The sequence below is a fragment of the Callospermophilus lateralis genome, chromosome 2 (genome assembly GCF_048772815.1).
Source record: "Callospermophilus lateralis isolate mCalLat2 chromosome 2, mCalLat2.hap1, whole genome shotgun sequence".
Taxonomy (NCBI): Eukaryota; Metazoa; Chordata; class Mammalia; order Rodentia; family Sciuridae; genus Callospermophilus; species Callospermophilus lateralis.
The window spans coordinates 152726505-152828873 of NC_135306.1; the positions used below are offsets into that span (position 1 = coordinate 152726505).

Here is a 102369-nt window from a genome sequence, read left to right on the forward strand (position 1 = left end):
AGCTTATTTAGTTAATTGGCTATATCATAGTTTTAAATACCAAATACTTAAATAATCACAAGAACCATAATTTATAAAGTTTATTTTAGAGCAGTTAATAACTCAGTTCTTTTAAAAATACCATATATGTTTTTTTTTCTTTCCTGCTCTTTACTAAAAGTACAATCATCTGTCTACTTATAATAGTTATTACATATTGGAACTCTGGAATTATGTGGGGAAAAATAATTTCTTTGTTTTACCTTAAAAAATGCTGTGAGAGAGTTTAATCCCATAATACAGGGCTATGAAAACTTTGAGGTAAAAAAATTACTGGTTGTCCCTATTTTATTGTTAAGGAAGGAGGAGAAGGAGGACATTGCTCCACCTCACAACAGTAAGTGACTTCACTTACATGGGAAATCAAGAATTCCTACAAAATAACTAAAGTTCCCTCAATGGATATAATATGCCTGAGAGCCACTTGAAAGAAAATCTGCAACCAGATTGGGGTAGCATCCTTTAACCTCTGACTTCTCTGATATTTATTATCTGCAGGGGACAAGATCTACTGGCACATGTACTTATCCTTGTGCTATAAGCAATGTAACTAAAATAGCATATCAGTGTATTGATTCACAATTATTATTCATGCTATTATATAACTGTCCCTACATCCCTACCAATGCCCATGTAAGTCCTATGTTCATATAGTAACTAGCTATATTTGGTCAATATAGTGACCATCTTATAGGTTATATTAATTATAAAGATGATTTTAAAGATAATGATGAATCATTGATAATACAACTCTTTTAAAAGATATCATTTTCTTCCCTATCCTGGCTGATCTTGCCCTACTACCCCCTGCCATATTTTCACTTTATTCCCAGTTTTTTCAGAACTATTTCATAAATTTCCTCGTCTTCACTCAACATGCAAAGGGGTTCATCAGAGGTAGCACTAGTAAAAAAAATGACAGCAACAAGGATTATGGCAAATGGGGACTTGTGCTGGCCAAAGTGATGCATGGATGCTAAAATGATGGAGGGCACATGGAACATGAGCATGGCACAGATGTGAGAGACACAGGTGTTGAGGTCCTTGAGCAACTCCCTATGGGATCCAATTCCTATCATCATCTTCAGGATAAACACAGGACACAGCAATAACACCCTCTTTGACATCATGCAGAGGGCAATGAGGAAACCAGAGAAAAAAGTTGAGTGTGTTGTCCAAACAAGAGCCTGCTTCACAACATCCTGACGGAGACTATGAGTGAGAAAGTAGGCATTTCCTATAGTATGTTGCCTACAGTATGTCAAACAGCACTAAGAGCATGTTTTTAATGAGAAACAGCTTACCCATTTGGGCAACTCTGGCATTAGTAAGGACATTCTGTATCTCAAAGGATTGTGGTATGTAGCCAAAAGATATAATCAGTCAGTCCCTGTCAATGAATCCATGGAGAAAGATTTTTGAAAAACAACAGACAACTGGGGAGATTGCAGTGACACTGAACAGCGATTTGCAGCATAGTAGGGAGGAAGGAGGTGGATAGGTCCTGGTCAGAGACAACCTACATGGAAAGGAAATAGTACATGAGTATATGGAGCAAGGGCTCAGTCCTGATACAAAGAGAATGGAGCAGGGCTCAGGTTGTAGCTCAGTGGTAGAGCATTTGCCTACAGATGTAAGGTTGGGTTTAATTCTTGGTACTGCATAAAAACAAATAAATAAAATGAGGATATTGTGTCAATCTGCAATTTAAAAAAAAAAGGATGAAGAGAAGAGTGCATTTGTCCAAGCTGGTCACCAGGTACATGAGGCCAATGGGGATGGAGTTCCACACATGAGCATGCTCCAGCCCTGTGATTTCAATCAGAAACGGGTGGTGACCTTAATTTCAGATCTGAAATTATTTATTCACAAGTTTGAAGTGCACTTTCAATATGTGTCAGTTGTGCTTCTCTCTCTCTCTTTTTAGCAAGTTTGAGAAATGAGCAAAGAAAGTGCAATTTATAAAAACATTTTTGCTAGTGTATTATAGTTATACAAAATAATGAGGCTCATTTTGACATTTTCATAAATGCATATAAAGTAATTTGGTTCATTTCAATCCCCAATACTTCTCATTACCCTCTTTCCTCACTCTCCCTAATCCTCTTCCTCTACTCTCTTGGTCTTTCTTCTATTTATTTATTTTTTAATTAGTGCTTTATACTTTTATATAAAAGTGAAATTCATTGTGATATAAAGTAACTTTATAATATAATATATTATAACTTTATAATATAAAGTATATTGAACTATACAGTATATTGAACCATGAGCAAGATGGATTGAACTTGAGAGAAATTAAGAAGCCACTCAACAAGAGAGAGTGCAATAATCCTATGAAGAGATGACTAATGGATGGGCAGAGAGAGAAGGAAGGCATTTTGTCGCGACCCCTTGCCCGCAAGGAAGACGCAACTCAGGAATCTTCTTTCAGCAGTTTATTCAGGCCCTTGATATTTTTTCTAATTCCTCTCTCGGATGCCCCTCCCAGCCTTAATAAAGCATCCCAAGCCCCAATGCAAAGCTGCCACGTGGAACTTTCTCACAGGGTGCTGAGAAACCATGCACCAACTCTCCCAAACAAGGAGTTGTTTGTTACAGACCACAGTGGAGCCAGCGCCATCTTGCAATGGCGACCATAATCTGCAGAAACGGCTCACCACAGCATTTATGAAACAAACATATAGTTTGTAGGATATTCACAAATTCCACTAAATGACTAGAAATAATTTTAAACTCTGTAAGTTTGCTATTTAGCCTTTTTTGGTAATGTAGTCCTTCTCCTCTCACATGTTTTGCAAAATCAGATTTATACAGTATGCTGAATTTTGTACCAAGATATTCTTCACCAAAATTTATATTTTAAACATGTTCTCAAGTATAGAAATATTTTAAGAAAAAGTCAAAAGTTTGAGTAAACAACTGAAAATTCAACTGGAAGGAGGGTAAGGAGTTCATTGTCATGACAAGCTGTCTGAGGCATTGAGGAGACAGTATTGCTATGGACAAAAAAGGAAAACTTTTTAGAAACTAGAGGCTTAGCTTGAATGATGAATTCAAATTTTGTATTGAGAATTTGGCCAAGATAACTGAACATTTAAAAACCAACATCCTGCAGAGAGCTTGAAACAGGAGCCAGGCATGCTGCCCTTCTGTGAGGACTGTAAGCATTGCATTGGCTCCTTTTACAAGGTGACAGTACTTGGGTGTAGATATGGAAACTTCTCGATGTCACCTACATTTCTCCTCTCATTGATCCCTGCTTCCACCTTCAAAGTCAGCAATGTTACCAATGTTATGTCCCCCTGTGCTGTTTGCCTTCTGTCACATTTCCTTCTGACCATTGCTGGGAAAGAGGCTCTGCTTTTAAGGATCCACATAATTAAGTGGGGTCCACCAAGATAATCCAGGATAGTCTCTCTCTCTCAATGTCTTCAACCTGCAAAGTTATCTTTTGCTGTGAGGAAATATATTCCCAAGTTTCAGGGGTTAGGAAGTTGACCTTTTTGTAGGAGGGTGCATTTTTCTGCCTATCATGAATACATTGCTTCAACTTCTCTTTCTCACATTTATTTGTCAAGTACTACATTATATATGTTAATTTTTATAATCTTAGAAATTGAAACTAACATTAAATAGATTTATACTTCAAATAACAACAATAAATACATTAGATATTAGCAAAAGTAGCATAATTTTTGAATTTGAAGAAGTTTAGCTCCAACTTATTAAATGTACAGGAGACACCACCCAGAGAAACAATATTTCACATGTGATTACTGGTCATAACAAAATACTAAGTAAATATTTATTTCCTTTCTTTCCTTAGTTTAAATATGCTCATTTAGTCTTTTGAACTCATTCCATTTTCTGGTTTTGCTATGGTTTTGATTCAGTCTCAGTTTTTCTCCCCCCCAGTTGGTAGTGTATGCAGATTCAATGAGGTCTTACATGTTCCATGTTTCAATACATATACGAGGAAACAGTGAATGTAAATTCATGACAAAATGAATAAAAATAACAATGACCGTGAGAAGAAAATAGACAATTAGTGTTCAACACATCAATCAACATGTAGAATAATCATTTATATAGAGCATTTAAAGTTTATTTTATATTTTCATGTAAGATGAATCCTAATACTTTTTCCATTTTAAATTATAATTACTGACACCTACTAACTGTAAAAATTAATGGTATTCACCCTGATATTTCCATACATGCAAATATCATGCATCAATCATATCTAATCACCTTCCTGTATCCTTGTTGCTCTCTCTCCCATCATGCTTCCCAGCCTCTAGTATCCTCTTCTACTTTCAGGTCATTTTTGTATTTTTTTGGTTTCCACATATGTGAGAGAGGGAATAAGATACTTGTTTATCTGCGTCTGACCTATCTCATTTAACATGATGACTTCCAGTTTTATTCATTTTTCACGCAGACAGGATTTCATTCTTCTTTATAGCTGAATAGTACTTTATTGTGTGTGTTTACTGTTTTTCTTCTTTTAATTTATTTATATATCTTAGTTATTGTGAATAGTACTATAATAGACCTGAGTGTTCAGGTATTTCTTTTGAATGCTGACTTATTTCCTCTGGATTTAGACCCAGAAGTGGTATGGCTAGATTATATGATAGTTCTATTTTTAGTTTTCTGAAGAACCTCTGTACTGTTTTCCATAGTGACTGTACTAATTTACATTCGTACCAACAGTATATAAGGGCTCCATTTTTTTCTACAGTCTAGTCAGAATTTATTTATTTTTTGCATTTTTTAAATTTTCATGATTTTTTTTATATTTTAACTTTTTTTGGCAAATCTCATTGATGTTATGGTTAAAATAAGATAGTTGTTATATCTGCTTCTAAATTCAATCTTTTAAGATTTCTAATGTTTTTTAGCCTTTGGAAAACTTCACAGTATGCTTGTGAGAAAATGTAAATGGAAATTATAAAATACATATAAAATCAAATGCCATCTTAATACTATTGTGAAAGTAGTTATGACCTTAGAATTTCCAGGAAGTGTCTCAGAGACCATCCAAGGTCCCCATAAAACACTGAAGCACATATTTCTTAAATAAATACAAAGTTTATCCTGGAGATGACAGAGGATCAATTACAATGATGCATGAACACAAAAGATATGGTCTCTACCTTGAAGAGAATTCCCCTCCCCACAGAAGTGTACAATGGAATCCAGCTCAATGGCAGGTCAGATTGTGGGAGCTGATGGGTTGAGTTGATGTACTGATGGTGCTTCTGATACAAGCAGCACAGCTACTTGACAGTGTGTCTGACTTTACACAAGGTATGATTGCATGTGATGCCATGAGCTGAGAGTGTCATCCCATTTATACCAGACAACTGAGAATTATTGTCTTTCCAATTGTGCAGATCTTTGTTCTTGAGCACACTGTGAAATTATAGTGTGATGTATAGGAATTAATTCCACTACATTCAAAGAAGAATGCAGAAGTTTGAGAGATAATTGTTGACTTCAGATCCTTCAAACTTAATAAGCTTAGTATGAGCCATAAATCCCATGAGATAACTTTTCTGTTTATATTCCCTGAACAAAATTATCATCTCTCCTACCTTAAAATGTCAATTCCCTGTTTCATCACACAAAGTTAGATTTTTAGGCTTATCCATTCTCAGGATATCTATATCCAATCCTGAAAACATCCTGTCAACTTTACTTTGTGAATATTTTCCAATTTGTCAACTTCACCTCTGTTGCTCCCTTGAATCATAATATGATCTCTCACTAGAACTGTAGCATTATCTTCTAATTGTTCCTCCACTCTCCAGTCTTATTCTCTCTTGTCTTTCTTTCTTTTTTCTTCTCTTCCCTTTCCTCTCCTCTTCAACACAGGTGCAATAATGATTCCTGCACATGGCTTAATAGATCACATTTGCCTTCATAGTAATGAGTAAGTTCCTAACATCTTTCATTCAACCCTTTAACAAATCCTGTTATTTATTCATTATAAATTTCGTATCCCTTCCCTCTACTTCCATGACCACCCCCTGCTCCAAACCAGTGTCCTCTCTTACTTAGATTATTAAAATGACCTAGTTTTTTTCCATCCCCGCCTCCTGCTGCTTCCCACGTCTCCTGAAGATGATCCTGTAAAACAGAAACCATGTCAAGTTACATTCCTGCTCACAATTCCCCAATGACTCCCCATCTAATTCTGAACTGAAATTCCAGACTTGACTTGGGTGATATGGTCAGCACTACCTTTCTTTCCTCCTTACTCTCCATGTTCTCCACACCACAGTGGCAGATGCAGTGGTGCTCCCAACATACCTAAGCACAAAATATGTTCCTGCTCTACATCTTGCACATGCCCTTCTCTCTACTGGAATCCTTTCCCCCCCAAGATATGATTGTGCTGCATCCTCACATCCTTGAATTATCACCTCAGTGAAGCAACCCTTGACTGTCTTAAAATTACAACTTTTTTCAACACAGTGCTTACCCTCCTTTTCTATGTTAATTTTTCTTCATAGCACTTTTCACCCTTTTTAAAATTTTCTCATGTTTATTGCCTGTTTAACCTTAATATACACCAAGACTCCTGAAGGAGGGCAATGTTTTTGTTGGTTCTGTTTTATTGCTCTATTCCCCAAACCAAAAATATTGCTGGTACATTAAAGTAGGTACTCAATAGATATTAGCTGAGTGAATGACTAAATACACAGTCATTGCAAGTTCTGATTCCTGTGTATTCCTGGTTGCACCTCAAGATACCTCCTCCTCTCAGTCTCAAGAGAACTCAAGTCTGAGTGGTTCTTGCATATTTTGTATTTTGTTTTATGCAGCTGGGGATCAAACGGAGGGCCTCATGCTTGCTGTGAGAGCACCATACCACGGAGCTACAACTCCAACCTTGAGCAGTTCTTTATAAGAATTGTTAATAGTTTCTCAACAAATACTACTCCCTGTCATCTTTTGGCTTCTTTAAAAAATACTTGCTTTGCTTATAATAGTAATTTTCCTCAACTTTACCTGGATAACACCAAGCTCACCTTCAAGACTCAATTTGTATATCACCCAGAATGATAAAATACTCCAGATTGCTTCACCAGAACATGAATTCCTTCAGGATGAGAGATGTATCTTGTTTGCCAATTTATTCCCTGTAATTTTTGTAGAAGTTCATTGTGTGAAAGTGTGAGACTTGTTCTGCATTCTATTTCATGCTTAACTACAGCCTCAGAGCCTGCTGTAATTATTGTCTATTCTCCTTTTTTTCTTTCTTTTTCTTTTTTCTTTTCTTTTTTCTTTTCTTTTTTTTTTTTTTTTGCTGTGCTGGGGTTTATACTCAGGGTCTCACACATGCGAGGCAAGCCTTCCACTGTGGAACTTATGTTTAAGTTAAGTAGGCAGCCTTGTGACATAGACATTTTTAGATTCATTTGAATAGAACATTGAATTCATTTTTAAAAATTTGTTCTTTTTAGATATACATGACAGTAAAGTATATTTTGGCATATTATACATACATAGAGTTCAGAAAGGTAACAATTTTCCAAAGTAACACAGAAATTAGGACTTTCTCAGTCAGACTTTGTTTATTGAACTTTCTAGTATATCAAAATAATATGAATTCACTATAAGATGTAAGAGAACATAATTAATGTGTGAATATAGGAATTACAATTGCATATCAAAATTATAAGTGCATATGTAATGGTTTCATGGTTTTTCTGAAGTTTTGAAGTATATAGACACATAGATAGTAGAATGTATTTTGAGATATCATTTATATATGGAGTATAACTTCCCATTTTTGTGGTTGTACAGGATGTGGGGTTACACTGATCATGTATTCATATATGAACATAAGAAAGTTATGTCAGATTCATTATACTGTTTTCCCTGTACTCCACCCTGTCCAATCCAGCAAACACCCATTCCCCTATTGTGAACAGTTTGTATCAACATATCAGAGAGAACATTGGCCTTTGATTTTGGGGGATTGGCTTATTTCACTTAGCATAATAGTCTCCAGTTCCATCCATTTATCAGCAAATGCCATAATTTAATTCTTCTTTATGGCTGAGTAATATAGAAACCATTCTGGACTCACACATAATCTATGTTATTATATATTTGCTGCCTGGAACTAATCTTAACTCTGCCACAGTTATCATATTCAAGGTTCACACATTCATCATACAGAAATAGCTTTTCCATGGCAGACTGGAGGAGGTCCTGGTGGTGGAGGGCATTGAAAATACAACTTACCAGTACCATAGTCTACTGTCTCCCTCCACATTCACCTGAACAGAGTGAGAACTGTGTGAAAGCTATGGTTTGCTCATTTTTGTATGTTTGTTGTGTAAATAAGTAAGTCTCCTCTATTTTATGCATGTGAGATATTATAAAGATAGAAGAGGAAGGATGCATTGAAGGAGATGGTGCCTCCAAGACTTGACCTAATTAGTAACAAAGAGCATGGGTCACCCGATCACGAATCTGTTTAGTCTTCACACTGTAGACAATGGGGTTCATCACAGGAGGGAACAAAAGATACACAAAGCCCATAACCACCTGGACCAGATGAGGTGCCTTCTTTCCAAAGCGATGGATGACAGACAAGCCAATCATGGGAGTGTAGAAGAGGAGCACAGCACAGATGTGGGAAACACATGTGTTAAGAGCTTTGAGCCTCTCAGCCCTGGAGGCAATGGATAACACAGTTCGCAGGATCAGAGCATAGGAGAAGAGGATCAGCAGTGAGTCTACACCTACTGTGGAGACAATGACAAACATGCCATAGATACTATTGGCCTTAATGTCTGCACAGGCCAATTTCATCACCTCTTGGTGGAGGCAATAGGAATGTGAGAGGACTGGAGAGCCACAGTAGGGGAATCTTTTAAGCATAAAAGGCAAGGGGAAAATGAGGGCTACACTCCGGCCCAGAGATGCAAGGCCAATTCTGCCAATGACTGTGTTGGTGAGAATGGAAGCATAGTGCAGGGGGCGGCAAATAGCCACAAAACGGTCAAAAGCCATAGACAGTAGCACAGAGGACTCCAGGAAGGACAAGCAGTGAATGAAAAAGAGCTGAGCAAAACAGGCATCGTGACCAATATCTCGTGCCCCAACCCAAAAGATACCTAGCACTGTTGGGAGGGTGCAAAGGGAAAGCCCTAGGTCAGTCAGAGCCAGCATGGACAAGAAGAGGTACATAGGCTCATGGAGAGAGGGCTCTGTTTTAATGATGAAAAGAATTGTGCAGTTGCCCAGGATGGAGACCAGGTACATGAAGCATAGTGGGATGGAGATCCAGATGTGCACATGCTCCAGCCCAGGAATGCCACTCAGCAGGAAAGAAGACGTCATGCTGCTGCTGTTTCCCACGGATCCCAGTGTCATTGTATGTGAAGAGAAGGGGTGAGGTCAATTTCTTCCAAAACCCTGACCTGAATTGTGCAAATGCTGTTGATTGCACCTTGAAGAAATTGAATGAATGTGAGGAGAGAGAGGGAGAGAGAGAGAGAGAGAGAGAGAGAGAGAGAGAGAGAGACTGAGATCAGAATCAAGTAGACCTGGAACTGTCCAGCTGTTCTAAGGGGTTGTTTCACTCTTATCTCTGACTTCCTCTCATCATCTGTTTGAAGGAAATATTTTGTTGTCTTGTAGTTTCAATAAGAAAGATGTGGAATTGTCAAGGGACTTCCTAATGTTGTGCAACTTTTAAGAGCTAAACTGAGTGTGTTGAATGTTCTGACCACTGTATCAACCTCCCTTGCCAGACTCCCTTGCTTTCTAGAGTTTTTTTTTTTTTTTTTTTTTTTTTTTTTTTTTTTTTTTTTTTTTTTTAGTTGGCATCTCATTAGGTTTCCCAGGCTGGTTTTGAGCTCATAGGATCAAGGGATTCTTTAGCTTCAACCTCCTGTGTGTATAGGTGAGACTATAGGTGTGTGCCATATTGCTCAGCTTTAAATTTTTATTAGACTTAGTCACTGTCTCACCAATGTCCCAGATTTTCTTTTATCTTTTCTTTTCCTTATCTTGCTTTGTTCCTTTGCTCTTCTTTGATCTTTTCACTTTTTTTTTCTGTTTTGTTTAACTTCATTAGTCGAATAAAACCCCTGACCCTAGAAAAAGGGTTACTCACATCCTCTGGTCTTCCCAATACAGAAGCAATCCCAGGAGAGAGGCTGATGGGAGCGGGGAAAATTCAGTTTACCTCCTGTGACATGGTGGGTCAACAGTGGCTGCATTTTACCATGGAATGACATGGCTTTGTGTGTGTGTGTTGTGGGGGGGGTAGAATAAATTCTATAACAACTTATTCTTTGGATGCTAGTAATCGCTCTGTTGGCTCCTTCGTGGTAAGGAGTAAGAACATTTTTCCTATTCTTATTGTCCATGTTAAATTTGGCTTCTTCTTATAAATAAAAAATATGTTTTTTTCAGAACTAGGGGTTGAACCCAGAGATGCTCTGCCACTGAGCTACATACCCATCCTTTTTTAAATTTTGAGACAGGATCTCACCAAATTATCCAGGCTGACCTTAAACTCGCAATCCTCCTGCCTCAAACTCCCGAATCACTGGGGTTATAGGCATGACCAACCATACTTGGCAGTAGGAATAGATCTTTTATTGAAAACTCCTCATATGCCTTTTTCCTCACTAATGTCCCAAATTTTCTTTTCCCCTTATCTTGCTATGTTCCTTTGCTATTCTTTGCTCTTTTCTCTTTTCTATTTTGTTTAACTTCATCAGTCAAAAAAAAACCCAAATCCTGGACAAAGACAAGCCCTTCACTCACCTGCTTTCTGGTCTTCCCAACACAGAAGCCTAGCCTGCTCCAGGATTTTCATAAATGCTTCCCACCTTGCAACTCTGGAGTGAACTGGAGAGTGTGTAATGGCTGTTTGTGAAGCTATTCCTGACTGCTACATAAAAATCATCCAAGTCTTGATCCTCCACTCAGTTAGGAACTGGCATTCCCCAGAAGTCTAGGAATCCAACTGCTAGGGAGCTGGGTGGCAGGAGAGAATGCAGCACCATCCTCCGTGGCCACATTCCTGATCATGAAGCCACATCCACGAGAGTCCACAGAGCAAAGGTCAATGATGCTGGTAGGCCCACTCTTCTAGAGATGAAGAAAGAAAGGTTTGGGAGTCTAGTTCAGGGGCAGAGGTCAGATGCCAACTGAGGCTTCTTGGCTTCTAAAGCAGTGATCTCCTCACACCTCATGGATAGTCTCACTGGAATGTGAGCTCAAAGAGGGCACAGGCTTTGCTTCCTTAGCCTCTATGAAGTCTGTGCTTAGAATATGCTCTGGAATAGCAAGTGCTCAGCATTTTTTATTTCTTGCATAAATAGAGTTCAATTTTTATTTAGTTAAATATTAGTAACTTGGTACATTTTTATCTCCTTAAAAACTCCTATGATGGCATTCTCACAATAGTGTCATTTTATAGATGAAGAAACAGAGGCTTAAAGTAAATTATAAACATCTATAAAAGCAGAGAGATGTAAAAGGCCAAAATGGGGTTTGAAGCAAGAGCTAATTTTTCTGACTCCAGATGAATCAGCTGTTACACTTTTTTTAAAAAAAAATGGTAATTCAGTGTTAAAAAGCAGCAGCTATCATAAAAATAAAAATTTAATAGTCCTTTAAAGTGTACTGACTCCTGATATCTATCTAAAGTAATAAATAAGTGGATTAGGGATGTACCACAGTGGTGGAGCACTTGCCTGAATGTGTGGGGCTCTGGGTTTCAATTCCCAGCACTGAAAAAAAAATCAGACAAAAAATTGGTTAGAGAAATGCATACATATATAGAGAGACATTTTGTCTTTCACTCCAATGCCATTAAATAGCCTCTGTTATTAACTCACTGTCCACTTGAAGCTGAGGTTGGCTTTCATGTTAAGTTTCTTGGCTTCTGCTGCAGCCATGATCAGTGGTCACCACATTATTCATCACAGTGAATTTAGAAAAGGCAGAATAAACTTACCTGTCAGAGACAGGCACACTACATCTTAGTCAACAACATGACTTATGAAAATAAAGGCAGAAAATTGTCTTAGAGTGAAATAATTCCTGATAATCAGTTACTATTTGCCAAGCATTTTACCAGGACCACTGTAAAAATGATCACATTAAGGTCTTAGAGAAACATTGCAAGTTAGTAGTATTATCTCAATTTGCAAACGTGGAAAGAGAGAGAGAATTCAATAGTGTGTCTGAAGTCATACTGTCCATCAGTGGTGGAGCTGGAATTCAATTCTGAAGCTGCAAAGCACATACCAATTATTGGAAAAAAATTGAATTAATAAATTGGCTGTTTAACGGGTTAAGGTTGCATGACAAAAGATATATAGAGAGATCAAAAACCTTTGGTTCCTACCACCTGTTTGTGGTAGGCTAAAGACAGACTGTGTTTATATTTGGAAGCTATGTAACTGGTGGTAGGTGGGAGGCAAATAGGAATCAGAGAGAGAAGGATGGGTTGGAGGAAGGGACATGGAAATTAAAAAAAAAAAAAGTCTAGAATAATGAAGCCAAGTGATATCTGCTTGGGAAAGATCATCTTTTGTTTTAGCCTGCTGACCAGAAAGATGCTGGTAAGATAATTCTTCTAAGTGCTTCTCATTAATATATATTCAGAATATCTATTATCAGGTTTGGGGAAGATTTCATTGTTTCTAATTAGTACTAAAGCAATTATCAAAAGTAGGGTGGGATTGGGAAGTAAATTTAACATGACTTTCTACCCCTAGTTGCTCTGCTTGGGGATTTTTTTCTGAAGGGACTTGGGCAAGATAAATGACTGTTCTGATTCTATTTATATTTTGTGGTTACTCATAGAAATGTCCTTTTGTGTTACAGAAAAGCTTTTCTTCCAGAGGGTCAGATTATTTCTTATCCACCTAACTCTTTGTTTTTTGGAAGTAACTCTTGATTCTATAACCCTGTGCCTGGGGCTAACGACTAAATGCTGAGCCCTTCATAATTGAGTTCATCTCATTTCTGCACCTCAATTTTGCCCACTCAACTTGCTTACATCAATGATCCAGCTGTTACCGTGTAGGAGGCAAATCTCTGGGCAGGAACCAAGGAAGTGAATGGATGCGAAAAAGCCATTTTCTGCTTTCTGAGCTACTTCTAAGGTCAGATCTGGGATCCTGTGCAGTTAGCGAGATCTGGGTGCAGCTGTTTCCATCTTCAGCAGGCATCCTCTATAGCCTTTTCATGGTTCAAATCCTTTGTCTCTCCTCCTTCTCCACCTCAGGTTGACTCTTCTGAGATCTCTGCTCCACAGCGGAGCACCCAGAAGCTCTCCAACTCACAACCAGGAAGAAGGGAGGCTAAACACACTGGGCATAGGAGGTATGGAGGGACTGGAGGGTAGATGTTTAAATCCCTGATTTTATGCAAGTGCCGGAGGTACTATTGAGACCCCTTGAGGATCTTTAATCAATTCCCTACTGTGGACAGGTCTCTGGACCTCATTATCTCAGACTCTGTGGGAAAGATAAAAAGGAGACAACGTGTGAGAAGCTTGGATGGGAGGTCTAGTGGGTGCCATGTTCTTGTTACTACTGCTGAAGGATGTGGAGAAAATTTTGAACAAACTCTGCAATTCTAGGAAAGCAGAGCATGTGCTGTTGAGAATGTTGCACGTATGGTACAGCATAGTTCCAATTATGTGCATTGGAAGTGACCTTGGGCATGGTAGGTGTAGATAACCATACGTGATATTTTGAGGGCTAGACACAGACAGACAAATATCACATAATCTCACTGTTGTGGAATCTAACAAAGTGGGTCTCAGAAAATGTGAGTAGAATAGTGGTTACTAAGGGCCAGGGAGAGAAAGGGGGATGAGGAGAAGGTGCTCGATGGGCACTAAGTTAAAGTTCTATATGAGAAATGAGTTCTGGTGTTCCATTGCATGGAAGGTGACTCTGTTAAAATTGAATAGCGAGGGTTAGGGTGAAGCTCAGTGGTACAGCGTGTGCTTAATAGGCCCTGGGTTGAATCCTCGGTACCAAAACAAAACAAAAGAAAGGGAAAAAATAGAAGGCAAGAAATAAACAAATTAAAAAAAAACTTGAAAATGAGTTTTTATATGTGAATACAAGGATATGAAGAGTTACCCATCCATTTTTGGACACTGAGAAAGCTGGGGGAGAAGACAATCAGAGACACGAAGGTAGGGCCATTTCAGTGTTTTTATTACTCAGATAATGGAAATGAACTTGTTGGCTCTCTCTTGGGAGTGTAAAGGTAAAGATATTAAGGAATGTTCCAGAGTCCCCAAACCAGTCCCAAGAGTTTATTCCAGTTTGTTGACCTGGTTGGTCCTGTGGCCTCACTCCCGGGTTCTTGGTGGACGTGCTGTATACACATTGAATTGTGATGAACCAGTGTGGCTCAAATCACAGTCGCCAGATGATCTGGATCAGAATCTCTTCTGATGCTTGTCAAATGCAGATTTCTGGGCCTTGTCCTTTCCTGACAGATTAAAAAAATTGGATAGTTATGTCAACCACGGGGTTTGGGAATTTTCACATATATATCATTGACTTCATGATTTCTTTACAAGTCTGATTTCATAATCAGAATTTTCTATTCCTTCCATAATTAAATGTTTATCTTTACTTTTAACTTAGAATTACTACCCATCTCAGTTGCCTGTTATATTAATTTACTAGTTTATGTAAAAAAATGCTATAGTCTTGATAGCTTAACAAAGGATTTATTTTTTTATAGTTCTGAAGGCCAACAAAATCCTAGATTAAGATGTTGACAGGCTTGGCTTCTCCTGAAGCCTCTTTTCTTAGTCTCTTACTATGATCTCACATGACCTTTTATGTGTGCATGTGAACTCCTAATTTCTCTTAAGTATCCAAAGTTTCTCATTAATAAGGGCACCAGTTATATGGCTCTAACCTAGTGACCTTATTTTCTCTTACTTATCTCTTTAGTGAATTTATCTCTAAATATAGTTACATCCTGAGGCTCTTTGAGTCAGGGCTTTAACATAGAATTTAGGGTAGAAATAATTAAGTGCATCACCCCTTTTTAGCTATAATCCTGTCAAACATCTATCCATGCATTTAGCAAATATTTAATAGCAAAATAATATTTCACATACAATAAGAGATGCATTTTATTCTACATGCCTGTTTTAGTTAGCTTTTGCATTGCTGTGATGAAAATACCCAAAAAGAACAACTTAGAGGGCTGGGGTTATAGCTCAGTGGTATAGTGCTTGCCTATATGCGTGAGGCACTGGGTTTGATTCTCAACAAGTAAATAAAGATCCATAAGCAACTAAAAAAAATGTTTTAAAAAATACTCAAAAAAAGCAACTTAGACGAGAAAAATTTATTTTAGGATCATGAGTTTAGAGTTCTCAGACCATACATGGATGACTCTACTGTTCCCAGCCCAAGGTGAGGCAGTAAATCATGGGGGGAAGGCCTAACAGAGGAAATTTTCTTCTCTCATGGCAGCAAGGGAGTTAGGGAGTGTGGAGACAGAGAGAGAAAAAGGAGAAGGGGCCATGGGGAAGATGTGCTCTGCCAGGGCATGCCACCAGTGACTCATCTCCTCTAATCACACCCCACCTACTTATGGTCAACGCCCAGTCAGTACATTCACTCTAGGATGGACCAATGGGATTATTGCCCTCACGATCTAACCCTTTCACCTCGGAACATCTCTGCATTAATGGAAATGGGAAACATATCCAAAACATGTCCATCTTGAGTAATAGTTAAGGCCAAACTCTTGGAAGAGAAAGCTATTCTTAGATATGTTTTGAGTAGACTTCAGTGCATTTGTTTGGAGGGAGTGAGGGAGGTGGGGGGGAGAGGGAGGAAATTTTGATTAATATTTGATAAATCTTTCAAGAGCCTTAATAGAAAGAGCATAAAGGTTAGTCCATATTATAGGAAAGATAATCCTATCTTCTCTGTATCTTAGCCCTGTATCTTCTGTGAGGGAAGAATAGGATATAATGTAGAGAAATTTGAATTCACAAAGTCTGAACATCACAATCTCAAAAAAGTTCGACTTTTGAGGTCATACAGACCTGAATGTAGTTCTAGACTCCAGTTTATTAGATATGCAATATTGGTAATAGTAATTAATCTCATTAAAACTACCGTCTAAAAAGTCTATATGAGAATTAAAAAGGAAACCAGCCCTTTTATAATAATGAGATGGGACTTAATGAAGACAGAGGTAATTTAAATTTTAACAAAATGATTGAATTTCAATGTTTTCCTAGACGAATATTAAAACATTTAAAAATGCACACATTTCAATCAACATTTAGGTAAAAAAGGACACTAAAATCATTGAAAACACAGAGCCATTTGAAACAAGTTAGCATTTTTATGGTGAAGGTAATAATAAATAAAGTCATTTGAGAAATACAGAAACAGATTCTTCAATGACAATCTTTATCTACCACAAGAGCAGTGCAGGGGTGAGCAACAAAGGTGTGCGGAGCCAGCTCCAGACACCACCCTGCAGGTCCCTGTATTTAAGACGATGGGAGGTAAGAATGAGGTAAGAATGCAGCAAGTGCTACTCAACCTTGCATGCAGCTGACGGTTCCTGGACAGCCATGTTCCTGTTAGCTTGGTGTAAACAGGGCGAAGGGTAGAGTGCTCATCCACAATAATGGAATTACCTTAGAACAGGAAGGAGAAAGCAAGGCTCAGGCTCCTGCCAAGAACAGTCCTGCTTCTGTGATTCTAGAAACAACGAACAGTGAAATACATGTCAAGGTGTGAGAAAGTACTTCCCAAAGATCCAAGGCCATCATGAGAAGAGGTGAGAACTCTAAGAATGAGGAATTATGAATACAGAAGAACTGAGTGAAGCAGGCTTCTTCAACAATCTCAGGGTGATGAAAACAGAAGGCACCCAGGACACTAGGAAGCATGCAGTTCCATTAGGGTGAATACATGAATCTGCGTATTTGAACTGCACAAGCCATTGTGTAAATATGTGTCATTTTTTATGTATTCATATTCATATGTGCCTACGTAAAGTTATGCAAACACATTACTATTACTACTACTATTGCAATCTTCTCTCTTTCCTGATGCTTTGGGAAATTCAAGGATCTAAAACAAATCATTTTTGTATATAGCCCACTGTCTTGAAGCTCCACTGGTTCTACTTGCTTCCCTGTTGTGTAAAATGCTCTCTCACTGGTTTCCCTTTTGGCAACTAGAGTTAGGGCAACAAAACTGTAAAGGGAAGAAATTGCTGAGCCAAAACTTTCTCCTTCTTCTGACTCTAGGTAAAGTCCTAGAGGAGGACACCTCTACCTATATATATGAATATATAGTGTTATAATTCTCTCCTCCTGTATCTAGACAAATGTGTAATATATGAAGCAGGCCAGAGATCCCCACCCAGAAGACTCTTATAATAATTAAGCAGAAACCCCCACCATATTTGTGTCATGTAAATTCCTCTTCTTATCAGAGAGTTTTTTTTTTTTTGCATAGAACATCAGCTATCAGCAAAAATATGCAGAAGGTAATGTGTTTTGTAGTTTCCTCTTTGTTTATAAATGCTAGGTTTGCAGAAAAAAAGATGTGAAACCCCTGTCTATCTAAAGGATAGAATGAAATGCACTTATTATATGAACCTCCTAGTCCCCTAACCTCCACTGGATATGAAGTTCAAAGTATTTCTATACTTATGGTTCAAAGGAAGAATTCTTAGGTGAGAGCCACCTCTGAACCCTGCAGTCAATAAACCTGCTTCCAGAAAATTCCTCAAGTGTCCAGCCTCTTCTGTCCCACTGCAGTACAAAAATGATTCACACAAGCTAGCTAATTGGTACATATGTACCAACACAAATAAAGGTGGCACAGAAACTATGCACTGTGGGGACATAAACAAAAACAGTAAGAAAGAACCACAGCAGCCTGTGTGCATGTGTTGTATGACATGGCTGAGCCCAGAGATGAGGGAAATTCCTCACAAAGAAACAAAACATTGCATGGTTTTCTCCCACCTTTCCACCCTTTCAATATACATAAAACAAAAGGAAGAAGTCAAGATGCTTGATTAGAAGATGCTTGATTAGTATCTCACATGGAAAGCTACAATCCTCAGCCTCTGTTGCCTTTTTGATTATCCAGGAATATTTTCATATTATTTAAATTTGGTTCCTTTCCTCAGACTTCCAGGGCATTTGCTCCTTTTCTTACTTTTATGCATGGGTCCTTAGCAAGTACCCTTCGTGAAAAGCCATCACTGGGAGTGTGAGTGTGGATATTTGCAAATAGGTTGCCAATGAATAAAAATTATGATTATTATAATAACATAACAAAAATGTTAAGAGGTAAATTAAGAGTGATCATCAATTAAATTCCACTTACCAGAGGATTTGAAAGATGAAACTTGTGCTACTGTTTTGAATTATCTTTTATTTTTGTGGGGGGCGGTACTGGGGACTGAACTCAGGGGCACTCAACCACTGAGGCACATTTCCCAGACTTCTTTTTTTTGCATTTTATTTAGAGACAGGGTCTTACTAAGTTGCTTAGCACCTGACTTTTGCTGAGGCTGGCTTTGAACTTGTGATCCTCCTGCCTCAGTCCCCTGTGCCGCTAGGATTACAGGCGTGTGTCACTTGAATTTCCTTACATAAGAACAGTTAATATTTATTGAGAATTGTGTGTTTGTCAGGCACTGTTTTAGCGATATGCATGCATGAATTTTCTCAGTTAATTGTCACTTCATCTCTCTAAGGAGAAAAGGTTTAATTATTCCTTTTTTTTTTTTTTTTTTGAGGTACTGGTAATTGAACTCAGAACAATGTACATGCTAGGCAAGTGCTCTATCACTGAGTTATATACCCAAACCTTTATTTTATCTTGAAAAGTGTCTCACTAAGTTCTGTCTTGAACTTTCAATCCTCTACATTGGCCTCCTGAGTAGTTGGGATTACAGGTATGTGCCACTGCTCCCAAATTTACTTCTATACTCATTCCTGAATTAAGGAAACTAAAGACCAGAGAGGTAGGTAATTTTCCAAAGGTTACACAGACTATTTATTGCAGAGCTAATTAATTATTTTTTGTTGGTAATTAAGAGAATGTTATTTTTTTCACAGCATACAGTGAAATAAATGAACAAAAACAAACAAATAAAACAAACAACGTGGTGAACTTTTTTCTCTTCCTGCTAACTTAGTCCTTTTGGAAACACCTAAGTGATTTTACAAACTCAAACTTCTTAACAATACGTTGGCGGATTTGCTTGGTCTTGATGCTGTAGACAATGGGGTTCATGAGGGGTGGAACCAACAGATAAACATAAGACATCAGAAGGTGCACAATGCGGGGCAGATGTTCACCAAAGCGATGCACAAGAGACAAGCCGATCATGGGGATGTAGAAGAGCAGCACAGCGCAGATGTGGGAGATGCAGGTGTTGAGGGCCCGCAGGCGCTCCTGGTGCGAGGCGATGCTCAGCACAGTGCGCAGGATGAGAGCGTACGACAGGAATATGAGCAGGGAGTCCACACCCACAGTGCAGGCCACCACAAAGAGCCCATAGACGTGATTGACAATGATGCTAGAGCAGGCCAGCTTCATGATCTCCAGGTGCAGACAATAGGCATGGGCCAGCACGTGGGAGCGGCAGTACTGGAAGCGCTTAAGGAGGAAGGGCAAGGGGAGGATGAGCAGGGCACTTCTAAGCACTGAGCTCAGCCCCATCTTGATGATACGTGCAGGCGTCAGGACACTGGAGTAGCGCAGCGGGTTGCAAATGGCCACGTAGCGGTCAACGGACATGGACAACAGCACTGAGGACTCCACCAGAGACAAGGTGTGGATGAAGAAGAGCTGAGTGAAGCAGGCAGGGATGCCAATCTCTCTGGCATCAAACCAGAAGATGCCCAGGACGGTGGGCAGTGTGGACAGGCAAAGGCCCAAGTCGGTGAGGGCCAGCATGGCCAGGAAATAGTACATGGGCTCATGGAGGGTGGCATCAGTCCGGATGATGTGCAGGATGGTGAGGTTCCCAAGGATAACCGTCAGGTAGATGGAGCAGAAGGGAATAGAGATCCAGCCGTGGAGATCTTCCAGACCTTGAAAGCCGTCAGAAAGAAGGTGGCTTTTTGGAGGCTGCTGTTGTAAGAAATGGCCATGGCTTTACAGTTTTAGATTCACCAGCCTGCGATATAGAATGAGATTCCTGAAGAGGGACAGGGCTGACTTCTCAGTCACTTAGCCAGGACTAGTGAGTCAGGAAGGGTCTACAGATGGCATGGGAGAGAACTGGGGCTCTGGATCCATTAGTCTTTTCCAGAAGGTTCAGAAGGGGAGCTTTTACAGTGGATTTCTACAACCCATGAGAGCCATCAGATTCTCCATCAGCTTTGGCCTCTTAGTGGTTTAATTTTGTCACCTCAGATAATACTTTTTAAATATGTTACCTCCAGAAAAAAATCCCCCAATTTAATAACTGAAGTATTTAGAAATCTATATCATATATATGGAGAATTTGTACTATACATCACTTTACATAATTTCTACTAGGATCAGTTGTCTACAACGTGCCTTCAAATGTATTTATAACTTGCCTAGCCTATAGGGGAGTTCAGAGGGAGTGTTTAGTAAATGTTTATTGAACTCCTTGAAATTGAAACTTGTGACCAGAGAGATGTATTTCCTGAATCTACATAACAACTTTTGGTAGGTTAGGAGGCCAAATGTAGTATGTAAATCTGAAGACTGGAACTGAATAACATTATAGAAGAACCTGGGCCTTCAGAAAAAAAAAATTCTAGAAAAGGGGGCAGGATAGATGTGTGTCTCTGATATCAGACTGATTAAGCTGGTCTTCTATGTGGAGATGGGAATGCAGAAGACGTGTGCATCAAATCTGAGGCACAAGACATTAAGAAGAGAAATCTAAAATAGCTGGTAAAAGCCTCTAATCCTTAGCATAAGAGGAGGAAACTAAATCTGAAGGACTTGGAGTCAGCTGTGTCTCTGGGGCTTGTGTACTGTGACAACAGGTATAGATTCTTCAAATGCATGGACTGGGTTGTCCTTTGCTCTCCCTGAAGAAGTTTTATTCAGTTACACTGAAAAATGCTCTATTGTGTTCTATGTATGCAAATGCAATGCAACTAGTATATTATTTATCACATGCATAAGAAGTTTAAAATAAATAATATTTATTAAATATGCTATAGACTTGTTACTTTTCTAAATGTCTAATGTGAATTGTGTCATTCAACTCTGACACCATTATTACCATATAGGTTCTATTCTCATGAGCATAGTTTGGAAATCATGGCACAAAGAGGTAAAGCAATTGGGTAAGTCTGCAGAGAAAGTAAGGGTTAAGGAGAAAATCCCAACCCTGGCAGTATGGCATGGGAGAGAGTTTACATGATCACTTTACAACATATTTTCTACTACGATTGCAAACGAACTTAACTGTTACAAGAGTTAGACAATTAAAAAGTAAATTAAAAAAATTTCCTACCTTGGGCAAACCTGTGTACAGAGATTTCTATTATATAAAAAATGACTAATGAACTGAAATGGATAACAATAGAGAGGTAAAATGTTTGGGGGACTGAGTTCAGTTTTGGACATGCTGAACACAAGTTTACAAAGGAATTCCTGATGTTGTGTGGTGGTGCCCATCTGTAATCCCAGCACCTCGCGAGGCTGAAACAGGAGGATTGAAAGTTCAAAGCCAGCCTTAGCAATTAAATGAGATCTGTCTCAAAAAAGAAAAAAGGATAAAAGGTTTGGGTGCATGGCTCCATGTTTAAGCATCTCTTGGTTCAATCCATGGTACCAATAAGGAAAAAAAGAAAAAAAGAAAAGAAAAGAAAAAGAAAGAAATTCTTGGTGAGAGAGTCTAGAGGGTGTTATGTGTACTGATATTTGGTTTGAGTGAGAGCTTGAGTTATAGGATGGCTGCCAAGTGTATGGAAAAAAATGCTAGGAGATGAAATATGAGGAGGACGGTGAGGGGCTCAAATCACAACATTGCAAACAATTTAAGTGAAGATAGTATATAATATAAAAGTTAGAAAAATCTACAGATAAAATACAGGAAGAAATACAGGAAATTGAAATATTCTTTCAAAAATCTTCCCTTTTCTTAGTAAGTTAGAGAGATGTCGAAGAACTAAAAAGAATAATAATAAAAAGAATAAATGTCTACCTTGGTTTGACAATGTCACATGCAGTGACAGAATTGCAGGTCTTCTATCCCAATCCATCTGCAACTTAAAACAGCCTTACCAGCATGATATGAGGATTTAGCAAGTAGCCAGGACGGAGAGCTGAGTGTGTGTTCCTGGTTCCAAATGCCCAGTCCCTCTGTGTTCTAGACTATTCTCTGTGTGATGCTGCCTGCAGTCATACCTGAGTACCAATAGCAGGAAGGAACAGGACTCAGAAGACATACTTCAGAACTCAGGTTGCACTGTAGCTTGGCTACAAGAATATCCCATATTTAAAATGTGAGGGCTTTTTGAAATGTCCAGGAGTTTCTCCTTGGGGACTTTTTCTGAAGCTGAGAATTCCCGGAAGAGTATTCGTGGTTCTTAGCTGATGAGAAGCCCTAAAACATGGGCATCAAGGGAAAACAGTTAGGGAGGGAAATCTATACTGTGTGTGTGCAAGGGTTATCTTCAAGATATTAGTATGTTTCTAGTTGTGGATTCCATGTTTTGAAACTGTGTATTAAACACCCAGCTAGACATGGAGACCAGGGTGGAGGGAGAAAGAGAGAGATTTGACTCAGATAAAAGATAAAGCTGATCAGCCTTACCTCTGATTCTTTTTTCTTTCTCTCTTTGCCCCTCCTTCCTTCTTTCCCTCCCTTCCTCCCTCCCTACCTTTCTTCCTTTCTCCTTTCTTTCTCTCTTTGCTTTCTTTCTCTCATAGTCCTGGGGATGGAATAAACCTTGGAGTGTTCTACCTCTGAGGTACACCCCAGCTCTTTTTATTTTTTGTTTTGAGACAGGGCCTTGCTAAGTTGCTGAGGCTGGCCTCAAACTTGTGATCCTCCTCCATCAGCCTCAAGAGTTTCTGAGATTTTGAACTTGTGACACCACCATCTCTGATACTTTTAACCATATGATTGTGTGACCAAGGGCAAATTCCTTAATCTCTCTGAGATTATTATTTCCTGTTTTAAGGGAGGAATACACCCCCTCCTTTTTTCAACATGGATTTTGATACTATCAAGAATTCTCATCTGTTTTAGAGTCAACTGGTAATGTGATTTGGTTTGAGGTTAGGGAGAAAGGAGGAAGTTCTTGGTCTTTGGTCCTAAACTATTGGTTTCTTAGTTACTATTAGACATTCCTGTGTTGTCCTCCCAGTATATGTGATTTGAGTCACAATTCAGAAACTCATACTCAAAATACTGATTTAATACCTTCAAATAGTTCACTTCTTTAAATTACCAATATCTTTACCAAGACTTCTTCTAAGATCAATTTAAATGATTGATACATGCACCTGAACAGGATAGCTGATACTTCATGCATCCTTGGTAAATACTATTATTAAAGTAATTAGTAAAGTGAACAAGATCTTAGTTTTCCAAGAACTGATAGATGGGTTTGCTTTACTTTTAGGAGAGATGTTACTATTAAGTCTAATTTTTGATTAAAACTATTTTAGTGGTCAACACATATGATAAAATCATTAATAAGTATTACATATTATATTTAATATTATTTATATTCACAACATCATTTATTATCTAAAGTGTATAATTATTAACTTCGTATATTTTAACTCTTTAAGAAATGCTAAAGTTTTTAAGAAATGAGAAAAGCAAGCAAAATGTAAATATAAACCAAACTAGAGGTCATCGCTAAAGCTAATGTTGAAATTAATAATATTGGAAAAACACATGAGAGGGTGAAGAGACAAAGACTATTGCAAGTCCTAGTTGTTTGAGAAATGCAAATGTTGTTCAATATGAAGAATTCTGCAAATTCACATGCCATTTTATGATTGTATGAACTTGGAGATAAATAAGAGACAGGATTCTAAAAGGGTTCCCAACAAGAGGCTGTATAGAATCCCTTTGCCAAGGACCTGTTGAGTTATTGACATAAATTTCTGGATTTCTAAATGTCTGCCTACACTGGTCTGCCTCAAATGCAGCTAGTGCATCTTTATATAATCTCTGTTACCTCCTGATACTGGTCAACTGAAGAGCTAGAGTGATCTGCTCATGTCTAGAGAGTAGAAAGAGGAGGAAAGAAAGAACCAAGACACAAACAAACAAAAACTCCATGTAATATGCACTCATGAGACATGGAATGTCATGTATGTAACAATAAAAAATCAAAACACATTACAGTAAATAAGAAATTGATGAAGACTGAGTAAGTTGAGGTATCCAGGGTATGTGACTCTTTAAACACTTTTAAGCAAGCATGTTTAGAGGCTGAGGGGCAGTAGTTATTAGAAAAGAAATTTAAAAATAGGACAATACATAAGGTATAGTCAGGTCATTAGAAGAAGTAGGAAGGTGATACATTTATTTATTTATTTATTTAGGGACTTAGATTAAGTTTTGTTAGAGTAGTGATATTCCTCTTAGGGATGAAAATGAGATAAGTTGGTATAATATATACAGAAGACATGATGTCACATGGCAAAATTGAAACTACTCATGTTTCATTGCTTTTAAAGGATGAAGTATGTGTATATGCAGTAGATAGTGGAGAGCCTGAGAAATGTTGGGCTTCATTCTCCCTATTCCATTTCTTCCTTGGTTGCTGAGAGGAATGGATGTGGGAGCTGAACTGCAATGCAAAATAATTATAGCTTTCCAAGTCCTATCTGATGATCAGTTTAGAGAGTAGTTTCTGTGGCACCGTCGTGAGCAGCGCAGGATGGTCTTCACTGCTCAGCAATGAGAACGTATGGAAATGCAGAGGAGATCCACACTGATCTATGGTTTATAGTTATGAAACTGAATGTAAAACTAAAGAAGCAAAAATTCTGTCTCTGATGGGTTAAAGGCAATTCCAAATTTTTATCATTTTTCAAAAGGTGGAATTGGTTTCTCCTTCCTTTGAAACTGTTCTATCCTCTTTAATGTGTAACTAAGAGGTACAGTAGAAGTGACTCTATACCTTGCCAGGTACAATATTTTAGATTTAGAAGCTTCCTTCCAATCTGCTCCCAGGAGCACATTACTTTCTCTTATGGTACTCCATTGAATCCAGTCATCATGTTATTAGAAGTCCAAGATTTGTGTAGAGGTCACATGTTGAAGTTTAGCTAAATTTAACTCTGGCAACCAATATCAACTGGCAGCTATAGGTGTAACCATTTTACAAGTGCATCCTCCAGCCACTCTGAAGGTGCCTAAGTGGTGCTGTGTGGAACAGAGATGAGGTTTCGCTGCTAAGCCCTGAACAGATTACAAAACTATGAGTGAATGAAAGATTATTGTTGTTGTAAGTCACTAAGCTTTTGTGTAACTTATACGTTATACCTGAAAGATGGTTCCTTTTTGAGGAATCTTATCTTCCTTGCAGTTGAGTTCTTCTCATGCTGAAAGGAGACCCCAAAGACACTTTCTCAGCCTCCTCAAATCCTAACTGTACTCACTACTCTCCTTTGTCAAAATAAACATCATTATCAATATCTAATCATTTGAAGATTGATATTCACCATACTTATTCAAAACATTTCAAAACTGAAAGCATATTTTCTTGTTAGTGATATAAAACAAACATAATGACATTGAAGTATGCATTGGGCACAGAAAAAGCATTAAGTGTGGTCATAAATAAGCAACAAGAAAGTTATTTCTCTGTGATGTTAAAGTCTGTGTGTGTGTGTGCACAACTTTTTGGACTTTGTATAGTACATTTTTCACTGAGCTAGCTGCTGATATGAAGTAGTGAATAAAATAGGCAGTCACTGCTCTCCTGAAACTCATATTCTAACACCAAATAATTGTATAATATATTTTAAAAAATAAGTTATGAATGATAAATAGGATTCTAGGATTATAAGAAAATAATTCTAGAATTAAGGAAATAATCCTTAATATATATGATATTCAGAACAAGTACAGGATTCTAAGATTATAAGAAAATGATCCTAGAATATAAGAAAATAATCCTTAATATATATGATTTTAAAAACAAGTACAGGAAGATTGACATTTAGGAGAAATTATAATATCTATCTAGGTTGGAAGTGATCAGGGAGGGTTTCATCATGAAAATATGACCCCACCTGGATTCAAGATTGAGGAAAAAAGTAAAAGCCTCACTAATTTTGTTTAGATAATAAAAATTGTTCATAAGCCAATCTCAAAAAACCAAAGGTCAAATATTTTCAGTGATATGTAGATACTAAGCAAAATAAGGAGAGAGGGAAAGAATAGATGTTCTATGGATTAGACAATGGTGAATGAAGGGAAGGGAGTGGGTAGGAAAAGGAAAGACAGTGTGTCCCAAGCCACCCATGGTCTGTTTGTGTGAGCTATGCACATTTGGGCATATGAGGGGACTTTTCTGGCATTGAGCACTCTTTGGGCTGTGCGATGCAAATGTGCCTTTCCTCTCAATCTGCCTGTGTTCCCACACAGCACCTGAGATGGGTATGACTTGCTAAGATGTCAATCAATCTGCTGACCATAAGACATCACCAAGCAAGACTCCACCCTTCGAAACCCTACCCCTTGCCTTATTTAGGAAGAATATTCTATCCAATGTCTTCTCCCCAATAAATAGGAGGGTTTTGGGTTTGCTCTCTCTCTTGCTCTTTCCAATGTTGCCCAATGTGGAGCTGACCCTTGGGGTCACTGAGCTGTCCCACTCTCATTCTTAGAAATCATGTTGTTGTGCTGCATGTTTTCTTCACCGTTTTCTTAGTTATTGATACAGCCAACTCCTTTGAACACAGCTCATTTTGCCAGCCCACCCAGCTGGTGACAACAGTGGAATGAATCTGATATAATTTTACTATGTACGTATATGAATATAACACAGTGAATCCAAACATTGTATACATTCACAAGAATGGGGTCCTAATTAGAATAAAATATTTTATTGACATATATACTAAAAAAAGTAAGAAGCAAAATCTTTCAGTTTTCCTTTACAGGTCAGATTTTGAGATAAATACTCTGGGAATCTAAGATCGCCAAGGTACTAAAGGGATTTAGGTTTTTGAGTTTCACAAGACACGCTTGTATAATTATATCAAAATGGATTCTACTATCATGTACAACTAAAAAGAACCAATAAAAAATAAAAATAGATGCTCCTTAGATACATGCTTATCATAAACTTATTCTAACAAGTGGGAGTAAAATATATGGGGAAACTGAGTATGTATAAATGACAAGATAAATGTATTTCTTTTTACAAAGACCATTAAAATAAACAATAAAATCTGGTTTTTTGAAGGTATTAAAAATAATAACCTGGATAATAGTGTAGGAAACTCAGATAACTCCAAAACAATAGCATTGTTAGCTTGAATTTATATCTGGAAATGTTTTTTATACGCAGATTTTAAGGTTAGCAAGTGTGTGCAGGGTGTTCTGGGACTAGACAGATCACTCATAGCATTACTATGAGCTTTAAAACAAACAACAACAACAAAAAAAGCAACAACAACAGCAAAAAAAAAAACAAAACAACCAAAGAACCATTTTAGCTTCTAAGGATTTTATTACTTCAGACAACAATGTAGGAGCAGAATGTTTTCAAGAGAGGTATTGACATAGGCCCTTTTCTCATACTGTTTATTGGCATATATCCTAAAATGTAAGAAGCAGAATCTTCCAGTTTTCCTTTACATATCAGATTTTCAGATGCAAAATCTGGGAATCCAAGATGGCCAAGGTACTAAGGGAAATCAGGGTTCTGAGTTCCACAAGACATTTTTCTTATGAATTCTGAGTTTAAAACCCAAGACTCTATTATGCTTTCTCCAAGCCAAACATTCAAAGTCTAGCTAGTTGTTACCTATGCATTTATTCCCTTTCTGGTTGCTTTGATCAACTTCTTTTTGTTGTTTCCCCACAACCTTTTCTCAGATTTGATGGATTTTCACACAGTACACAGTGGGATTCACTGAGGGTGGCACCAGGAGGAAAGTTCTCAGCCATGAGGATGGGGTCATAGAACATGCATCTTCTAGAAACAGCGGAGCATGGCTGCTCTCAGCCTGGGCACTTGGAAGATGACACCATACAGATGTGAGAGATGCAGGTGCTGAGAGCACTGAACTGCATTCTGAGGGTGGCAATCCCCAGTACTGTCTTTATAATCACGTAGGAGAAAGTAATAAACACAAAATACAGCACAGTAGAAAGTGCAGCAGACAGTCCCTAGAGCAGGGGGATAAACAGGCTGGGAGAGCAGGTTTTAATAACAGGGTTTCAGCTGTTGCAAGAAAACAGACAGTGGAAGAATAAAAAGAACTTTCTTAGAAGTCATCAAGACCCCTGTTTGATAACTCTGGAACAGGCTAAAATTGTATCACACAGGGCCACATACTAGTCAGATGCCACGTGAACAGGTAGATTAAAACCTCTTGGGCAAAGCAGGCAGCTGCATGAATTTCATGAACACCAAACAGGAATAATCCCAAAAGGGTTGGTAAGGAAGAGAGAGACAGCCCTAGGTCAGAGACAGAGAGCATGGAAAGGAAGCAGTACATGGGCTCATGAAATCTTGGCTCGGTCTTCTCCCACTCCAGGAAAGTTAGAAACATGGGTACTGTGTCCAGCACTGCATGTCCAGTACATTCCACAGTGAGTGGAATTGAGTTAGAGTTTAATAATATTTGTTCAATTAAATATAACTTTAATAAAAGTTGAAGACAGTAATAATTTTCTCCATTTTTCATGCTAAAAGCCGTCTATTCCACCATATAACATGTCTATGGTTTATGTTTGTTTGCTTTATATTAGATTACTCAAGTGTGCATTCCTCAAAGAACAAAAAATATCAACCTCTTTTAATACACAAAATATAATTTTCTGGCTGTTTGTCTAAGAGAGTGATTATCTTTTCCAAAGTCAGTACCTTTGTGGGCTCCCCTGCAAACCATTTTCTTAGATGCTTGTTGTTTAATCACTTCTCATCTTGTTAGTAGAGTCTGACGAAGTTCTTTACTTTGTTCTGCCTCACACTGGAAAAATGTAGGCTTCCATTTCCTTCAACTAATAAAGCATTCATCTAGTGCTTTGTTGTGCTACAACCTCAACCCCCTGCCTGTGCTCCTGAGGTTACGGAAAAGGTAGCAGGATGTGGCTAAACACTTCAAACTCAGAAACGCTGCCTTGATCTGATGATAGATTTTCCTATCTGAGAAAAGCTTTGTGGAAAAGTTTGCAATTATGAATCTGAAAGCTAAAAAGGCTGAATAAGTTGGAACTGTTCTGTTGAAACTGTTCTGGGGTATTAAAAATAAGGTTTGAATCCCTGTTTTGATCTCCTGACCGTGTGAAGTTGACTAAATCAATCTCTTAGAGTCTCAGTGTCTTCAACTGAAACAAATGGGAAGGAATAACTGATGAAAAGCTGGGTCATTTTAAGAATCATAAAAAAATATATGCCTTAAGCTCATCCAGGTGGCACATGCCTATAATCCCAGCAGCTGGGCAGGCTGAGGCAGGAGGATCTCCAGTTCAAAGCCAGCCTCCACAATGGCAAGGTGCTAAGCAACTCTCTAAATAAAAATAAAATATAGGGCTGGGGATGCAGCCCAGTGGTTGAGTGCCCCTGAGTTTAATCCCTAGTATGCCCCTAAAAAAATTATGCCTTAAAATATGTGTAATATATCTTGCATGAAGTAGAGGTTCAAAAACTGTGCATATATCTGTTAAAATTTTGTTATTTACTGTGGTATACTATCCAGATCTAGGCTAATTATTATTCTTTAACATGACACTTTCAAAAATTTCCTTTTAGGTTACTTGAGAATAAAAATGTAGGAGACTAGGATTGATGAGTTTTGTGGAAAAGACTTAATTCAATGAGTCATAAAAAAAGGCTAAATAAAATTGTTTAAATGGTATAAAAGAGATGTCAATTTAGGAAAGGAAACTGGACTATTTTTTATCCATAAGAACAAAGACAGTATAATTTTCTTTAACATCATACCCTATTTTCAAAACCTTTGAGCATTTGTGGTATGCTAATACTTGGAATACTCAACTTAAAATAATTTTGTTCTACCTTGTTGGAATTTTTCAGAACTCTTCAACATACATTTTTATATGATCTTATTTTCTTTTTAATTCATTAGCAATTATTTATTAAAATCTATGCTGCATCAGAAATGTCCTAGACATTAAGTTTATAAAAATAAATAAAACATTCAGTTGTCTCCAATCATTGACAGCACATTTTGTGCTGTTATAAATATATAACAGCAATTGCAAATAACAAGCATAATGACCAATATAGAATAGCATAGCAATAAAAGATAAAATAGAAGGTTTTAGGTAACCCAGGGCAAAATTAAATCCAAATTAAAAAAAAATGAATAGAAAAGAATTGCATGAAATTGAAGTCAAGCACCTTTCAATAAAAGGGATCTCAGACATATGAAAACTCACAGGAAATGAAAAACTTTGTAAATTCACCAGTTTTTCAGAAGACTTGTATAGTTGTAGTTTGATGATTATCTGATGATGATGGTTAACAAACATCATAAAACAACTCTTTTCATTCTAGCTGTCTGAGATGGGAACTTTAGACAATGCACTTCTTGTCTCTAGTTCTATGCCCATGGTAAGAATTCAAAGTGAATAAAACAATTCTTATACTTACCTTTTCTCACTCACCGAAGACTTCCCCCCACGTTATCACGTATCACTATTATATCTGCTTCTAACACAATTTTGCTACAACTCTAACCCTGATTTGCCTGGTTTTCACACAATAAACAATTGGGTTCATCAGTGGGGGTACAAGTAAGAGAACATTTGCCATGAGTACATTAATGAGGGGAGAGACATGCTGGGCAAAGCGATGGACAATGGCCAGGTTGATGATTGGCAGATAGAAGATAACCACAGCACAGATGTGTGAAACACAAGTATTGAGGGCCTTGAGCTGCTCCTTTCGGGATGCAATTCCCAGCACAGTCTTGAGGATCAAGATGTAAGATACTACAATGAGCATGAAGTCTACCATAAGGCAGAGTGCCCCAAAAAAGCCATAGATGACATCGATTCGGTTGTCAGAACAGGACAATTTCATGACATCCTGGTGGAGGCAGTAGGAGTGGGATAGCTGGCTTTTCTTACAATATCTCAAGCTTCTCAGAGTGAAGGGGAAGGGTAGAACCAGGAGGATACTCTTAAAGGAGAACACCATTCCTATTTGGGCAACTCGGACTGATGTAAGGATGGAGCTGTAGCGCAGAGGGTTGTGGATGGCTAAGAAGCGGTCAAATGACATGATCAGGAGGATTGAAGACTCCAGTGCTGTGAATCCATGGATGAAGAATTCCTGGGCAAAGCAGGCATTGGCTGAAATTTCAGGAGCATTGAACAAGAAGATCCTCAACATGGTAGGCAGAGAAGACAAAGACAAACCCAAGTCAGACAGGGACAACATAGAAAGGAAATAGTACATAGGCTCATGTAAGGAGGGCTCTGTCTTGATGATGAAAATGATGGTGCAGTTTCCCAGAATAGCAATAAGATACATGCTGCAAATAGGGATAGCGATCCAGATGTGTGCATGGTCTAGCCCTGGCATCCCAACCAAGAGGAAGGTGGTGATTTCAGCATATGATGTGTTAGTAATGGCCATGATGTATTCAGAAGGCTCTGCAATGAAATGTACAGGCACTTATGTTAGGAAATACAAAATTCTGGAAATTTTGCAGGAAAAAAAAGCAACATTGGAATTTATGGGTTCTTTAATTCTTTTCGACAGAACAGAGAATTCGTGTAGCTGCCATATGGAGACAAATGAATGCCCGATTAGACTAGAATCTCCCTGTGTCATAAATTGGGGAAATTATTTTTGGCCATGTTTTTCCTGTACAAAAACTAAAGTTGAATTTTTTATGAAGATATGTATTTGATTTCATTTTCCCTGTAAAATATCAGTAAACCCAAATCAATTAACCTAGAGTTCTACTATTTCTTGCTTTTAGGTCCTACAGAAGATGGACCTGCAGGCAGGTATAATTTCTAGAATGATGCTACATGTGAACAAAGTAATCTAAATATCTTCCTAATTCTAATAACTCCTACAAAGTATGTTTTTCTATCAACAAAACTGCTATAGGTTTTATCTTAATGACATGACTTCTGAATTCCTCTTCTTCCTGTATATGAAGGTCTATGTGGCTAATTGCCAAAAAAAAATAGAAGTAAAATGCAGAGATAAATGAGAGTATCTGAGTACTTACTAGTAAGTGATGAGCAATTGTGAGAGAAGTCAAAGAATCCCAGTATAAAAATCCAAGATATTTTATTGAACTCTTGCAACTCAGTAGTCTGGGAACCAGTACTGTCTTTAAACCATTTTGAGTCTTCTTTTCCTCCCTTGATAGCTGCAAGACCTGCCTCCCTGGCCCCGAGGGTATGCTGCTGCCTGTCTTGCCACCTCTGGCTCCTCCTGATACACTAGGGCTTGTCTCTTCCTTTTCTAATTGCTTTAGAATCCCTGAGTTCTCTGGGGGTTGCAGCCAGGCTGGATCTACTCTGAGAATGATAACAGTTATTTGCAGATGCAATAAATCCACAGAAATAATTGATAATGCAGAAATAAAATAAACACCTAGGCCTGAAAATATAACTGCTTTGGCTGGTGAAAGGTTGTTAATAACCAGGTACTGGAAAGATACTGTGCATCCATACAGAAGATGGGATATTCTGCTAGACTTCTGGCTGATATGTTACCCCTCGACCCAGGTCAGAGACTAAGCAGAGGTGTTATTAGATGAATTTGTGACTCAAAAATGCACTGCAAGGAAAAACACCTGCAGACATATATTTTTAGTGTAGACTTTACTCTTGATGCTTGGGATCATCACTCCAGGTACTCTGGGCACCACTTAGAACCAGCTTGTCCAACACAGGTGCCATTTTCTCCCTTCCCAAATCTTCCCTTTTCAAGGCACCTATCACATCAATAATACTTTATGCTTAAGAATTTATGAGTCCAAAGTCTAGCTCTTTTCACATTTTTATATAGTACTGCCCAATATTTATTGAAAATATGAAGTATTTCACTTACTGAGTTTCACTGATAGAGGATGACTTTTAATCTTATAAGTTTTGAAATAATGGTAAGTTATATTGTTAACTTCATTTTTACTAATGAAGAAAGTGTTTCTCAAGGAGATCAAGTAATCCATTTAAGATCACATAAGGGTTGTATGGTAGAAGTAATTGAAAAATTTAGATCTGTTGTATTCCTAATAACTAAATTCATAGCATGCAATCTGGAGGGTTGCACTATATTTAGGATACTGAGAAATGAATGCATTGCTGTAATTCTGTATTACTTTCAGCATTCTAAACCAATTGCTAGTTATTTCTTGGGAATAATATAAAATATTTGGTCTTATATTTGTGAATTGGCAACAAAGAAAATCATACTAGTATAGGTATCCTAAGGAAATGATCTTGAGAAAAAAAATCTTTATTCTATGGATTAAAAATGTGGTATATATACACAAAGGTATATGTAGAAACAAGCCATAAAGAATAAAATTATGGCATTTGCTAGTAAATAGATGGAACAGGAGACTATCATGCTAAGTGAAATAAGCCAATCTCCCACAAAACAAAGGTAGAATGTTCTCTCTGGTATGCAGATGTTAATTCACAATAAGTGGGGTGGGGAATAGATGTTCACTGGATTAGACAAAGTGGAATGAAGAGAAGGCAGTGGGAATGGGAATAGGAAAGACAACAGAATGAATTGGACATAACTTTCCTATGTTCATATATGAATACAGGACCAGTTTAACTCCACATCATGGACAAAAACACAAAAAATGGGAAGATATATTCCATGTAGGTATGTCAAATACATTCCACTTTTATAACTGTAAAGAACAAATAAATAATTAAAAAATTATTCATCCTCATGAATATATAGTCTTCGAATATATCATATAAGATTAAGTTGACTAAGAGGAAGAAACATAAGTTTTACCATAAACTCCTTAAGCTATGTAATGATTCTTTTTAACTGCAAACAGCCTATTGTTTACTTTTGCCTTAAAAATAAGCAACACCTATACCCAACTTGGTGTTGTCAGGAATTTTTTGCTCTGTGCATTTTCCAGATCATTTTCATGAAAGAGAAGGCAGGGTGAATGTGTGTGTGTGTGTGTGTGTGTGTGTGTGTGTGTGTGATGTGTTTGTAATAATTGCCTTGGTGATATTACATGTCCATTTGCTCAATGTTATTTTTACTTTTATTTATCTTCATTAACTTTCTCACCTACTGATGCTTTCTATAAAATAAAATAACAGATTTTAGCAATTAACAAGAAATATTCTAAAGAATTTTTATATTATAACCTAGCACCGTATCTTTTTTTGTATGTTAATTTACTTAATAATATATTTTGAAGTTTATAAATGAGATTAAAATGATAATAAGAAGAATCATATATTTTATAAATTAATTTGTTATTAATTTTACTGCTATGTTAATTATACAGAATGTGTTTCATTGTAGTGTATTCATACCCTGCATATAGCATAATTTTATTATTTCCAGTCTTGCACTATTCCCCTTTTCCCTCCCTTTTTCCTTTCCCTTCATCCTGTTATCCTTGCCTAATAGTTTCTTTATCCTCTAGATTCTACATATGAAAGGAAACTTGTGATATGTTTTTCAGACTCCAACTCGTTTTAACATGATAATCTCCAGTTCCATCTATTTTCCTACAAATGACATGATTTTGTTATTTATGGCTGAAGAATACTCTCTATCTATCTATCTCATCTTGATATATCTATATATGAGAGAGATATAGATATATCATATTTTATTTATTGGTTGATAGACAATTAGGTTGATTTCATAATTTGACTATTGTGAATTGTGCTATGATAAACATGAATAGGCAGGTATCTCTATAGTATGCTGAATTTAACTCCTTTAGAAAAATATGGAAAAGTGGTATAGCTGAATTATATAAATTTGAGCAATTTTTCTATAAAAGTAAATATCATGGATTAGTTGACCTCGTAGATAATGATGATGACGGTATGCATATCAAGTAGATAGGACAAGGATAAAACAGTGCCTCTGTAAATCATTATATGTTAATGAAATTAAATTATTTAACTTCATTAAATTGGAAGTGAAAGTAGTAAAAATCTAAAGGTAAATTTTCATTTCAAGAAAATGGTAAATAAAGAATAAATTAAACCTGAAGGAAAAGAGAAAGAAATAATAATAAGATCAGAAATAAATAAAACAGAAATATGACATAAAGTCAATAAAGCAAAAATTTGATTCTTTGAAAAGTTTAAGAAACACTTTATATTTAGAAAAGTATAAAAATCCTTGGGAGACTGGGGGGATATATCTCAGTTGCTGGAGTGCTTGCCTTGTATGCACAAGGCCCTGGGTTCAATCCATAGCACCACAAAAACAAAAACAAACAAACAAGAACTTGGAGATACTGATCAAGGATAAGATGGCAAACACAAAACTTATATCAATAATGAAACTAGAGAATTTAGCTAATGCTCTGCAGACAATACAGAAAATAGCTGGATTCAACAAATATAATAAACAACCTTTTAAATAAAGTGAATAACTCAGACAAAATGGAAAAAGTCTTTTTTTAGCTTACAAAATTCTATTTTTATTGATGCATTATAATTGCACTTTATAGTGGAATTCATTAGGCCATATTCATACATGCACATAACATAATTTGATCAATCTCATTCTCCATCACCTTCCCTTCCCTCCCTTGTTTCTCTCCCCTAGTCCACTTGTTCTACTCTACTATCTCCCTTCTATTATTATTAATTATTTTAATTAGTACATTACAATTATATATCAATGCAGAATTCATTGTGCTATATTTGTACATGGACATAGCATAATTTGGTAGTTGGTAGGTTTCTTTCTGAGTGCTCCACCATGACTCTCCCTTCCTTCTCCTCCATCCCCTTCCTCTAGACTGTTGGTATTCCTTCTATTTTTTTGAGATCCGCCTTTGTTTATTACATTTTTCTTTTTTTCTAGCTTCTCTAGAACATTTAACCCTTGACTTTCTGAGTCTCATTTGTTGAACTTAGCATGAAGTTCCCCCATTCCATTCATTTATGTACAAATAAAAATTTCATTCTTCTCTGTGGTTGGGTAAATCTCCATTGTGTATATACATCACATTTTCCTTATCTATTCATCTGTTGATGTGCCTCTAGCCTGGCTTCATAACTTGGCTATTGTGAATTGCATTGTTATAAACTATATATGCTTATATCACTTGTTATGCTGATTTCAGTTCTTTTGGGTAATTATGAAGGAATGAGATAGCTGGGTCTTATGGTGATTCCATTCCTAGTCTTTTGAGGAATCACCATAGCACTTTCCAAAATAGTAATATCAATTTACAGTCTCCAAAACAATGTATAATGTACCTATTTTCCCATGTACTTGAGCTGTTATTATTAATACTTTGATTTTAAAATAACAAGAAATAATCAATATAAAAACTTTTATGAAAAGATTAAACACCAACTAAGAATATTCTCCTATGATAAAGGAAAAATAAAGAACTCCTATCAATGAAGATGTAAAATTAAAAAAAATACACAGTGTATTTGACTGTTTTTTTTTTCAATTTGTGTTTAGGAAAATAGAAATTATCATCACAATGAGATACTATAACATACTCATTAGAGTAACTAATATTAAAAAGGTTAAAAATTCCAAATTTTGATGAAGATGTAGAGCATCAGAACTCTTACATTTTTCTACTGGATGTGCAAATCAGCACAATTTCTTTGATGATGATTAGTTTAGCATTTTCCACTATACATAAATGCTTGCTCTAAATCATGAAAACATCACTTCTAGAGAAATTACTTCTAAAGTCTTATAGCTTCAAACATATTTCAAAGTAATTTATGAGTTTTTAATAGTTTTTTGAATTGCTAATCTATCTCATACACACACACAATGGGTAATCAGAAGATGCTTATGCTGTGGGTGTGTGTGCTTAAATTTTTTAGCAGACTTCAATCATTGTTGTTCATACATGAGTTAATTAGATAGCTATTTACCATCTAATGGTTTTTATTTTCATTAATGAGTATACTTTTTTCTTTTTCTTTTGTTCTTTTGAAGAATAACATGTTGAAAACTTTTTGTAATCCTAATTAGGACTGTGCTGTTATGGTTGAAACTTGTATCTGATTGCATTGAAAAGATAAACATGAAAAAGGAGACAGGAAGATTAGTTATAAGCCTATTATAACTAATCTGAAACCTAAAACCCAAGACACCCAACCTAGAAGGTTCTGAGTTTATGTAGTATGTGTTTGAGTTCAGTCTTTACTCTTTCATTGTCATTCTTCATTCCCTACTTAAGTTCTGAAGTTGTGTTAGCCTGACGTCCACTGAAGCTGAAATTTCCCATCAATGCTGTTTCTCACATAATTTTGCCAGGATCACATTTCTAATCTGCTGACTCTTCACAGAGTATACAATGGGATTCATTAGAGGGGGAACCAGCAGGAAGAGATCAGCTATTAGGACTCTAATAACTGGAGAAGCATTTTTGGCAAAGCGATGAAGGGCAGCCAAGGTGATAATAGGCACATAGAAGATGAACACAGCGCAGATGTGAGAAATGCAAGTGTTGAGGACCTTGAGGCGACCCTTGTGTGAGGTAATGCCCAGGACAATTTTCAGGATCAACACATAAGACACAGAAATGAACACTAAGTTTAATAGAGATAAAAGAGCCACAAAAAATCCATAAATTATATTGATCCTGTTGTCTGAGCAGGCCAACTTCATGACATCCTGGTGAAGGCAATATGAATGGGACAAAATGCTTTTCTTACAGAATTTCAGCCTCTTTAGAATAAAAGGGAATGGGAGAACAAGTAAAATACACAGGGTGGCAAATGCAAAGCCAGTTTTAAAGACTCTGTCACTGGTAAGGATGGAGGTGTACCTCAAAGGGTTGTAGATGGCTATATAGCGATCAATGGCCATGACCAAAAGCACTACTGATTCCATAGCTGAGAACCCATGAATGAAAAACTCCTGCGCAAAGCAGGCATCTGTGGAAATTCCTGTGGAATTGAACAAGAAGACTCTCAGCATGGTTGGAAGGGAGGAGATAGATAGCCCCATGTCCGAGAATGCCAGCATAGAAAGGAAATAGTACATAGGCTCATGCAGGGAGTTCTCTGTTTTTATGAAAAAAAGGATGGTGCCATTTCCCAGGATGGCAACAAGGTACATGAAGCAAATGGGGATGGAGACCCACAGGTGAGCATGCTCTGCCCCTGGGATTCCAATCAGGAAGAAGGTGGAGATTCCGTCTTCAGAGATGTTGAAGACTGACATTGCAGGAGTATGGAGAAACCAGAACCTGGGTCTCAGAAAAATTTTCCTTCAAAGGCATAAATTAATTGTCTCAAATAAGTATGCTATATTCATCAAGTTGACACAAATCTTGATATGCCAGCTATTCTCCTACAATAATTCCTATTAAGCAATAATTCCTACTATTAAGCATATTTTATAAACTATAAGCGAGAGTAACATCAGGATCCATATGAGGAGGATACAAAGAGATAAGTGAAAATATACTTATCTCCACAAATAAATATCAATAAACAGATATAATATTCCAAACAATTTTCTTGGACTCAGCATACAGTAAGGGAGAAGCAAATTTCTCACTTTCTATTTACTATAACATTTTGTTAGGATAGTGATGTGTACACTTAGAAATCGCATGAACAAGTACAAGATCAAATAAGGAACTCCATTGTTCACAGTTCCATTTTCAGTTTTGAAGAATTTTTAACCCTAAGAAATTATTTTTGCCAAAAAATTTGGCTGGAATAATTTGGTTGATTTTGGATTTCCATAACTGAAAGAATGAAGTTAGGCACTATGACTACTTAACACAAATATTATCTCAAAGTGTATCATAGATATGAGTGTGAGAGCTAAAACAATAAAGCACCTGGAAGGAAACAGTAAGTAAATCTTGGTGACCTTAAGTTAGGCAGTGTCTGCTTAGAAATGGCACTGAAACCATCAAGTACAACAAAACCACATATTGTATAACACACTTCCAGGATTCGAAAGACATCATCAAAAAATTAAAAAGTTAACTCAGAATGAGAGAAAGATTTGTAAATCACATATCTGGACTTCCTCAAGAATATATAAAGGATCTTTACAAACCTACATTAGACATGAAAATATACTTACAATCATTAGTCATTGGGGAAATGTAAGTCAAATGTAACACCAATATGAAATATCACTTCAAACACACAGGAAAGCTGAAATAAAAAAGAAAAATAGTAATTATTGGCAAAGATGTGGAGAAATTTGAACTTTTCTACATTGAGGCTGAGACTGCAAATGGTTCACCAACTTTGGAAAATGTTCTAGCAGTTTATTCAAATTTTAAAATATAAGGTAACCTAGGAATCCTGTTCCTATGTATATTTTTAAGAACAGAGAAAAATGCATATTTCCTTAAGACTTGTACATAGCCCAATTTACTGTCAAGTGCTACATGGTTAATTGTTCTCTGTGAATATAATTTGTTAATACAAGTGAGTTAAGTATTTGTGTGTGTTTTAACAGGAATGAACCTTGAAATTATTATACTAGGAGAAAGAAACAAGTCATGAAAAAAATGTACATCGCATTATTCCATTTATTTGAAATGTCCAGAATAGACAAATCCATAGAAGCAGAAAGAGTCATGGTTCTCAGAGACTAGATGAAGCAGTGAAGGGGAATGGCTACTAAGAGATGTAGAATGTTTTTCAGGTTGATGAAAACATTATAGTATTAGATAGTGGTAATATTTGAACAGTAGTACAAATATACTAAAAGCCATTGACATATATAACTTAGAATGAATTCGATTGTCAATAATATCTTAATAAACTTGCTATAAGGTGAAACCGTACCCCCCAAATACATTTCTGGATATATCAAAGTTACATATGGGAAATTGCATCTTTGAGAAGAACACCTAGGTCTGGAGATCGCCCTGTGCCATCCTTATAACTGGGGTGCAGAATAGACTAGCCTGAGTCCTACTGGTAGAACATCAAGATTTACTGGGGTGGATGACCAGCCACTTTAGGATCAAAGGAACACTAATTTAGGTGCCCAAAGAGGTAACCAAATATGGGGAGGACAACCTGCAGTCACTTTAACAGGGATCTTGTCAAAGCAATGGAGACATGAGTGGAGGGAAGACGATCAGCCAGCAACAAGAGAGGCACATCTTGTCAATAGTAGGGCACTGAGTAGTCCAGGAGGGGAGCTGTGCAGGTATTTGTCTTGATTGCTCTGATGCTTTGGCACATTTTGGTTCTCACTAAACATTTTTGAATAAACATTATCCTTATTTTTGCTTACAAATTGAGGGAATGCAGGACCAAAACAAAATGAATAAATTAACAACTTCCTTGCCTTATGGTGTCACTGCATCTGCAACCCAAGCTTTAGCTTGTTGTAGGCTATTAATGAGGGAATCATCAATACCAGAAGCCCAGTGTTATTTTGCATGGGATAAGAGAGGAGGAATAAAAGAGAATATTTATATTAAGATAGAAACATTTAAACATAAACATCCCATACTTTTTTTCTTCTTCTTCTGGAGTAAAAGTAATTTTATTGAATAACAAGATTTGCCTTACTCTAAATGAATTTGACTATTCTGTCTTAAGAAATTTCAGAAAGATCTTCCACTATTAAACATCTTGCTGACGTGAGAGACCCTGAGCTCTTCCCTGTTAGGCCATATGCAGTCTGGAGCCTCCTAGGTCTCCTGCTGCTATGACATGAATCTGTGATCCCTTAAATGCACTGTACAGCTTCCTGCTCCCACACTATGACTTCAAAAGATAGCCTCAAGTGAGGTGCACAGGGATCAATTTGTTTCAAGAATATGAATTTATAAATAATACTATGGATTATTTTTTTAACATAAGAAAACCTAGGACATTTGAGCTTTTCAATAATACAAAAACTTGAATAGAACCTATTGTTTTCTGCAGCTTAGAGTGCTGTCTATATTTTTTTCCCTTGGTTTCTGTATTATCTAGTATATGCAGTTCAATCCTCAAATCCTTGGTCAAGTTCAACATCCAACTCAATGATCAGAGTGACAGCAACCTACGTGCGGTGCTGTCCTTGATAATATTGCCACTTTGCCTCCTCCCTCTAGATTCAAAGTCTCCTACACAAGTTGACACATTCTTATCCACACTGGATGAATGTAAAGACTTACCCTCAAATTGGTGGCTTCTGTATTTAAATTAAATGATTAAATGAAATGCATACAAACTCTTACATTATTTAAATACTCTGAATTGATTTAAATAGATTCACAGGTAGATTCTTTTGATGGAATTATTGGGCGAGTGCAGTGGTGCACACCTGTACTCCCAGTGGCTCAGGAGGCTGAGGCAGGAGGATTGTGAGTTCAAAGCCAGCCTCAGCAACTTAGTGAGGTCCTAAGCAACTCAATGAGATCCTGTCTCTAAATAAAATTTAAGAAGGGCTGCAGATGTGGCTCAGTGGTTAAGTACCCTTGGGTTCAATTCCCAGTACCAAAGGGAAAAAAAAAAAAAAAGAAAAAGAAAATTATAAAGTTGCTTCCTTACCAAGAGAGAGGAAATGTGAAGCAGATACTTAAACTCAGTCAGAAGAATGCTGAGTGAACACAGATAGTTGAGACAGAGTCTCCTAGCCATTGCCTGTTTCTTCTTCATGAGGGCAGACTCAGTAGCTTCATGTATCCATGCCCAGAAATAACATCCTATCTTATAAAGCAGTGGCTCTACCAGCCAGAGAGTAGGCCACCCAAGATTCAGGACCAGGTATCTGGCTTTGAATTCCTTTCTGGGCTGAGATAGTGATTTTGGCTTTGCACTTGGTTGATTTCCATGAGTTGGCAGAACTCTGGACTTGTACCCTGCATTTTCACACATTGTTGGACTTTTTAAGGTGATGGGGTACTGGAATCTAACCTAATCACTCGGAGAACAAGTTAGAAAGCATTTGAATTGCTTGCTTGAGCTGGTACAAAAAGGCAAACTGCAACTGTGAGCGTCAGGAAACTTACTAGTAAGTTGACAGATAATTGGACCCACATGTCAAAGTCAAGAGAAAATTGAGGTGGCATACAGTCACCAAGGCTTCACCACTGAAACCCTGGGCAGCAATTTATCTGCAAATTGCCTTCCTCATGCTTTCCCCTTAGCTCACAAAGCTCTGGAGATTCCAACTCAGCAGGATGTAACTTAAAATTCCCTGCAGATGAATCCTCGAATGACACTGGAACCAAGAAGGCACACACAATTCCTAGTAAATGGGAATAATTAACAATTTGTGGAGAACACCCTTGAGCCTCCTCTGCTCTGTCTGCCATACTTGTCTCTTCCCTGATTCATATCATCATGTAATTATTTTAGTTTCACAGTGTATGGCAACTATGCCCTTACTTGTCTGCTCCTTCCATTGGATTAACTTTCTTAAAATTACAAAGTTTTGCCGGGCACAGTGGCACATGCCTGTAATCCCAGCAGCTCACGAGACAGAGGAAGGAGTATCACAAGTTCAAGTCCAGCCTTAACAATTTACCGAGGCCCTACGTAACTTAGGAAGACCCTGTCTCAAAATAAAAATATAAGGGGCTGTGATGTGGCTCAGTGGTTAAGTGCCCCTGAGTTCAATCCTCAGTACTACCCCCCCAAAAAAAATAATTACAAAGTTTTCCTTTTACAATGAAGAAAGCTTTGAAAATTTGAATTTAATAACACCTTCAATAATACTGGTTTACAGTTGGGAATGTAGACTATGCTTAAGTATGGAGTTTTATAAAAATACAATGGTGAATCTCACTATCCTGTACATTTACAGAATGGGATCCTAATTAGAATAAAATATATTTTAATCTTGTATAAATAATTTTAAATGGATTCTCCTGCCATGTATGCCTAAAAGGAACCAATACAAAGAAAACAATATTTATTCATTTCCTCAATAAAAAGAAAGAAATGTATAGCCTAAATTGTTTTTTAAAAAATACAATGTTTAGGCTCTGCTTCATAGCCAGTGAATCTTATTACTTAATATTCTGGTATGATCTACATATTTTCTTCCTATATTATGTACATTATTTCTTATGATATTTGTTATATCCCCAAATAGCTTACATTGTAAAACTTATACTTATTTATTTTTAAACATTTTATGTAATGTACACTGTCCTCAAATATAGGCTTTATGGTTATCCTTAGCAATATTTTCTTTAAAGCTTCTTTTTTATGATTGTATTATCCTGTCTTGCATAATACAGAAACAACCCCACTTTCTTGACAGTTGCATTACTTGTGTTCTGAACTGTTATCAAAATGTTCCGTTCAGTATTAATTACCATAAAAATTTATCAATAATAAATAAATCATGGTCGACTTAACTCTCATAGCTTTGCTTAACTATCTCAAGGTATCTTAAAGGTAGACTTAGCTCTCCCAGATTTGCTTAACTATTTTAAAACTATGGGTTGTTTTTTGTTTGACTCACATTCCTGAAAGTTCTACAATTAGCAACACACCAGAGTTTTATGTATTCAACAATGAGAGCCTTATTCCTTATTTGAGATTCCAAGACTAAGAAGGTCTAGGTGATAAATTAGCATTTTTGTTACCCATGTCTAAAGAATGACGTTGAATATGCAAATAAATTTGTCTGTAGAGGTAAGAGGTTCACTTGTTTTCCTGTGGGAGAATCTGTTCTGCCCTTTTGTGTAAATTCACAGCAAGAGCCTTTTGTAGGGCTATATCTGTTCTATGGATTCCCCTTTGATGTATTTGTAACATTGCCACATACTCTCATTGAAAGAAGAATTAAATGAAATCTTAAATGGATGTTCATTTTATATTTGTGTGAAAACCATGATTTCCCTTTTTATGAGAATTGGTCTTTAATAGGGAATACATTCATATGAGTATAACAGTTATGTAGTAATATTGAAGGAAGTTTCTTTATGAAACTTGTTAAAGAAATTTAAGGAAGACTTTCTTCAGGAGGGCTATAAAAATAGGTATGCAGGTTAGTACTATTACGTCTTAGAGTAGGAGAAAGACATTGGGCTTAAGTCTAAATGCAAGAAGGAAGAGCAGACATTTAGAATAAAAGAACAGGGTGATGGTGCAGGGGGTTTGTAAGTACAAAATAGTAAGAGGACAAATCAGAAATGAGGAGGTGTCCTGATTATACTGATCTAACAGCTTTCTGAAGGCAGATGAGCATAATCAATATCATGGGGATAATGGAGTATGACATACCTGATTACATATCCAGGAGGACCAGAGATAGAGGGTGAGGAGTTCTGGTTAAATTATTTTACAAGATTCTTGCTAAAATGACATACAAATGAACACAAAGCCCAAATTTAAGGAAAGTTGAAAGAAGAGTTCAGAGGAAGCTCAGGATCTCTGATCAAGGAGATAATCTCTATCAATGCCTCCTTTTGCTTATGGAAAGGAGGGGTATTCTTTAGTTTGTACAATATAAGTCTATTTTAATAATATATATTGAAAAATGCTTGTCAGTTAGTCATTCTTCTTTTCATTAAGGATAACCTCAGTTACTTGTTGGGAATTTGTAAGTTTGCCAAGAACATATGCTGGAAGGTTGCAAGTTATCACATCTAATGAGAAATTATTATAAAAATTTAAAAAATGAAGATTAACAGATGATCCCCACTTTATGAGTTTAAAGGCAGCCAGTATAGAAGATTTCTATGTCATGAGCTCATCAAAGCATCTTTAGATGGTGAAGTGAGAATGGCAGTGGAATCTGACACATTTTTTTTTTTTTGGTTGCAGTTTGAAGGCCTTTAGTGATGGTCTCACATGATGTGGTGATTTGCCAAACTTTTTGAACAATACACACAGCGTCAGGAAAAAGATAATGTTTTTGGAGCTTCTATAAATCTTTCCAGTTTCAGCTTGCAGAATTTGGGGAAGAGAGTAGTTTCAATTTTCATTAATTAATTTTTCATTAATTTTTCTACTAATTTACAACCCCACCAACAGTATGAAAGCATTCCTTTTTATCCACATCCACTCCAGCATTTGTTTGTTTTCTTGATGACTGTCATTCTGATTGGTGAGAGATGAAATCTTAGTATAGTTTTGATTTGCATTTCATTTATAAAATAAAATCTAGTAAATTTCTATAATTTATATCTGGCTTAAGACAAAAGAGAGTTTCTCTACAGTCAGAAATAAGCACATTAAAAAATCAGCTGTGTTCCAAAACAAGATCTATAGTCATCCTTTACAAGGTCATTCAGTACTATTCAATGTAACAGTTTGTTTTGCTTTTTTTTTTTTTGTTAGCAGTTTTAAGACACTGTCAGCTTCTTATGATCGGATGAGAGTTTATTTAACAAGAAAATGTGATTGTTTCTGTGACATAAAACAGAAAATATTTGCTAGCATTATTATAAGCAGCATCATATCAAGGTATATTATGCATAGCAAGGGTATTGATAAAATTCTATTAACATTATATAATTTTTAGTGACAATATTTTACCATAAAAGTACAACCTGTAGTAGTTATATTTTCTCTTCTCATTTGATAATGCTTCCCATGCATTAGTGTGCCAAACAAATCAAAATTTTTTAAAAATATTCCTCTTTACAAGGTGATAAAAACAATTTTTGTTTTGAGTTTTCAAGGGGCCTTCTAGAAAATCTCAAGTTTAATTAAAAAATCAAGAAGATTTCATTTAGGAATTGATTTTGGGATAGCAACATTAAAACAATACATGACAAAACAAAACAAAATACTAAACTCTTTCAAAAGTGAGAAGTTTTGGTTCTGTTAAATAATCAAGAGTATGATACAAAGTGAGCATACAGCACAGAAATCAAGTCACAAAACTCTAATTTCCAAGGCAAATTCCTAAAAAGGAGAAGACATTTTACAATTAAGAGTAAACCAATGAACCAGAAACTTTCTTGTTTTGCTTTTGTGTTTGTGTGCTTTTGATATTTAAAGATTCATTTTTTAAAAAATATAAACATTTAAATATTTAGTCAGACTGAGTAATATAATATTCCATTTCTAATACTACTTTTCACACCATTTTTAGTTTTTTAAAGATGTCCATACAAGTTGTTCTCTTTCTCATTTTGGAATACTCAGTCCCTCTACTATAAAATGAAATTATTTTTCTCCTGAATAAAATCATATCTTTCATATCTCACTTTTTATCTCACTTTTTCTTATCAAAAACCCATCCCACTTTCTTTGCAAATAGAAAATGTAGAGGGTACCCTGAAAATCCAAAAGTTGAGTCCTGGCTGAGAAGATGGTCAGACTAGAGTTTGGTCAGAGAAAATCTATGCTGTTAGGTGATACTCCCATAGAAGACAAGGAGCTACCTACACAGCACTGCTTAGAATATGATATTTGAATGCTGAGTAAGGAAATGTTGAAGAAAATGAAATAAGTGAAGGAAGAAAACGTTTCCTTTGCTTTTGTAAACTTTTCATATGGGCATATTTGAGTGATTTCATGTATAAGAGTCTCATTGCCCATCTTAACTTCAGTTTCTAAAAGGCAGGGGCATATCTCACTGAGGCCAAAATTACATGTTGAAGAAAACTATTTTAAATAAGCAGGCCATCATTAGTCACTTAGGATCACTACCCAGTTGTTTCACAAATGTTCATTATTAATTTTCAAGTGAACGCATTGAACATTTCTTTGAGCAAGGAGGAAACTATGTTTACAAAGTTGGTAATGCTCACTTGGTGAAAGTAGGAATATATTCTGTGTTTATATCAGGTCTTCAAAATCCTAAACATAAGCCAATGAATTTTCAAGGCTAATTTTTCAATCCTAGTAAAATATTGAGAGATGATATGAAGCAGTTCACACACAGTGTGGTTCCTTGATTGTTCAGTTTGCTCTGTGTCGTTTATTGATTGGGGTTTTATGTGATTAAGCATCCCCATCAGCTTTGATTCTGGCAGAGTTTCCCTAAGACCAAACTTCTTATCTGCTGGCTCTTCACACAGTATACAATAGGGTTCATCAATGGAGGCACCATCAGGAAAACATCAGCCATAAAGATCCTAACTATTGGAGAACTGTGTTTGGCAAACCGGTAGACGACAGCTAGAGAGATAATGGGCACACAGAAGATGAGCACAGCACAGATGTGGGAGACACAGGTATTGAGGACCTTGAGCCTTTCCCTCTGTGATGCTATGCTTAACACTGCCTTCAGAATCAGCACATAGGACATGAAAATAAAGGTTATGTCCAGGATGCCTGTGAGAGCCACAGATAAGCCATAGACGACATTAACCTTGTTATCAGAGCAGGCCAGCTTCATGACGTCCTGATGGAGGCAATAGGAATGTGACAGATGCTTCTTCTTACAGTATCTTAGATGCTTTAGAGTGAAAGGGAAAGGTAAGATCAACAAAACATTTTTCAGAGAAAAAGCAAGCCCAATTTGAATGACTCTGGCACTACTAAGGATGGACATGTATCTCAGGGGGTTACAGATGGCAATAAAGCCATCAAAGGACATAATGAGAAGTACAGATGACTCCATAGCTGAGAATTCATGAATGAAAAACTCTTGGGCAAAACAGGCATTGGGAGAAATTTCTGGAGCATTAAACAAGAAAACCCTAAGCATGGTAGGGAGAGAGGAGAGAGAGAGACCTAGGTCAGAGAAAGCCAACATAGAGAGGAAATAATACATGGGTTCATGCAAAGCTGGCTCTTTTTTTATTAAAAGAAGGATGGTGCAGTTCCCCAGGATAGCAGCAATGTACATGAGACATATGGGGATGGAGACCCAAATGCTAGCAGGCTCCATCCCTGGGATCCCGACCAAATAGAAAGTAGAGATTCCAATTTCAGATGTGTTGAGGACGGACATGCCAGGATGTGAGATCAAGATGAAAGGCTGGGAGAGATGTCTTCTAGTGATGCAGATAGATTGTCTCAAATGCCTGATTATCCGTTTGTAATCACTGAGGTCTTACCAAACCAAGCATTATAAGCATAATTCTAAGATATAAACCTAAATGGAGAAAAATAGATGGGTAAAGAGGTAAACATCAATATCCAACTAAAGGCAAAAATGAAGAATGTAAAAATTGACCTTGAAATCTAATCTTACAACAGGTGCAGATAACAACAGATTCAAGTCTTAAAGACTTTTGCAGAACTAAAAAAAGTTATAAAGGTGCCTATTATCCAATTTAAAACTTAAAACTTTTTCTTTTCACATAAATACTATTATCTACATCTTGAATAGAATTTGCTTAAAATTTCAATATAATATATATATAATATATATGAATACATATATGTATACATATATGTGTATATGTGTGTGTGTGTGTGTGTGTGTGTGTGTAGATATATATGTTTAATATATATCATTTGGTACTGGGAGTTGAACCCAGATGTGCTCTACCAGCGAGCCCTTTTTATTTTTTTTATTTTGAGACAGGTCTGGTCAAGCTGCTGAGGTTGGTTTTGAACTTGTGATCCTCCTGCTCAGCCTAGCTGGGATTATAGGTGTGTGCCATCATGTCAAGCTCTGATATTCTCTTTATGATTGAGGTCTGCAGTTCAACATGCATTGCTCCAGGGGGGTTACTTATTCATTTATTTGGCTTAGATCTTTGTGAGCATTTTTAATCAAAAGATCATGTATTTCTTTAATTTTGAATATTGTCAATCATTATCCTTTTCAATAATATCTACTCAAGCAGTCTATCTGAAAAATATTCAGATGTCTAAATCCAATTTCCTAGTTAGATTGTTTCACATTTCTCAACTTCTTTATTCATTTGTATTATATTTTGGGAGCACCCCTTGATACCATCTTCTTATTTACTAATTCTGTTTTTATTTGTGTCTGGTCTCAAATGTATCCTGACTATTAATTTTGTTTCAATTACTCATTTTTCTTTTTGAGTGAAGGTCATTTTGGATGGCTGTCGGGGACAGTTCCTGTGGCCTAGGGCTGTCCCCTGCCCAAGGTAAGATGGAGCTTGGCTTTGGGCCAAATCAGCCGCCTTTGGCATAAACAAGTTTGTGCCTATACCAGGAAGTCCACCCCATTGGCTGATAGAAACCACAAGAGCTCGTGTTTCAGTATATGCTTCCTAACATGCCTATTATGTGTCCACGAGGTTGACCTCCTCTGTGATTGGCTCCTATGTCCTATATATACGACACACTTCCTTGGTACGGGGTTCCTCTTGTTGCTCCTTCAATAAAACCTGTTACAGTTCCATCGGGTGGTCGTCTTTCTTTTGTTCGACTCTGCTGGACGGAGTCGACAGATGGCCACATATTTCAATTTGTATCTAATAATCTCCCCATTACTTTTCAATTATTTTGCTGTTGCTATGACATTTTATGTTATTTTGAATTTATTTTTATTTTTAATTGACAATAGCTGTATGTATTTATGGGGCACAATGTGATTTTTTATATATATGTGCACATATGTATGGATGGAATGATTATATTTAGCAAATTAACATATCATTCATCTCACACATTTAGTTTTTGTGGTGAGAACTTTTGAAATTCACTCTTTAGGCAACTTTGAGATTTACAATACATTGTCATTAACTATAGTAACCATGTTGTGCAACAAATCCTAAACATTTGTTTCTTCTAACTGAAATTTTACACCTTTTGAACAACAAATCTCCATTCCTTCTCTCCTCACATTGAAGTTATCCAGTGTCTTTCTCACTGTTTGTATTCATGCTTATTTTTGAATTTTTACTGAAAATCTCATCTTCAGTGGAAATTTCCTTATTTGTGTGATGATGTATTTTTGTTCATGCTCTCAAATTAGACATGATGTTTGGTCTTCCTCATTCCCTGAAGTTTGCCTATATTATCAGTGTTTTTTTTAATGATAGGTAAGAGATCATGTTTCAAATGATAACCCAAATACAGTTTTGCCCAGTTTATTCCACCTATCCCAAGATATAGCTTGTTATACGTTGCAGACCTGAGCTCTGACAATAGATACTTCCGTGTGCCATATGGATTAGTAGCTTCACATCCCATAAAAGTTACCTTCAACTGTTCCATTTTCAAATGTGGAACACTATTGTGTTGAGTTCCTTTCAGTTATTAAATTGTCAAAAACCAATACATCTCTAGACTAGGAGCCAAGTTGATCCATGAATTCAATTCCAATGAAGGATTATATTTTTACACTGAATTCCATTATCTATGTATCTGTCACCTGGCATTTATGAATTTGTGTATCTATGTATTTATTTACCTCTGTAGCAAATATCTAGCATCCATATTTCCATTTGTCTATGGAGAATGGCAATGACCCTTTTTTTTACATTATCTATTATTGATACTTTTTTGGTGAGTGGAAGTTAATATATTGAATTTGGCTTATTTTATAATATTAAATATAATCTTATATAAAAACCTAGAAACAATTTTACTGATGTTACCTATTAGAGCACATGATCAGAAGACATCAATTTTGTGAAAGCTTAATGAATATGCTAATTTATTTGATAATACACTAGAGCTCTTTGCAGATTTGAACATCACTACAAAATATTTAGGCAACTTCTTACTATTACTGTATGAATAGTGAGTGATGTTAAAACAGTAAAATCATATTAGCTTTTCAGGTATAAGTTTGATGATCAATGAGATACACCATAGGAACCTTAGTGTTTAAGTACTTACCAAGCTGTCTGCCACTTAGTGTACACTTCAAGGTCAAAAAGGGATGAGCCCAGAAAGAAGCCACCCCAACCTCAATTGTTAGGCACAGATACAGATCCTTGCAGTCTAATTCTGATCCTTGTATCCTGATGCTTTTTTAGTAGAACAAAGGCTCCTGGGAATTAAAACTCTGCAAGCTATACACTGAGGGACTAAGATGTCCACAATGTCCACAGATTTTTTTTTTTTTTTTGCATAAGTGAGTCTTTAAGTGAGAGTGGATTCAAGAAGGGTTCAGTTGAATTCCCATTACATGTTGTGTTAGCCATTAGCAACCTATGAAGTCTCTCCTTCTCCATCCAACATAATTACTCTTTCACCTTCTTTTGTCACACATTATTTTCCTAGGTGATTATATTTGTGACATTATAATTGAGTTTATAGATTCATTTTTGCTTCTTTTTTTGTTTTTTTTATTTTATTTTTTATTATTAGTTGTTCAAAATATTACAAAGCTCTTGACATATCATATTTCATACAGTTGACTCAAGCAGATTATGAAAATGAGAGATGGTAGTCTTCATGTTCAAGACCATTTGAGTTTCTTTTTGAAAGCCAGTCTATGTACACAATTTGTTCATTTTTAAAATTTTATTTATTAGTTTGTGAGAGTGCTTTTCATATAAAATCAATTAACCTTTTATTGTGATGTGACATGCAAAGAATTATTCCCCTTGATCCATTTGTATTTTTCTTTGATAATGATATTGTCATTGGTTGATTCCCTTTAAGTTGAACACTGAAGTAAACATTTGTGTGCAGAAGTATATTAGGAGAGTGCTTTTAATTTAAACAGCCAAGTGGAAAGAAAGTACAAAATTACAACTAACAGAGAGAATTTGAACTCTATTCAATTGTATCAAAGGCTACATTCAAATTTGAAGAAATTTCTGGAGTTAATATAATGACTCTTCAGTATCTTTCTGAGGGGAAAGAAAACCCTGAGTTTTCTTAATGACGAATCATGAAATGTGGTCTTCCCACAAGAAGGGGATATGACATTGGTAGCTCCATTCAGAAGAAAAAATTCTCATGAAGGGCTGTCATCTGTAACACTCTCACTGGAGGAATAGGTGTTTCAGATCTGGCATGATCATGAGATCGGGGTGATGCACCAACCATTATTGTTAGTCAACAACCATTGCATACTTGGATCCAAATGCATCAATGATAAATTCTGAAATGAGCTTCTCCAGGATTCATGTAGTTTTTTATTTCTTCATTGGGAAGTGACAAGAGGATGGTTAGTGGGAGGATTGTATTAACCATCTGCACTATAGCTGTCCTGAGGCTCTAACTTTATGTCATCTCTCTGCTCTATCAATCTTAGATTTTTGCCATCCTTAGCTAGCAGTTCACCCTTGGCCACCATAAGCTTTGCAAACTGTGACTGTGACTTTTGCATTTGATCATTTACAATCAATACTGAGCAAAAAATGTCAAGAGATGCCAAATATCATCTAATGGAAAGTGTATTCTTGGCCATGTTACTATATTGAATATCAGTTCTATTTCAGGTTGATTATTAAGAATCAATCAATTATTTTCATAGAATGATATGGTGGTCTACTAACTGAAAATTTAATAGAAATATATAGTCTTTAGTGTAATACTCCCACCAATGAAACTAGGACCCCTAAACTAACTGTTCCTGGCAGAATGAAAGAGGAAATCACAAAATCCCTGAGTAAGTAACTGAAAGTGATGTTCAGTAATGACAGCACTGATTTCCACTACCAGGCTCATGTTTTCTCCTTATTTAAGAAAAATAACATAATAAATTTTGATTTAGGTTGACTATTACATCCCAGAGGATATTGCTACAATGTCTTAGGGGTCATGACTTAGCTGACCCTTTGATTTTAACAGGGATTTTCTTCACTCTAAGAGACTTGTGGAATTTAGGTAATGCAGTTTGAGAAGGAACAAGAGAATTTCATGGTAGTTTCCCATCTACTGAGCTTTCTTTGCTGAAATTTAGGTTCCTTGTTGAGACTTGACATTATATGAGAATTTATATAAGTTGCAGTCATGTTCTCTGGACAGTTGGTGATGAGCACTCGGCAACTGTATAGCTTATGTAAAATTCAGACTCTTAGTTGCAATCAAAAAGCTCTCACATTGTGCATCAGAGGGTAGGCTAATAATCAACCCCAGGACTTCATTGACAAAAGAGGCTAAACCTTAGACCTAGTTAAATATCCAGCAAAAACAAGTTTATTATGCCAAGATCAGGGTTCCAGCAGGGAAACATAGGGCCCTGATACATAAGATAGAAAGAACATAGTGGACAGACCCAAGGATTTATACTTCCTAAGATTCCTCCAAAACTTTGGATTAGCCTGTATAGCCTAACCCTCTTTTGTATTGACTCTTAGATGCATGTAAAAATTGATGACTCACATTGAAAAAACATGAAATGTAAGAATGACAGATAGTGGAGAAAGGATTGAAAAAAGTCAGAGCATGATTATGATGGAATGAATAGACTAGATACAGGCAGAAGATCAGACAGGTAATTATGTGCCTTTGGCAGATCTGGAAGTCACACCATTTCCGATGTCTCAGTGAGAGAAGCAGCAGAATCACTGAGTTCACTGATAGTTTTCTTAGTGTAGACCCAGGATGGTGTTAAGAATTCCATTCCATTAATTCCTCACTAATGGCAATGGGAAATATAGGACCCAAAAGTTATAGATGCCAGAGGGGATCATAAATATGATAATACATGGCAAGCTTAGACTAGCAGTCAAAGAGGGCTGAGGCACAGAAAGCTTAAACTGTAACCCAAAGACATGTCCTTCGTATCCTCTTCTCTCCCTTTCTCTCCCCCTTCTTCCCTCCTCCCTCCCCCTCCCCCCACCTCCTTCCCATTTCTCTCTCTCTCTCTCTCTTTCCTTTTTTTCCCCCATGCCCTGAGTTCCCTTTAGCTCTCTATTTACCTCCTCTGACCAACCCAGGGAGATTAGCTTCCCATTCCAGTTACTCACTAGTCTAACTTGTACATATGTTTATTAAAGGGTTTATCACTGTCTCATAATGTTTACTTAACAGGCTATTCTATGGCTGTGTAGACTAATTTAAGGCAGGCTGTGTATCTTAGTAACCTTTATATCATCAACAATATGGCATTTTTGAATAGAAAAAAAATAAGTTGTGAATGCAGAGTAGTTTCAGGAAAGAAAATCAACATGATCTAAGTTGGTAATTAAATATTCATGTGGTTCTGACATGGAGATATTGATGACTCTGTGTCCCACCCCATTGTGTCCATCTTTCATTTCCTCCCATGTAACCTGTCAGGGATTTTTTTTCAGTCTAAGCCCAAAGTCAGGTCCTGTGAGAGAAGCATTTGTTCTGTATCATGATGAATTAGACACTGAATGACTCTTTCCCAGCAGGATTGACAGTGCTATGACAGAGGAACCAAAGGGATACAAATATGAAAAGAAGAGGTCAAATTATTTTTTTTGTGCCAGTGACATTATCCTATATTTAGAAATTTATTTAGAAAACTCTCCCCTCAAAACCTGCACCAGAAGACTTCTAGAGCTCTAAATAAATTCAGTTCTGTAAAGTTTCCCCAAATTCTCCACCCCCACCCACGTGGCTTACTGAGTCAGAGAGAAACAGGTTACACATTACCCTGCCTTTAAAACTGCTTTTAGTCATAACACCAAGTAGTTAATCTAGAATGAGATGGAGGATCTTCTGGGAAACGGCTGAGGCATAGGCTGGATTTTTAAGCCCCAAACACCAAAAAACCATGAGAATGAGGAGGAGAGTCTAAGTGTAGGTAGGAGTAGAAGAAGAGATGGATTCCAACTTCTTACAGTTTTGACTTCAAAATAAAATACTAAACCTGGTTTCCAGTCTTAAAACATTCTGTTAAAGTCACACCTTTCACATCCCCTACAATGTCAACACATTCCACCTCACACTGGCTACCTGAAAGCTTGCTAGAAATTCAGGATATTAGGACCATGAAAACCTATTGGATCAGTGTTTTTATATTGTTGAGGCTATTGTGAATGAGATAGTTCTCCTAATTTCATTTTCATCAGATTCATTATTAGAGTGTAGGAACACGATTGATTTATGGGTATTGATTTTGCATCCTGCTACTTTATTGAACTCATTTATGAGTTCTAGACATCTTCTGGTGGAGTTTTTTTTAAAGGAGGTATTCTAAATATAGGAAATGTCATTGGTAAAAAGAGATATAAGATATATAAGCTCTTCTTTTCATATTTGTATCTATTTAATTTCCTTCCCTTGACGACTAATTGCTCTGGTTACAGTTTGAAGAAGAATGTTGAGTAAGAGTGGTGAAAGTGGGCATCCTAAGTCTTATTTATGTTTTTAGAAGAAATGCTCTCAGTTTTTCTCCATTCAGAATAATGTTGGGCCTTGGGTTTGTCATACATAGCCTTTATAACCTCTATCCCTGGGTTTTCTAGTGTTTAAAAATGAGTGGCTCTTGCACATTGTCAAATCCTTTTTCTGCATCTATTGAAATAATCATGTGATTCTTGTCTTTAACTCTATATGGTGGATTGCATTTATTGGTTTCTATATGTTGAACCAACCTTGAATCACTGGGATGAATCCTACTTGATCACAGTGCATTATCTTTTTCATGTATTTTTGTATGAAGTTTGCCAATATTTAATAAAAGAATTTTTTTGAAAAACTAAAATACTTGGGAATCAATCTAACAAAAGAGGTGAAAGACCTCTACAATGAAAGCTATAGGACACTATTAAAGAAATAAAATAAGACCTTAGAAGATTGAAAGACCATCCATGTTCTTAGGTAGGCAAAATTAATGTTGTCAAAATGGCCATACTATCCAAAGTGCTATACAGATTCAATGCAATTTCCATCAAAATTCCAATGATGTTCTTCACATAAATACAAAAATCAGTGTGAAATCCACCTGGAAAATTAAGAGGACCAGTAACCAAAGCAATCCTTAGCCAGAAAAGCAAAGCAGGACACATCACAATCCCAGTCCTTAAATTATACTACAGAGATATTGTGACAAGATCAGCATGGTATTGGCACCAAAACAGGCAACAAGACGAATGAAACAGAGTAGAAGACATAGAGACAAACCCACATAAATACAGTTAACTCCTAGTAGACAAAGGCAGCAAAAACATACATTGTAGAAAAAAACAGCCTCTTCAACAAATGGTGCTGGGAAAACTAAAATCCATATGTAATAGAATGAAATCAAATCCCTCTCTCTCACCCTGCACAGAAACACAACTCAAAGTGATCAAGGACCTAGGAATTAGACCAGAAACCCTGCACCTGAAAGAAGAAAATATAGACCCAACACTCTACCATGTCAACTCAGGAACTGACTTCCTTAACAGAACTCTAAAGTACATGAAGTAAAATTAAAAATCAATAAATGGGATGGCATCAAACTACAAACTTCTTCAAAACAAAGGAAACAATCAAGAACATGAAGAGAGAACATATAGAATGGCAGAAAATCTTTGCCACCTGTTCCTTAGATAGGACATTAATATCCAGCATATACAAAGTGCTCAAAAAACTTACCCCATAAAACAAAATAATCAATAAATAGGCAAAGGAACTAAACAGACACTTTCAAAAGAAGAAATAAAAATAGTCAACAGATATATGAATAATGTTCAACATCTTTAGCAATTAGAGAAGTGCAAATTAAAACTACACTGATATTTCATCTCACTCCAGTCAGAATGACAATTATCAAGAACACAAATAACAATAAATGTTGGTGAGGATGTGGGTATAGGGAACACTCATACATTATTGGCAGGACTGCAAATTGATACAACCACTCTGGAAAGTAGTATGGAAATTCCTCAAAAACCATGGAATGGAACCACATATGAGCCAGCTATCCCACTCCTTAGTATATTTCCAAAAGATTTAAAATCAACATACTACTGTGATCCATACACATCAGTGTTTATAGCCGCACAATTCACAGTAGCTAAGCTGTGGAACCAACCTATGAACCATTCAACAGATGAATGGATAAAGAAAATGTGGAATATACACAATAGAGTATTACTCATTCATAAAGAAGAAATGACTTTATGCCATTTGCCAGTAAATGGATGGAACTGGAGACTATCATGCTAAATGAAATAAGCCAATCCAAAAAAAAAAAAAAAACCCAAAGGTTGAATGCATTCTCTGATGTGCAGAAGCTAATTCAAAATAAGGGAGGGATAAAGAAAAGAATAGAGGAAATATGAGTGGAATTCACAAAGGGGAATGAAGGGAAGGGAGGAGGAATAGGAAAGAAAGTCAGTGAGATTAATCTGATCTAACTTTCTTTCTTTTTTTAAAAGAGAGAGTTAGAGAGAGAGAGAGAGAGAATTTTTTTTAATATTTATTTTTTAGTATTTGGCAGTCACAACATCTTTGTATGTATGTGGTGCTGAGGATGGAACCCGGGCCGCACGCATGCCAGGCGAGCATGCTACCGCTTGAGCCACATCCCCAGCCCCTGATCTAACTTTCTTATGTATAGATATGAATAACCCACAGTAAATTTGACCATCATCTGCATCTATGAGACACTAATTAAAAAAATACTACAAGTAAATAGGAGAACTGTCAGTAGAAGGAAAGGAACAGGGGGTGAGAGGAAGGAGAAATACTGAGGACTGAATTAGAACAAATTATATTCCATGTTTTTTTACAATTATGTCATAGTATATTGTCATATACAAATAAAAATAACCAATAAAAACTATTGGATCAGAATCTGTATTTTCCTCAAAATTTCCAGTTGATTCCTATGCACATCACCCTTTGAGAATCACTAGGAAGAGACCCTTTGTGTTACCACAGTGGGAGAGTTTAAGAAAATAGTTCTATTGTTGCTGTATTTATGATGTTAGCTGTAGACTGTTAGGTTTGGTGGGTTATCCACTTACTACCTACGCAGCTTTGGTCAAGTTATTTGACATTTTATGACTCAGTTTTTATATTTGTTAAATATTTCTAATAATTTTACTATCATAGGTCTAACCAGCATAGGATGAATATGAGCTTCTTTAGTCTCTTTTTCACAGTATAATTTTAAGTAGTATTGTTATTACAATAGAAGATATAAATTTATTCTTTTCAGCCCATCCTTTGACTGTGTTTAGGGGGTGAAATCTTGGATGGACAATTTGGAATGGATAGGTCAGCAGTGTGTGATCAGGTGTGTAGTAGAAGACTTATAGTTTATTAGATTGAAGAATTATTCCAGTCACCTGGACAGACAAAATCACATACCTTACCTATTTAGAATCAAGACAATTGGAGAAAATTTTGACACAATGGATTCTTATGACTCATACAGTATGCTTTTAGTAATGGAAAGAGGTAATATATTCAGTTTGGTGCATATAGCTTTTTGAAAATACAAAGATATTTGGGAGTCATTTCTGAAAATTCTCAAAATTTTCTGCATCAAATAATAATTTGGAGTTTCCAAAAGAAACTGGGGGAGATTTGATGAAATAGAAGAAAACAAATGTGTTGAAAACCCATCTAATTATGTGGTAGGACATGAGCAGAGATATTTTATCTGCTTCTCCAGGGTTTGTTTCAATCCCTGAGAACCATGCTCCTGAGGTCAGTCACTTCCAGGCATCCCATGTTAGATGAGCAGGTGGATTGGAGTCTTAGTGCCCCAGTGGGGGCTGGAGAGCCCCAGGGTGTTGGCCAAGATATTTCCAGGCACCTTTTGCAGTTCATCGTGCCCAGTCCTGATTTCTCCCTCTTCCCTTCACAGGTTTCAATGCCTCATACATCATTTGCATACAAAACTTAACTCTGCATGATCTTATAATACCAAAACATGGCAAAGTCATGGTTAAGTAAGGGATATTTCAGGCCACTCTTACTAGTAAACATTGATGTAAATTTTGTAACCATATATTAGCAAATCAAATCCTGTAGTAAATAAGGGAAAATAAAGTGATATGCCAATTGTGGGTTTATTCAGAAATGTGAGGTTGATATTTGAAAATAAATCAATATAATTAATCACAATAATAACATGATAAGAGAAAATCATAAGGGTCATAATGTCATAAATCTCAATGGGCACAAAATAATTTCATGAAATTTGACATTTATTCTTTTTTTTATTAAATTTTAAACCATTACTTTCAATTATTTTTAATAAAAGCACATTTCTAATTTAAAAAGCAACATGTATAATTACAGAAAATAGGTATAATAAAGACAACAAAAGTAACTAATCATCTATCCATCCAGATATTTATATTTTTTTTACTTGTTCTAATTAGTTATACCTGACAGTAGAATGCATTTTGACACACTGTTCTCAAATGGAGCACAACAAATGTTGAGAATGGTAACTCTGATATCTGCAGAGAAAAGGAGTTTTCATCAGTTCCACTCATTGTGGCACTGGAGATTGGAACCAGTGAAGCAAAGCAATGAATAATATATAAGACTGGAAATAAGGCAGAGGAAGCTGGGTTAACCTGTGTGGGTGTGATTGGTTACAAAATAAGGCAGAAAGAGTCTACCAATTGCTTACTGGAAATAAAATAATATAAATCAACTTCATTTTGTACATCAGTATTGAAGATTTAGAAATATGGAATTTATAAAACTACTTACATTAATATGAATTTATATGAAATACATAAGAATGAATCTAAGGTAATATATGCACTCTCCAAACAGAAAAAAATGGATAAAATATTTCTAAAAATTATATTTTTATTGTTAATTAGTTTTGTGAATTGAAACCAGGGTGCTATACCACCAAGCTTCACTCCTAGCACTCCTCCAACACTTTTAATTTTTTTGAGACAGAGTCTTGCTAAGTTATAGAGGCTGGCCTCCAATTTACAATCCTCCTGCCTCAGCCCCCCAGGTTGCTATAATTACAGGCATGCATCATCCTACCCTGATAGAATTTAGAAATAATTACAAAAAGTTAGCGTAATTAACATATAAAAAAAGAATGCACTGAGAGGACAAGCCCCATACTGTGGGAACAGTGGTGGACTTCTGCCTTTACAGTATTTATCATGGATACTTGAAGGTAGTTGTTGTTTAATAGATGGTTTTTAAAGATATGCCTGATAAACAATTTGTCATCAAGAAATGCAAAACTGAAAGTTCTACAATTCTGCTTCATTGCTATGGTTCTGCATTGTTGCAGGGCCTAACCTTGGACCCTCATGGAGAATGCTTATCTTGCTCATTGTGAAGCAGGGAAGTCCTAACATAGAACATTTTGTTTTGGGACAGAGTGCTGTCAGAATACTGGCAAGAGGCTTTTCCTTGCTCCCTTGACAAGGAGTTATTCCCTGTTTGGTGCAAAGTTGGCTTATATGGCAGTTTCTTGACTCTTGGTGTCTGGATTCCTGTAAGATGGTATTTATGTATCACCTCTGGCCTATCATGACTGTTATGTGTAAATTGGCACATACCCATTATAAAAGGTATTTTTGCTGTTCAGTAAAGCAGACGCTGTTCTCTGAAACCTTCTCTGGAGGGGTTTCTCCACGCCCTCAAGCTCCCCACAGTGGATGCTGGAAGGACAGGCCCCTCAGCACTGCATCATCTTAATTCAAATCTATTTCAGGATTTCTCTGTGTCAGTAAAGTCATTGCAAATCACTTTCTTATGTTCACTGGAGAAAAATATTACATTTGAAAGAAAATACTTTGAATCACAGATGGAAGCAGGGATCCATTTCTGTGATTTTGAGGAGTCTGATCACATTCTGTTGCTGGAGCTGTGGTTAAGAACTGTTTACGGCTGTTTCATCCCTGGAGATGCAGCACAGGCTGATATCCATCCCTCATGTGCTATCCCAGGAGAAAAAAGGAGTGCTTATAAACCTAGTGGAAACATCCAATCCTCACTACCTGCAGGATCAAAGGTTTTCAAGATCTGAGGTCCAAGGAGAATCAAAATTGTAGATTTTGTAACCAGTACAGGTTTGAGTTCCAGGTAAGGGAAAATCCAAAAAAAAAAAAAAAAAAAAAAAAGAGCAAGAACTAGAAGTACAGAAAACAAAACAAAACAAGAAAAGCAAAAATGATAAAAAAGATAAGGCAAGAAAAGGACTGAAAAAATAGAATTATGATTTAGACAAATTTAGACAAACACAAAATAGAAAGGAATGACAGAAGAGAAAGGTAAAGACAAGACGTTTAGACAGTAAATTAAAAGAGAGAAAATGAGAAATTCACAAAAGTAGAAACAGAAAGAGGATATTCCTTCATCTACAGTGGAGAAAATTTTAGTCAGAACAGTACAAAGTGCAATTTAAATGATTTGGGAAATAGCTCTTGGTTGCATGCTAAGCCTTTATAGTGATACAACTGTCTAATGCACAAACTTCAGGTAAGTGTTAAAATTAAATTATACATAATAGTAAGTATATTTTATTGTATTTTGTGCTAAGGTATAGTTCCAAACAGTAAAATTATTTGAAGGGCAATGTATAATTTTATGTAAGAGGGAAAAATGGCTGTCACTATGTGTGAACAATTTTGGAATGCATGGTATATTTTAAAGTCCTTCTCCAATTTTTTTTCAATTTTAAGATAATACGGTTGGTAGAAAATAATTTTCAAGAACTTTGGCTAAGATGATGGAGAGGCTGCAAGAAAATAATCTTACCTTTAGGCTTTTCCCCTCATTACTTGCAGTATGTGATGTGAGTCTTTTAGCAACTCCACCTTTTGAAACAGTGGTCACTGCTCTCAACTTCAGTGTGGTTAAATTACATTAAAATAAACAAACAAACAAAACCCCAAATTACTCAGTGTGAATGATCTAAAAATAGAGTTAGAAGAAAATCAACTGAGAAAAGACAACAATAAAGAGAATGAAGAAAAATAAAAGATGTGAGAGATGTGTAAGAAAGAAAATGCATACTCAGAAACAGAACAGTGGTGGGCAGGGGGAGGACAGAGAGAAAATGATCAAAGGACGTAAACTTGCAGTTAAATAGTAATAAAAATCTAACACACAGCATGAAGGGTAAAGTTAATGATAGAGTATTGCATACTGAGAATTTGGTAAAAGAGTAAATTTTATGTGCTTTTACCTTCCATCCTCATAACATGTATGGAACGTAACAGGATAATCTGCTTGACTGTAGTAATTATTTCACTATACATATATGTATCAAAACATCATGCTTTAACCCTGAAATGTATGCAATAAAAAGAAATGGAAAGCATACACAGGGGTATTCTTGTATATTGTAACTTCAGTCTGTGGAATTAACGGACAGGATTTTAATTTTATTAATTACAGCTGCAATTTTCTAAGCACTGCAATCAGCACATAGGAAATTTAGAGCTGGGAGAAAGATTATTCTAAAGAATGGTGATTTGTTTAATTTCCTTATACTAATCTGATAACTGAAGAAAAGATGATTTATATTAGGGTTGGAAGAATTAAGGAAGAAAGCATAGAATAATTTTGTAGCATGGAAAAAACAAAAACAAAAATCCCAAAACCAAACCAAAAACAAAAACAAAAACCATGCTTAGGAGTAAAGAAAAGTAAATGTCCAGAATGAGTATTCTGCCTGGGAGGTGTTGAATTGGTGAGTAGCTGACTGCTTTATTCAAGACAAAAGCTCCAATGAAAGCTCAATTTAGGCTTCTTGGGTGTGGAGAAGAATACCAGGGTGGAGTCTGACCCAGAGGATGAGGGATACCTGGACTTGGGAAAAGTGAGAGAAATCATTCTTAACACATGGAGAGTTGGAGTAGCATTTTCTTCTGCTCCCAGACATGAATTCTAAAGTCCTGTTCAGAATTATAGGTTGTGCAGCCTAAGAACTTTCAGTCTTCCCACTATAAAATGGAGATAAGAATCAGTAGAAAGGATAAAATAAAAAAATAATAAAATCTTTTTATAAAATACAATCAAAACAATAAGAGATCACTGGTAGGTAGCCAGAGCCCAGACTCTTCAGTAAGATCCTGAAATCTTCTAGGAGCAATGAAGGAGATGCTGAGCCATTGCTTTAGAGATGTCTGAGGTCTATGAGGTCTGGACTCTAAAGGGCAAGGTATGTGAGGGCTAGACATGGGTGAGATAGGAAAGCACAGAATGAAAGGGCACAGAACCCTGTAGCGCTTTGCTGTTGAGTTCAGTGCCATCAACCCAGGAAATGGCAAGGGCAACAAGGGCATCTAGCTCAGCAGGAGAAGCTGCCACAGCAAAGATGACCAAGGAAAGGAAAGGCAGGCATTGGAGTCAAGTTTTGAAACAGGAGGAAAGAACTTGGTGGTTGTAAAAGGCACTGATGGTGAGTATTCAGGGCTGCGTTTCTGGGGTTCCTATAGGTTCATAGAATTAGGTGCAAATGAACCCTGAAATTTGAAAAAAACAACAACTTGAAATTTGTTATTATAAGCAGAATTTTAAAAGAAAAATTAGTCAATCAAGAAATGATAGGGGCTGGAGGTATAGCTCAGTTGCAGAATGCTTAACTAGCAAATGTGAAGCCCGAGCACTACAACAAAGAAACAAACAAAAATCTTTAAAGAAATGATGAATTCCAATAAAGTGGGATATTATCCATTTTACCTATTTAAGACATATTTGATAAGTACGTCTTAAATGTATCGTTTTAATGTTATTTTGTAGGGGAACAGGTACAAAACTGCCTTTGGAAGGACTTTCATGTTTGCAAGTTGATCTTGCACTCTAAAGACTTATTTTTGAAGTATTTAATCCATGATCTGATATATACATAAAAGTGTGTGTGTGTGTGTGTGTGTGTGTGTGTACATACAGAAACATTCCTCTTCCTCCTCCTTCTTCTCAACCAGGAGAATGGTTTACATTGGGAAGTAGTTGTTAGGTTAAACTGCTAAAACTTACATGAGTCTGTGACTATTGTGGAATTTGTTTTCTCTTGTCTGTTTTCTTTTTATACAAAAGGGGTATTTATCTTTTATCACTAAGATATTAAATATTTAAATGCTTAAATATTATGAATTATCAAATAAAAATAAAATTAAAGGGAAACTATGTTAAGTTCTTGGAATCCATTCAAAACTTATTCATAAAAATAACCTTAGAACAATACTGATTTACATCAGAACATTTATAACTGGGCATTTATGCAAATCCTTAGGAATTTTCACTACTTTTAAAATTTTCGTCTTTATACTATATAGTAAAACTTATTTTCTCTTGTTCTGCTTGAGTTTTTTTCTTTTTTTCAGTGTCCTCAATGCAAATCCAGAAAATCTTTCATCAGAGATGACCACATTTACGTGGTGCACACTTTTGTTCCAGAGTTTGGTGCCCTTTAATTTGGGGAAATGTTTCTTATGTAAGACTCACAAGAATCTCCTTCTTTCTTCTGATGTGAGGTTAGAGGAAGGACATATTTATCATCCCAGTTGCACTGCTGCACTCAGAACAGATAACTTTGAGGAGTAACACAGAACGTTCTTCACTATTCACCAAGTCACACAGGGGTCATCATGGTGGTCTTGAACAACAGTAATTTTGTGGAGCCCATATTTATCCTGAAGGGCTTTCCTGAATTAGAGTATGTTCACTCTTGGCTCTCAATTCCGTTCTGTCTTGCATATTTGATAGCATTTGTTGGAAATATTACCATCCTCTCTGTTGTTTGGATAGAGTCCTCACTCCATCAGCCCATGTATTACTTCCTTTCCATCTTGGCAATAACTGACCTGGGTATGTCCATGTCCACACTTCCCACAATGCTTGCTGTGCTCTGGTTCAATGCTCAGGAAATCCAGGCAAGTGCTTGCTATGCCCAACTGTTCTTCATCCATACATTCACCTTTCTGGAGTCCTCCGTGCTACTGGCTATGGCCTTTGACCGTTTTGTTGCTATTTGTCGTCCACTGCACTATTCCACCATCCTCACCAACAGTGTAATTGGGAAGATTGGTTTGGCCTGCTTGCTACGAAGCATGGGGGTTGTACTGCCCACACCTTTGCTACTGAGACATTATGACTACTGCCATGTCAATGCCCTCTCCCATGCCTTTTGTTTGCACCAAGATGTTCTGAAATTATCCTGTTCAAACGCCAGGATCAATAGTGTTTATGGACTGTGTATAGTCATTGTCACACTAGGTATGGATTCAGTCTTTATACTTCTTTCCTATGTTCTGATTCTGAATGCTGTGCTGGGTATCGCCTCTCACGATGAGCGGCTAAAGGCACTCAACACTTGTGTATCCCATATCTGCGTGGTGCTCATCTTCTTTGTGCCAGTTATTGGGGTGTCGATGGTCCATCGCTTTGGGAAGCATCTGTCTCCCATAGTCCACAACCTCATGGCTGACATCTACCTTCTTCTTCCCCCAGTGCTTAATCCCATTGTCTACAGTGTCAGGACAAAGCAGATTAGGCTAGGCATTCTCCACAAGTTTGGACTATGGAGAAGGCTTTAAATAAACTTCATCTTCCAGTTCTCCCACTGAAAATATTGGGCAATTTATTTTGTTATATAGTAAATATAAATAATTTAGGTCTTAGTCTATTAATCTTGTGAAATTCTTATTCTTTCACTTCCTAGATCTGTGATCTCAGTTATTCATCAATCTTTTATATCATTTGGGTTTTCTATGACAAATTGTGATAATAACCATGGCCTTATTTATCCCCAAGATCATTATGAAGTTTAATCATAGATAATGTGTAAATTAGAAATGAAGGTTTAAAATACTGTATACATTTTTAATATTGTAAAATTAGTAATAATAGCAGCAATAACTTTTCTTCAGAAATGTAACTGCTTATATAGTTTCTCAGGTTAATGATAATGTACAACTCATAAATTGATCTCTACTTTTTTTTCTAACACATGTGCTTATATTTTGTTTGTTGCATTACAATTTCATAACATTCAATGTAAAGACTTCTGAGTTCTTATGGCAAGTTAAGAACTTGAGGTCTTTGAATTTTGAACTCTTACTATGACTGTTGGCAGTGGACTAAATCCTAATCTCCTCCCTGGGCAGTGATGTGTCCTTCCTCTCATTATTATTCTAGAACTATAGTTTCCCTCGTTTTACCATTAGATACACAAGGGTTGCTCAAAAAGCTTGAAGGTTCCTTTCTGAACATCCAGGCAACTGTGTGAAGGGCTGGTTGGGAATTGCGCACCATCTCCGTCTTCATCTTTTAACAACCATTTTCTTACTGTTCTACAAGTCTATGCACATCTTTAGTACTGCATTTTCATTCAATGTCTTTATTATAGATAATCCATTAACTTTTTTCTTCTTCACTAGGAAGACTATATACATGCTTTTGTGGTTGATGTTTTTATTATTTCATTTATATTAACTTTCTTATAAAGTATACTGCCAAATATTTTTAGTATAGGGCTATAAATTCTCTGGTAATACAGCACTGCACAGTTGGTCTCCTCCAGTAATGAGTACTCATAAAATAGTTGGAAGTATAAAATTTGCTGCTTATTCATTCATTCAAGAAAATATATTGAGACAATTATTTAGGTATTACAGTAGTTATTACTTTTAATACTGTAGGTGTATAAACATCAAATTGCATGGTCTTAATGTTAAGTAATATTTTTTTTTTTGAATTGGGGATTGAACCCACAGACACTTTGCCACTGAGCTATATCCCTGGTCTTTATAAGTTTTTATTCTGCTAAGTTGTCAAGGCTACTTGTGAGTTTGTGATTCTCCTGCTTGAGCCTCCTAATTCATTGGTATTACAGGCATACACCATTGCTCCTGGCTAGAATAAATTTTTAACAGTGAAGATACATATGTAAAAAGTTTAGTAAATTCAGTGTAATGGATTGTATTATGAAAATAGGTGTACTATACAATATTAATAAAGAATAGTCAATTTTACTCAAGGAATTAGGAATAAAGAATTATAGTAGTTGTTACTTTAACTTTGTCTTGGGTTTCCAATTCATTCTCATTACTTGAACAAAGTTAAAAAAAATGATATGCTGAAAGCCAATTGGGAATGTTTTATTCTAACTGTGTTCTATAATGTCACATTGGTAGTTTGAAATTGATCATGATGGGGTATTTAAATTCCAGATATTGTCAACACTATATACCAGTGTTTTAAAAATAATTCCTATAGAGCTGATTATTAAGAATTTACTTATACATCACTCAGAATGGTATTCCTGGGAGAGGAGATAGCATGAATAAAAACAAAGGATTTAGAAGTCACCTGTATGAGTGATAATCTTCAATCTCCAAGAGAGACTAAAAAGTTGTCCAATGCATCTTGCATTTACCCCAAACTCAAAGTGTTCTGACATGGTTGTGATAGACTAGAAATGTACTATCCAATCCCATTTGAATGAAGGATTTGTAGCCCGAGCTCTTGGTCCTATTTCTAACAGAGAACCTCCAACCATTAACCCCTTCAAGGATTGCCTCAGGTGAAGAAATATGCCTTGTTCAAGATTATTACCCATCCATGAATGAAGTATAAAGTAAGATATAGAGGCATGCCATTTTGGATCAATGCATAAAAAATGGTTGGACAGTTTGAGCTCTTGAATTCCTTGTTGTGTTGGATAAGAGTATCATCAGACATGATTTACAGTTCCAGTTCTCTTTCTGCCCAATTCTACCTTATTCTATTCCTTTTCTTTCTTAGATGCTTATCCCAAGGATTCTCTGCATTAAACCTAATTAACATTATGGGTTAACTCAAGTCTGTTTCCTAGAGAAACTTGGGGAAAGAGGTTCCCAGAAAACCTAGGCATAGAGAAAACATGAAATAAAAATTTTAAGGATATCCTTTTCTAGAAAGATGGAACAGAATGAGAATTCAAGAATAGGTAGCCATATTTTTTAATTTTCAAAGTTTTTTAAAAAAGGCCAAACTAGTATGTGAAGGAGGAAAAATGGAAGTAACCCTGTGACTCTAGCTGATATTTTAAAATATATGTGTCATGATATTTTCTGTTCTCTGTGTATGCTCTTAATACTATGTTTCAAAAATATTCTTAATTTTAAATAAAGTCTAATTTATAAATTTTCTTAATTTTATTGTTTTTAAAGAGATTTCTGTCTACTATGCCATTCAGAGTCCAATCAGAAAACAAAACTGCATAAGAATATGAATAGGGTTAGTTAATCCCTGTGTAAGTAATTGACTTTGTCAAGGAATGAGTTTTAAAGAGAGATAGAAGTAAGTCTAAATAGTAACCTAGACTGAGGGAGACTATTCAGGGAAGGAACAAACTTAGAAGAGGGGTGGTTCTCTGCAGGTTGGAAGTAGATGCTTTATTGAAGAACATGTGGTTTCTGCCCACTGGATACCAGGGCAGTTCACTCAGTTGCCTTGAGCAAGAAAGAACATCCCTATGGGGAATAGGTGGCCTGAGGCTGGCAACCAAGATTCCCTACTAGGCAGAGGGGGAAGAAAGTATCCCTCCAGGATGCAGGTGGGCTGAAGTTGGCAGACAGGGAAACATAGTTGGGACTGGCAAGGAACTGATACCTTTGTGAAGCACATAGGAAATCACAGCTTGCACTGACAACCTTGAAACACTCCCTGCAGTGTGAGGGTACCTTATGGCTGGGAAGCCCACTAGAAGAGTGACTGTAAAATTCAGTTAGAAGTTAGTCAGGGATACTGCTGGAATTTGATGGGATGAAACCAGATATAGTGCTGCATACCTGTAATTCTAGCTACTCAGGAGAGTGAGGCAGGGAAATTCTAAGTTTGAGAACCTGGGCAAGTTAGTATGAACTTGTATTAAAAAAAAAATACTGGAAGGTTGGGGAGTTAGCTCAGTGGTACTGCACACATGAGTGATATCTCTGGTTACACACACACACACACCCCTCCCTATCCCCATGTGCCACCATATCTGCCTGATAGAAGTACGAAGATCAAACAAGTACAAGAATTTCTCCTACTGCTGTCTCTGCAATGTCCTCTACTGGCCAAGCTTAACATTGTGTCATGGCAAAAGAAAAATGTCTATTGGTTCTGGTTATCATTATTGCTGAGTAGGCAATAAAGACATGTTTGCATGTTTGAGGCTGGGGCAATAAATAGACAACTGTCATATTTACTAATGTAATCAGTGATATCCTTCTGGGAAATTTTTGAAAGTTCTATGGCTTTACTTTTTATATTTGAATATGCAATCTGTGTTGAATTTATTTTTATGAATAATGAACATACATTTTGTATGAATATAGAGTTCAATCAGACTCTTTATTTACATAAAATGCTATATTGTATACTCTTGTCATACAATCTAAGCGCATCTGTATAGGTCTATTTGTGGTCATTTTTGTTCTGTTAATTGTATAATGTTTTGCTTTCCTGAGTTAATCTAATACTGTCCTTAATTACAATGGTTTTACATTAAGTTTTGTTACAGGATAGTGTCAGCCCACCAGTTTGAGAAGTATTCCCACATCGAAGACTATAAATATTTTATGTTTGTGTTTCACTTCTAAGTTTTACAGGAGATATTCAATTTCTACAAAATCTTGAGCTTGATTTTATACATTATTTTGGAATAAGCAGTCATTTTATAATATTAAGACTTAAAATATATAAACACAGTGCAACTCTTGATTAAATTAGATGATCTTAAATTTCCCTCACTTTTCTTTGAAATTTTAAGTATAGAAGTTTTGCACGTTTTCATTAGTATTTTTATCCTCTGTAATTTGGTTGTCAGTATGAGCAGCATGCTTTAATTCTTAGTTTATCTTTACTTTTGCTAGCATATGATTTTTGGAAATAGAAAAGGTACAAGTTTACCATGATGAGTTAACTTATTGGTTCTGATGACTTGTCTTTAGAGTATTTTGCATTTATTAAAGGTTAAACAATGTTGTATGTGGATAAAATTTTTTCTTTCCTTCTAATCTTTTTATCTTTTGTGTCTTTTCTCAACCAGTTTTATTGATGAAGACTTTAGCAAAATTTAAAAGTATTGTATTTTCTTTTCCTCCTTTATCTCTGGGGAAATTGCTTAATATTTAATAACTCAGATTGAAGTATCATTGCAGCTTTTCAACCAAAACAAGTACAATGTCTTCTGTTTCAGTTTTAATGTTTGTTTTTGCATTATTATTAACATTGCACTTAGTTAACATTGTTTTTTCATAAAAATATATTATAAGTGACTTCCTCATTTTGTGTTAATATACTGAATTATTTGTAATTTTTTTCATGTAAAATGACTTTAATCTCCAAATAAAATTCAAGAAAACCAATGTGTGTGTGTGTGTGTGTGTGTGTGTGTGTATAATCACTATATTAGATTTGAAATATTTTCAGATTTCATAATCAATTTTATAGAAGAATCATAGTCTTTGATATTTGCTTTCTGTGATAGTGTTATCCAGTATTTTAGTGCAGATTATTGTTGCCTTACAAAAATCTCTAGAGAAATTATCTACTTCTACATTCCCTAGCAATAAATTTGTGAACTTCCTATCATTCCTTACTTAGAAGTTTCAAATGATTGTGAAAGATGGTATCTTGATCTGGAGTTCTTGATGATCTACAAAAATGAATTTCAAATGGGAACTTCTGGGACATTCTATCTTAAATATCAGTCAGTCTTATTCTATTCTCTCTTAAAACCCCTCCATATATTAGAACTTTAGAACATAACTTGGATAATAATTAATCTTTATTTTTCTGTTTGTTTTGGTTTTTCATCTTTTTTGTTTGTGCTTTGCGTGTGCTCTCTCTTGTCCTGGGAGGAATAGGGTAGAGAAGAGTGTGGTTGTGGAGTCAGTATTCAAGACTTCTGGGGACCGAGCAGGAAGCAGGTCTGATTTTATTGCGCAGTTACCATGTATATATACTCAGGCAGTAGCTAGGCAGATTACAGGCAGCCACCAATACACTTTCTTGCTGACTGTCCTTGCAGTGACCAATCAAGAAGCGGGTTGCAGAACAAGGGCTGGGACTGCAACACATGGCCCCATACCCAGGGCTGTGCCTACCAGTTAAGCGGTCTGCTGCTCAGGCACCTAGGATGAGGGGGTGACCTGCCACTCAGGCGCCCTTAACGTATGCCATGTATGCAGTACTCCATGCATTTGTCCCCAAAGTGCTTTACTTAAGGTTTTAGCAAAAGACTCTGTGAGTAAAGGCTTGATATTGCCCAACTAATTTGCCTTGAGAAAAGGAGATATGGTTTCCATCCCCTAGTGTACTAAACTTTGTGCCTATGGGGTTTTTTATGGGTTAGTTTTGGTTTGATTTTTAAATTTGTTTTTACCTTCCTTTTTTTGTTCCTTTTATTAATCTTTCTTTACTCCCCTTCATTCCTCTCTAATAGCAAAACTCCCTTGTTCTGTCTTCCTCTCCCTTTCTTTATTAATTTTAGTTTTCTCTACTTCGTCCTTATAAACATAACCAGCTACCTCTCTCCTGGTTCCCTTCTGTTCACTTTTCAAATATTTCAAACTTTGTCTTGCCTTCTTTTCAATTAAGGAACTGCAATTTTACTACATTTTGTAACTCTTTATTTATTCCTGTCCCCACCATTCATGTTGTTAAGGTTATTGGTATTGTGGATGGCATAGATGATCTAGCTATTTAATGCTAGATCTATCATGCAACTGTTTTGTTATTGTTGATGTTAAATACTGACCTCCTCCATCCCTCTGAGTAGTAATCAGTATTATTAGATGTGATAGTAGACGCCAAACATTTATTTTAATTCTGTATATTAGTGCTATTTATTGCTCTCCCTTTTTCTAAGAGTGAAGAGATTGGGACATTACAAGTTCAAAGTGTAGACTCTCTGCTGCTGAGCTACACCCACAACTTTACCAAGTGGCAGTAAACCTTAATCCATGCACAAACTAACTCCATGCAAGCTCCAACATTACTTAACACATAGATTAGGAGAGGCAAAAACCCAAACCAATATTAAGACTCAAAGCAGGAACAGTTAGAAGGGGACTTCTGTTCTACATCGCCAAACTAAGTGGCATTGGAGGTTGAAATCAACACTAGGATTGTGCTTAGCCTGGGTGTTGAAGTTTAAAGGTGCCAACAACATAGGAATTCCTACAAGAAAGATAAATACACACCAAACAACACACACATAAAATAGAAAGAGGAAGCCATCTCAATAGATGAGCAAGTCCAGGAACTCTGAAAGTGCAAGGAAACAGGCAAACAAATCTCCCTCCAAAATTTACAACTCCCCAACAAAGAAACCCACAGTCTGAAATTAAGAGGATGGAAAAAAATAGTTCATACAAATAGAGACTGAAAACAAGAAGAAATAGCTATTCCTATATCTGACAAAACAGATTTCAAGCAAAACTTAATTAGAGGAGACAAAATAGCTCACTACCTAAACAGTAAAATTCCAACAAGGACATACAATAATAGTAAATATTTATGTCTCAGCACCAGTATATCCAATTACACAAAACAAATACCTTTTGACATTAAATCTCAGATAGACCCCAGTACAATGATAGTGGTAATTTTAGCATGCCCCTCTCACCAATAGTTAAGTCAATCAGAAGTTAAATTAATAAAGATATTTTATACGATAATATTGTAAATCAAATGCATCTAACAGACATCTATAGAATATTTCATCCAAGCCAAGTGTGGTTGCACAAGTCTGTAATCCCAGTGATATATGAAGCTGAGGCAGGAGGATCACAAGTTCAAAGCAAGTTTCAGTAACTTATAGATAACCTATCTTAAAATAAAATATAAAAAGGGGTTGAGGATGTGCCTTAATAGTTGAGTGACCCTAAATTTAATCCCCAGTATTAAAAAAAGAATATTTTTATCCCCAAACAGCTGAATTTACTTTCACTTTTTTCTCAGAAGCTCATGGAACATGTTCCAAAATAGATCCTATTCTTGTTCATAAATAAAAAACAAAAAGATAAGATAATCCCATGGATTTTATCAGATTATAAAAAATTAATTAGAAATCAACAGTAAGAAAAATTATAGAGAACACATAAATATAAGGAGATTGAATGATATGCTTTCAAATGAGAAATGGATCAGTGAAGAAATGAGAGGAGAAATTTAAAATTCCTAAAATCAAATGAGAATAGTGATATACACAAATCTCTGGAACAAATTCAGCAAAGTTACAGAATACAAAATCAACACATGGAAATCAACTGCCCTTCTATATTCCAATAATGAATCTGTTGAGAAAAGAATCCAGAAAACTATTACATTCACAACAGCATCAAAAAGTAAAATAATTGTTAATAAATCTCCTGAGAAGGTGAAAATATCTGTACAGTGAAAATCATAAAACACTGAAGAAAGAAAATTAAGACCCTAGAAGATGAAAAGATTGTGTGTTCACAGATAAGTAGAACTAATATTGTCAGGATGGCCATATTACCAAAAGCAATTTGTAGATTAATTTTCATCAAATTACCAATGAGATTCCTCACAGAACTAGAATAATCATAAAAATGTGTATGGAAGAATAAAAGACCCAGAATATACAAAGCCATCCTTAGCAACAAGTGTGATACTGGAGGCATAAAAATACCAGATCTCAAATTAGACCACAGAGCTATAATCACAAAAACAGCATATAGTTATTAAGACTAATAGCATAAACAAGAATACATAGAAACAATCCACATAAATACAATCAGCTATTACTTGATAAAAGTGCCCAAAGCATAAGTAGGAGTTAAAATAGCCTCTTTAATAAATGGTGCTGGGAATGGTAGATAGCCAAATGTTGAAGAATAAGACTAGATCTCTACCTCTCATGCTGCACATAAATCGACTCAACATTCACCAAAGACCTAGGCATTAGACACGAAACAGTGAAATTTCTAGAAGAAAACATAGGAGTAACACTCCAACACAACATCCTTAATATGACTCTTTTTCTTGGGGGTGGGAAGTACTGGGGATTGAACTAAGGGGCACTCGACCACTGAGCCACATCCCTAGCCCTATTTTGTATTTTATTTAGAGACAAGTTCTCTCTGAGTTGTTTTGTGCCTTGTTTTTATGGAGGCTGGCTTTGAACTTGTGATCCTCCTGCCTCAGCCTCCCAAGCCACTGGGATTACAGGCTTGCATGACCATGCCCAGCCTTAATGAGGCTCTTAAATCTCAAAAAATGAAATTAAGAGTTAACAACTGGGATAGCATTAAATGTAAAAGACTTTGCACAGCTAGATAAAGAAAATCAGGTACACGTACACAATGCAGTATTACTCATTCATAAAGAAGAATAAAATTGTAATTTTTTGGTAAATTGGATGAAGCTGGGGAACATCAAACTAACTAAAATAAGCCAGACTCAGAAAGTCATGGGACAAATGTTGTTTCTCATATATGGAAGCTCAAGAGACAAAGGAAGAGGGAGGATGGGAGAGAGAAGTCAAAACTGGGGAGTAAAGGTGACCAAATGATGCTATGTGCATGTATGGACACATCACAATGTACTCCAATTCTATATGTAATTACAATGCATTGACTACAATAAGTTAAAACCAATTAATAGAAGGGAAAATCAATAGAGCAAAGAAAGGAGATCAGGGGTAGGGAGGAGAGGAGAGAAGGAGATAATCCTCTGAAACAGAGAAAATCATGTTATACACATTTATGAATGTGTAAAATAAACCCCATTGTTATGTGTAACTACATGGCACTAAAAATGTGGCAAAATGGAATTACAATAAAAATTTTGCATTAAAAAACCTATTAGATATCATCATTATTAATTCATTTCACAAATGAAGAAAAAGAGGTAAAAAAGTCTATATAATTTTCTTAGGTTGTACAATTCATGTTAGAATGCGCACTCAAAGAAAAGGCCCTCGAGATCTGGAGTCCATGTTCTTTAGTGTCAGGAGTCTAGCACCCACACCCTCTGTCTTTATATAACCTGAGAATTAAACAAAGGATCTTGATGTTTAGTGTAGTTTTCTCCAGAAAATATTGTTTTTCAACAATGGCACTATTCACAATGGACTAGATGACCACCCCCCCTCTTTTTCAGGTGGATGCTTAGAAATATCCCAAGTAACTACACTCTAGACGTCAGGAGAATTTCCCCAGTTATGAAACTTCTGTCTCATTTCCATGCCCCAAGATACTGCCAAAAATCCTCTGTAAGGCAAAACTGCTTTTGTTGAGAATTGCTGCCTTAAACCAAGGATTTTCCAGTCTGTCATTCTCACATTGAGTTTCACAGAACACAATTTTCCTATGTTAACATATGCTGTCTGGGTAAAATGTGTGAAAAGTGTCTGGAAAAGACGGATCTAACTGTTAAACAGATTTTCCCAATTCTTGATTTCCTGGAAATGTTAATATACTAATGGAATTTATGGATATATACACACACATTGCTATTACAATGGGAAGTTTCTCCCAAATATAGTGGACTAAGAATTGATAGATAATTGATATGTATTTTTTGGCCATTAACACTTTAAAATAATGGTTTGTTGTAAGATTCAATAAAAGCCATTTGAGAAGAAAAATATAATTAGAGCAAATTTTAGAGAAGGTGAAATTTGAGAGGCTAGTAAACATTATTTTGTAGGAGACAATTGTGGAATTTCTAGAACCCCCATGAAGTCATTTTCCCCTGAGTCAAGATTTTATTAGTAATGACATGAATTTATCTGGCATTAAAGAGAATAAAATTAAAACAAGGGATCTGATAAGTAGTTTACATTGTGGATGGAAAAATACTGGTTATTTATGTCATGCTTCAAGTGAAAAAGTGGGGGAAAAGGAACTGGTCTTGAGAAACAGCAACAAGACATTTGAGAAAAATTTGCTAGTGCTGAAAGAGGAAGGGTAGTAAAGAAATAAGACAAGCAGCATAAAGTATTTTAACTTAAAGAAGAGGAGTATTGCTAAATCTGTCCTCTTTTCTCATATTTATTATGTGTACAGTTTGTGAATGAACAGATAAGATGTGCTTTACAACTGTTCTTTGGGGGATTGATTGATTGATTGATTGAGAGGATACGAAGGTATGACTTTTTGTATAATATCACACTTTTGTCTTTTCCGTGTAGTATAACAACTCAGTATTGCTCAGAGACAGATTTGTGGGACAGTGTAAATAGGAATAATAAAGATTGTGAAATATCACCCTTCTTTCAGGGGTCTGCTAGAAGAATTGGGTATATATGGATCCCATAGTTTTTTAGGATTTATGATTGCTATCATAAGCACTACTTTTGAATAATAAATTTGCATTTTATATACAATTGTTTTACATTCTTTACAATAAGTTAACAAAGAAGAGCTTCTCTGTTTCTATGGTATAGTTGCAAAATATGACCCCAAACAATTTTCCTAGTTTCTTAGTGCACAAATGTTTCCTTATTTTGACAAAATTCATTCTTTTTCTCTATTAGATGATATTCAACACTTCTCAATTACTTTGAATCTGTGAATCCAGATCAGTGTGTCCAACTCCCATTCTTGAACAGTAGAAATAACTTGTATTTCCCTAGGGTTACAATGAAGGGGAAAATAATGGTCTTAAGGGAATGTACCAGTCAAGAGTTGTAGACAGGTGAGAGTAGTTTAAAAACAGAACTTCAGGATACTGGAGGCAAAGTCACCCTACCCTGGCTTTGTCTTCACAAGAGAAGAGACTATTTCTTTGCTCAGGGTATCTACAGTTCCTTGAAGAGCTGTCTGTCTTAGAACACTGTATTTTATTCTTTTACATCCATCTTCAGTGCTTTCTGTACCTACAAGAAGTCCCTAAGTTGACGGACTGGAAACCCAGCCAACCTACATCAGGCTGAATGGCTGTCTGCACTTGAGGGTTCAGTTGTGCCAGAAAGAAGGCTTCGAGGTGAGAAGAAAGGGTAAGATGTTAGTACATCAAATATTTAAAGCATTCAAGAAGTGGTAGGGAATGTCAAGAGGTATCACTGATTGTTCATGTGAGATCACTGCTCTGGGACAGGCAAGAGCTAAAGATGGAGTAACCCACAAAGGGGCCTGTAAACTCATCTGTAAACTCATCTCCAGGCATAGTCAGTACCTAAGGCGAGAATTGTACTGACTGTTCTTTCCAAATATTGCTATCGAATATTAACTAAAAACCCAAGCTTTAAACCCTTCTTATAACTCAATATTGCATTCTTTCTTTGTTTTCATTTTCTTTTTTTTCTCTCTCTCTTCTTGTTTTGTTAGGAGCTCTTAATAATTTCCTGTGAGTGGAAGTAATTTCCTCTTTCACAAACCTCTATTTGGAGCAATATACCACTACCTCCTCAACATACATACCTCGAATTTATCATGTAACTCACAAATTTCCCCAAATTTTCATGCAGACTCTTTTTTTTTGTTTCTGTCTCTTTCAATAAATGAGAAGAGTTCTAAAAAAGAAATGAATTTATCCTAGTTCACTTTCTTTCTTTCTCTTAGCATGTGATAATCCACATTATCTGTGCTATTTTTCTTTGTATATAATGTTTATGAGTATATATCCTTATCTCACTGTTAGATTTTACTTTCATTCATTGTTATCACCCTAATAATTTCCATGCTTTCTCTTTGCCAGTTTAGAACTTTTGTATCATTGGTCCCAGTTTGTCATTGATATAATATACACTTGTTTAGCTGACTACTTTTTATTGTAGTTAGTATATCGAGTCCTCTAAGAATGAGTACAATCCCTTTATATTTACATGCAAGTACCTTTATAAATTCTGATCCATTTTTTTATTTTATTTTTTTTCTTTTTAGTGGTTGAAGGACCTTTGATTTATTTATTTTGTATGTGGTGCTGAGAATCAAACCCCATGCCTCATGTATGCCAGGCAAGCACTCTACCACTGAGCTATAACCCCAGCCCTCCATTTCTTTTTAAACTTAGCTCCAACAAGTATCTGGAGAGCCACTCATGTCCTGTAATTTTGCTAGATTATATGGCTGACAGTAATATAGTAGTCATACAATAATTGGTAACTACAGTAATACGGTAGTTCCCCCTTTACCCACAGTTTTGTTTTCTGCCATTTCAGTTATCTATCAACCTTGGTCTAATATTAAAGGGAAACTTCTAGAAATAAATAATTTGTAAGTTTAAAATAACTTATTGATGTACATTGTAATCATTCAGTTTTAGCATTAGTTGTTGTTATTCATCTATTTTTATACTAGTTTATGAATTAAACTTCATCATAGGTATATGTTGTAGGAATAAACAATACATGCAGGGTTAAGTATATCCACAGTTTGAGACATCCACTGGGATTTTGGAATGCATCACCAGGTAAGAGGAGATCCACTACACTCTTAGTTATACATCTACAATGACCTGGGTGCCCATCAGTATGGAATACAGATCATATCCCTTTGATTCCATCTAACTTGTATTTGAATTTTAGACCTGACTTAAGAATCATTTTCATTAAGTCTTCCCTGACCTTCCTGAATGAGCTTCAATCCTCTTTTGTATTTTGCATCTTATGTTTTCATATCACCTTTAAAGTTTTAAGCAAACATCTAATTTTAGCTTTCCATCCACTAGTTTTTAAGTATTTCAAGACATTTCTCATTCATTTCCCTATTCTTAGTACTACTAGATTTCCTTTGATATTCTCTTAATAAATCTGTCATGAAAAAAGAATAAATTAGTTGGTAAAATATTACTAGTGAAAATTAAATATAATGAGCAAAGGGGGGTTATCAAAAACACTAAACACAGAGCAGTGTACATCAGAGCATTTTTTCTTCTCAAAGTGTTGACTTCTATCCCAATTTTTTCTTGTTCTTTTCTCTCCAGGTAGACTGAGGGTGCCTCCATCAGCACGATGTCTGTCTTTAATGACTCTGCCCTGTACCCTCGCTTCCTACTGACAGGCTTCTCAGGCCTTGAAAACAGATATGGCTTGATTTCTCTCCCTTTATTCTTGGTTTATGGCACTTCAATTGCAGGGAACATTACTATCCTCTTCATAATAAGAACTGAGGCTTCACTCCACCAACCAATGTACTACTTTCTATCCATGCTGGCGCTCACTGACTTGGGTCTATCCACCACTACCTTGCCCACTATGTTGAGCGTCTTTTGGTTTCATGCCCGGGATATCCCTTTCAATGCTTGCCTGGTCCAGATGTACTTCATTCATGTTTTTTCAATAATTGAGTCTGCTGTGCTATTGGCCATGGCCTTTGACCGCTTTGTAGCAATCCGAGAGCCTCTGCGCTATGCAACCATTCTAACCCATGGCGTGATCACTGGGATTGGGTTGGCAATTGCAGGAAGGGCCTTGGCCCTGGTCTTTCCAGCTTCCTTCCTCCTGAAGAGGCTTCAATATCATGCTGTCAATATTCTTTCCTACCCCTTCTGCTTGCATCAGGACTTAATAAAGACAACTGTATCCAGTCGCCGGGTCAGCAGCATCTATGGTCTCATGGTGGTCATCTGCTCCATGGGACTTGATTCAGTGCTCCTTCTCCTCTCCTATCTCCTCATCCTGAGCACAGTGTTGAGTATTGCCTCCAAGGCAGAGAGAGTGAAAGCCCTCAACACCTGCATTTCCCATATCTGTGCTGTCCTCACTTTCTACACACCAATGATTGGGCTTTCTATGATCCGTCGCTATGGGCAAAATGCTTCTCCAATTATCCATGTGCTCATGGCCAATGTATACTTGCTGGTTCCACCTCTCATGAACCCCATTGTCTACAGTGTCAAGACCAAGCAGATTCGTGACAGAATCCTCAAGAAATTCAAGAAACAAAAAGTTTAGTTGAATCAGAGACTCTAAAACACAGTCCCTCACCCCCACATCGGATGCCTCTCTGTATGAGAGTGTTTCTTAGTAATAAAGACTTGAATGTAAATATTACTAATAATTTTCTTCAAGGCATTGCATCTAAACCTTACTAACAGCAAATCTTTGCTGTTTCAATAAAGAGAATAAAGGCTTGGTTTCACAGTGGAATTATTTTATATCCCTTGGGAAACCTTCAATTTCTGAAGATTTAGATTTCAAGAAAATTCTGTCTAAACTTAGTGAGGTCCTAAGCAACTTAGTGAGACCCTATCTCAAAACTAAAATTAAACAAAGGTTTAGGAATGTGACTCTGTGATTGAGTGTCCCTGGGTTCAATTCCCTGTACAGAAAAAGAAAGAAAGAAAGAAAGAAAAAATTCTGTTTAATACAGACTTTGCAGACTAGATCAACAATATTCACATATAGTACTATACTGCAGTATAAAAATATTTCAGCACATTTTTATTTTATGTTCAGGACAGAAAAAGTATTTCTAGTAGGAAAGGCTGTTAGCAAAAGAAAATGATGAATGAATGAAACTTAGCACACTTTCAGTATACTATAAGAAATCCAAGTTGAGCCAAACTCATTCATTTAGTAGTTTATTTATATTAATATTAACCTACAGATATTTATTTTACTTTTGATTATAAATCAAATACATTTTATTTTGGTTTTCATGTTGTCCCTGCTTTGGCCCAAAGGAACTTTTTTGGTTGATACCTATGTCCTTTGACATACCCATTAACGTTGGACTTCATTTACTTACTCATTTTTTTTTTTAGCATGCCCTTGCTCTTTTGTGCTGTTAGATGCTCCTGGATCATCTTCTATAGTCCATGTTAAACTCTTTGAATCAGTTATTTCTCTAGATAGCCTTGATTCCTTTTAAGAATGTTATATGAAACCAAGATGTGGGTGCTGTGTATACTTCTTGCTAATAGGGTGTACTTGATTTCAATCCTTTTTATCTGGCAAACAAATGGAAGATATACATGCATAGTAACCTGTTCATACACACAGGAATGTCTATAAATATTCCTTTATGTAGCCACCTGTATCTACAACAAGCAGTATGAGTTTATGCTGACATCTCCAAGTATAATCCATTACCATACCCATTTTTCTATTACTCCCTCACTTATCTGTAAATGCTGATTCCAACCTTGTTCCTATTTTCTACTATCTGTGTACAGAACTATTCATCTCTAGTATATAGATTTTGCAATATCAGAATTACATTCTGGGTACAAATCATTTGTCATTTATGTAATTTATAAATAGTTTTTCCTAACTGTGGCTTCTCTTTTTATTCTCTTCTTTTTATTGTTTTTTTTTTTACTAACATGACAGTAGAATGCATTATGATATAATTATACAAGCATGAAATATATCTTATTCTAATTAGGATCCCATTCTTGTGGTTGTACATGATGGTGGTATTAACTTAGGTATTTTCATATATGTACAGAGAAAAATTATGTTACCACCATTCCTATTACTCCCCTTCCTTCCCTTTATTCCCCTTTGTCTAATCTACTGAGTTAGCTTCCACATATCAGCAAAAACATTCAATCTTTGATATTTTGGGGTTGGCTTATTTCACTTAGTATGATGATCTCCAGATCCACCATTTACTGGCAAATGTCATTCTTCTTTATGGCTGAGTAATACTCCATTGCATATATATACCACATATTCTTTACCTATTCATCTGTTGAAGGGCACATCAGTTGGTTCCATAGTTTAGCTCTTGTGAATTGAGCTGCTATAAACACTGATGTGACTGCATCACTGTAGTGTACTCATTTTAAGTCCTTTGTATATGTACCAAGGATGGGTCTAATGGTGGTTCCATTCCTAGTTTTTTGAGAAATCTCTGCACTACTTTCCAGAGTGGTTGTAACAATTTGCAGTCTCATCTGCAATGAATGAGTGTACTTTCCCCTGCATTCTCGCCAATATTTATTGTTAACTTAAATTCTTGGTAATTTCCATTCTAACTGGAGTGAGATGAAATCTCATGTAGTTTTAGTTTGCATTTCTCTAATTGATAGAGAATATAAGCATTAAATATAAGTGATAAATTTTCCTGTAAAGACTGCTTTAGATGCATCTGCAAATTTTGATACATTTTGTCATTATTTTTATTAAACTAAATGTACCAAAGTAAAAAATGTATCTAATTATTTCCTAACAGTTTGTCTTACTTTTTGATTAATTTATTATTTAAAAACTTTCTAATTACTTTTGACATTTGTGTGAGTTCCTTACCCTTTTTGTTTTTTAATTTTTTTGGGTTTTTTTGTGTGTTGTTGTTGTTACTGGTTTCTAATCTTATCCTGTTGTAGTCCAAAACATTCCTCATTTTATTTATATTATTTCAAATGTACTGAGGGTTTTTTATGGATTAGCAAATGTTGTTTCCTAGAGAATATTCCATGTGCACTTGAGAAAAATGTATATTTTATTGTTATTGAGTGGAGTGATTTACAGTGTTGATAATGTTTTCTATTTCCATATTGACCTTCCATATATTTGTAGGTATCATTTATAGCAACATATTAAAGTCTTAACTATTTTCAGTTGCTTATTTCTCTTTTTATTTGTCAGTTTTTGCTTCATGTATTTTGATAGTCTATTAACACATGCATACATGCTTTTAATTGTTATAGTTTCCTGATGGATTGGTCTGATTGGTCTTCATGTCACTACACCATGACCTATTTTATCTCCTACCATTAATTTTTTACTTAAAGTAATGTTCAAGGAGTAGTATCTTACTAGGTGAGATCAACTTCTATAGCACTAGGAAGGAATGACTAGAGTTATAGCACTGAAGCCTCAGAAGAAAGCCTTCAAGGAAACAAAAAGTTAGTCTATATCTGTTGTGATACATTGCAGGTGTTTGAAAAACAAATAATCCAAATGGCTTTATCCATTAAAGAAGATTCATTGGCTCTCATATCAATAAAGATGTTGACTTGGTTTTGTATCAGAATTGCTTGAGTCTCATAAAAAAAAAAAAAACAACTGAAATGATGACACATCTGTAGATGTTCTGTATACAAGTGGCACCAAACAATTCTCAAATTCTTTCTAAACAAGTTAAAACTTTTTGTGAAGTGAATTTATTTACCACTATTTTATAAACAATTTTTGGATCACTTTAACTCCCAGTTTCAACAAGATGCTGGAAAATTCCTTTCTCTTTGTAGGGTTAACATGTATATTAAAGAAAATTTTATTTCTTAAAAAAAGAGAATTGTTTGATAACCAAAGGGTGTCACCAAAGACAATTTTATTTTTATGTTTGGAGCTGAGATTCCGTACTTCATCTTGATCCTAAAGTTTGCCCTCTCCTCCAACATGGACCCAAGATGTCTTAAGTAGCATTCAACTTTAGGTGCTTCCTCATCTATGAAAAGAAATATGCCTTTGAGTAAATGTCTTAAGATTGATTTTGATTTGATGTGAAAACTTGACCAGACCAAAGAGAATATTTTATTACATATGCACCAAACATGAATTTGGTGGAGATAATTTAAACATTTTTATAAAATTATAGAGAAGATAGAATCAGTTTAAGGATGTTACTTCTCGTGCTTACATTCAGTGCTTTATTTCTTAAGCCTCATGCATTCCTAAGGTGTTCACAGAAATCTTATCTGGGTAATAAAGTGATTATTTCATTCCAAAAAAATCACATTAAAATAGAGACCACACAATATTTTTATGTTTGACTTCAAAATTAAGTTGAAATTATTTCTCATTAGAGATTTCAGAAGAAAAATGTCTATAAAATTGGTAGTATACGTGATTCCTCAATTTGTTTTTCATGAATAACATCTATGGGGCTGGGGATATAACTTGGTGGTAGAGCACTTGCCTAGGACGCATGAGGTCCTGGGTTCAATCCACAGCACTGCAAAAAAAAAAATTAATTAATTAATTAATTAAAAATAAACAAATAAATAGCCTATGGAGTTATTCTTGCAAACTGAAATCCAGAAATAATAATTTAAAAATTAGTACATTTTACAACTTTCTAGGTACAAGACCCTGTTCTAATACCTCAAAGAAGTTTAATTTATGTCTCATATCTATTCAATGATGGAAATACAATTATTGTTCTCATTATGTAGATAAGAAAATTGAGACATAGAAATGATGCATAAGACACCCAAAATCACACAGCTAGAATGTGACAAGCCAGATATGAACACCAGCAAGATTACTCCAGAATTGGAATTTTTGATATTTGTCATTAGAGTTTTTTTTTTTAAGTTATACATTTGAAAGTTTGGTGGTGAATGTGGAATATTCTTAGACAGAAAAAATTTTTGGATTAAATAAAAATCAAGGTTCTGTGTTCTTATGTTAAGCAGGGAAAACTCAATGCAGTTATAGCAGGAAAAAACTATTCATGAGGAGAAATGGTGACACAGTAAAAAAGAAGCTTTTGATATTAATTAAAACTTTAAATTAAATCAGCCAGTTTCTTCTATATGTAGAAAGACCATAGAACTGGGCCACATAATCATATTTACATGGAGAAGCAGTTATCTGTTTTTACACCATAAAATACAGATGACATTAACTGTGTGTTTTATCCCTACTTGTTGATGTTTATTTCCATACCTCTCAATTTGCTTTTGTGTTCCTTGGGCTTTTCCGCTCCTGAAGCAAGATCTAGGAGTTTGTGGGAAGTCTCTGAGGACCTCAGTCCCGTAGGTCTAAGTCAAGATTAAAATGGATATCCCATAGGTTTTAGAAAACTGATATAAACATGTCTTATAGGCTCTACTCAAAAAGTGGAGTAAGTACTGGGCTGTTTGATGTTTTGTGGAAGACGGAGGTGAATCAGCTCTTGATGTCTGGTGTGTAGATGTGGCAGTACATGGAGAGATATTTAGACAGTAAAGGCCAAGACTAGACCATGTGACCAACATGCACCAAGCAGACAAGAAATTTAGGTGTTAAATTGTAATACATTTTGTCTCAAATCATAATATATATAATTATTCATGCATTAAATCATAAATATATTAAAAGTTATGTTTTAAATTTAAAAGTTATGTATGAACTCTCTCATGAAGATATAAGCCATAATATACCTTAGATGAAACAATTTCTATAGCAGTAAATGCAATGAGTTCAGTAGAAAACATCTGTTGTGGATGGGCTCGAAGGTTAACCTTAAAGTAAGTCCCTGGGACTTACTAGCATTGGGTCTTGCCACTGTCTTTCTATTGAACAATGATGGTTTAATTGGCCAGAGTGTCTATTTTTTAAATATTTTTATTGACACCTTATATTTATACCTAATAAATACATATCTTTCAGGCTCTACTTAAAAAGGGGAGTAAGTACTGGGCTGTAACTAACCCTAATAGTAGGGTTAGTTCTGACATAATCATAAATACTTTTAACATAGTTTGCTGATATTCAATTCCTAGTACTTCCCCTTTGCCTCTACTTCTCCCTCCCTTGAATCTCCTTCCTTTACTCTAGTAGCTTCTTTTTATTTATTTACTGTTCTTAAATAGGTGCATTATAGTTATACATAAGGCGAAGATCACTGTGATGAATTCATACATGCACATAGCTTAATATATTCAATTTTATTCTACAGTTGCTTCCCTTTTTTACCCCTCCTCCTTACCCCTACTCCTTTTCCTCTACTCCATTGTTCCCTTTTTTATTTTCATTAGATCTCCCCACTTTTTAAAATTCTTTATTTATCTCTAATTTCTGCATATGAGAGAAAACATCTGACTCTTGATATTCTGAGTCTGGCTTTTTCACTCAGCATGATATTCTCCAGTTCCAACCATTTGCTTGCACATTACATGATTTCATTCTTCTTTATGGCTAAGTAAAACTTCATTATATCTATCTGTATACAACATTTTCTTCATCGTTTTGTCTGTTGACAGATATATAGGCTGATTGCATAAGGTGGCTATTGTGAATTGTGCTGCTGAAGCATTGGTATGCATGTGTCACCATAGTATGATGATTGTGATGCTTTTGGATAAATACCAAGGAATGGGATAGCTAGATCATATGGTGGTTACATCCCCAGTCTTTTGAGGAATCTCCATACTGTTTTCCAAGTGATTGTAACAACTTTTAGTCCTACCATCAATGTGTAAGTGTACTTTGTTCCCACATCCTTACCAGAAATTACTGTTATTTGTATTCCTGATGATTGCCATTCTAATTGGAGTGAGATGATATCTCAGTGTAATTTTGATTTGCTTTTCTGTAATCGCTAAGGATATTGACCATTTTTTTATACATTTGTTGACCATTCATATTTTTTCTTTTGAGAAATATGTTTAGTTTCTCATTTAGTGATTGGGTTATTTGAGGGTTTTTTAAAAATATATTCTGAAAGTTAAACCCTGTCAGAATAGTAACTAGTATGTCTACATTTTATTGAACACTAATAAGACTCAGTGCACATTGCACCAACTGTTTTCTCTATGTTGGGATAAACTCAAAAGGATGGTGAATTTATTTATTTATTTTTTAACCTTAGTATGTTTCTTGTGTTGGAAAAAAATAGAATTTTAAAAGTGGTTAGAAAATGAAGCTATGCCAAGGATGAACACAACTGTGTCTAGGCTTGATTTTGAATCAAACTATGGTTTCACAGGTCCCAGGACAAGTCTCTTCATTCTAAGTAGCTTGGTTCATTTGTAGAAATTTGAAGGTGTTAATTTAGTTTATCTTTATCCATTCCCTTTAGATTACTGAAGTAGATTCCTTCTCCATTGAAATATTGCTATCCAAGAAAACTTAAAACAACAACAAAACCTTCTTGAATACCCAAACTACCTGAGCTGCCAGGATTTTCTTCTATCTGTACTTCTAGTGCCTTGAACTGGTAGGAGGAGTGACCAAGTTAAATGCTGACTTCCTAACGAGGGTAAAATTAAAACAGGTAAAATTAATAGTTGTTTTGAGAGTATCAGATGTGGTAATGGACAGAAGGGTATTGATGTCATTAGCCCTCCTTATACCTTTTCTGACTGGTACTCCCTGTAGTCTGTATGTCACACACAGTAGTGATTTCTACTCCTGGTCAAGCATCTCAAATAACCAACACTTGTGAACATCCAAATACATTTTTTTTTGTGTGGTCTGTTTCAGTGTGCATGAGAGGTTATTGGGCTCGAGTTAGAGCTTATATATGTATCAGTTTGTCAATCAATAAGGGGGAGTCAGAAAATTTAGGTGTTGAGTGTGGGAATGCCTATATACCAGGGTTTGTGATTTAGTTTGATTATGGGCTGCCTAAAGGCATTCTTGACTTTCTCTGTAGTGTGATCATTTGTGTCAATCTCACCAAAAAAATGACTCCTCAGAGTTAAAAAAAATGTTATTTTCTTCAAAAGGGAACAGAAAAGTCTAATTATTAGAAATCTGCCTCACGTTTGTGGCAAACCTCCATGTTCACAACTAGAATGGAGTCAACATTCAGAATGAAAACTCTGAATTTGACCATGCCCTGAACCATTTAAATGGCCAAAAGGATGATCATACAAGCTTTGATAGAAGGCCTGTTCTCATGTTAAATGTGACTTCGACTCTGCTGCAACATAGAGCCAGCAATTTAATGTGTCATCACCTTTCTCATCTTACTTCTCTCTCTGTCTTTTGTTTTGTCCCCAACAGGAGGAAGAGTGTCACCTATTCTGACCAGGGTAGGATGGTATACCACAACAGGAGTATTCTTCACCCAGCCACATTTTTTCTCATTGGAATCCCAGGTATGGAAAAGGTCCATGCCTGGATCTCTCTGCCTTTCTGCTGTATCTACCTTGTGGCTTTAATAGGCAATGCCACAATTCTGACAGTCATCAAGGCAGAGAAGTCTCTCCGAGAGCCCATGTTCTACTTTCTGGCCATCCTTTCAACAATTGATTTGGCCCTTTCTACAACCTCTATACCTCGCATGCTGGGTATCTTCTGGTTTGATGCTCATGAGATTAACTTTGGAAGTTGTGTCGCTCAGATGTTTTTGATTCATACCATCACTGGCATGGAGGCTGAAGTCCTGATGGCCATGGCCTTTGACCGTTATGTGGCCATCTGTGCTCCACTCCATTACACAACCATCTTGACATCTCGCGTGCTGGTGGGCATCAGCATGTGCATTGTAATTCGTCCAGCTCTGATCACATTCCCCTTCATCTACCTAATTTACCGCCTACCTTTCTGTCAGGCTCGGATAATGGCCCATTCCTACTGTGAGCACATGGGCATTGCCAAATTGTCCTGTGGAAATATTCATGTCAATGCTGCCTATGGGCTTTTTGTAGTCTCCCTCTTTCTTCTAAACCTGGTTCTTATTGGCATCTCTTATGTTCACATTCTCCGTGCTGTCTTCCGTCTCCCATCACAGGATGCACGGCTGAAGGCTCTAAGCACGTGTGGTTCTCATGTTGCAGTCCTCTGCGTTTTCTATGTACCATCCCTCTTCTCCTTCCTTACTCATCGATTTGGACACAAAATACCACAGTACATTCACATTTTGGTTGCAAACCTCTATTTGGTTATTCCACCTTCACTTAATCCCATTATTTATGGTGTGAGGACCAAACAGATACGAGAGCGAGTTCTTCATGTGTTTACCAAAAGATGACACTCATGTTCCTTTTCTAAGGATTTTGAACCTTCTTGGGAGACTCAAGCTCTTGCCTTAATGACTGTCTCCTGTTCCTTCCTTTATTGCTGCCAATTTTCAGTACAAGTTGGTGTGTTCCTGGCTGTAGACAAATGGATCCAGAGACTTGTAGAAACTTCATTGTATCTCAAGTTCAAAGACTGATGGGCTATTCCAAAAGGAATATCTTGGGAGAGAGTTGTGTGGCCTTTGCCTGTATGACTTGGAAATGAACTTATCATACTGGGCCTCTGTGCTCTTCGATTTGAGATATGTGGCACTGGAAATGTGACCTGTCAACCCCTTTTGTTCTTCCTTCTTTCCTTTTCTGTTTTCTTCCATTCACGCATTCATATATTTGATTATTGATTTAATTTGCATTCACTTTGTGTTCTGTTATATACCTTGAATCACTTTTAACTGCTGGGGATAAATCATGACACCAAATTAACACAAATGTCTGACTCTGTGGAGGTTGTACTTTGTTACTTTGTTGTGTTTTTGTAAAGCCATGTCCTGGGTTGAAAACAATCATTGCCAAATCTGTAAGTTCAAGTGGAATCATCTGCCAAACACATAAGATATAGTGCATGGAAAGCCAAAGCAAATATGTTATTTCAAGACTATATCTCACGTATAGCAACAATAACATCACTGATTGACCCTCTGCCTTGAGCTCCTGGTAGAAGCATAAGTGAGTTCTAATAATCTAGCTAACTATAGTTTTTCTCTTTATGTGATATATGCTTGTCTTTTAAATCTGGAAATAAGATTCTGGATGGCAGCAGCATAAGAGAGGTGGACACCAAAGAAGAACAGAAAGATGTACAAGAAAACTGTATTCTTGTTTTATTCAAATTAGGGTAGTTTTAATGGAAAATTTAAAAAAAAATAAAATTAGAAAATTTTAAAACTAAATATAGAAGAGATAAAAAATATGCAATTTGAAAACATCGATGGGATGTTTCACTTCATGCAGTTTTGTTTTTACAACCCATAGTTGACACTAAAATACTCTATCCCCAAATCCAAAGACTTTCATCTGGGAACCATGATATATCACTACTTCCTCCACAGACTTGAATGTAAAAGCTGCAATTTTAGCTCTGAAGAGCCCCTTTCAAATGAGCTTGAGTGAGGATTTTTTAAGCAGTTCATTAATAAAATTGCCAATAACAAGCTATAAACTTTGTGTCAACAAACTTGTCAACATTATTCTACATGTTTTGAAATTTTAATATTGAGGCTATTTTAAAAAGAAGCTAAAGTAAAAATATTACAATTTTTTTCCTGCAAACAATAATGAACTTACATTGCACCCATCTCAGATAATGCTTAATTAAATATATACAACATTAAAGTAAAAATCACCATTAAATCTGCACCACCCCAGCTTCCCTCTCATTTGTCCAGAGGTGAATTCTAGAATGTGCTTGTCTGATAATGGAGTACAAATTTTTAGTTTTACAACTACACATAGTATTTATGTTAAACTATTTATTGACTTACATAAACTAATTTGTGTTTTATTTTGTAATATTGATTTTGAGTATATAGTCACATATTAATACATATTTATATAATTTTTTTATTAGAATATATGCTCCATATCCATGAATCCTCTTTTATATTTTATAGTAACATTCAGGATTTATTTTTTGAAGTACAATTCTTAGGTGATAGAATTATTACCAATCAGAATAGATTTCTTCTCTGTTAATCTTTGTTCTTCATTCAGTATTTTTAAAACTTCACATTTTTTAATGATTTTCTTTTTCTTAATTTCATGCTGTCAATTATTTCATTTAGTTCTATATTTTCAAAATCTTCCTTCCCACTGATGTTTTCAAATTGCATATTTGAAATTGCATCTCTTCTATAATTAGTATTAAAATTTTCTAATTTTCCATTAAAACAACCCTACTTTGAATAAAACAAAAATATAGTTTTCTTTTACATTTTTCTTTTCTCCTTTGGTGTCCACCTCTCTTATGTTGCTGCCATCTAGAATCTTATTTCCAGATTAAAAAAATTAAATTAAATGACCATCTTAACTTGATGAGACATGTTTTAGTAATTTATTTCTACAATTGTCTTTGTATTTTCTTGCTCTGGGTTTCATTAGTCTTTATGGGGAACACTAAGTATTTCCCACTTGAGCTCTGCTGATAGTCATTGCCCTCCTTGCTTTGACAATATTTAGTTTATCTTTATGTCTAAGTATTTCCTCATTTTTCCTAATATTTGAAAATTAGAAATAAAATTTAGAATTTTGGAACAAAGTTCTATTCTATTAGCTTTGTATATTTGCTGTTCTGCTTTGTTTCCTCTAGCAATGAGCATTATTGACAAAAATCATAATGCTACTTTTTTAAAAACTTTTTAAACTTTTTTCTGTTCTTTAGATAGAATGTCTATTTTTAATATTCTGAATTTTTCATATTTGAATGCAGATTTATATTTTTAAAATTATATTCACTATTCAGTATGTCCTTAGGTAATGAAATTCTATATCTCCATTAATTATAAGAGCTTTTCAAAAAATTTTAAATCATTTCTTACCAAATTTCTTTTCATATTCTTACATCAATATTAAAAATAAAACTTAAACTCTACCTTTCAAGAAATTTACACTATTATTATTATTATTATTATTATTATTATAATACTAGGGATTAAACCCAGTGGCACTCAATCACAGAGCCACATTCCAGCCCTCTTATTTTTATTTTTTATTTGCAGTCCTCGTGCCTCAGCCTCCAAATTGCTGAGTTACCTTACCTGAATTTTACCTTTCTTTCATCACTTTATCTAGTTTACTTTTGTTTTTCTGAAAAATCCTCCTCTTCTTAAAACTAATGATTTTTATTTTCAGTATTTTACATTCTACTCCTCAGATCTTTGATATTATCATTTTCAAACACTGGCATTTTCTATCTCCACTCCTTTGCATAATAATAGATGTTTGTTCAGGGTTGTAAATTTCTGTCTGTCTCCCTCTATGTCCCTCTCTCCTTTTCTTGTATACTCACATGTCTGTTTAAGGCTGCTAACTACATGTATTTAACATTTCCTTACTAATCTGTTAACTCTGTTTTTTGATGTTGTGAATTATCTTTGAATGTTTGGTGAATATTTTCCATGAACTTTACTTTGTCTTTATGATTCTTAGCTGGACTCTTCAAAATTTTGACTGGACAGTTTTTGCTTGTTGAGTTTTTTAGTGTGAATATCCTGACATAGATACTGGGATGCAGGAAGCTTACTTGGAGTGATGGTGAGCAGGATAACAACCCGTGAAGGTATGTGAGTCCTTATCTCCAGAATTCACCAACATATTAAGTTTCATGACAAAGAGGAATAAGGTCACAGATAAAACTAAGTTTGCAAATCAGCTGACTTTAAGATAGGGAGAGTATTGGATATGGAAAGTGACAAACCCCAAAATAGTGTGGCCTGAGGAGAGGGAATGAGAGAGAAGGCAATACATTGATCCTTTCCCAGTACGCTCCTTCCCAGTGACAAGACAGTCCCCCAGAGAGGAGATATCCATCAAGTCTGGAATGGCAGTCTCTGGGAAGAGGCCAACGCATTGAACTTTCCTCAAACAAATCCTTTTCCAGATACTCACTGCTGACACCAGACCCTTTCATCTTGTCCAGTAAAACATTCTTGAGTCCCCAAACTGACATGCTTATTAATAGTCTCCTCTCAGTGTAACCTATATAAGCACAAATTTCCCCTTTGACCAGGGCCTCATTTTCTACCAGGAAAGTGGGTCTATCAGAGGCATGATTCCATTTGCTGAACAAAACCTGTGCTGACTCATGGAGTTTATGTCTGGCTTGGTCCTGGTCCTTTTGTGCTAACAGAGAGTATCCTGGATCATTAGGGAGATCCAAAGTAATCACAGGAGCCTTGAAAATGGACAATGAAAGCAGCATGATCTGATGCAAAGGAGATGTGATGATAGGGCAAGTGCATATGGGAAGGACTCCACTCTCCATCACTGGCTTTGAAAGTGGAGAAAAGGGGCCATGAGTCAAGGAAGGCAGCAGCCTAGAGAAGTCAGACACAGCAACAGAGCTGATTGTCCCATAGAGCCTCCAGAAAGGCACACAGAAGTGACAGTGCCTTGGTTCAGCACAGTGAGAAACACACCAGTTTTCTAAATTTGTCTTGCACTAAGGCAGGAAATTTCTAGCACATCTTTGTACTATTGCATCTGTCAGGCTTGATGAGCTCCCCAGGGAGAGGGATTTGATTTGGACCAAGGAATCTCATTGGACAAGAGAAGAACCAAGAGACTCAACTGAGTTTTCAGTTGTGTTTCGAGTGAGTGGGGAAATGAGCACTCCAGGGCTTCCTCCACCAACCTCAACTGTGCAACCTTGCATAATTCTTTTGGAATTTTCCCCTCATTGCTTCTTGCCTCTGGTTTAAAAATCTTGAACCCTAGAGAAACTTTCATGTCCCTCCCTGTATTTTAAATGTAACTTCTCCCTGAATCTGTAGGTATGCACCAGAGTGCTCATCCTTGTCTTATAATAATTACTTCTATTGATTTTGAAGCCAGAATATGTAAAGAACTCAAAAAATTTTACACCAAAAAAATCAAATAGCCCAATTAATAAATGGGCAAATAAACAAAACCAACACTTCTCAAAAGAAATATAACTGGCCAGCAAATGTAGGAAAAATGTTCAACATCATTAGCTATCAGGGAAATGCAAATCAAAACTACACTGAGTTTTGACCTCACACCAGTCAGAATGGAAGTCTTTAGGTTAGGTACAGGGAAGTTAAGGGAGGAAAGGGAAGGGGATGTGGGGATAGGAAAGATAATAGAATGAAATAGACATTATTACTTTATGTATATATGTGACTACATGACCAATATGATTCTCCAACATGTACACTCAGAAAAATGAGAAATTATATCCCATCTATGTATGATGTACCAAAGTGCATAAACGCATTCTTCTGTCATATATAACTAATTTAAGTAAATGAAAAATTAATTAATTAAAAAAAGATCAAACATACAACTCACAAAACAGAAAATGAAAAATAGTAAAGCAACTTATGAAAAATGCCAAATTTTATCATTTTGCTAGTTTTTAAAACATCCCTTTGGATATTATTTTTCAATTTGAATATTCAATTAAAGGCCAATATTGCCTAAATCTTCATAGTAGTAATACAGACATTTTGAATTTTTAATTAGGTTTTATCTTAATTTTATATGAGAAATGTATTACATTTATAGCTGACATATGCATAGAAATCATCTTTTCCATGTTTACTTTAATGGAAACTGTGAAAATTGTGTAGTTTTTAAAAAGACTGGCTTGGAATTCTTCTCCTAAAAATCTGTATATTATATACATAAATTCAAATATAATGTATTATGTATAAGTATTGCAATATTTCAACTTTGGAAAATACATTATAGAAAAACAAGGATGGTGGAATGTGATGGTCATCATTATACAAAGTACATGTATGAAGACTTGAATTGGGTGTCAATATACCTTATATACAAACAGATATGAAAAATTGTGGTATATATGTGTATTAAAAATTGTAATGCAAAGAAAAAGAAGAACAAGAAAAAAATAAAAAATAAAAAGTATTCAGTATTAAAAAAAAAGAAATATTGTGATTTAGGAAATTGAGGAGTATGAATTAACCAGGAGGAGTCAAGTTATTTGGGACTTTAATGTGGCTTAGGAAGAATGCTAGTTTATAATATTGGGTAAAACAAAATTCTTTGTGAAAGGATATAAGGATATGTTTGAAGAAATATATTTAATGATGTAAAAGTCTAATAAAAATGAGAAAATAAAGAGAACCAGCTGCATCATGGTAAACAATTGTAACTTTATGTCATAAATAGTTGCATCACATCCAGGGAAGCAATTTAACCTTTCTAGGTTTCAATTTTTTCATTTCATATAATAATTTTAACAGTAACAATTCAAGAAGTTCAGTTTTTCTAATACAATGATTGCAAAATGCATTCCATGGTGCATACCTCTTGATTAACAACAATAATGTTTTTATTCATTTATCATAAATTTTGTGAATACTAAGGCAGCTCTGTAAAACATCCTTTTCTGACCATTTAAGTATTTGTTGCAGAAACATAATTATTAGAGGAAGATACACACACAACACAAAAGGATTATCTTCTACATTTCAGTCTAATGTACTATGTGTTTTTTATATTCAAAATCAAATCAGAATTATTCCAAAGAATTTAAAAGGTAATATTTTAAAATATAAATAAACACCTAGGATATCCAATTTCAGGAAAGATTACTCAGATTCGTTTTGTTTTGTTAAAACAAGAATCAGAACAACAAGTCAATAAAAACTTCTCTACCCTAAAGCAAAGACTTGGCTATACGGCTTGTGAGACAATTTGAAGCCCATTTATTACTCTGCTGTCTTCAAAATGAACTATTGCCACAGGACATACTCTAAGGTTATTCCAGCCTACTCCCTAAATGACTCTTACCTTCCTGTGTTTTCTTTACAATTATGTTTTTATTTTTCTTTTCCTTCCTTCCTTCCTTCCTTCCTTCCTTCCTTCCTTCCTTCCTTCCTTCCTTCCTTCCTTCCTTCCTTTCTTTTTGGATTGAACCCAGTCGTGCTTACCCACTGAGCCACATTCCCAGTCCTTTTTCTAAAAAATAATTTATTTAGATACAGATTCTCACTAAATTGCTTTAGGACTTCTCTAGGAGACTGACTTTGAACTCTCAACCTTGCCTCAGCTTCCTGAGCTGCTGGGATTACAGGCATATGTCACTGTGCCTGTTTATAGTTATGGTTCTTATGTGTCTTTTAAATAGTATTTATCTGTAAAATCGTCTGAGTATGACAAGTCTACCAGTTCTTATTTACATTATGTCTGAATATCTTGAGTATATTCTCTTCTCCTTTCAAGGGTTCACCCTCTCATTTAAATCTCCATGCTAATTTTAACAGACTATGGTATTCCTACCTTCAAATATATTTTCAAGAATATAGCAACCCTGTGGAAAATGACCAAAAAAAAAAAAAAAAAAAACCAGTAAATTCTCTGATGACGGGCTGGGGATGTGGCTCAAGAGGTAGCACGCTCACCTGGCATGTGTGCGGCCCGGGTTCGATTCTCAGCACCACATACAAACAAAGATGTTGTGTCTACCGAAAACTAAAAAAATAAATATTAAAAAATTCTCTCTCTCTCTCTCTCTTCAAAAAAATTTTTTAAAAAAATTCTCTGATATTGTAGATGCATACAGGACACCGAGCATACAAAATCACAGTAGACCAACGCCAAGACACATTGTTATGAAGATATCCAATATACAGAACAAAGAGAAAATATTAAAAGCTACAAGAGAAAGGAGGCAGATTACATTCAGGGGTAAACCAATAAGGTTAACAACGGATTTTTCATCACAGAAGCTGAAAGCGAGAAGATCCTGGAACAATGTATTTCAAACACTGAAAGACAATGGATGCCAACCAAGACTTCTGTATCCAGCAAAATTAAGCTTCAGGTACAACAACGAAATAAAAATCTTTCATGATAAACAAAAGCTAAAAGAATTTGCAGCCAGAAAACCAGCATTGCAAAGCATCTTGAGCAAAACACTACACGAGGAAGAAATGAAAAACAATAACCAAAGCCAACAGTGGGAAGTACCTCAGTAAAGACAGACGGAGGGGGGAAAGCTAATCATGGAGAAACAAACTAAATTAAAAAAAAAGAGAGATAAATAATCAAACATGGCTGGAAGTACAAACCATATATCACTAGTAACTCTAAACGTTAATGGTTTAAACTCTCCAATAAAGCAACATAGGCTGGTAACATGGATTAAAAAAACAAATCCAACAATATGCTGCCTCCAGGAGACACATCTGACTGGAAAAGACATACACAGCCTGAAGGAAAGGCTGGGAAAAAATATACCACGCACACAGTCCTCGCAAGCAAGCAGGGGTGGCCATCCTCATATCAAATAAAATCGACTTCAAGACTAAGTTAACCCCGCCCTTGGCCCGTCTCCCAGCCGGCGTCCACATCCGGGCCGGGAGCTCTCCTCCAGGGGCACGATGCCTAGGGGTCAGTGACATCGAGAGAAGCCGATCGCCGGCGGCCGCTCTTTCAGCTATAGATCAGCGGGGAAAACTTAAGGGCCCCTCCCAGCTCTCCTGTGAGCGCAATAGCCAGACCGAGGGTGGCACGGAGCCGGCGGGAGACGTGGCTTCGGCGAGGGAGCCGGCGGCTGCGGCGAGGGAGACAGCGGCAGCGGCGGCTGCGGCGAGGGAGCCGGCGGGAGCTGGGGCTGCGGCGAGGGAGCCGGCGGCAGCCGGGGCAGCGGCACGGGAGCCGGCCGGAACCGGCGGGAGCCGCAGCAGCGGCGCGGGATCCGGTGGGAGCCACGGCGGTGCTGGCACAGGAGCCCGCGGGAACCGCGCAGCGCGGGACTCCCAGCTACCGCTCCCACCAGTGCTGACAACTGAGGTCTCTTGCACCGACTCGCCTTGGCATGGGACTCACGGCTACAGCTCCCACCGGTGCTGACAACTGAGGTCTCTTGCATCAGATACGGGGGCGTGGCTACCAGAAGGTAAGCAAGTTTGCTGGGGGTGCTCAGCCCCAAGCTCTACAAACTAAGGGCCTGAGGGAGGCAAACAAGGAGAGTGTGCCCAGGCACTAATGAAACAGCTGCTCCACGTGTGTGCAAGGTAGGCAGAACTGTGACCACCGACAAAACAGGTCCAGTGGACTGCCAGACACATCGCTCAGATTGGGGGAGGGGCAGAGCCGCCAGGCGCCTGCAAGTTACGCAGACCTGCGAATCACCAGCTGATCAGACCCAGCAACCGCGGAGCGGCAGAGCCACCCCGGGCCTGCAAGGTAGGGGCACTTGCCACCCACTGGCAGGTCAGGCCCAACAAATTGTGGAGGGGCACAGCTGCCCCACGAGCCTGCTAGGTAGGCAGAACCCTGACTACCAACAGAACAGGCCCAGAGGCCGGCCAGACACATCGCCCCGCCCCAGTTGGGGGAGGGGCAGAGCCGCCGGGCGCCTGCAAGTTACACAGACCTGCGACTCACCAACAGATCAGGCCCAGCAACCGCGGAGCGGCAGAGCCACCCCCGGGCCTGCAAGGAAGGCGCACTTGCCACACACCAGCAGGTCAGGCCCAACAAACTGCGGAGGGGCACAGCTGCCCCACGAGCCTGCTAGGTAGGCAGTACCCTGACCACCAACAGAACAGGCTCAGAGGACGGCCAGACACATCGCCCCGCCCCGGTTGGGGGAGGGGCAGAGCCGCCAGGCGCCTGCAAGGTAGGCAAACCTGCGTCTCACCAGCATATCAGGCCCAGCAACCCGCGGAGCGGCAGAGCTACCCCCGGGCCTGCAAGGTAGGTGCACTTGACACCCAGTGGCAGGTTAGGCCCAGCAACTCTCGGAGGGACACAGCTGCTCCACGCACGTGCAAGGTAGGCGGAACCGTGACCACTGACAAAACAGGCCCAGTGGCCCGCCAGATACATCGCCCCAGTTGGGGGAGGGGCAGAGCCGCCACCAGCGCCTTTTAGGTAGACAGACCTGCAACCAACAGACAGAACGGGCCTAGTGGCCAGCGGAGGGGCAAAGCCACTGCTCACGCCTGCAAGGTAGACGGACCTGTGACCACCGAAAGAACAGGCCCATCGAAAGTACAGGCACAGCGGCCTCCCGGCGTGGTAGGCACATTGCCTCAATTGGAGGAGGGGAAGAACCACCGCCAAACCCTGCAAGGGAGACTTTGCAGCTATACAAGAGCAATATAAATATATAGGGGGAAAAATCAATAACACAACAGTTTCACCAAGCAGAAAGAAACGCGATCAATATGAAAAGACAAGGAAAGAAAGGACCACAAGCAATGCAGGTCAACTCAACTTTAGAAGAGGTAATTTCTGCAGCAGATGGAATGTCAGATAAAGAATTCAGGATATACATGCTTCAGATGATCTGGAGTCTCAAGGAAGACATTAGACAGCAAAATCAGTCAATGAAAGACCACTTCGACCACTTTGACAATCAATTACATAAACAAATCCAAGAAGTAAAAGATCAATTATACAGGGAGATAGAGGTTATAAAAAACAAACAAACAGAAATCCTGGAAATGCAGGAAACAATAAACCAACTTAAAAACTCAATTGAGAATACTACCAGCAGAGTAGAACACTTAGAAGATAGAACATCAGACAATGAAGACAAAGTATTTCAACTGGAGAAGAACATAGACAGCTCAGCAAAGCTGTTAAGAAACCATGAGCAGAACATTCAAGAAATATGGGATAACATAAAGAGACCAAACTTAAGAGTCATTGGGATACAGGAAGGTACTGAGGTCCATACCAAAGGAATGAGCAATCTATTCAACGAAATAATACGAGAAAACTTCCCAGACTTGAAGAATGAGACAGAATCCCAAATCCTAGAAGCCTACAGGACGCCGAATGTGCAAAATCATAAGAGATCCATACCTAGACACATTATAATGAAGATGCCCAACATACAGAATAAGGAGAGAATTTTAAAAGCTACAAGAGAAAGGAAGCAGATTACATTTAGGGGTAAACCAATCAGGATAACAGCTGATCTTTCAACACAGACTCTCAAAGCTAGAAGATCCTGGAATAACATATTTCAAACACTGAAAGAAAAGGGGTTCCAACCAAGAATTGTGTATCCCGCGAAATTAAGCTTCAGGATGGAAGATGAAATTAAAACCTTCCATGATAAACAAAAGTTAAAAGAATTTGCAGCTAGAAAACCATCTCTTCAAAACATCCTTGGCAAAATATTACAGGAAGAGGAAATGGAAAATATCAATGAAAACCAACAGCGGGAGGTAGTACAGTAAAGGGGGGGGGAATAATCAAAGAGGAAAACAAACCATGTTTAGTAACATAAATAAACAAATATGGCTGGAAGAACAACCCATATCTCAATAATAACCCTAAATGTTAATGGCTTAAACTCACCAATTAAGAGACACAGGCTAGTAGAATGGATCACAAAACAAGACCCAACAATATGCTGCCTTCAGGAGACGCATTTGATAGGAAAAGACATACATAGACTGAAGGTGAAAGGTTGGGAAAAATCATATCACTCATATGGACTTCGGAAACAAGCAGGAGTGTCCATACTCATATCAAATAAAATAGATTTCAAGCCAAAGTTAATCAAAAGGGATGAAGAGGGACACTACATACTTCTTAAGGGAACCATACACCAACAAGACATAACAATCATAAATATATATGCCCCAAACAATGGTGCAGCTATGTTCATCAAACAAACTCTTCTCAAGTTCAAGAGTCTAATAGACCACCATACAATAATCATGGGAGACTTCAACACACCTCTCTCACCACTGGACAGATCTTCCAAACAAAAGTTGAATAAGGAAACTGTAGAGCTCAATAACACAATTAATAACCTAGACTTAATTGACATATATAGAATATACCACCCAACATCAAGCAGTTACACTTTTTTCTCAGCAGCACATGGATCCTTCTCAAAAATAGATCATATATTATGTCACAGGGCAACTCTTAGACAATATAAAGGAGTAGAGATAATACCATGCATCTTATCTGACCATAATGGAATGAAATTGAAAATTAACGATAAAAGAAGTAAGGAAAAATCATGCATCACCTGGAGAATGAACAATAGGTTACTGAATGATCAATGGGTTATAGAAGACATCAAGGAGGAAATTAAAAAATTCTTAGAGATAAATGAAAACACAGACACAACATATCGGAATCTATGGGACACATTGAAAGCAGTTCTAAGGGGAAAATTTATTGCTTGGAGTTCATTCCTTAGAAAAAGAAAAAACCAACAAATAAATGATCTAATACTTCAACTCAGAATCCTAGAAAAAGAAGAGCAAAACAACAGCAAAAGAAGTAGAAGACAAGAAATAATTAAAATCAGAGCTGAAATTAATGAAATCGAAACGAAAGAAACAATTGAAAAAATTGACAAAACTAAAAGTTGGTTCTTTGAAAAAATAAATAAAATTGACAGACCCTTAGCCACGCTAACGAAGAGAAGAAGAGAGAGAACTCAAATTACCAGCATACGGGATGAAAAAGGCAATATCACAACAGACACTTCAGAAATACAGAAGATTATCAGAAACTATGTTGAATACTTATACTCCAATAAAATAGAAGATAGTGAAGGCATCGATAAATTTCTTAAGTCATATGATTTGCCCAGATTGAGTCAGGAGGATATTGACAACCTAAACAGACCAATATCAATTGAGGAAATAGAAGATACCATCAAAAGACTACCAACTAAGAAAAGCCCAGGACCGGATGGGTATACAGCAGAGTTTTACAAAACCTTTAAAGAGGAACTAATACCAATACTTTTCAAGCTATTTCAGGAAATAGAAAAAGAGGGAGAACTACCAAATTCATTCTATGAGGCCAACATCACCCTGATTCCTAAACCAGACAAAGACACTACAAAGAAAGAAAACTACAGACCAATATCTCTAATGAACCTAGATGCAAAAATCCTCAATAAACTTCTGGCGAACCGGATACAAAAACATATCAAAAAAATTGTGCACCATGATCAGGTAGGATTCATCCCTGGGATGCAAGGCTGGTTCAATATACGGAAATCAATAAATGTTATTCACCACATCAATAGGCTTAAAAATAAGAACCATATGATCATCTCGATAGATGCGGAAAAAGCATTCGACAAAGTACAGCATCCCTTTATGTTCAAAACTCTAGAAAAAATAGGGATAACAGGAACATACCTCAATATTGTAAAAGCAATCTATGCCAAGCCTCAGGCTAGCATCATTCTGAATGGAGAAAAACTGAAGGCATTCCCTCTAAAATCTGGAACAAGACAGGGATGCCCTCTCTCACCACTTCTGTTCAACATAGTTCTCGAATCACTGGCCAGAGCAATTAGACAGACGAAAGAAATTAAAGGCATAAAAATAGGAAAAGAAGAACTCAAATTATCACTATTTGCAGATGACATGATTCTATACCTAGCAGACCCAAAAGGGTCTACAAAGAAACTATTAGAGCTAATAAATGAATTCAGCAAAGTGGCAGGCTATAAAATCAACACGCATAAATCAAAGGCATTCCTGTATATCAGCGACAAATCCTCTGAAATGGAAATGAGGACAACCACCCCATTCACAATATCCTCAAAAAAAATAAAATACTTGGGAATCAACCTAACAAAAGAGGTGAAAGACTTATACAATGAAAACTACAGAACCCTAAAGAGAGAAATAGAAGAAGATCTTAGAAGATGGAAAAATATACCCTGTTCATGGATAGGTAGAAGTAACATCATCAAAATGGCGATATTACCAAAAGTTCTCTATAGGTTTAATGCAATGCCAATCAAAATCCCAACGGCATTTCTTGTAGAAATAGAGAAAGCAATCATGAAATTCATATGGAAAAATAAAAGACCCAGAATAGCAAAAACAATGCTAAGCAGGAAGTGTGAATCAGGCGGTATAGCTATACCAGACTTCAAACTATACTACAGAGCAATAGTAACAAAAACAGCATGGTACTGGTACCAAAATAGGCGGGTGGACCAATGGTACAGAATAGAGGACACAGAAACCAATCCACAAAACTACAACTATCTTATATTTGATAAAGGGGCTAAAAGCATGCAATGGAAGAAGGATA

The 102369-nt window shown here is 36.3% G+C and overlaps 8 protein-coding genes across 8 annotated transcripts; 3 read left to right on the forward strand and 5 right to left on the reverse strand.

Moving 5' to 3' along the window:
* Positions 1 to 8499: 8499 nt before the first annotated feature.
* Positions 8500 to 9441, reverse strand: LOC143391353 (olfactory receptor 51G2). The gene has a single exon (XM_076844051.2). It carries the CDS (start codon positions 9439 to 9441, stop codon positions 8500 to 8502), a length of 942 nt encoding a protein of 313 aa, XP_076700166.2.
* A 9821-nt stretch (positions 9442 to 19262) lies between these two features.
* Or51g1 (olfactory receptor family 51 subfamily G member 1) lies at positions 19263 to 20227 on the reverse strand. Its single transcript, XM_076844052.2, is given in 2 exon segments — positions 19263 to 20179; positions 20182 to 20227. Coding segments are annotated over 2 exon segments (963 nt in total).
* A 10722-nt stretch (positions 20228 to 30949) lies between these two features.
* Positions 30950 to 31879, reverse strand: Or51a4 (olfactory receptor family 51 subfamily A member 4). Its single transcript, XM_076844053.1, has one exon. The coding sequence runs from the start codon at positions 31877 to 31879 to the stop codon at positions 30950 to 30952; it is 930 nt and encodes a 309-aa protein (XP_076700168.1).
* A 5823-nt stretch (positions 31880 to 37702) lies between these two features.
* On the reverse strand, positions 37703 to 38644 carry LOC143391356 (olfactory receptor 51A7-like). The gene has a single exon (XM_076844054.2). The coding sequence runs from the start codon at positions 38642 to 38644 to the stop codon at positions 37703 to 37705; it is 942 nt and encodes a 313-aa protein (XP_076700169.2).
* An 8676-nt stretch (positions 38645 to 47320) lies between these two features.
* Positions 47321 to 48262, reverse strand: LOC143391357 (olfactory receptor 51A4-like). Its single transcript, XM_076844055.2, has one exon. The coding sequence runs from the start codon at positions 48260 to 48262 to the stop codon at positions 47321 to 47323; it is 942 nt and encodes a 313-aa protein (XP_076700170.2).
* A 16372-nt stretch (positions 48263 to 64634) lies between these two features.
* Positions 64635 to 65582, forward strand: LOC143388491 (olfactory receptor 51L1). The gene has a single exon (XM_076842223.2). The coding sequence runs from the start codon at positions 64635 to 64637 to the stop codon at positions 65580 to 65582; it is 948 nt and encodes a 315-aa protein (XP_076698338.2).
* A 13361-nt stretch (positions 65583 to 78943) lies between these two features.
* Positions 78944 to 79885, forward strand: LOC143391358 (olfactory receptor 51G2-like). Its single transcript, XM_076844056.2, has one exon. The coding sequence runs from the start codon at positions 78944 to 78946 to the stop codon at positions 79883 to 79885; it is 942 nt and encodes a 313-aa protein (XP_076700171.2).
* A 7747-nt stretch (positions 79886 to 87632) lies between these two features.
* On the forward strand, positions 87633 to 88568 carry Or52j3 (olfactory receptor family 52 subfamily J member 3). Its single transcript, XM_076844057.2, has one exon. It carries the CDS (start codon positions 87633 to 87635, stop codon positions 88566 to 88568), a length of 936 nt encoding a protein of 311 aa, XP_076700172.2.
* The last annotated feature ends 13801 nt before the right edge of the window (positions 88569 to 102369 follow it).

Bases quoted from the DNA above. Each gene is read 5' to 3' on its own strand.
- LOC143391353 (XM_076844051.2), bottom strand. From the start codon at position 9,441: ATGACACTGGGATCCGTGGGAAACAGCAGCAGCATGACGTCTTCTTTC.
- Or51a4 (XM_076844053.1), bottom strand. From the start codon at position 31,879: ATGGCCATTACTAACACATCATATGCTGAAATCACCACCTTCCTCTTG.
- LOC143391356 (XM_076844054.2), bottom strand. From the start codon at position 38,644: ATGTCAGTCTTCAACATCTCTGAAGACGGAATCTCCACCTTCTTCCTG.
- LOC143391357 (XM_076844055.2), bottom strand. From the start codon at position 48,262: ATGTCCGTCCTCAACACATCTGAAATTGGAATCTCTACTTTCTATTTG.
- LOC143388491 (XM_076842223.2), top strand. From the start codon at position 64,635: ATGGTGGTCTTGAACAACAGTAATTTTGTGGAGCCCATATTTATCCTG.
- LOC143391358 (XM_076844056.2), top strand. From the start codon at position 78,944: ATGTCTGTCTTTAATGACTCTGCCCTGTACCCTCGCTTCCTACTGACA.
- Or52j3 (XM_076844057.2), top strand. From the start codon at position 87,633: ATGGTATACCACAACAGGAGTATTCTTCACCCAGCCACATTTTTTCTC.